The 144,179-nt window shown below is 41.5% G+C and overlaps 3 protein-coding genes and 2 pseudogenes across 8 annotated transcripts; 4 read left to right on the plus strand and 1 right to left on the minus strand.

Annotated features, from left to right (window-relative positions):
• Window positions 1-25,809: 25,809 nt before the first annotated feature.
• On the plus strand, window positions 25,810-69,726 carry LOC100344565 (C-type lectin domain family 4 member A). 4 transcript variants are annotated; one of them, XM_008259783.5, is made up of 7 exons: window positions 25,810-26,155; window positions 28,916-29,032; window positions 33,263-33,358; window positions 37,540-37,691; window positions 41,933-42,048; window positions 66,008-66,057; window positions 69,140-69,726. In XM_008259783.5, the coding sequence occupies exons 1-6, from the start codon at window positions 26,074-26,076 to the stop codon at window positions 66,018-66,020; spliced, it is 576 nt and encodes a 191-aa protein (XP_008258005.1). In that variant the 5' UTR covers window positions 25,810-26,073; the 3' UTR covers window positions 66,021-66,057; window positions 69,140-69,726. The 4 variants fall into 4 exon arrangements, 3 of the variants coding, with proteins under 3 accessions (XP_008258005.1, XP_051706104.1, XP_002712804.1); XR_016212961.1 differs by lacking the exons at window positions 66,008-66,057; window positions 69,140-69,726 and adding exons at window positions 39,401-39,465; window positions 43,990-46,168 and having other exon boundaries at window positions 25,811-26,155; XM_051850144.3 differs by lacking the exons at window positions 66,008-66,057; window positions 69,140-69,726 and adding an exon at window positions 43,954-46,168.
• Window positions 38,192-39,315, plus strand: LOC127492048 (serine/threonine-protein phosphatase 4 regulatory subunit 2 pseudogene; annotated as a pseudogene).
• Window positions 69,727-74,308: 4,582 nt separating the features above from the next.
• Window positions 74,309-85,635, plus strand: LOC100350907 (C-type lectin domain family 4 member D). 2 transcript variants are annotated; one of them, XM_008259781.5, is made up of 6 exons: window positions 74,309-74,567; window positions 78,505-78,591; window positions 80,387-80,491; window positions 81,166-81,317; window positions 82,574-82,689; window positions 84,227-85,635. In XM_008259781.5, exons 1-6 carry the CDS (start codon window positions 74,540-74,542, stop codon window positions 84,372-84,374), a joined length of 636 nt encoding a protein of 211 aa, XP_008258003.2. In that variant the 5' UTR covers window positions 74,309-74,539; the 3' UTR covers window positions 84,375-85,635. The 2 variants fall into 2 exon arrangements, 1 of the variants encoding a protein (XP_008258003.2); XR_016212962.1 differs by having other exon boundaries at window positions 74,311-74,567; window positions 82,517-82,689.
• A 4,240-nt stretch (window positions 85,636-89,875) lies between these two features.
• LOC100350649 (C-type lectin domain family 4 member E) lies at window positions 89,876-96,085 on the minus strand. Its single transcript, XM_002712850.6, has 6 exons — window positions 95,665-96,085; window positions 94,237-94,329; window positions 93,523-93,612; window positions 92,079-92,230; window positions 91,321-91,436; window positions 89,876-90,482 (listed from the first exon to the last, which is right to left on the minus strand). The coding sequence occupies exons 1-6, from the start codon at window positions 95,699-95,701 to the stop codon at window positions 90,314-90,316; spliced, it is 657 nt and encodes a 218-aa protein (XP_002712896.3). The 5' UTR covers window positions 95,702-96,085; the 3' UTR covers window positions 89,876-90,313.
• Window positions 96,086-119,274: 23,189 nt separating this feature from the next.
• Window positions 119,275-120,256, plus strand: LOC100344316 (small ribosomal subunit protein uS2 pseudogene; annotated as a pseudogene). The gene has a single exon (XR_016213764.1). The product of XR_016213764.1 is annotated as a small ribosomal subunit protein uS2 pseudogene (transcript).
• The last annotated feature ends 23,923 nt before the right edge of the window (window positions 120,257-144,179 follow it).

Genomic DNA, 144,179 nt, shown 5'->3' on the forward strand with positions numbered 1-144,179 from the left:
GTCCCAGTGCATGGTTCTGAACCAACAAAGCAACCTTGTAGTATCAAGTGTCTTCTTACCAAGATGGTATGAATCTAGAAATTTAATAGGACGATTGGGAAATTTGCAGCTATTTGGACGTTAAATGTTTCTGAACAACCAGTGGGTCAAAGAAAGGATCAAAGAAGAAATTTTAAAATACCTTAAAAATAGAAACCCAACATATGATATGCATTCAAAGGAGTTCTAAGAGAGTTTATCAATAAATGCCTACGTTGAGAAGAAAGTTTTTTTTTTTTTAAAGATTTTCATTGGGGCTGGTGCTGTGGAGTAGTGGCCTAAGTCTTCCCCTGTGGCTCTGCCATCCTATATGGGCACCAATTCGTGTCCTTCCTGCTCCTCTTCTGATCCAGCCCTTTACTTTTGGCCTGGGAAAGCAGTAGAAGATGACCCAAGCGCTTGGGTCTTGCAGTCTACGGCTTCAATGCAATCCCTATGATGTTTTCCATAGAAGTAGACCAAAAAAGTTTAAAAATCTGTATGAAATCACAAAGCCTCCAAATAAAACAATCTTGAGCAAAAGAACAAAACTGCAGGCATCACGTGTGATTTCAAACTACATGCCAAAACTACAGTAATCAAACAGGGTGATACTGGCATAAACAGACCAGTGGAACAGGATGGAGTCAGAAACAAACCCATTCTTTCCACCCCAAAATGTCCGCTATGGCTGGCGCTGCGCTGATCTGAAGCCAGGAGCCAGGTGCTTCTTCCTGGTTTCCCACGTGGGTGCAGGAGCCCAAGCACCTGGGCCATCCTCCACTGCCCTCCCGGGCCACAGCCGAGAGCTGGACTGGAAGAGGAGCAACCGGGACAGAAACCGGCGCCCCAACCAGGACTAGAACCCGGGGTGCTGGCGCAGCAGGCAGAGGATTAACCAAGTGAGCCACGACGCTGGGTCCGAAACTCAAGGTTTTTACAGCCAGATTGAGAGTTTAAGCTATGGCATGGCTGCTTCTCTGTCTGCCTCCACGCTATTCTCTGAAATCTCAGCACAATGGACCAGCCTTGAGGGACCTGGCCTGTTGTCAAAGTACCTTCCCTGAGCACCTCTCAGAAGACTGTGCTGCTTTTTTGTTTTCAAAGATTTATTTATTTAGTTAAAAGGCGGAGTGAAGAGAGAGGGAGAGTGGAGATCTTCCATTTGTTGGTTCACCTCCTGGATAGCCACAACAGCCAGGGCTGGGCCAAACCAAATCCAGGAGCATGGAACTCCATGCAGGTTTCCCACATGGGTGCAGGAGCCCAAGCACTTGGGCTTTCCCAGGCACTTTAGCAGGGAGCTGGATTGGAGGTGGAGCAGCTGGGACTTGAACCTGTACTCATGTGTGTTGCTGGCATTACAGGTGGCTTAACCCACTGTGTCACAGTGCTAGCCCTTATGGCTTGACTTTTTATTTATTTATTTGACAGATAAAGTTAGACAGTGAGAGAGACAGAGAGAAAGGTCTTCCTTCCATTGGTTCATCCCCAAATTATGCCTTGACTTTTTTATCTTTTTTTTTTTTTTTTTTTGGACAGGCAGAGTGGACAGTGAGAGAGACAGAAAGAAAGGTCTTCCTTTGCAGTTGGTTCACCCTCCAATGGCCACCGTGGCCGGCATACCGCATCTATCTGAAGGCAGGAGCCAGGTGCTTCTCCTGGTCTCCCATGGGGTGCAGGGCCCAAGCACTTGGGCCATCCTCCACTGCACTCCTGGGCCACAGCAGAGAGCTGGCCTGGAAGAAGGGCAACCGGGACAGAATCCGGTGCCCCGACCGGGACTAGAACCCGGTGTGCCGGCGCCACAAGGCGGAGGATTAGCCTAGTGAGCCATGGTGCCGGCCCTTGCCTTGACTTTTTTTTTTTTTTTTTTTTGACAGGCAGAGCGGACAGTGAGAGAGAGAGACAGAGAGAAAGGTCTTCCTTTGCCGTTGGTTCACCCTCCAATGGCCGCCGCGGCCGGCGCGCTGCAGCCGGCGCACCGCGCTGATCCGATGGCAGGAGCCAGGAGCCAGGTGCTTTTCCTGGTCTCCCATGGGGTGCAGGGCCCAAGCACCTGGGCCATCCTCCACTGCACTCCCTGGCCACAGCAGAGAGCTGGCCTGGAAGAGGGGCAACCGGGACAGAATCCGGCGCCCCGACCGGGACTAGAACCCGGTGTGCCGGCGCCGCTAGGCGGAGGATTAGCCTAGTGAGCCGCGGCGCCGGCTTTGACTTTTGATTATACTTTATGTCCACAGAGGCCCACTTCCATCCCAACTGATCACCTACACTTTCATAATTAGACTCTAAAGAAAATTGATTCTTACTATGTGGTCAGTTATCTCCTAGCAGGTGTGTTTCTGAGATAAGTTCTTCCAATTCTCCACTTGAAGCATTGTCAAACAGGAAAAAAACAAACAAAAAACTCCTCATTCCATGGAAATAATGCACGTGAGTCATGACATCACACTTTGATCATCTCATTTTAATCATATAAAACAACCTGAATAGACGTTTTTCTAAATGGCCAATAGGATATAAAATGATGCTCAATATCACTAATCATCAGGGAAATGCAAATCAAAACCCTATGAGGTACCTCCTCATGCTTGTTAGAACAGCAAGTGCCAGAAACTCAAATGATGACGATGTTGGCAAGGACGTGGAGAAAAGGAGCTCTTATATGCTGTTAGGAAACTAGATTGGTACAGCCACCATGCATAACTGAACGGAGATCCTCAGACAATTAAGCTAGAACTACCGTATGACCCAGCACTCTCCCCACTGGGTATATGATGGGGCTTAGAAGTGTTAATGAAAAGCACATATTATGAACACACTGTGCATGGATTGAAAAACAATTGCATCAAAAAAACCCTATCCTTTAATTCAATTTTCTGTGAAGTTTTAGATATAAAAGTACCTTTTATATTTCATTTTATATCAAAAGGAGATTAAATCACCATTTCAAAACATTATCTGCCCTCATGTTTATTGTAACAATCTTCTCAATAGCCCTGAGATACTCAAGCGCTTGTTGACAGATGGATCCAGAAAATGTGTGTGTACAATGGAATACTATTCAGCCTTGAAAAGAAGGAAATTCTGCCCTTCACAACAACATGGATGCACCCTGAAGACCTTATATTAAATGAAACGAGCAAGACATAGAAAAACAAAAATTAGGTAAGATCATTTACATGTGTAATCTAGTTACAAATCAAACTCACAGAAACAGAGAATAGAATGGGAGGTGAAGAAACATGGAGATAATGGGGAAAGGGTACAAACCTTCAGCTACAAGTGCTGGGGACTAAGGTACAGCATGATGCCTATAGTTGATAATAATGTATTATATTCGGGGCCGGCACTGTGGCATAGCGGGTAAAGCCGCCACCTGCAGTGCTGGCATCTTATATGGGATCCGGTTTGAGTCCCCACTGCTCCACTTTTGATCCAGCTCTGCTATGGCCTGGGAAAGTAGCAGAAGATGACCCAAGTCCTTGGGCCCCTGCACCCACATGGGAGACCCGGAAGAAGCTCCTGGATCCTGGCTTTGGATCGGCACAGCTCTGGCCGTTGTGGCCATCTGGGGAGTGAACCATCAGATGGAAGACCTCTCTCTCTCTCTCTCTGCCTCTCCCATAGCTCTGAGTTTCAAGTAAATAAATAATTTTTTTAAAAAAGAAATAAACTGTTTCATTAAAAAATGTGTTATATTCTTAAAATTTGCTAAGAGAGCTATCAAATCTGACCACACACATACACACAAATGATGGTTACACGAGATGACAGATATGTTAATTAGCTTGTCTATATAATTAGCTTGTGTATACCTACATCAAAACATCACATCATATACCCTAAATATATGCAATTTATTGTCAATCATGCCTCAGTACAGCCTGGAAACGAGAATACACACACAAACACAAACGCAAACACAAACACATGAGGCTACCTAAAAAATGTTTGTGGGAAATGGAATTACAAAATAAGTTTATTTTGTTGCAAAAAATTTGAAGTCCATGCATAGTTTTTAAAATAAACATTTTTCACACATTTTAAAAATTATTTATTTATTTAAGATTTATTTATTTGAAATGCAGAGCTGCAGAGAGGCAGAGACAGAGAGAGAAAGTCTTCCATCTGCTTGTTCACTCCCCAAATGGCTGCAATGGCCGGAGCTGGGCCTATCTGAAGCCAGGAGCCAGGAGCTTCTTGCAGGTCTCCCTCGCGGATGCAGCGGCCTGAGGACTTGGGCCATCTTCCACTGCTTTCCCAGGCCACAGCAGAGAGCTGGATCAGAAGTGGAGCAGCCCAATCTCGAACCAGCACGCACATGGGATGCCGACACTGCAGGTGGTGGCTTTACCTGCTGTGATACAGCACCGGCCCCTTCACACATTTTCAAAGTGCTCTCATGTACAGTCACATACATATGTATATCTGTATGTCATATATTCTGTTTATACATGTAAGTGTTTTAGGAAACAGGGTGTGTTCTCTAGATGTTCTGAAATTCTCCTCCCCTTTGCCCTTCCAGGCTGGGTGCCATGGCTGGGACGTGTCCCACAATTCCCGTGTGGGAAACTTAACCCCCAGTACAAGAGTGCTGGGAGGATCACGAGGGCTGGGCTCACGAAGGGACTGATGTCGTTACTGCAGGAGTGGGGTAGTACCGTGGTGGTGGATTTGTTCCGAGAGTGAATTTGGGCCTCTCTTGCTGTCTCACTCTCACTCAGCCACAGAGTGACATGGCACGAAGGCCCTCACCAGGTGCTGGGACCACGGTCTTGGATTACCCAGCTTCCAGAACTCTGAGCCAAATGATTGTTCTTTACAGTAGCAGAAAAGGAGCCAAGGCAGTAGGGACCGGGTGACTCCCGGAACTGTGTCCCTTCATTGCTACCCTGCGATCCGGAGGTGCTCCACTAACAGACGTGCCCCTTAAACCCCGGGGTTTACCTGGGGGAAGATGCAGTACTGGCTTTCCCAGCTCAGTCCCCTCATCCATAGCTGGCGTCTCCCTTTGCTGCTGTAATGTGAACTTGCGTGACTCCCCAAGTCCTCATTCTAATACCCTTCTGGGAGTCAGCTTGCCTCTAGCTCTCTTAGCTCCAACTCAGCTTCCACGGTGGCACCAGATAATGTTCTGAAACAAGTCACCTCTCATATTCCTTATCCCCCTACTTATTCCCTTTAATAATTCTTCTATGCTTTCAGAATAAACCCAAAACCTGATTGCACAGCGAGTTAAACGCCGTCAGCTCCGCCGGTGTCCCATATGAATGCCAGTTCGAGTCCCAGTTGCTGCACTTCTGATCTGGCTCCTTGCTTATGCACCTGGTAAGGCAGTGGAAGACAGCCCAAGTGTTTGTCCCCTGTACCTGTGTGGGAAACCTGGAAGAAATGCCTGGCTCCTTGCTTCAGGCTGGCCCAGCCCTTGACAGTTGCAGCCATCTGGCGAGTGAACCAGTGGATGGGAGACCTCCCTCCTCTCTCTGCTCCCCTCTGACACACACACACACACACACACATATATATATATACACACAAATAAATCTTTAAAACATATGTGATTACATCCTAATCTCTGTTTGCCCTTTCACTCACAGACGGCTCCAGGACACCAGAGTTCTAGTCATCCTTCAGATACCTTGAGTACTGGGCGCTTGAGTACTGGGTACTTGAGTACTGGGCACTTGCTCCTATTCCCTCTGCCTACAATACCTTCCCCTCTTTGCCTGCCTGCCTGTGGAAAGCCTTCCCGTTGCACAAGGCTAACTCAACTTCTACTTCATGAAACATTTGCCTGTCCTGAAAGATGATCTCTCTTTTTGTTTGGGTTGCTGCTGAAATTCTCTTCCTCATGAGTTCATAAATTCTTTGGATGTTAGGACCACGTGTGCGTTTTTATCTCCTGTAGTACTTCCCATGAACTTTCTAGATTGTAGATGCTCATTAAGTACTTATTGACACTTCCGTGATTTCAGTGAAGAGAGACCGGGACCAGTAAGCTTGCACATCTTTTACACAGTCTTAGTTGGGCGGCCCCTAGCTACACGACTTAAATATTCCTCATGTGCTTGGCAGAGCTGTGGCAAAAACCATCCCGTTTCTGTGCTCCACCGTTGGTCAGTATGAGGGGACCAGGCAAGCAGCGGTGCAGACCACCTTGCTCTGTTGCATGGACCCTGTGGCCCAGGAAGGAGCACTGGGTGTTGTGTAGGACTGTCGAGGTGAAGTTGGTAGCTTACTGTCTCATTTTAATTATAAATGGCTAAGGTTACATGGCACTTTGCTCATTTGCTCATGTTTTGGTGTAGTTTTTTTTTGGGGGGGGGAGGAGTGGGCTTTAAAAACATTTATTTTATTGCCTCTTAACTGTACATAAAGGAAATACATATGCTGTGTGATGGGGGGGTTCTTAGCCAAAGGCCCCCCATCAGTCACATGCTCTATTGATAAAGGAAAAAAGGAAGCGTTTTATTTACTGGTGGGTCCTTAAGCCAGGGGATGCATAAGCTTGTGATGGATTTCACAGCAAGCTAATAGTACGGCATTTATTTCAAGTTTTTGCTAGGATTGTTACTGAAGTCCCCCTGTGGAAGACATAGAGATGGGTATAGGGGCCGGCCTGTGGCGTAGTGGCTGAACTGGCTCGGAAGCGAACAGCTGGGACTTAAACAGGGGCGCTTAAGGGATGCCGGCACGTGGCTTCACCTGCTACGCCACAGCGCCGGCTCCTCAGCACCATCAATCTAATGATAATATCATCTTCGCAGTTAAGAAAGCGAAGCACCGAGACCCATTACGGATTTTTTTTTTTGTTTGTTTGCTCTTCAGTATTCTCTTTGTTACGATTGTGCTCTGCCCCGCACTTAAACCAGCACAATGAAGCCCTTAGCGTGGCTGCGGCTTCCAGCTGTCAATGTAGTAAGGGACCACTAGAGGGCGTGCTTCCCTAGCTTCAGTGCGATTGTAGGGACTGCTGCTCAGACTTCTAGTGACAGCATGTAGAAAAAAGAAATGGACTGGCGCAGTTTATCAACGGCGTCTAAACCTCTACGTCACCCATAGTTTCTAGAGAAGGGAAAAATGCATTACAGAATGATATTTTTTTCAGACTTTAATATTTAAGTGAATATCTGAACGGGAAATCTATTTATTAATGTTATGAAAGCTCCTCTGCCACCAGCATCGCCCAAATAGATGATTAGTGTGCAGCAGTCAGGAACACGCCTTTTGGAGCAGACAGATTGCCCTGGAACAGAATTAGACTCTGTCCCACGCTGAGTGTTAGACGTTGGACACACTATGTAAACTTCGCATTTCATAGCCGTGTGTGACAATCAAGCAGCTTAAAAATCAGAAAGCTTAGAACAGGATGTAGTATTTTTTAAAAAGATCTATTTATTTATTTGAAAGGCAGAATTACAGAGAGGCAGAAGCAGAAAGAGAGAGGGAGAAGCGAGAGAGCGCCTCCCATCTGCTGCGCTGGGCCAGGCCGAAGCCAGGAGCCTGGCGGGCACATTAACAGGAGCTGGACCACAAGTGGAGCAGCTGAGATTCAAACCAGTGCTCATATACGATGGCAGCATCACAAGTGGTGGCTTAACCCACTGTGCCACAACACTGGGCTCAGTTGCTATTCCAGCTCTCACCACTAGGGTGTGTAACGGGTGACAAATGTTACAGCGCTGATAGGAATTCCTTTTATGCTGCACTAGAAGTGAGGCAGCTGCCCAGGGCTGGGGCGGGCAGGAGGAGCCACCTGATGTGGAAATGGAGAGAAAAGGATGACAGCGAAACAGGCTGCGGAGCGCTGGGCTGCATGGCTGGACGGAATCTACGGTGAGAAGGGACTTAACTCCTTGCTTTATCTTCATAATCCTGCTCAGGCTCTTTTACGGCTTTTATCTACAGCTAAACAACTTAGCATCAACTGCTTCCTCACGCTGTATTTTTTGTTTGAGGACTAATGATTAGCTAGGCACTGGCTGAGCTAGCTGGTATGGATTCTCTGTCTCTCTCAAAACAGATTGATTCAGTATCCTGTTCAGGCTATTATACTTAGCAATCAACAGCATGGGTGCAAAATAATAATCTCCTTTAAGATCCTTTACTGGAATGCTGTACGCTTTCTGTATAACGGACATTGAGCTAACCGCTTATACAATCGGTCGCAAATACAGTCTTCAAGGTTTGGGCTCTTGCATATGGGTGTTGCCCAAAGCATCATCTTCTTTGCAGCACGCAGGCCCTGCCACTGCTGTGCTTGTCTAAGTTCACACATCTGCTGTAGCCTGCAGCCTCACTGTCACTTCTTTGGCTTTTTCGTCTGCTCAGCTCTGTTTCCTGGCGGTAATTAAAACCTTCTGCCACTGTCAACAGCTACCGCTGCTGCTGCTGGAATGGACGTGGCCACTGTGGCAGAAAATTGGCCTCAGCACCACAGGAACCAGAGTTTCTGCATTCAAAGTTTCCTCTCTTTATGGGTCCAAAGCTTGAAGATTGACTATTGTAACTGCCAAAATCATTATCGAGTCCCGGCTGCTCCACTTCCAATCCAGCTCTCTGCTGTGGCCTGGGAAAGCAGTGGAGGATGGCCCAAGTCCTTGGGCCCCTGCACCTGCGTGGGAGACCAGGCTGTGGTCATTGCCAAATCCCTTTGTAAGCATCCCCACTGCCATCAAAGCCACAACAACAGAGCCACAGTGACTGCTGAAGTTTCCCACATGCGCAAAGTCTCCATGGCCACAAGAACCACTCCCATGGCCACCACCAAAGTTCCAGAACCACTTGGCCTCTGGCTGGGTGAAGCAGTGACCATCTGTTGCTTCGACAGGGTTCTCCTGCCCCCACAATTGTGGCCAATCATAGTACGGGATTCCTAAATGACAGCCTTTTCCACAGAGTCACTGTTGTCAGTTACAAAAGCAAAGCCCCTGTGTTTGCCACTACTTTGATCAGTCATAATTTCAACCATTCGGTCTTCCCAGTGTTCGAAATAATCTCTTAGATGATGTTTATTTCAAATGCAGAGAATGAGAGTGGGAGAGATCTCATCCACATTTCACTCCTCAAATACATGCAACAGCCCCCTGCTGTGTCTGAAGCCAGGAGCCGGGGACTCATTCCAGATCTCCTGTGTGGGTGGCAGGAACCCAAGTGCTTGAGCCGGGGTCTGCATTATTAAACCAAGTACTCTGATAGGGGGCCTGGGCATCCTCACTGATGCTTTAACCACTCGGCACAAAGCCTGCTCCTAGACATTAAGTTTCTCTCTCTTTTCTCTTTCTTCTTTCAATTTATTTATTTATTTATTTAAAGGGTAGACTTATGGAGAGAGAGGGAGAGAGATCTTCTATCCACTGGTTCACTTCCCCAATGGCTGCAAGGGCTGGCCAAAGCCAGAAGCTTGGAACTCCATCTGGGACTCTCATGTGGTTAGCAGGGACCCAAGCACTTGAACCATCATCCGTTGCTTTCCCTTTGCATTAGCAGGGAGCTGGACAGGAAGTGGAATAGCCGGGACTTGAACCTGTGCTCCTATGGGATGCTGGCATCCCAGGCAGAGTTAGACAGTGAGAGAGAGAGAGAGAGAGAGAGAGAGAGAGAGAGAGAGGTCTTCCTTCCGTTGGTTCACCCCCCAAGGTGGCTGCTACAGCCAATGCGCTGTGCTGATCCAAAGCCAGGAGCCAGGTGCTTCCTCCTGGTCTCCCATGCGGGTGCAGGGCCCAAGCACTTGGGCCATCCTCCACTGCACTCATGGCCCACAGCAGAGAGCTGGACTGCAAGAGGAGCAACCGGGACAGAATCCAGCACCCCAACCAGGACTAGAACTCGGGGTGCTGGCGCCGCAGGCAGAGGATTAGCCAAGTGAGCTGCGGCGCCAGCCTATTAAGTATATCTTTGAAAAAAACAACAGTCACTAAAGTATTTATCTTCACTTTATTTAAAAGGCAGATAAAGACAGAGACAGCTACGGAAGGAGAGAGGTTTTCCATCTGCTGGTTCACTTCCTAGTGGCTGCAGCAGTTCAGGTCAGGCCAGGCTGAAGACAGAAGCCAGAAACTCCAACTCCACCCAGGTCTCCCACGTAGGCAGCAGGGATTCAAGTACTTGCACCATCACCTGCTTCCTTCCCAGGTGCATTAGCAAGCAGCTGGAGCGGAAGTGGAGTGGCTGGGGCCGGCGCTGTGGTGTAGCGGGTAAAGCTGCCATCTGCAGTGCCAGCATCCCATAGGGACACAGGTTTGAGTCCCAGCTGCTCCACTTCCAATCCAGCCCTCTGCTATGGCCTGGGAAAGCAGTAGAAAATGGCCTAAGTTCTTGGGCCCCTGCACCCGCATGGGAGACCTAGAAGAAGCTCCTGGCTCCTGGCTTCAGATCAGCACAGCTCTGGCCATTGCAGCCATTTAGGGAGTGAACCAGAGGATGGAAGACTTTCTCTCTCTCTCTCTCTCTGACTCTGCTTGTCTGTAACTCTGCCTTTCAAATAAATAAATAAATCTTAAAATAAAAAAAGGAAGTGGAGCAGCTGGGCTCTATCCTGCCCTCTGATGTAGGATGCAGGTGTTCCAAACAATGGCTGAGTGCACTGCACAATGCCAGCCATTGAAGAGCTTTGTTTCGTGAAGTTGGATTATTTTTCAGATATGAGAAGACTTCGATGCCAGAAAGATGATTATTTGGCATGCTGTGACATATTTCTCTTACTATGCTATGTATTTTATTTGATATTTTACATGTTGATTTTGATTTTTGGTTGTCTGATTTGATTATTAAAATTATTTTAAACTTAGAGAATGACTTGAGATGCTTTCAATTATTTTTCTTTTTCTTTTTAAAGATTTATTTTATTTATTTGAAAGGCAGAGTGTTACACAGAGGGAGAAGGAGAGGCAGAGAGACAGAGAGAATGAAAGGTCTTCCATCCACTGGTTCACTCCCCAGATGGCCACAACGGCCAGAGCTGTGCTGATCCAAAGCCAGGAGCCAGAAGCTTCTTCCAGGTCTCCCACATAGATGCAGGGGCCCAAGCACTTGGGCCGTCTTCTACTGCTTTCCCAGGCACAGAAGAGAGCTAGATCAGAAGTGGAGCAGCCAGGACTCAAACTGGCGTCCATATGGGATGCTGGCACTGCAGTTAGCGGCTTTACCCGCTATGCCACAGCGCTGGCCCCTCAATTATTTTTCTTACTCTAAGACAATGAGATGATTATCTGTTCTTTTGAAGGTGTAGTCAGTTTTGCTCATGAAGGGGCTAAAGACCAGCATCCACCATTCTGTCCCTCACCATCACTTTTTTTTTTTTTTGACTACACAAAGTCTGTAAATCTGTTTTGCTCATTATTAAACTGTTGCTTTTAAAAGCTCATCAAAGTAATTTAAGCAATTAAAAAAATCAGATAATACTGGAAGACTTATAATGGAAAATAGCAATTTCTGTTCCCTCTCTTGTCACACCCCTTAGTACCCAAAGGCAAGCATTTTTTAGTTTTCTTGTATTTATCTTGCATTATTTTAAAATGATGTTTATCTTTTTTCTCATTAACTTTAGACATTATTGGTGATTTTATGGAGGATAAACATTTGGTTCTCTTTCACAATCCCCACTTTCCTGCTTCTCACCTAACATTATTATTTTAGTACTATTTTTATTTAAATAAATCTATTTAAATAATATTTATATAAATGTTTATATGATTACATATATATGAGAATTGGTCAAAGAAATGATAGACTATAATTACATATTATTACTTTTTTTAAAAAAAAGCTTTATTTATTTATTTGAAAGTCAGAGTTACACAGAGAGAGGAGAGGCAGAGAGAGAGAGAGGTCTTCCATCCAATGGTTCACTCCCCAGTTGGCCGCAATGGCCAGAGCTGGGTCGATCTGAAGCCAGGAGCCAGGAACTTCTTCTAGGTTTCCCATGCGGATGCAGGGACCCAAGGACTTGGGCCATCTTCTACTGCTTTCCCAGGCCACAGCAGAGAGCTGGATCAGAAGTGGAGCAGCCAAGTCTCGAACCGACACCCATATGGAATGCCAGCGCTTCAGGCCAGGGCGTTAACCCACTGAGCCACAGTGCCGCCCCCGGTTTTCTTACTTTCACAACTAAAATTTTTGTAGCAATAATACTATTTTATTTACAGTTTTTTTTTTTTTAAGATTAATGTTTTTTGAAAGGCAGAGTGACAGAGAGAAGGAGAGAAGGAGACAAACAGATCTTCCATCTGCTGATTCACTTCCCAAATGGCTGTGATGATCGGGGCCTAATCAGGCCAAAGCCAGGAGCCAGGAGTTCATGTGGCTCTCCCACATTGGTGGCAGGGGCCTAAGGACTTGGACCATCTTCCTCTGCCCTCCCAAGCACATTAGGAGGGTGCTGGATAGGAAGTGGAGCAGCTGGGACTTGATCCAGCGCTCTGATATGGGCTCCCGTATCGCTGGCAACAGCTTAAACAGCTGCGCCGCAGAACCAGTCCAACTCAAAGAGTTTTCTATTTTCAAAATCTTACTGATTTTCTAATGCATTATCAGATTACCTTTGAATTTTATTCTTTTTATTTATTTCCTTTAAAAATATTTATTTATTTGAAAGGCAGAATTAGAGAGAGAGAGAGAAAGGGAAAAAGAGAGAGCTTCTGTCAGCGGGTTCACTCCCCACATGGCTGCAATGCACAGACGTGGTTCAGGCAGAAGCCAGGAACCAGGAACTCCCATCTGGATCGCTCACAGGAGTGGCAGGGGCCCAGGCACTCGCTGTCTTCCATTGTTTCCCAGGCAGATTAGCAGGGAGCTGGATTGAAAGCAGAGCAGCAGTGACCCCAACCTGGGCTCTGCTATTTATTTATTTCAAAGTCAGAGTTACAGAGAGAAGGAGAGACTCAGAGAAAGAGAGATCTTCCATGCACTGGCTCACTCCCCAGACAGCCACAACAGCCAGGGCTTGGCCAGGTCGAATTGAGGAGCCAGAAGCTTCTGCAAGATCTCCCATGCCATCCTCCACTGCTTTTCCCAGACCATTAGTAGGGAGCTGGGTCGGAAGTGGAGTTGCTGGGACATGAACAGGTGCCCATATGGGATGCCGGTGCTGCAGGTGGCAACTTCACTGGCTGTGTAACCATGCTGGACCCAAAAGGTCATTTTCTCCAGCCTTTATTATGAATAAAATATTATTCCAGTTGAATTAATTAGCTTTGATCACACAAAGGAGGTCTTAGCTTCACTTCTGGTGAAAATAAGATGCATTTTATTTCTGTTTTTCCGCATTCTCTTCAGACATGGTTGTCAGTTGTTATTTTTCCAAAGTTTTTGGCAACCAAGTCCTGACTCATTCAGATCATGGGAAGTTGGCAACTTGTGACTGTCCATCTGGAGGGAAGTGAATATGCTACTAGATTTACACAAGGAAAAAGAGCATTACATCTAGAGCTAGAAGTACATGTCAGATGAATTTTCTCTATTTTTGGTTCCCTCCGCTGCAAAAAGAGGAATAATACTATTTTACAAGATTGTTTTTAACATTATAAAAATAATAGCCATAACAGCTAACTGCAAAATGATGTGCAGCACTTACCTCTTTTCCTCTTTGTTTTTGTGTCTCTTAAATAAAGCTGTTAATGATAGTAGTCAAATTAACTGCTAGTGTTGGCATCTCTTCATCTATCTCCACTTAAAAAATTTCATGGATTTACCCCTTCTTTTCATAAACTTATTTTTGCAAACATTTTATTTAAATTTTTTAAATTTATCTATTTTTATTTATTTGGAAAGCAGGGTGGTGGGGTGGGAGGTGGGGGAAGAGAGAGAGAGAGATCTATCCACTGATTCACTCTTCAAATGTCTGCAACAGCTGGGGATGGACTAGGCCAAAGCCAGGAGCCACAGATTCCACCGAGACTTCCCACCTGCGTAGCAGGCATCCAAGTACTGGAGCCATCCTCTGCCGCCTCCCAAGCATGCATTCGCAGGAAGCTCGATCAGAACTGGAAGAGCCAGGGCTCAAGGCAGGCCCTGTGATGCGGGATGCAGTTACCTCAAGCAGCACCCTAACTGCTGTGTCAAATGTCTGTCCTCAAATCTTTCTAACATCAAGTTATCTTGGAAGAATAAACCTGTTTTTGTCTACAACTATAATTTGATTAAAATTAAAATATTCCCACTTATGATTGGCTTCTAATAAAAGAAAATTTGACTTGCTATATTTTTCTATTATAATGAAATACTTGCAAACTATTAAGCAGTAAGAAATTTAATATAAAAATTAAAATGCTCTGTTTATTCTATTCATATTTCCATAAACCTGGAGTTAGCCATATTCTCAGTTTCATATATATATATATGTATTTTTTAAAGACTTATTTTATTCATTTGAAAGACAGTTACTGAGAGAGGTAGAGACAGAGAGAGAGGTCTTCCATCCGCTGGTTTACTCCGCAGATGGCCGCAACAGCTGGAGCTGCACCGATCTGAAGCCAGGAGCCAGGAGCTTCCTCCAGGTCTCCCACATGGGTGCAGGGGCTCAAGGACTTGGGCCATCTTCTACTGCTTTCCCAGGTCATAGAGAGAGCTGGATCAGAAGAGGAGTAGCTGGGACTAGAACCAGCAGCCATATGGGACGCTGGCGCTTCAGGCCAGGGCTTTACCCCCTGTGCCACAGCGCTGGCTGCCAATGTGTATATATTTTTTAATGTTTTCATTTTTAAATTTAAATTCTAAATTTATTTTACTTCCAGTTGACAATATGTCGCCCCAGAAACCTTTTACTTAAGGAATACAAACTTCAAGCATTTCATAATTACAACTTTAGGAACATAATGATTCTTCCCACCGTACTTGCCCTCCCACCTACAGTCCCACCCTTCTTCTTCCTCCCTCTCCTATTCCCATTCTCATTTTTTACTAAAATCTATTTTCAATTCACTTTATACAAATAAGATTAACTCAATATTAGGTAAAAAGTTCAACAAATAGTATGAAAAAAGGAAAAAAAACTGTTCTTCAACAGTCAAGATGAGCTGTTCAAAGTAGTCACATCTCAAATTGATGTGTGTCTTACCACAGTTTTTATGCATGTACAAGGATATTTATAAATGTAATTTTTCTTTTATACAAATTAGACCATATATACAAATATATATTTGTATGTAGCCATAAACATTGCCTATAATTTTATTTCTTTACTTAACAATGTATTTGAACACATTTTTATTAACCATAGTTATCCTTTTTAAGATAAAATTCACATAACAAAATTAACCTTTAAAATGCAGAGTAAGTAACATTTACTACATTCACAATGTTGTGCAACTATTGCTTCTCTTTAGTTTCAAAACTTTGTCATTCTCCCAGAAGAACATTCTGTAACCATTAAGTAATCCTTCCCCATCCTCCCATCCCCACCCCCCGCAATCACTAATTTCCCTATGGATTTGCTCAGTACAGATACTTCCTATAAAGGAAATTATATGATATGTGACTTTTTGTATCTGGATTCTTTTACTTGGCATAAGGTTTTGAGGTACATCCATGCTTTAGCATTTATTGGTGAATGCATTGTGTGTATATATATATATACACATATATATACTGTATATATATACCACAGCTGGTTTATCCATTCATTACATTGATGCAAGTGTTTCTACTGCTGATTATTATGAATAAAACTGCTGTAAACATTTTTGTACAGGTTTCTGTGAGGTCTTTATGCTTTCATTTCCCTTGGATATATCTATGAGTGACATTACTGGGTCATATGGCAATTCTGTGTTTATGTTGTATGTGCCAAGTCTTTGTTAGATATAGGATTTGCAAATATGATCTGTGTATTATCTTCTCACTTTCCTGAGAATTATTTTTGGTGCATTAAAACTTAATTTTGACTAGGTCCAATTTACTTATTTTTCTCTTGTTGCTAATGCATGCCATTTCTGAACATTCATTGCCAAATCCAAGACTGTGAAGACTTGCTCCTATGTCTCCTCTTAATAGTCTTATGGTTTTAACTCTTACATTTATGTCACTGATTCCTTTTGCGTTACATTTTTGTATCATGTGAAGCATGCGGTCATCCTGTTACTCCAGCAACATTTGTTGAAGATGCCATTCTTTCGCATCCAATAGTCTTGGCATTCTTGTCAAAAATTAAACAGTCAGGGGTGGGGGCTGTGGTGCAGCAGGGTAGGCTGCTCCTGAGGACACCTGCACCCTGTACCAGAGTGCTGGTTCAAGTTCCAGCTACTCTGCTTCCATTCCAGCATTCTACCAATGCAGCCTGGAAAATGGCAGATGGCTTCAGTGGGGGCCCCTGCCCCCAACATGGGAAATATATTTTTTAAGATTTTATTTATTTATTTGAGAATCAGAGTTACACAGAGAGGACAGGCAGAGAGGTCTTCCATCAGCTGGTTCACTCCCCAATTGGCTGCAATGCTGGAGCTGGGCTGATCCTAAGCCAAGAGCCTGGGGCTTCCTCCAGGTCTCCCACGCAGGTGCAGGGGCCCAAGGACTTGGACAACTTCCACTGTTTTTCCAGGTCATAGCAGAGAGCTGGATTGGAAGTGGAGCATCTGGGATTCAAACCAGCGCCCACATGGGATGTTGGCACTGTAGGTGGCAGCTTTACCCACTATGCCACAGCATCGGCCCCTGCACAGGAAATCTGAGTGGAGTTCCAGGCTCCTGAGTTTGGTCCGGTCCAACCCTGTCTGTTGAAGGCATTTGGGAATGAACCAGTAGATGGAAGATATCTCTCTCTTTCGGGCTGTATCTTCCAAGCAGATGAAAATTAGTAAGTAAATATTTAAAAAATCAAATAGCTATATGTATTTTGTTTTACTCTGAATTATAAATTTTATTCCATTGACCGATGTCCATCCTTATGCTAATCAGAGTTTGGATTACTATAGCTTTGTAATAAGTTTTATTTTTTTAAAGATTTATTTTATTTATTTGAAAGACAGAGTTACAGAGAGAGGCAGAGACACAGAGAGAGGTCTTCCATCCTCTGGTTCACTCCCCAACTGGCCACAACGGCCGGAGCTGCGTCAATCCGATGCCAGGAGCCAGAAGCTTCTTCCAGGTCTCCCACGAGGGTGCAGGGGCTCAAGGTCTTGGGCCATCTTTTACTGCTTTCCCAGGCCATAGCAGAGAGCTGGATTGGAAGAGGAGCAGCCGGGACTAGAACCAGCGCGTATATGGGATGCCAGCGCTTCAGGCCAGGGTGTTAACCTGCTGCGCCACAGCGCTGGCCCCTGTAATAAGTTTTAAAATTGGCATTAAGTTCTTGAACTTTGCTTTTATTTTCAAATTCTTTTGGCTATTTGGGCCTTTGTAATTCCATTTGTGTTTAAGTATTGGCTTTTCAATTTCTATTAAAAAAAGTCCATTGAAGTTTTACTTTTGATTATTTTTAAAATGATTTGTTTATTTATTTGAAAGAGTTACAGAAAAAAAGAGAGAGAGATAGAAGAGAGAGAGAGAGAGAGAGAGAAAGAGAGAGAGAGAGATCTTCCATCTGCTGGTTCACTTCCCAAATGGCCACAATAGTAAAGTCTGGGCCAGGTGGAAGCCAGGAGCCTAGAACTTCAGGTCTCCTACATAGGTGGCAGAGGCCCAAGAACTTGGGCAATTTTGCAATGCTTTCCCAGGTACATTAGCAGGGAGCTGAATTGGAAGTGGAGCAGCCAGGACTTGAACCAGAGCTCATAACGGGATGTTGGTTAGCACAGTCAGTGGCTTAATCACTTGTTCCACAGTGCTGTCTTGGCCATTGCAATTTGAATATGATTACATTGAATCCATAGCTTTGGGGAGTATTGCCATTTTAGCAATATTAAATCTAATTCATGAAAATGAGAGTCTTTATTCTTTAAAATCTTAAATTAACTGTAATTTTACATATTTATGAGATACAGTGTGATATTTATTTTTGTAAGATTTAGTTTATTTGAAAGACAAAGTTTCAGAGAGAGAGAGAGAGAAGGAGGGAGAGAGACAGAGAGAGATTCTCTCTTTACCAGTTCACTCCCAAGTTGCATAGCCATCTGTTAAAGACTATTTCCATCACTCAGATTAGGTCTCTCATACTATTTACTGTTCTTTTTCAAGATTTATTTTTATTTATTATAAGGCAGAGTTACAGAGAGAAAGGGAGTGATAAAGAGACAGAGACCTGTCTGCTGGTTCACTCCCGGATGGCTGTAGTGGCCAGGATTGGGTCAGGTTGAAGCCAGGAGCCTGGAACTCCACCTGGGTCTCCCAAGAGGATGTCAGGGCAATTGTTTTATTTAAACACTTAAATACTTATTTTCCTCAACTGAATACTTTTGGTGATATAGATTATAAACACTATTTTTCTCTTCAATTAATATTTTGTTAACCTTTTTTGTTTTAGTGTTTATACACATAGAAAATCTTATTTATTTACTTATTTATTTATTTTTAGGTTATTTTCTCTTTATTACTGTTACATATTTAAATTCTACAAGTTTCATGTATTTCATATATGCAGATTTAGGAACATAGTGATGCTTCCTACCCTACCTTCCCTCTCACCCACACTCCAACCTTCCTTTTTCTTCCCACTCCTGTTCCCACTCTCAATGTTTACAAAGATCTACTTTCAGTTTACTTAACTCTTTACTAAGTAGAAGAGTTTAACAAATAGTAGGAATCAAAAAACACTGTTTCTCAACAAAAGAGACAATGTAAACAATCATGGAATCTTCAAGTGTTCATTTCTCTCCAATACATTACATTTTAGGTACTCTATTAGTTACCACAGACCAGGGAAAACATATGGTATCTACTTTTGTGACTGGCTCATTTCACTAAGTATAATGGTTTTTAGTTGCATCCCTTTTGTTGGAAAAGACTAGATTTCATTTTTTTTTTACAGTTGAATAAGTATTCCATAGTGTATATATACCACAATTTCTTTATCTAGTCAACAGTTGATGGACATGTGGGTTGATTTATATCTTAGTTATTGTGCTGCAATGAACATAGGGGTAGAGATAACACATTCATATGCTGATTTCTTTTGGTTTGGGTAAATTCCCAGGAGTGGGATGGCTGTATCATATGATAGCTCTGTATTCAGATTTCTGAGGTATCTGCATACTGTCTTTGACAGTGGCTGCACCAGTTTACATTCCCACGAACAATGGATTAGGCCACATTTTCCCCCACATCCTCACCAGGATTTGTTGTTAGTTGATTTCTGTATAAGAGTCATTCTAACTGGAATGAGGTGAAACTTCATTGTGCTTTTGATTTGCATTTCCCTAATGGCTAGTGATTTTGAGCATTTGTTCTAGTGTCTGTTCACCATTTGAATTTCCTCTCTTGAAAAATGCCTGTTCAAGTCCTTTGCCCATTTCTTAACTGGATTCTTTGTTTTGTTGTTGTTGAGTTTCTTAAGCTCTTTACAGATTCTGGATACTAATTCTTTATCAGTTGCATAGTTTGCAAATATTTCCTCCCATTCTGTCAGTTGCCTCTTCACTTTGCTGAATGTTTCTTTTGCAGTGCCGAAGCTTCTCAGTTGATGTAATCCTATTTGTCAATTTTGGCTTTGGTTACTTGTCCTTCTAGGGTCTTTTCCAACAAGTCTTTTCCTATGTCAATGTCTTGCAGAGTTTCCCCAATGTTCTCTAGTAATTTGATGGGATCGGGTCATAGATTTAGGTCTTTGATCCATTTTGAGTGAATTTTGTGTAAGGTGTAATGTAGGAGTCTAGTTTCACACTTCCACATGAGGAGATCAAGTTTTCACAGCAGCATTTGTTGAAGAGATGTCCTTGTTCCAGGAATTGATTTTAGCTCCTTCATCAAAGATTAGTTGGTTGTAGATGTGTTGATTGATTTCTGGAGTTTCTATCTGTTCCATTGGTCTATCCATCTTTTTTTTTTTTTTATAATCAGTACCAGGCTGTTTTGATTACAACTGCCCTATAGTATGTCTTGAAATCAGGTATTGTGATGCCTCCGGCTTAGTTTTTGTTTATAAGATTGCTTTAGCTATTCAGGATCTTTTGTGTTTTCCATATGAATTTTAGCATCATTTTTTCCAGATCTGAGAAGAATGTCCTTGGTATTTTAATTGAGATCTCATTGAATCTGTAAATTACTTTCAGTAGCATGGACATTTTGATGATATTGATTCTTCCAACTCATGAACATGGAAGATTTTTCTATTTCTAAATGTCTTTTATTCTTTCTTTAGTGTTTTTAATTGTCATTGTAAAGATTTTTGACATCCTTGGTTAAGTTTATTTCAAGATATTTAATTATTTTTGGGGCTATTGTGAATGGAATTGATCATAAAAGTTCTTTCAGGGCTGGTGCTGTGGTACAGCGGGTTAAAGCCCTGACCTGAAACGCTGGCATCCCATATGGACACTAGTTCTAGTCCCGGCTGTCCCTCTTCCAATCCAGCTCTCTGCTATGGCCTGGGAAAGCAGTAGAAGATGGCACAAGTCCTTGGGGCCCTGCACCCGTGTGGGAGATCTGGAAGAAGCTCCTGGCTCCTGGCTTCAGATCAGTGTAGCTCTGGCCATTGTGGCCATCTGCAGAGTGAAGCAGCAAATGGAAGACCTCTCTTCCTGTCTCTACCTCTCTCTGTAACTCTGTCTTTCAAATAAATAAAATAAGTTGTCACTCCCTTGCCCACAAAGGAACAACACTGCTCGCAGCTTATCGATCTTCAGTAGACTTAATAAGAAAATAACAGTGACAGAGAAAGAATGAAGGGAGGAGAGTGGAAAGAAAAGCACCCTCCTTCCTCAGCACACAGCTTATATACAAAATCCGGCCAATTGCAAGCGGGCTCAAGTCCATGCATGGAACACTCCAATCCGCTGTCTGTTCACGCAGTGTGCATGCGTCCTCAGGCCAATCAGATGAGGTGTCACGCAGCAGGCAGGCTCACCGCGCGGTCCTCGGCACCATCTTGTTGTTTACAACATTCTCAACTCCTCTGGAAAGTCCCGACCGTGGGAAAGCATTGCCCTAACCGAAACTAGCAACATCTGCCTTGTGATAAAGACACAGCAACAGCTATCAGCCCGACCTTGACGTGGGGGCTTCATGGCTGCGCATCCCATGGAGCCCCACAATAAGTCTTTTTTTTTAAGTTCTTTCACAGCCATGGTATTGTCTGTGTATACAATGGCTATTGATTTTTCCATGTTGATTCTATATTCTGCCAATTTACCAAACTCTTTCATGAATTCCAATAATCTCTCAATGGAGTCTTTTGGATCCTCTATGTATGGAATCATGTCATCTGCAATTAGGGATAGTTTGACTTCTTCCTTTCCAATTTGTATCCCTTTGATTTCTTTTTCTTGTCTAGTGTCTCTGGCTAAAACTTCCAGGACTATATTAAATAGCAATGGTGAGGGTGAGCATCCTTGTCTGGTTCTAAATCTTAGGGTAATTGCTTCCAGATTTTCTCCATTCAATAGGACTCTGGTTGTGGGTTTGTCATAAATGGCCTTGATTATGTTGAGCAAACCCAATTTGCTTAAGGTTTTCATCATGAAAGGATGTTTTATTTCATAAAATGCTTTCTTTGCATTATTGAGATAACCATATGGTTTTTGTTCTTCAGTTTGTTAATGTGATGTATTACATTTATTAATTTGTGAATGTGAACCATCCCTGCATATCAGGTACAGATCCTGCTTGGTCTCAGTGAATGATCTTTCTGATATGTTGCTGGATTTGATTAGCTACTATTTTGTCGAGGATTTTTGTATCTATGTTCATCAGGGATATCAGTCTATAGTTCTCTTTCTCTGTTGTATCTTTTTCAGGTTTAGGAATTAAGGTGACACAGGCTTCAAAGAAGGAGTTTGGGAGGATTCCCTCCCTTTCAATTGTTTTTTTTTTTTTTTGAATAGTTTGAAAATAATTCAAATTAGTTCTTTTTTTTTTAGATTTATTTATTTACTTGAAAGTCAGAGTTACACAGAGAGAGGAGAGGCAGAGAGAGAGAGAGAGAGAGAAAGAGAGAGAGAGAGGTCTTCCATCCAATGGTTCACTCCCCAGTTGGCTGCAACAACTGGAGCTGTGCCAATCCAAAGCCAGGAGCCAGGAGTGTCTTCTGGGTCTCCTACATGGGTGCAGGGGCCCAAGGACTTGGGCCATCTTCTACTGCTTTCCCAGGCCAAAGCATAAAGCTGGAAGGGAAATGGAGCAGCTGGGACTCGAACAAGCGCCCATATGGAATGCTGGCACTGCAGGTGGCGGCTTTACCCGCTATGCCACAGTGCTGGCCCCAGTTCTTTACTTTTTTTTTTTTTAAAGATTTTTATTTATTTATTTGAGAGGTAAAGTTACAGACAGTGAGAAAGAAGTCTCCCTTCCATTGGGTCACTCCCCAAACAGTTGCAATGGCCAGAGCTGCGCTGATCTGAAGTCAGGAGCCAGGAGCTTCTTCCCAGTCTCCCACGTGGGTGCAGGGGTCCAAGTATCCGGGCCATCTTCTACTGCTTTCTCAGGCCATAGCAGAGAGCTGAGTTGGAAAAGGAGCAGCAGGGACTAGAACCAGTGCTCATAAGGAATGCTGGCGCTGCAGGTGAGGATTAGTCTATGGCACCAGAGCACCAGCCCTGAGGCATCTGCATTGACTTGTAAGCCTCTTCATGTCACTCTTAGTGACTTACTCTTAACCTAGTCAGATGAATAAATTTTGAAGAATAACCAAAAGTTATTTAAAGGTGGCATAAGAAATGTAGAATATAATTAATCTAGCCGGCGCCGTGGCTCATTAGGCTAATCCTCCACCTTGCGGCGCCGGCACACCGGGTTCTAGTCCCGGTTGGGGCGCCGGATTCTGTCCCGGTTGCCCCTCTTCCAGGCCAGCTCTCTGCTATGGCCAGGGAGTGCAGTGGAGGATGGCCCAGGTGCTTGGGCCCTGCACCCCATGGGAGACCAGGAAAAGCACCTGGCTCCTGGCTCCTGCCAAGATCAGCGCGGTGCGCCGGCTGCAGCGGCGGCCATTGGAGGGTGAACCAGCGGCAAAGGAAGACCTTTCTCTCTCTGTCTCTCTCTCACTGTCCACTCTGCCTGTCAAAAAAAAAAAAAAAAAAAAAAAAAAAAAAAAAAAAAAAAAAAAAAAAAAAGAATATAATTAATCTGACTCATACTAATCATGTGCAGGAGCTTAGTCATAATGTGCTGAAAATTAATCATATATTTATGACATTTTAATTTGATTGGAAACATGATGTATTAAAATAAAGGCATTGTGTGCACAGGACCTTTTCTCTAATGAAAAGTTAAAGGATGGCCAGCGCCACGGTTCAATAGGCTAATCCTCCACCTAGTGGCACCAGCACACCGGGTTCTAGTCCCGGTCGGGGCGCTGGATTCTGTCCCGGTTGCCCCTCTTCCAGGCCAGCTCTCTGCTGTGGCCAGGGAGTGCAGTGGAGGATGGCCCAAGTGCTTGGGCCCTGCACCCCATGGGAGACCAGGAGAAGCACTTGGCTCCAGGCTTTGGATCAGTGCGGTGCGCCAGCCATGGCGGCCATTGGAGGGTGAACCAACGGCAAAAGGAAGACCTTTCTCTCTGTGTCTCTCTCACTATCCACTCTGCCTGTCAAAAAAAAAGTTAAAGGTATTTAAAATTTCATTTACAGTTATTCTCAAACCTCTGGTATTTACATTTATGGGAAAAATATTCAATTTTTATTTCAATCTACAAAATAAAAGTTACAGCAAACTTAGCTAGGCTTTTATTTGAAGGTGTGCTTCATCTGGATGGTCAGTCTGGATTGTTCATAGTGGGAACGGAAGGTACCCTTCATAGGATGGGTGTCTAAACTATGGATAGGTTGATATAACCTATATTTAGCTGCATGGAATATGTGTAAAAACAGTATTCAGCAATAGGGGGACTGGAGACCCTGATCTCATCTCTCCATTTATCACCTGCCACTACATAAACCCCATCTTTTTTTTTTTTGTACAAAGATACTTACTATTCTTATAGATTCCAAGTAATCACAAAATTCAAATTTGAAAGAGATTTAATGGCAAACTTGAAGAAAACATCTATTTCAGTAATATCCTTCAAAGTCAATTATCCAATGTCTGCTTGGGGAGCTACTCTTTGGAAGTTAACCTTGTGGAATACAAATTTAGAATTAGGTAGACCTGAGTTAAAAATCATCAGATATGTGACTTTGGCCAATTAGTTAATGTATCACACACTCTGTTTCCTCATAGAAGTGCATGTTTTTCAGGATGTTTCTGAATATTAACTGAGATAATGACAGCAAGATACGGTAGCCAGAACGCAGTAGGCACAAATGTGTTAATCACTATGGCAATCTTTTTTTACTATTGATAACTCAAATAGGAAGATTATTTGCTCTTTTTTTTAAATAAACTGATTTTTTAATTCCATGTTCTATTAACTTCTTTTTTTAAGATTTATTTGTTTATTTGAAAGGCAGAGTTAGAGAGGCAGAGGCAAAGAGAGAGAGAGAGAAAGAAAATCTTCTATCCACAGGTTCACTCCCCAATTATGAATGAGCCAATGGAAAGTCTCTCTCTGTTTTGGTCTCTGTGTCAAATAGATAAAAATAAATATATTTTAAAAAATCATATGTTGGGCACCAGTTCTAGTCCTGGCTGCTCCACTTCTGATCCAGCTCTCTGCTATGGCCTGGGATAGCGGTGGAAGATTCCCAAGTCCTTGGGCCCCTGCACCCACATGGGAGACCCGAAAGTCGCTCCTGGCTCCTGGCTCCTGGCTCCTGGCTTTGGGTTGGCACAGCTCCGGTTGCTGCAGCCAACTGGGAAGTGAACCATTGGATGGAAGACCTCTCTCTCTCTGCCTCTCCTCTCTCTGTGTAACTCTGACTCTCAAGTAAAAAATAAATAAATCTTAAAAAAAAGTCATATGTAGCTATATTGTCTTTTGTTGAGGTGGTTTGAGTATCGATGAGGTACAAAAGTGAGGAATAAAGAATGGCCTCAGGGTGCGGTGGGCTAAGATTCTGTCTGCAGTGCTGGCTTCCCATATGGGCGCCAGTTTGCATCCTTGCTACTCCGCTTCTGATCCAGCTCTCCACTTATGGCCTGGAGAAGCAGCAGAGGATGGCCAGAGTGCTTGGGCCCCTGTACCCTTGTAGGAGACCTGGAAGAAGCTTCTGGTTCCTGGCTTTGGATCTGCCAGGTCTGGCTGTTGTGCCCTTTTGGGGGAGTGAACCAGCATATGGAAGCTCTCTCTCTGCCTCTCCTTCTCTCTCTGTAACTCTGCCTCTCAAATAAATAAATAAATAAATAAAATCTTTAAAAAAAAGAATGTTCTCTTCCCTCAATTGCTAATCAATAAATATTTTTCGAGTTCTGGAGATAACCATACAGAGGCTCACGATGGAGTTACTTAGGATCCCACAGCAGAAAACAAAGAGCACAGAGGAGCAGCTTCCGAAGGCATAAAATTTAAACTTTGCCTTCCCTGCTATGGTAGGGAAGAGAGATTTGGAAAGTATAAATCTAAAATGTGAGTTTTGCAAAAATAATCCTCTTAGGATGTGGAACCAAGAAATCGTTCTATCAGCCAAAAATGATGGGGTGAACATGCTAGGAGCAAGTTTTTCTTAGGTGGGTTGGTCCACAAGCAACTATATTTGCATGTGGACACACACAGATTTCACTTCTGCTGCCAAGTTCAAAGCACAAAGTACAGCAAAGACTTCCCTAAATGCTGGTTCCTCTTTTCCTTTCCTTCCTATTTCTTTCAGCCTTTGAGTTCCCACCTCTATTGCATTTGCATAGCCGTACTTAGTGAGTTCACATTGCGCTGGTCCTGAGGATTGAGCTGCCTGGCTGTGTGGTCTGAATGACTCCACACTGTGGGTTTGGTTCTCCTGTGACTTCTCAGGGTCACTCGCTACTATGGTGCCTCTGCTCTCACCTAGCTGAGTGCTAGGAAGTCGACCATTTACCAACATTTTGGTTCTCATTTAGAAGATATTTTAAGGAAGGCAAGAGATATTTTCTGAAGAAAGCAGAATATCTCTTCTCAATATGACTTCAGAAATCACTTATGCCGAAGTGAGGTTCAACAGAGGACCTACAGCCTCAGGCATCCACCCTGGCTCTCTTGCAGGTAAAAACCATTTTTTCAATAGCTGGAGTTAATTATGAAGTAAAGAATGAAGGGAAGGCTTAGAAACCAGGTGAAAGTTAGTTGCTTGCTCTCTGTGACACATGGGAGTCTTGGAAGATTGGGCTGTATGTAGAGAGGGATTAAGGAGCTAGGTAGTTATATAGTAAGCAAGAAGAAACTCCACAATGCTGTCTGTAGCCCCAGCTTTGCTGAGATGTGAGAAACCAGTGACAGTCCTTAGCTATAGAGAGTGCTTTGGTGTTGAGAAGTTTTACTCGGTTTTCTGAGGTTCAATGAGCTGGGAGTCAAAAGACTGGGGACAATTTCTGAAACCATCAGCCCAGATGCAAGGGACTACTGATGAATTAATGGGTATCTATTTATTTCCTTTTTTTTTCTCTCCAAAAGTATTTATTTTCATCTTCTTGAAAGGGAGAGAGGGAGGGAGGGAGGGGGTGAGAGAGAGAGAAAGAGAGAGGTCTCTTCCATCTGCTGGTTCACTCTCCAAACACCCACAACAACCAGGGCTGAGCCAGAACAAATTCAGGAGCTAGGAATTCCATCTGGGCCTCCCACATGGGTGGCAGGGGTCCAGACACTGGAACCATCACCTGCTGCCTCCGGATATGCGTTAGCAGGAAGCTTGATTGGAAGTGGAGTAGCTGGGACTTGAAGAGGCACTCCAGTACAGGATGAGAGCATTGCAAGCAGTGGCTAACCTCCTGTGACACAACACCTACCCCATAAGATCTATTTCCTTTTTATTTATTTGTTTATTCAGAAATCAAAGTTGCAAAGAGAGAGAGAGAGAGAGAGAGAGAGAGATGAATATAGAGAGATGAATATACATGTATATTCATCTAAAAGTTGCAGAGAAAGATATGAATATATATTTATTTATATATTCTATTCATATATATGAATTTATTCATATATATATATATATATTCTATCTCCTTCTTTACTCCCCAGATAGCCACAATGTCCAGGGCTGGGCCAGGCGGAAGCCGGGAGCCAGGAGCCCCATACAGGTCTCCCTTTTGGGTGGCAGGGGCCCAAACACTTCTGGCCATTTTCTACTGCTTTTCCCAGGCCACCAGCATGGAGCTGGATCAGAAGAAGGGGAGCATCCAGGACAGCAGTGGGGGCTGCCCTATGGGGAGGTGCAGGTGGTGGCTCCACCCACTATGGGACAACATCAGTCCCAGGACCTATGTCTTAATCAGTTGAAGGCGAAGACTTTGGATGGAGAGTGATGAGGGTGCATTTGTTAGCAGAAGCTGAAGTGCAACAAAAGAAAGACCATTGCAAAAGAAAGGCAAGATAGTTTTACAATGAAAATTCTTTAAATTTTCAGGGAAGGTTTTCTGAAATCAGAAAATCTATTGTATGGTGTATCTTTGAGACAGCCCAGGTAAGTTTGGGAGTAGATGAAAGGTAATTTGTATGGTGTGTGTGATATCTCAATAGCATGGAAGAGAAAAAGGCGCATGGATAGACAGTGCAAGAAGCTATGGGGGTCGCGGAGTCAGGGTTGCTCATGTTCTCCAGAACTCCTCTGTGGGGGAGTGGAGAACATTTAGAAAATTACTTTCCCTCTGAAAAACTTTATATAAAGCCTTATACTATACTTATTTCTCTACACTATAGAAATAGTTGACCAGAGGTACATAAAAATTCAAAGTATGCTTCATCTTATCACCTAGAGAAAAACATTATTTGCATTTCAGTGTATGTCCTGCCACATTTAAATACCCATCAATGTGTATGTGTATTTTCCTAAAAATAAAATCATATAATACCAAGGATCAATATCATATATGTACATCCTATAATGCCAAGGACAATATATTTTAATGTTTTTAAAGATTCATTCTATTTATTTGAAAGACAGAGTTACAGAGAGAGGTAGAGACAGAGAGAAAGGTCTTACATCCGCTGGTTCACTGCCCAGATGGCCACAACGGCCAGAGCTGCGCTGATCCGAAGCCAGCAGCCAGGAGCCTCCTCAGGGTCTCCCACGTGGGTGCAGGGGCCCGAGTCGGGGCTGTCTTCTACTGCTTTCCCAGGCCATAGCAGAGAGCTGGATTGGAAGAGGAGCAGCCGGGACTAGAACCGAGCCCATATGGCATGCTGGGGCTTCAGGCCAGGGCATTAACCCACTGCTCCACAGAGCCAGCCCCTAATATATTTTAATTTTAAGAAAATGATTCCTAACCATGAAATGGGTGGCTAAAAAGACTGATTTTATCCTAATGATAAGATGTGTTGAAGGGTAGTTATGAAGATTTACCTGCTATAGCAGGAAAAAGTCTGGAAGATTATTTAAATATATAATGAAAAACAATATGGAAGCACAATAAAGGGTGTTACAGAAGAAAATATGATGGCATGAAAATGTTCATGATATACTGTACAAGAAAATAATAAGTGAGATATCAGTACTTATGGTGTGTCAATTGTATGGAAAATGTGGATATATGTGAATACACTTTAAACATTGATAAAAGTATATATACCAACAATATTAACATTATTCTCAATGACAGCAGCTTGTGCTTTTATTTGTCTTCTAAACTTTCTCTACAATGAACACTGTTATTTCCTTCCTATTCCTATATATTTTATTAATTATTATTTCAAATGTCATCCTTTCAGTAACTGAGTGTCGTCCAAGAAAAGGGAAAAGAGGAAGAGGAGGAGGAAAAGGAAAAAAGGATAGAATCTGTTAATTGCAAAACTAATTTATTTCTCTTTCAGCTCCCAAACAGAGTACCGCCCCTCACAAAAGTAATCTTGATCTTCCCAAGCTCTTCCTCATCTCATTGCTGATACTGTTCCTGCTGTTGGCAATCACATTCCTCATCACTTTCATTAGTAAGTATGCCAGTTGAATCAGCAGGTAAAAACAGCTTCATGAAGAGAAGGTATCCATTAGAAACTGACATTAAATAATGGTTTTATCTAGAATTCTGAAAAAGAATTTTTTTCTGGGCAGACATAATTCATGGGCATCCACAGAGAACTTTGTTCTTTATTTGGAGTTTGTTACTCTGAAAAAGGAATGAAATCTATATTTTCAATATAATTTGGAGAGTATCTGTGTGTATGCACGTTAGTGTTAAGAATGAATCCGTGACGTATTATTGCTATACTAGACAATGTGTAAGTGAAAGCAAATCTATGTTTCCTTGGTAGCATTTATAAGGGCAATCCTATTTGAGTATACAGATGATTATATCTTGGAATAAGCAGGTATACAACAAAGATAAGGGAAGAAACATTCCAAGAAATGTACATTTTTCTTATTTCTGTCCTGCCAAAGATAGTGTGAGGTCTTAAAACCAATTTAGCCAATGGGTGAGTTCCTGCATATTTGTGGCTTTCAGAATTTATAAAATTTAAAAAGATCTAAAATCAAGTATACACTTGGGGATAGTTTGCATTTACTACTTTGGTCATCCCACAAGTAGTAATGACCACCATCTGTTTGCCACATACTGTGCCAGACAGAGGCCAGATAGAGCCCCAGGCACTGGTCTCAAGAAATCGGTAGTATAGACAAATAACCAATTGTTACGACATTGTATGGTAAGGGTCATGCAGGTGAAAGGTAGGAACAGGAGGCTGAGCTTAGCTTTCTGGGAAAAGTGACATCTAGAACTATAATTACCAAGAATGACACAGAGGCAAGAGAGAGGATGGAAAAAATTTGGAGAAATGTCAGTGTGCATGACTGGACCACTGGTGCTAACTGGAGAACTAAGAAATAAAGTGGTAGCTGGGAGAAATAAGCAAGGCTCAGGTCCATGAAGAGTGTTGTGTGCCATTAACAAAAGTTCAGATCTTTTCTTCTAAAGGTTATCTTTATCAATTATCTTTTGCTGCATTATCAACCAACATAAAACAGTGAATTAAAACCATAACTATTTAGCTAATGATTCTGTGACTTGGCAATTTAGAGTGTCCTCAGCGGGGAGGTTGGCTCTACCAACCAATGTAGCTGGGTACCAGCAGCCGGCAAGCAGACTCTGTAGCAGGCGATGATGGATGGGACAACAGGAGTTACCTGGCAACATTTCTGTTATCATTCATCAGGCTAACTTGGGTTTGTTCGCATGGTGACTTGTGGACTTCCAAGACAAAGCAGAAGTAAAACTCATGAAGTCTCAGCTTGGAAATAGTATAGAGTTGCTTCTGCACGTTCTAATAGTTAAAGGAGACCTCAAAGGCAGCTTGGATTCAAGTGGTAGAGAAGAAGAGTACATTTTCCCTTTGGAGAAGTGTCAAGTTATATTGCAAAGGAGAGTTGATACCGGGAGGGCTGACAATTCTGGACGTTTTTGCAATGTGTCACAGTAGAGAGAGTCACCGAAGAATTTTAAGCAAAGAATTCACATAATTAAATTTGGTTTATAGAAATATGCTTTGATTTATGGAGGTGTAGAAAATGGCTATATGAGACAAAACTGGAGGCAAAGGAAAAACTTAGAAGGCTAATTCATTAATCCGGTTGAGAAATCGTCAGAGCCTGATCTAAAGCTTATGTTAGTGGAGAAAGATAAGAGGAGATTGCATTGAATTGTAAAAGAGGATATGAGAAATAAGGGCCCCAGATAAGTAAAGATGATTCCAATACTCTAGGTAAGTTCAGCAATCATGAAAGTTTTCAAAGAAGTGGACAGTGTAGGATGAGTACCGGGTTTGGGCTTGTTGGGTTTTACATGACTGTGGGAACCTCAAATGGACACATGTAGTGGGAAACATGCTAGTTTGCATTTCAACATAGAGGTCTGAGCTTTGGAAGTCATTTATTTGTAGGAAGCAGGTGATACCATGGGAATCCGTAATATTACTCAGGAAGGGGATTTAACAAGAGACGGAGAGAATAGGGTTGGGACTCTGGCACCGTTATATTATAAAAGAAGTGAATGGATGTAGAAGAGCTTATGAAACAGTATAAGAAACAGCAGCAAGAAATGTGAGGTGGGGGCTGGCTCTGTGGCATAGTAGGTAAAGCCACCGCCTACAGTGCCAGCATTCCGTACGGGCACTGGTTCGGGATCTGGCTGCTCCACTTCCGATCCAGCTCTCTGCTAAGGCCTAGGAAAGCACTAGAAGATGGCTGAAGTTCTTGGGCCCCTGCACTCCTGTGGGAGACTTGGAAGAAACTCCTGGCTCCTGGCTTCAGATAAGCACAGCTCCAGCCATTGCAGCCGTCTGGGGAGTGAAACAATGCGTGGAAGTCTCTCTCTCTCTCTCTCTCTTTCTGTAACTCTGACTTTCAAATAAATAAATAAATCTTTAAAAAAAAGAAATGTGAGGTGAAAACATGAAAGATGGGATCCCGGGGGTTAAGGATTAGGTAGTGCAAGAAGTGAAATAAGAAGATGACTAATAAGTGGCCCTAAGTTGTGCTGATTGTTAGTCCATTTTCTATTGCTCTAACAGAATTCCTGAGACTAGATGTTTTAGAAAGAATAGAAATTTGTGCTAGCTCTTGGTGCTGGAATGTGGGAAGTCCCGAAGCCCGAAGTTGACATTTGCTTAGTTTTTTGGTGAGGGCCTTATTGATGCTCTCTAACGTGGTGGAAGGCAAGAGAGTGAGTGAGGGTGTGCACAGGGTGTGCATTCTAACAACCCACACTCCCAGGAACTCACTCACTCCTGAGAGAAAGCTGTTAATCCCTCTTAGCAATCAATCACAGAGCCACTTAAATTGCCTTATGAGTTTTGGAGGGGACCAAGCATGACAGCAATGATCCATGGAAGTGGTGGCTTTAATGAAGCAGTAGAAGGAAAGCCACAATGTGTTGGATCAAGGAGCAAATGGGAGGTAAGGAAGACAAAAAGAAAATTCAGTTTCTATAGGGAGAGTGGGCTAGTTTTAATTTTTTAAAAAATTTATTGATTTCTATTTTACTTGGGGAAAGAAAGAGAGAGAGAGAGAGAGAGAGAGAGAGAGAGAGAGAGAGAGAGAGAACCTTTCATCTGCTGGCTCATTTCCAAAATACTTGCAACAGCCAAGCCAGGACCCAAAACTCAGTTCAGGTCTCCCTTGTAGGTAGCAAGAACCCAAGTACTTGAGCCTTCACTCGCTGCCTCTCAGAGTGTGCATGCCCAGGGAGTTGGATTAGAAGAAGAGTGGGGACTTGAATCAAACATTCCCATTTGGTATGGGACTTGAATCAAGCTTCCCAAGTGGCGACTTCACTGCGAAATCAAATGCCCACCTTGGGTTAGTTTTAAACTGGGAGAGACATGAGAGTTTTGCTGCACTGAAGAGTAACAGCCAATTAGTATGGATGCAGTACAGAAGAGGTGTGTGTCCTGTCCTCTTGATCAATACTGGGTGCTTCTGAAATTCTCCATTTTCCAAAGTCATCCAAAATAGTGTGGAATTAGCTCATCTCATTCTTTTTTTTAAGATTTATTTATTTATTTGAAAGAGTTACAGAGAGAGAGAAGAGGCAGAGAGAGAGAGAGAGAGAGAGAGAGAGAGAGAAAGTAGTCTTCCATCTGCTGGTTCACTCCCCAGTTGGCTGCAATCGATCCAAAGCCAGGAGCCTGAAGCTTCTTCCAGGTCTCCCACACCGGTGCAGGGGCCCAAGGACTTGGGCCATCTTCTACTGCTTTCCCAGGCCACAGCAGAGAGTTGGATTGGAAGTGGAGTGGTGAGAACACAAATCGCTGCCCATATGGGATACTGGTGCTTCAGGCCAGGGCGTTAACCCGCTGTGCCACAGCGCTGGCCTGCTAACCTCATTCTTCAGCACAAACCTTAAATTACCTTTCACCTCCCCTAAACTGTAGTCTTCATATGCAGTATACCTTAGGTACTCAAGGAGAATGTGGGTCAGCTTCTTTGCCTTCTGTGTGATGGAACTGCCTTGTCAACCTTTGCTTTGGAGATATCTACAGTTTCCAAAGCAGGAGGATTAGGAGTCCATTGGCTGTGGGTGTTGGGGACTCTTTTCCAGTCGGATCCATCTACTTAAGTGTGGCCATGTATAGACTTTTGTTTCTATAATGACTGTAAGGAAATAACAATAACAGCGAAGTCACAACACTGTCAACAAAGTGAATGATCTTTATTTTCTTTTCCAGTTTTCTTTCAAAAATATTCTCAGCTTCTTGAAGAAAAAAAATCTTTGAAAGAATTAAATCACACAGCATTGGAGTGTATGAAAAACAATTTTAAAGGTAAAAATTAATGTACCTGCAATTCAATTGCTGACTATACAGAGTGTGTAAGGATCCCAAATTAATATTTCCCGTTAGACTGCTAGGTAGGTCATACTGAGAAGTGGAGTCTTATGATCATTTTAAGCTACAAGTGTGTAATTGCATAAGACCTAAAATTCCTATATGTACATCTTAATTTGTCTATACAAGGAAATAGACTTAATTGTGGAAAAGAGCACATTACTTTTTAGATTTTTTTTCAGCATTCACTTTGTGATTTTGGTGTATACACTTGCTCATTTTCTCACATATTAGTTACATGTGATTAAAATGGTAATGGTAGTTTTATTATGAATACAAATTATTAAGACATGAAATAAATGAATTATTTTTAAAAACAGTAGTATATTTACAGAAAAACTCAGGCACTAATACAGAAAGATCTCATTCATCCTCACCTTGCACATTGTCTTCTGTTATTGACAGATTACATAAATGTTGTACCTTTATTAAAATCAGTGTATCAATATTGATATGCAAATATTATCATCTGTTAAGGTTCATAATGTATTCAGACTTCCTAGGCTTTCATCAAATTTGTTTTCTTTTTAGAGAGGCAGATAGAGAGAGAGAAAGAGAGAGAGAGAGAGAGATTGTCTGTCTACTGATTCACACTTCACATGCACACAGCAGCTATGCCCATGCCAGGAGCTGGAAACTCAATACAGGCATCAGGGATCCATGTACTTGAGCTGTCAGCTGCTGCCTCCTAGGGTGCACATTGGCAAGAAGTTGGAATGGGGAGCAGAGCCAGGACTTGAACCCAGGCACTCGATATGTGATGCAGTCTCTCAAGCAACATCTTAACCACTGCACCAAATGCCTGCTTCCCTGTCAATGTTCCTTTTCTGTGCCAGGATCCAATCTAGGGCACCTCAGCTTGCTGAGGTGTCACTGTTTTTTAGGCTTGTCTGGCTGTGATGGCTTGAAAGAACAGTGGTAAGGTCCAGCATAGGGTGTCCCTCTCTTAAAATTTGTCTGGATTTTTCTAATGATTATATTGGGCTTTGGGAGCAAAATCACAAATGTTAGATATTATTTTCTTCACTTCATATCAATGGTATATACTATCAAAATGGTTTTTTATTACCTGATCACTTGGGTAAGGCAATGTTTGTCAGGTTTCTCCTCTGGGAAGTACACTCCTTTTCTCCCCTTTTCCAGTCTATATTCTTTGGAAGGAGTACTCTCAAGGATTGAAAAATTATGTTGTGGGGCCGGCGCTGTGGCGTAGCAGGTAAAGCCACTGCCTTCAGTGCCAGCATCCCATATGGGTGCCGGTTTGAGTCCCAGCTGCTCTACTTCCAATCCAGCTTTCTGCTATGGCCTGGGAAAGCAGTGGAGGATGGCCCAAGCCCTTGGGCCCCTGCACCCACATAGGAGACCTGAAAGAAGCTCCCGACTCCTGGCTTTGGATAGGCATAGCTCTGGCCATTGCGGCCATCTGGGGAGTGAACCAGCGGATGGAAGACCGATCTCTCTCTCTCTCTCTCTGCCTCTCCTTCTTTCTCTGTGTAACTCTGACTTTCAAGTAAAATAAAAAAATCTTTTTTTTTAAAGGAAAAGTTATGTTGCTTGTCCGTTAGGATGGAATATTTTATTGGTCACGGTTCTTCAGAGAAACAGAACAAGTATAACATATATAAAGATATTTAAGGAGTTGACTCATGCAATTGTGTTTTTTTCAAGTCCCCACTTAACTTTTTTCTTTTAAAGATTTGTTTTATTTTTATTTGAAAGGCAGAGTTGGGGGGGGGGAGAGAGAGAGAGAGGGAGAGATCTTCCATCCAGTAGTTCTCGCCCGAAATGGCCACAACATCCAATGCTGGGCCAGGCTGAAGCCAGGAGCAGCGAGCTCCATTCATGTCTCCCAGTCATCCTCTGCTGATTTTCCAGGTGCATTAGCAGGGAGATGGGTCAGAACTGGAGCAGCTGGAACTCAAGCAGGTTCTCATATGGGATGTTATTGTACAGTGGCCCAACAGTGCCAGACAAATTCTAACAGGAACACCCTATACTGTACCTTACCACTGTTCTTTCAAACCATCAAAGCAATAACTGTGCCACAATGCTGATCCCTTTAAAAATTTTTTTGAAGTTTAACAGACATATTAACTGTAAACTTTATGAAATATTATGCAATGTTTCATTGTGTAATGTCTAATCAGGGTAAGTATATTTATCCTTTCAAGCATTTAGCATTTCTTTATAGCAAAAACATCTTAAAGTCCCATCTTCCAGGTTTTTTTTTTTTTTTTTGACAGGCAGAGTTAGATAGTGAGAGAAAGAGACAGAAAGGTCTTCCTTTTGCCGTTGGTTCACCCCCCAAGTGGCCGCTACGGCCGGCACGTTGTGGCCGGCGCACTGCGCTGATCCGAAGGCAGCAGCCAGGTGCTTCTCCTGGTCTCCCATAGGGTGCAGGGCCCAAGGACTTGGGCCATCCTCCCCTGCCTTCCCGGGCCACAGCAGAGAGCTGGACTGGAAGAGAAGCAACCAGGACAGAATCCGGCACCCCAACCAAGACTAGAACCTGGTGTGCCGGCGCCGCAGGCGGAGGATTAGCCTAGTGAGCCACGGCACCGGCCACCAGGTTTTTCAAATAGAGAAATATACAGTAAATTAGCATTATATTCACCCTACTATGGAGGGAGGGGTTGGGATAGGTTGATGGACGGGTACCAGTTTATAACTAGACAGAAGGAAGAAGTTCTGGGCTTCTAGTAGTCTTCAAAATTTGATGGTGGCAATCAGCAGGCTAGAACTGGTGCCTATATGGGGTGCTGGCACTGAAGGGGGCAGCCTTACCCACTACGCCACAGCACAAACCCTGCAACATAATTTTTCAATCCTTGAGAGTACTCCTTCCAAAAAATATAGACTTGTAGTTGAGATCGAAGGCAGTCTGTTGGAGAATTCCCTCTTTCCCTGGAAGGCCATCCTTTTGTTATAATTGGATCTTTAACTGACAAAGCTCACTTAATTATGAAGGGCAATCAGCTTTATTCAAAGTTCACCAATTTAAATTTAAATTTTATCCAAAAAAGCCTGAAATAAATATCTAGAACATTTGACCATATCACACAAAATTGATTATTATGAGTATTTATGTAATTTTTAAAAAAATGCTTGTGCCTATGAGATTTATCTTTTCTATACCATTTATTTAGTTAATAAGTCATTTATTTACATCTGCAGGTACTCATGATGGTTTTTTTATATTCAGTACTACTTTGTTAGTTTTGTCATTGCTGATTTGGTCACTGATAGCTCATTATCTTGACTCCTGTGCTCCTTTGACATATGTTTTAGCCGACTTCTCATTAAAAAAAATGATTTATGTGGCTGGTGCTATTGCACAGTGGGTAAAGCAACTTGCCCGCAGCAGCAACATTCCATATGGGTGCTTGTTTGAATCCCAGCTGCTCCACTTCCGATCCAGCTTCCTGCTAATGCACCTATGAAAGCAGCAGCAGATGGCCCAAGTCTTTGGTCTCCCACATGTGAGACTCAGAAGAAGCTCCTGGCTCCTGGCATCAGTCTGGCCTAACTCCAGCTGTTGTGGCCATTTGGGGAGTGAACCAGTGGATGGAAGATCTCTCTTCACTTTCTAACCCTGAAAAGTAGAGTAACAGAGAGACAGGGAGAGACAGACACGGAGAAAGAGATCCTCCATACATTAGTTCATTCATTAAATGGCCCCAAAGAGCCTGAAACTCCATCTGGTCTCCCACGTGGGTGGCATGGGCCCACGTACTTGAACCATTCTCTGCTGCTTTCCCAGCTGCATTAGCAGGGACTTGGATCGCAAGTAGAGCAATAGGGATGTGAACCAGCCCTCTGACATGGGATGTTGGCATTGCAAGTGGCAGCTTAACCCACTGTGCCACAACTCTGGCCCCCAGCTGACTCTTCTTGAATCCAGTGCAGCAGGAGAAAGCAAGCCTTGTCTCATTATTCCCTGCTACAGGTACACTTGGCTTTCTCGACACCTGAGGGTTGGGGGCTCCTTATGAAATCCAGGTGAAGAATGAGAGTTTCAGCTTCCACATGGTTTCCTTTTGGCCCTAATTTTAATAATTCATACTCTTTGTAAAATGATTTTCTTCTATTGCACTTATATGCCCTTCTTCCCAATACAGAGAAAGTCTGGAGCTGCTGCCCAAAGAATTGGAAGCCATTTAGTTCCAACTGCTACTTGATTTCTACTGAGTCCAAATCTTGGTATGAGAGTAAGCACCACTGTTCTACAATGGAGGCCCATCTGCTGGTGATCAGCAGCAAGGACGAGCAGGTACTTTCTGTGAGATAACGAGCTGTGGCCCCCACCTGGTTTTTGTACATCTTTCTTGGCTAAGAAGGAGGTTTTTATGAGTTTTGAGACACTGGTGCATTGGCAGGCAGAAGACTTTCAGTCACAGATAGGAAAGGATCCCCAAGCCTTCACAGTCCATGACTTCTTCCTACTTTAGAAATTATGGGACTAAAAATACAACATACGAAGGTTGGGTAGAAGGATGCAAATGTTTCCATGTGAAGTATCAGTTTATCTCAAGGTGCACTTGTTTTCACAAATTATTAACTACCCGAGAAAGGGTGCAAATTGAATAGGAAATAAAGGTAAATCATGAGTCACATCCAATAACCAGGAATGAAATCAAAGAATCTTTCAAGTAATGAAAAGTGCTTAAATGTTCAAAAATTTTCTTCCTGCACAACTTAGAGGAATGCTGCCCCTTAGTGGAGAAGTGAGTCTGAGACAAGGATCCATTATGAGGATAGAGAGGCTGCGGGAGACTCTGAGGGGTTTTAGGAAGGGCAGGAGAAGGAAGTGTGGCCTGTTCTGGATCTACTTTTTCCCATCATGTAGCCAAGACCAGAGAAACATGGAGTCAGTGGTCCCCATCTAAGCTGGAGCAAATGCTGGGTGATTTCAGAACTTTAGCTCCTGAACCCAAATGTCCTCTCAACCCTGGTGTCGAGTATGTTCCCTCTGAAGAAATGAAGGAAAACATACTGAACACTGTCACTGGATTTAATATAATAATTTCAATATTATCCAGTGACTACATGATTGCTAACAGATCCAAGGAAAAACACAGGAACAGACAATTTCTCAAAAGCGTAGAAAAGGATGTGATGCCTGTTAGTTGAAGTTTCCTTCAAATAAAAATAATTCTAAAGCTTAAATAGAGTGAGTGTTATGTTTCCCGGAAATTCACCAGGTTATACTGAGAGGTCTAAATGGGTCTGGGACCCCCAGGAAACTAAATTGACTAAAATTTTTGTCTGCCCCATTGACAACAAAAGGTGTGCTTAAGAGTGTAGACAGTAAAGAGTCAAACTTGAAACAAAACGAGGAAAAAAAAATCTCAGTGACTCATCCCCTCAGTGAGCCCTATAAAAAAATCAACACCCAGATGAAGATACTGTAGAAGCCAAGGAGCACGAGGTAAAAAGACTCAGGTTTGACAAAGAAGAGGAAGTGAGGGAGGCAGCCAATAAGACAACTTCTGGTGAGAGTTCTTCAGTGAGGGTAGAAGGAATAGAAGTCCCCTCCTCCTCTCAGGATAAAGACAAAGAAAGTGGCTATACCAAACAGAAGAGGATGAAGAGGAAGAAGAGTCTTCGATGATATTAGGAGAAAGGATCCCAGGAAGAAAAAAATCAAGAACAAGAATCTGATGATGTCTTAACTGTGAATGAAGAGACTTCAGAGGAAAATAATTAAATGGAGGGGTCTGATGTGTCTCAACCTGAGAAAGACCTACGTTGTGAAGGCCAGTGAAAACCTAGGCCCTGATTTAGTGGTTCTGAAGCAGAAGAATTGGTAGGCTCTGGCTCCAGTGAAACCAGAGATTCTCTCAGAGTCACTCATGGAAAATGATGACAAAGCCACAGAAGTCACAGAGGGTTCAGTTTGGAAACAGGTTCATGTGGCATTTTACATACATTCTGATTTTACACTGGATAAGCCTTTCATGTAACCAAATGGATCTTTAGTTTTACAACAGGAGCAGCTTATAACATAAAGTACTTTAAGGATAACTCCCAAAAGAGTCGTTCAGGTAAGAACCATGAAAATCAGCTCCTCCCAGTCCTGCCTACTACTGACTTTTTAGGGGGCGTGTCTGGTCAGATCAGTGCTTTGTGTATTTCACTTTTCAAATTTTAGCATTAGATTTTTTCTTTTGACAGGCAGAGTGGACAGTGAGAGAGAGAGAGACACAGAGAGAAAGGTCTTCCTTTTTCCATTGGTTCACTCCTTGATGGCCGCTGCGGCCGGTGCACCGTGCTGATCTGAAGCCAGGAGCCAGGTGCTTCTCCTGGTCTCCCATGCGAGTGCAGAGCTCAAGGACTTGGGCCATCCTCCACTGCACTCCCTGGCCACAGCAGAGAGCTGGACTGGAAGAGGGACAACCGGGACAGAATCTGGCGCCCCGACAGGGACTAGAACCCGGGGTGCCGGCGCCGCAGGTGGAGGATTAGCCTAGTGAGCTGCAGCGCCGGCCAGCATTAGATGTTTTAAACTGGAAGACAGTAATTACAATTCTGAGAACCTTTTGGGGGATTATCACATTTAGTTTATCCATATACAAGAAAGCTTTTTAGTCCAACAGCTCTAGCAGTTTGCATATTTGGTCAGTTTCAATATTTTCATATGTGCACTGTAGGATTTCATGCTGGCTTCCAGATCTTCTTGTTTGGCTTTGTACAATGGAACTCCAAGTCATATATGGCAGCATATCTATCTATCTATCCATCCATCCATGTATCTATCTATCCATCTATCCATTATTCTAAGAAGGGAAATGTTATGTTTTTCTGTTGCTATAAGAATGAATACAGTGGTTACTTTTCTATTGGTAATGATAAAATTCACCCTTTTTCAGAAGACATTTGCTTTCTCTTCTGAGTAATTAAAATAAAATCTGGCCCTTGTGAAGCCCTGGAAATCTTAAGAGTGTTGAAATGCCAGGTGGAACACATTCCAGGAAATCTGTTTACTGAAATACTTTTGTATTCTTCTGAGGTGCCTGAGAAAAAGATTTCATTATTTTTAAGAAGATGTACTTTATCTTGGAAACTGTGTTCAGACAGTAGCTGACTGTTTTGTAGAATTAATGCTTATGAGGCTGATATGAGACCGTATCAGAAGATCCAAGCAGATTCCTTGATGCTTGACTTGCTTTTCCTGACCACAGTAAATATAGTATGTTTCTTTCTTAAAAGATTTATTTATTTATTTATTTATTTATTTATTTATGTTGCCAGGCAGAGATAGACAGTGAGAGAGAGAGAGAGAGAGAGAGAGAGAGAGAGACAAAGAGTTATAGACAGTGAGAGAGAGACAGAGAGAAAGGTCTTCCGTTGGTTCACTCCCCTAATGGCCGCTATGGCCGGTGCTGCACTGATCTGAAACCAGGAGCTGGGTACTTCCTCCTGGTCTCCCATGCGGGTGCAGGGATCCAAGCACCCGGGCCATCCTCCTCTGCCCTCTCAGGCCACAGCAGAGAGCTGGACTGGAAGAGGAGCAACTGGGACTAGTACCCGGTGCCCCAACCGGTACTAGAACCCGGGGTGCTGGCACTGCCAAGTGAGGATTAGCCAAGTGAGCCACGGTGCCGGCCTCATTTATTTATTTTGAAAGTCAGATTTATATATATTGAAAAATATATATATATAGAGAGAGACACAGAGAGAGAGAGAGGCAGAGAGAGACGTTCCACTTGCTGCTTCAATCCCCAGACAGCTGCAATGGCTGCAGCTGGGCCAAGCTGAAGCCAGGAGCCAGGAGCTTCTTCTGGGTCTCCCATGTGGGTTCAGGGGCCAAGCACTTGGCCTATCTTCCACTACTTACCCAGGCCATTAGCAGGGAGCTGGATCGGAAGCGGAACAGCCAGGACTCGAACCAGTGCCCATATGGGGTGTTGACATCACAGGCAGAAGCTTTGCTCACTATGCTGACCCTCCATGTTTCTTTCTAAGTAATTCTAGACTATTCAAAGGTCAATAGAACAAAGTACCACTGTATTGGAAGAATTAGAATATTGCTTTAGTTATGTACTTGAGCTAAATGACTGAAGCTTTGTAGGTGCATAGACATCAACTTAATTTATATGACATTTTAAAGTGAATTAATAATTTGAACCTGATTCTTTGACAGCCAGTGTGATATTTTTCAAATAAACATAAAGCACAGTAATTAGAATCAATATTTTCAAATTCACACATTTGAAATCATGCAAGCTGCAACTTTTCTTCCAGAATTACCAGCTGCCAAATTTATACCTGTTTCTTCAGCTGTACTTTTTGGTATTTAGAATCTTAAAATTTCTGTTAAGAAGATTTTATAGAATATAGTGTGTTCACTCCCTTTGTGAAATGGCATATGACTGCATAATTTGGTGTGTAAACTGAATGCTTGGGATTTCAAAATAGTATTCACACAAAGCAATAAATATTAATGCTATAAAAATAGCTGAGTTCAAGCTGTTCTCTAAAGGCTATGGCTTCTTTCTTCTCTTCCTTCAGGATTTCATCATCCAGAATCTAAAAAATACCCTTGCTTATTACGTGGGACTGTCAGATCCAGAGGGTCAGAGACATTGGCAATGGGTTGATGAAACACCATACAATGCAAATGTCACGTGAGTACAGAAAGGAATCCTGGGTCCTAGATCATGCCTTGGGCTTAGGTATCCTAGCTATCTGCCTTGAAAATGAAAGAGCTCACTCTTTTCTTGCTCTTGGTTATAGGGTTAAATAATTTTATTATCTCATTTAATTATTACAAGAGCCCTATTAGACACATATTATTCTTTTCCCCTCTACAGTGGTGAAAAAATTGAGTTTTAAGGATTTGGACAATTGAACTAAGGTCGTTCAACAATGTCAATGACAGTCCTCAAATACAGATTATATTTCTTTGTAAAGATTTATTTATTTGTTTGGAAGTTGGAGTTACACACAGAGAGAAGGAGAAGCAGAGAGAGAGAGGTCTTCCATCTGCTGGCTCACTCCCCAACTGGCTACAACAGCTGGAGCTATGCCGATCCAAAGCCAGGAGCCAGAAGCTTCCTCCAGGTCTCCCACATGGATGCAGGGGCCCAAGGACTTGGGCCATCTTCTGGGGCTATCCCAGGCCATAGCAGAGAGCTGGATCAGAAATGGAGTAGCTGGGACTCGAACCAGCACCTATATGGGATGCCAGCACTGCAAGTAGCAGCTTTACCTACTACGTCACAGCATCAGCCCCTCTCAAATCCAGATTCTACTGTGTTTTCCTAAAACATTATTTATTTGAAAGGCAGACACCCTCCCCCACCCCAACACACAGAGCACTCTAACCTGCTGGTTCACTCTCCAAATGCCCACAATAGCAGAAACTGCCAAACTCTCTCTTTTTAAAGATTTATTTACTTATTTGAAGCACAGAGTTACAGAGACAGAGAGAGGAAGAGACATACAAACACACACTCACATGCACACACAGATCTTTCAACCTTTGGTTCACTCCTCAAATGGTCGCAGTTTCATCCAAGTCTCCCATGTGGGTAGCAGGAGCTCAAGCACTTGGGCCATTGTCCACTGCTTTTCTCAGGTGCATTAGCAGGGAGCTAGCTTGGAAGTGGAGCAGGGGCTTAATATGGCGTTCATATAGGATGCTGGTGTCATAGGCATTGCCTTAACCCACTCTGCCACAGAGTTGGCCCTGGGCTGAACTCTCAATCCAGGTTTCCCACTTGGGTGGCAGGAACCTAACTATTTGAGTCATCACAACTGCCTCCCACTGTCTGCATTAGAGAGCTGGAGTTGAGCCAGAGTGGAGTTTCATACCTCAGCTTTCCGATATGGGTCACAGATAGCATCGTAACTGGCCAAGTACCTGCCCCTCTGCTATGCTTTTAACCATTATGTATGTCTGAATATAATAACACTTCATGCTAATTGAGATGACAGTTATTAATATTTTTCCTAAAGTAATAACACCATATTTTGAGAATCATATTTCATTTATGAAATTCTTTTAAATTAAAACTCAAATAGTTTAGCATCTTTGATTTTTGTATCTACTGTGTGATATATAAAGTAATATTACTGTAGTCCTCAATTTTTAGATAAGAAAACTGAGAATCAGGGGAATTAAATTACTTGCCCAAGATAACAGGGATGGTAGAGGATCACAAGTTTTAACTAGTTCCTCAGACTGCAAAAGCAGAATATTAAAAAAAGGGAGAAAAACCTATATTGATACGTGGAGCCAGGGTGAAATCTTTCCATCTATGTGGATCAACAGTCCTCTGAGAATAGGATATAGAGATGGACGAATAGGAAATAGCCTCTGAGACACCTTCTGGGGGGATATTTAAATCGGTAGATTGAGGGAATATGCAGTGATGTGGGCACAGTTTTCAGAGGAAGTGCCAGAAGGACAGGTAGAGGAAAAACTGCCTGAGACATGGGGGAGGGTGATTCGGGCATATCTGACCTTGACTTCCACAGAGCTCAATACCAGTGTCCTGCTCCCTTATTGTCTCTTACCCTTTTCACAGCACTGCTTGAAGAAATATTCTTTTTCTCCGGTTTAGATTCTGGCATGCAGGTGAACCCAGTGATCGGAACGAACGTTGTGTTATTCTAAATTATCGTCGGCCACTTGCCACATGGGGCTGGAATGATATCAGATGTGTTCAGAATCAAATGTCAGTTTGTGAGATGATGAAGATCTACTTATGAACTGAACATTCTCCATGGACATGTGGTTGGATTGGCATCCACCATTATAGAGTTGGCTAATGAGCTGTTTTATTTATGAGTAAGGGATACTCATAAAATTTTATGCATGTAGTAAATTATTCCATTTAGGAGATAATTGGTCCACAAATTTGTTTCTTTATTTTTTTAAAAAAGATTTATTTATTTATTTGGAAGTCAGAGTTACACAGAGAAGGAGAGGTAGAGAGAGAGAGAAAGGGAGGTCTTCCATCTGCTGGTTCACTCCCCAATCAGCCTTAATGGTTGGAGCTTCACTTATTCAAAGACAGGAGCCAGGAGCTCCATCTGGGTCTCCCATGCAGGTGCAGGGGCCCAAGGACTTGGGCCATCTTTTACTGCTTTCCCAGGCCATAACAGAGAGCTGGATCGGAAGTGGAGCAGCTGGGACTCAAACCGGTGCCCATATGGGATGCCGGCACTGCATGCAGCAACTTTACCCACTATGCCACAGCATCAGCCCCTTTTTATTCTTAGTAAAATAAACATTTATTGAGCATTTTCCATATGCCAGAGATGATGATGGAGACTCCTTTTGGGTACCGATGGAGGGAATGTGAGCCTATGTCTTAATTTCTGTTTACTTGCTGGGGGATGTTATTCGCTGCTGTGATTGTATGATTGGCTCTTCCACTTGTCTCACCGTTCTCTTTTTCCCCTCCAAGCTTTATTGATGTATTTGACAAATGAAATTGTATATATTTAAGATGTACAAAATGATTATTTGATATGCTTGTAAATGCTTGTGTATTTTATGAAATGATTATCTTAATCAAGTTTACACATCTATTACTTTAGCTAGGTACCAATTTTTGGGTGTATAGTAAGAACATTTAAAGTGTACTCCTTATGCAAACTTAAGAGATACAGTTCAGTGTGATTAGTTGTACTCACTATATAGTACACATGTGTCAGATCTCTGGAACTTAATTATCTTAAAACTGAAAACTTGTACCCCTGACCCATTTCTCCCACCCCCAACCTTTGGCAATCATTTTTCTATGCTCTGCTTCTATGAATGTGACTTTTTAAAAAAGATTTATTTTATTTATTTGAAAGACAGAGTTACAGAGAGAGGTAGAGACTTCCATCTGCTGGTTCACTTCCCAGATGGCCACAACAGCTGGAGCTGCACTGATCCAAAGCCAGGAGACAGACGCTTCCTCCAGGTCTCCCACGCAGATGCAGGGGCCCAAGGACTTGGGCCATCTTCTACTGCTTTCCCAGGCCATAGCAGAGAGCTGGAACAGAAGAGGAGCAGCCGGGACTAGAACCGGTGCCCATATGGGATGCCAGTGCTTCAGGCCAGTGCTTTAACCCGCTGTGCCACAGGGCCAGCCCCTGAATGTGACTCTTTTAGATTCACATACAAGTAGAATCATGAAGTATTTATCAATCTCTACCTGACTTATATCACTTAGCAGAATATTCTCCAGATTCATGTTTGTTGTCACAAGTTATCCTTTTCTGTGGGTAAGATTCAAATATATAACTCTCTTTATCTCATCACGCATCAACAGACACTGAGGTGGCTTCTGCATCCTCACTCTTGTGAAGAATACTGCAGTGTACATGGGAGTGCAGATGTGTCTTCGAGACAGTGGTTTTAGTTTCTTTGCCTATATATCCAGAACTTGGGTCACTGGATATAGTAGTCCTATTTTTAGATATAATGACTGTGCCAATTTACATTCCCACCAGGAGTGCATAGGGGTTCCCTTTTACCCACATCCTTGCCAGCACCATTTAGATCTAACATCCTAACAGGTGTGAGATGATGTTTCATTATAATTTTCATTTGCATTTTCCTGCTGATTATCATGTTGAGCACTTTTTCATTTATCTGTTGGATATTTGCATGTCTTCTCCGGAAAAAATGTCTTTCCTTATCCTTTGTCCATTTTTAAATAGAATTTTTTCTTATTCAGTTGTGTTATTTTGGACTAATTAATCCCTTACCAGATATATGGATTATAAATATTTTCTCTCATTCTGTAGGCTGACTTTTCATTTCGTTGGTTGTTTCCATTTTGTGTAGATGTCTTTTAGTCCCATTTGTCTGTGCTTGCTTTTGTTGCAGATACTTCAGTCATGTCCAAAAAAATCATTGCCCAGACCAATGCCAAGTGAATTTTCCACATGTTTCTTTCTGGGAGTTTTATAAGTCTCTTCTCAAGGTTAAGTCTTTAATCCATTTCAAGTTCTTTTCATTTGGAAGACAGAGAGAAACAGAAAGAGAAATAATGAGATAGATGGAGAGAGAACACGTTCCTATCTCCTGTTCACTCCCCACATGCCCACAATGGGCACAGCTGAGTGGAAATGCAGCCAGGAGCCAGGAACACCTTCCAGGTCTGTGAGGATCCAGATACTGAACCATCACCTGTTGCCTTACAGGGGTGCATCAGCAGGAAGCTGAAAATGGGAGCTAGAACTCAACCCCAGGTGTTCTTACACAGGATAATGGTGTCCCAGCTGGCAGCTTAAGCACCAGGCAAAACATTTACTCCTGAAGTTTTTATTATTTTATTCTTTATTTATATAAAGGGAACAAATTTCATGTATTTCATTGTACAGTGTTAAGAGAATAGTAATATTTCATATCTCATTTTACTGTGTGGTATAAGATCAGAGTTCAAGTTCATTCTTTCTCACATGGATATCCAGTTTTTTCAACATCATTTATTGAGAAGATTTTCTTTTTTCATAAATATTTATTTATTTATTTGAAAGTCAGAGTTACATAGAGAGAGAAAGAGAGGCAGAGAGAGAGAGAAAGAGAGGTCTTCCATCTGCTGGTTCACTCCCCAATTGGCTTCAATGGCCGGAGCTGAGCCAATCCAAAGCCAGGAGCCAGGAGCTTCTTCCAGGTCTCCCACATGGGTGCAAGGGCCCAAGAACTTGAGCCATCCTCCACTGCTTTTTCAGGCCATATCAGAGAGCTGGATCAGAAGTAGAGCAGCCGGGTTTCGAATAGGTGCCCATATGGGATGCTGGCACTGCAGGAGGCATCTTAACCCGCTAAGCCACAGCGCTGGCCCTCAGAAGATTTTCTTTATGTATTCTAGGGCCTCTTGTCAGGTATTCATTGAGAGGACATGCGTATTTTTATTTCTGGACTCTGGCTTTTATTTCATTGGTATATGAGTCTGGATCTATACTAGTACCATGTTAGTTTGATTACTATAGCTATACACACACACACACACACACATTAAAATTGGGAATGTATGCCTCCAGGTTTGCATTTTATCAATATTGATTTGGCTACTAAGGGTCTTTTGTGGTTTCATTCAAACTTTATTTTTTATTTTTTTTACACTTTTATTTAGTAGATATAAATTTCCAAAGTACAGTTCATGGATTACAATGGCTTTTTCCCCCCATAACTTCCCACTCACCCACAACCCTCCCATCTCCCGCTCCCTCTCCCATTCCATTCATACCAAGATTCATTCTTGATTATCTTTATATACAGAAGATCAATTTAGTATATATTAAGTAAAGATTTCATCAGTTTGCCCCCACACGGAACACAAATTGCCAAATACTGTTTGAGCACTAGTCATATCATTAATTCACATTGAACTACACATTAAGGACAGAGATCCTACATGGGGAGTAAGTGCACAGTGACTCCTGTTGTTGACTTAACAAATTGACACTCTTGTTTAAGGCATCAGGAATCTCCCCAGGCTCTAGTCATGAGTTGCCAAGGCCATGGAAGCCCCCTGAGCTTGCTGACTTTGATTTTATTTTGACAAGGCCATAGTCAAAGTGGAAGTTCTCTCCTCCCTTCAGAGAAAGGTATCTCCTTTGATGGCCTGTTCTTTCCACTGGGATCTTACTCGCAGAGATCTTTCATTTAGGTCCTTTTTTTTCCAGAGTGTCTTGGCTTTCCATGCCTGAACTACTCTCATGGGCTCTTCAGCCAGATCCAAATGCCTCAAGGGCTGATTCTGAGGCCAGAGTGCTGTTTAGGACAACTGCCATTCTATGAGTCTGCTCTGTATCCCACTTCCCATGATGGATTGTTCTCTCCCTTTTTAATCTATCAGTTAGTATTAGCAGACACTAGTCTTGTTTATGTGATCCCTTTGACTCTTAGACCTATCATTATAGTTTATTGTGACCTGAAATTGATCACTTGGACTAGTGAGGTGGCATTGGTACATGCCACCTTGATGGGACTGTATTGGAATCCCCTGGCACATTTCTAACTCCACCACTTGGGGCAAGTCAGCTTGAGCATGTCCCAAATTGTACATCCCCTCCCTCTCTTATTCCCACTCTTATATTTAACAGAGATCACTTTTCAGTTAAATTTAAACACCTAAGAATAATTGTGTGTTAATTACATAGCTCAACCAATGGTATTAAGTAGAACAAACAAAAATACTAAAAGGGATATAGTATTAAATTGTAAATCAACAGTGATGATAAGGGCTGATCAAGTTATTGTTGCTCATAGTGTCCATTTCACTTCATCAGGTTTCCTTTTTGATGCTCAGTTAGTTGTCACCAATCAGGGTGAACATATGATATTTGTCCTTCTGGGACTGGCTTATTTCACTCAGCATGATGTTTTCCAGATTCCTCCATTTTGTTGCAAATGACCAGATTTCACTGTTTTTTTTTTTTTTTTTTTTTACTGCTGTATAGTATTCTATAGAGTACATGTCCCATAATTTCTTTATCCAGTCTACTGTTAATGGCATTTGGGTTGATTCCAGGTCTTAGCTATTGTGAATTGAGCTGCAATAAACATTAAGGTACAGACAGCTTTTGTGTTTGCCCATTTAATTTCCTTTGGGTAAATTCCAAGGAGTGGGATGGCTGGGTTGTCATTCAAACTTTAGAAATGTTTCTTTTATATTTCTTGGAAGAATGCTATTGGAATTTTTAATAGTCATTTTTAAAAAATTTATTTAATGTATACAAATGTAATGTATTTCATATACACAGATTTAGGAGCATAGTGATACTTCCCACTCTACTCTCCCTCCCACTCTCATTCCAACCCTTATTCTCTCCTATTCCCACTCTTAATTCTTACAAAGTTCTATTTTCAGTAAACTTTATACTCATAAGGTTAGTCCTACACAAAGTAGAGTTCAACAAATAGTGTGCAGAAAAAACACTGTTTCTGAACAGTAGAGACAAGGGCTGTAAACAATCATCAAATCTCAAAATGTCAGTTTCACTCCAACATATCACATTTAGGTACTCTACTAGTTACCACAGATCAGGAAAAAATATGGTACCTGTCTTTTTGGGACTGGATTATATCACTAAGTACAATGGTTACCAGTTGCATCTGTTTTGTTACAAGTGATAGGATTTTATTTTCTTTTTTATACTGCTGAGTAATATTCTGTAATGTATATACACCATAATTTCTTTATCCAGTCATCAATTAACGGACATTGGGGTTGATATCATAGCTTAGCTATTGTGAATTGAGCTGCAATTAACATGGGGGTACAGCTAACTCTTTCATTTGCTGATTTCATTTTGTTAGAATAAATACTGAAGAGTGGGATTGCTGTGTTATATGGTAGATTTTTTAGCTTTCTGATGTATCTCCATACAGTCTTCCACAATGGCCACACCAGTTTATATTCCCATCAACAGTGGGTTAGGCTACCTTTTCTCCCACATCCTCACCAGCATTTATTGTTTGTTTATTTGTGTTTGAGAGCCATTCAAACTGGGGTGAGGTGGAAACCTCATTGTGTTTTTGATTTGCATTTCTGTAATGACTAGTGATCCTGAGCATTTTTTTATGTCTCTGTTGGCCATCTGAGTTTCCTCACTTGAAAAATTTCTTGTTCAAATCCTTTGCCCATTTCTTAACTGGATTCTTTGTTTTGTTGTTGTTGAGTTTCTTAAGCTCTTAACAGATCCTGGATATTAATCCTTTATCAGTTGTATAGTTTACAAGTTGCCTCCTCACTTTGTTAAGTGTTTCTTTTGCAGTGCAGAAGCTTTTCAGTTGATGTAATCCTGTTTGTCAATTTTGTCTTTGATTAATTGTGCTTTTGGGGTCTTTTCCAAGAAACCTTTGCTAATTCCAATGTCTTGCAGAGTTTCCCCAATGTTCTCTAGTAATTTGATGGTATCAGGTCATAGATTTAGGTCTTTGATCCATTTTGAATGGATTTTTGTGTAAGGTGTAATGTAGGGGTCTTGTTTCACATTTCCATATGAGGAGATCCAGTTTTCCCAGCAGTAATTGTTAAAGAGACTATCTTTGCTCCAGGGATTGATTTTAGCTCCTTCATCAAAGATTAGTTGGTTATAGACGTGTTGATTGATTTCTGGAGTTTCTATTCTGTTCCATTGGTCTATACATCTATTTTTTTTGCCAGTACCAGGCTGTTTTGATTATAACTGCACTATAGTACGTCTTGAAATCTGGCATTGTGATGCCTCCAGCTTTGTTTTTGTTGTATAGGATTGCTTTAGCTATTTGAGATCCTCTGTGCCTCCAGATGAATTTCAGCATAATTTTTTCTAGTTCTGAGAAGAATGTCTTTGGTATTTTGATTGGTATCCCATTGAATATGTAAATTGCTTTTGGAAGAATGGACATTTTGATGATATTGATTTTTCCAATCCAAGAATATGGAAGAATTTTCCATTTTTTTGTATCTTTTTCTATTTCTTTCTTTAATGTTTTGTAATTTTCATTGTAGTGGCTTTTGACTTCCCCGGTTAAGCTTATTCCAAGGTATTGAATTTTTTTTTTGTAGCTCTCGTGAATGGGATTGATCTTAGAAGTTCTTTCTCTGAATGGGCCATCAAAGAAGGAGGTACCTTTCTCTGAAGGGAGGAGAGAACTTCCACTTTGATTATGACCTTGTCTAAATAAGGCCGGAGTTTGTAAACTCAGGAGGTTTCCATAGCCTTGGCAGCTCATGATAAGAGCCTTGGGTAGGCCGGCGCCGTGGCTCACTAGGCTAATCCTCTGCCTTGCAGCGCTGGCACACCGGGTTCTAGTCCCAGTCGGGGTGCCGGATTCTGTCCCGGTTGCCCCTCTTCCAAGCCAGCTCTCTGCTGTGGCCAGGGAGTGCAGTGGAGGATGGCCCAAGTCCTTGGGCCCTGTACCCCATGGGAGAGCAGGATAAGTACCTGGCTCCTGCCATCGGATCAGCCTGGTGTGCTGGCCGCAGTGCACCGACTGCGGCGGCCATTGGAGGGTGAACCAATGGCAAAGGAAGACCTTTTTCTCTGTCTCTCTCTCTCACTGTCCACTCTGCCTGTCAAAAAATAAAAAATAAATAAAAAAGAGCCTTGGGTGATTACTGACATCATAAATAAGACTGTCAGTTGTTAAATCAACAACAGGAGTTACTGTTCACCTACTCCTCATGTAGGATCTCTGTCCTTAATGTGTTGTACTATGCAAATTAATGGTAAAACTAGTTTTCAAACAGTACTTTATACTTTGTGTGTCTGTGTGGGTGCAATCCGTTGAAATCTTTACTTAGAATATACTAAGTTGATCTTCTGTATATAAAGATAATTAAAATGAATCTTAATGAAGAATGGGATGGGAGAGGGAGTAGGAGATGGGATGGTTTGTGGGTGGGAGGGTGGTTATGGGGGAAAATCCACTCTAATCCAAAAGCTGTACTTTCAAAATTTATATTTATTAAGTAAAAGTTTTCTAAAAAAAAAAAACTCTCTGGGCTGCCAGGGTCCCTTTCTTTAGCCTTGTGCCCTAATGGGGACAGAATTAGGTGTGTTGATCCTACCTTGATTCCACACTCAATCTCCATGACTTTGCTAACATAAGAAGCCATAATATTTGAGTGCTTCCACATTTAACCCAGGAACAAGGATTTAAGTTTTTTAAATCTTAAAGCTGCCGAGTCACTGAATCATCACACAGGTTTCTTGGTAGGAAGAAAAACACCACAGGAAACCACAAAACCTTTTTGCACAGTGGAGGCCTGATGTCAAGGTTCAGAAAAAAATTTGAGGCTTCAGACTTGCAGAGAGAGGGCCTGGAGGTCTTACCTTAGGAGGAAGTTGACCATGTGAGGCTGGGTAGTGCTCAGACTCACAGCCAGGGCATGGACCAAGGAGGGCACGGTACACACCTGTACTGTCCAATAGGTCCTTTTCCACTGGCTTTATGAAGTCATCTATCTCTTGGTACAAGGCCTCTTCAAGAGCATTTTCAAAAGCGGACAAGGCTGGGAAAACAACATGATTTCAGAAATTTCTCTTGGAGCTATTTCCTTTACCAACAGACAGCCTTCTGTGTTCCTCAGTAGAAAACTCTCTGGGATTAAACAGCAGTCTGGCCTCAGAATCAGCCCCTAAGACATTCGGATCTGGCTAAAAAGCCCATGAGAGGTTCGCAGGCATGGAAAGCCAAGACATTGTGGCAAAAATGGCCTACATGAAAGATCTCTGTGAGAGAGATCCCAGTGGAAAGAAGGGACCATCAAAGAAGGAGGTACTTTTCTCTGAAGGGAGGAGAGAACATCCACTTTGATTATGGCCTTGTCTAAATAAGGTCAGAGTTTGTGAACTCAAGAGGCTTTCATAGCCTTGGCAGCTCATGACAAGAGCCTCGGGTGATCACTGACGTCATAAATAAGAGTGTCAGTTGTTAAATCAACAATAGGAGTCACTGTGCACTTACTCTTCATGTAGAATCTCTGTCCTTAATGTGTTGTACTATGCAAATTAATGGTAAAACTAGTTTTCAAACAGTACTTTATACTTTGTGTGTCTGTGTGGGTGCAAACTGTTGAAATCTTTACTTAGTATATACTAAGTTGATCTTCTGTATATAAAGATAATTAAAATGAATCTTAATGAAGAATGAGATGGGAGAGGGAGTAGGAGATGGGATGGTTTGTGGGTGGGAGGATGGTTATGGGGGTACCACTATAATCCAAAAGTTATACTTTCAAATTTATATTTATTAAATAAAAGTTTTCTATAAAAAATAGAAGTTCATAAAAAAGGAAGTTCTTTCTTAGCCATGATATTGTCTATGTATATAAAGGCTACTGGTATTCGTGTGTGAATTTTATATCTTGCCACTATACCAAACTCTTTTATGAGTTCCAATTATCTCTTAGTAGAGTCTTTTAGATCCCAGATATATAGAATCATGTCATCTGCAAATAGGGAGATTTTGGCTTCTTCTTTCCCAATTTGTATCCCTTTGATTTCTTTTTCTTGCCAAATGGCTTGGCTAAAACTTTCAGGACTATATTAAATAGCAATGGTGAGAGTGGGCATCTTTGACTGCTTCTGGATCTTAGAGGGAACGCTTCCAACTTTTCCCCACTCAATAAGATGTTGGCCATGGGTTTGTTATAATTTGCATTGATTGTTATGAGCAATGTTCCTTCTATACCCATTTTGCTTAAGGTTTTCATCATGAAAGGATATTTTATTTTATATCAAATGCTTTCTCTGCATCTATTGATTTGACATATGGTTTTTGTTCTTTAGTTTGTTAATGAGATGTGTCACATTTATTGATTTGAGAATGCTGCACCATCCCTGGATACCTGGGATAAATCCTACTTGGTCCAGATGATGTTTCTGATGTGTTTTGAGTTTGTTTACAGTATATTAGCACAAGATATATTTCCTTTTCTTTATGTCTTTATTTCATCAATGTTTTATAGTTTTCTTATATAAATGTTTCATAGTTTTGGTTTGATTTAATCCTAAGTATTTTACTCTTTTCCACAGTCTTGGAAATGGGACTTTTTTCTTTTTTATTGGGAGCCATCATTGAGGATTATAGCACATAATGTTTGCCTATTTATCTCTTTGTTCTCACAAACAAAACACCAATATTGCTTAAAATCACTTTGTTTCATAAAGCTTAGGTTTTTTTAAAATTTCATTTTATGTATCTCATAAATACGACATTTGGATAATAGTAATTCTCCCACCGTACTTACCCTTCCAACCCTCTCCAACCTCTCACCCTCTTCCCTCCCCTGTTTAGTTTAAGAAAGAAAAAGTAAAAGAAAGAAAGAAAAGAGAAAAAGAAAAAAATGAAAAAACTAAGAAAACTGTTCCTCAAAAGTCCAGACAAGGGCTGTTCAAAGTTACTGCTTCTCAAATGTAATTTCTCTTTCTTCTTTCCTTCCTCCTTTCTCTTCCTTCCTCCTCCTTCTTTCCTTTTAGAAACTTAATTATATTTAAAGAAGAACCCCAGAATGATACATCTTTTGTGACCTTATGCATAACTATAACTTATGAGGCATAATAATAACCTCTTCTTAATACACTAAAAGGAAATCATTCTTGAGAACAAGTTTTACTATTGAGTCTCATGTTAGAACTCTTTAGGTACAGAAGTCCTGCATGGGAAATTAGTGTCCAGTGACTCTTATTGTTTATTTAACAATTAACACTCATGGGTGACATCAGTGACCACGCAAGGCTCTTGACATGAGCTGCCTTGGTTATGGAAGCCTTTTGGATCCACTAGCTCGACAAGGTCATAAACAAAGTGGAAGTTCTCTCTTTAAAGAAAAGTACCTCTTTCTTTGGTGGCCACTTCTTTCCACTGGGGTCTCACCCCACAGGGGTACTTTATGTAGAAAATTTTTGCCAGTGTTTTGGCTTTCCATGCCTGAAATTCTCCCCTGGGCTTTTCAGCCAGATCAGAATAAAGTTTGGGTAATTTAAGATGTTGGTTACACATTCAGCTCTGTGGTCCGATTAACTGGAGGCTATCAAAACAATCAGCGGGAATTGCAAGTCATTTCAGTGAGTTGCTTCCTTCTGTTCTCAGAGAATTTAGGGAGCTCTCCTAATAAATGCGAACAGGAAAATATGTAGCCCTATTTGCTACTGATAGTCATTTTTGTGACCATGGGAGGGACTGGCCTTAGAATGACAGAAATACTGTGGACAGCAAAGTAGAGACACAGAAGAGACCTGATTCATTCGTTCTTTCTCTTTCCTTCTCTCTCTCTCTCTCTCTCTCTCTCTCTCTCTCTCTTTCTTTCTTGGCACAAACTATGTGGCTTGAAATTATTTATTTATTTTTAACGATTTATTTATTTATTTGAAAGTCAGAGTTACACAGAGAGAGGAGAGGTAGAGAGAGAGAGAGAGAGAGCTCTTCCATTCTCTGGTTCACTCCCCAGATGACGTCAACGGCTGGAGCTGGGCCAATCCAAAGCCAGGAGCCAGGAGCTTCTTCTAGGTCTCCCACACAGGTGCAGGGCCAAGGACTTGGGCCATCTTCTACTGCTTTCCTAGGCCATAACAGAGTGCTAGATCAGAAGTGGAGCAGCCGGGACTCGAACTGGCACCCATATGGGATGCTGGCACTGCAGGTGGCGGCTTTACCCGCTATACCACAGTCCTGGCCACTCAATTATTTTTTAAAGTTTAAAAGATTTAATTTATTATTTGAAATGCAGAGTTAGAGAGAGAGAGAGACAGAGAGAGATGGATTTTCTGTCTGCTGGCTCACTCCACAAATGGCTGCGATAGGGCTGAGTCAGGCTGAAGTCAGGAGCCACAAGCTCTATCCAGGTCTCTCACATAGGTGGCAGGGGTCTAAGTACTTGGATCATCTTCTGTTGCCTTCCCAGGCACATTAGCAGGAAGCAGAATGGGAAGCAGAGTAGCTGGGATTTGAACCAACGCCCTGATATGGGATCTAGTATCACAGGTGGCCGCATAACCCATTGCATCATGTTTCCAGCCCATGTGACTGCTTATTTTACTTAACATAATACCCTTCAGATTCGTCCACATTGTCACAAATAGCAGGATCTCGTTCTTTTTTACTATGGCTGTATACTGTTACATTGTCTATAAAGACCATACTTTCTTTTTTAAAGGTTTATTTTATTTTATTTTATTATTATTTTTTTTGACAGGCAGAGTTAGACAGTGTGAGAGAGAGAAGCAGAGAGAAAGGTCTTCCCTCTGTTGGTTCACTCCCCAAATGGGTGCTACCGCCAGCACCGCGCCGACCTGAAGCCAGGAGCCAGGTGCTTATCCTGGTCTCCCATGGGGTGCAGGGCCCAAGCACTTGGGCTATCCTCCACTGCACTCCGGGGCCACAGCAGAGAGCTGGACTGGAAGAGGAGCAACTGGGACAGAATCCGGTGCCCAAACTTGGACTAGAACCCGGTGTGCTGGCGCCGCAGGCAGAGGATTAGCCTAGTGAGCCGCGGCACTGGCCTAAAGGTTTATTTTATTAAAACATCAGGCAGGTCTCTCAATTAAAAGAGATCAAGCTGAAACAAGACAACATTTACTTTGTCTAATAGCATACTGTAGGCTTTTATTTTTAATCATTATTATTATCTTCTCTACCAGTTTTTAAGAAAGATTTATTTGTGGGGGCCAGCGCATGGCGCAGTGGGTTAATCCTCGCCTGTGGTGCCAGCATCCCATATGGGCGCCAATTCTAGCCCCAGCTGCTCCTCTTCCAATCCATCTCTCCGCTATGGCCTGGGAAAGCAGAGGAAGTCCTAGGGCCCTTCCCCCGCATAGACCTGGAGGAAGCTCCTGGCTTCAGATCAGCGCAGCTCCGGCCGTTGCGGCTATCTGGGGAGTGAACCAACAGATGGAAGACTTTTCTCTCTCTTTCCCTCTCACTGTCTGTAACTCTCTCTCTCAAATAATAAAATAATAAATAAATGATTTATTTGTTTGAAAGAGTTACAGAGAGAGAGGGAGAGACAAAGAGGGAGAAAGAGAGAGATCTCCCATCTATTGGTTCACTCCCCATGTGGCTGCAGCAGCTGAGGCTGGGCCAGGCTGAAGCCAGGATGCAAGCATTCCATCCAGGTCTCCCATGTGGGTGGCAGGGGCCCAAGCACTTGGGTCATCTTCTGCTGCTTTTCCCAAGCCATTAGCAGGGAGCTGGATCAGAAGTGGAGCAGCCAGGACACAAACTGGTGCCCATATTTGCTGCCAGCGTTGCAGCTGGCAGCTTTACCTGCTCTGCCATAATGCCAGTTCCTCTACTAGTTTTTGCATTGCTTCCTGGCAAGCACAGATATTTTACTATCGTCTGCAAGCATGATCTGACTTTGCCCACACTTCTGCTTTTGCTCTGATTTTCCATTCTCCTTACCATTTTTTTAAACATCGTGTCTAATTTGGCCCATCTCTTCTTTCTGCCTTCCCTCCCAGTATCTCAGCACTCTTTATTCAAAGGCCTGTCCCTATAATCTAGAAACTTATATAGGACAAAGGAATAGAAGAAAGCAAAGAAAATGGAGCACAGGCTCATTAATGGTCAAGACCAGAGGGTGTGAATTGGAGATGGGAAAAAAGCAAAGAGGTCTTCAAGTTGCTTTGCCTATATATTGCTTATGAGAATCTTTCATTTTCCTGGACAATCGAATGACTCAGTCTTTGGGTTTTTGTTTTTTCATCTCTGAGGGGAACTGGAAACAGATGGTGATGTCCTATAACCACTTCTTCCTTCTCTCTCTCTCTCTCTTTTAAAAAAATTTTTATTTATTTATTGGAAAGGCAGAGTTACAGAGAGGCAGAGGCAGAGAGAGAAAGAGAGAGAGACAGAGGGAGGTCTTCCATCCTCTGATTCACTCCCCAAGTGGCCATGTCGGCCGGAGCTGGGCTGATCTGAAGTCAGAAGCCAGGAGCTTCTTCTGGGTCTCCCATGTGGGTGCAGGGGCCCAAGGACTTGGACCATCTTCCATTGCTTTTCCAGGCCATAACAGAGAGCTGGATCGGAAGCGGAGCAGCCAGGACTTGAACTGGTGCCCATATGGGATGCCAGCACTTCAGGCAGCTGCTTTACCTGCTATCCCACAGCACTAGCCCCAAGCTGTTAAAATGCATAAAAGAACAATTAAATCAGAGAATGTGACACTAACATAGATTCTTCCTGCTTCCTTCACCACTAACTAAACATCTAAGGTTTGCTGTCATGAGAGGCATTGCAGATTTTTTGCTTCTCTTCTTTATTATTATTATTTTTTTGACAGGCAGAGTGGACAGTGAGAGAGACAGAGAGAAAGGTCTTCCTTTTTCTGTTGGTTCACCCTCCAATGGCCGCTGCGGCCGGCGCACCGCGCTGATCTGAAGCCAGGAGCCAGGTGCTTCTCCTGGTCTCCCATGTGGGTGCAGGGCCCAAGGACTTGGGCCATCCTCCACTGCACGCCCTGGCCACAGTAGAGAGCGGGCCTGGAAGAGGGGCAACCGGGACAGAATCCGGCACCCTGACTGGGACTAGAATCTGGTGTGCTGGCGCCGCAGGCGGAGGATTAGCCTAGTGAGCTGCGGTGCTGGCCTATTATTTCTTTGGTTTTAAAAAATCTCTGTTTTCTGAAAAATGATTGAAAAGTAGATAATAAGAGTCTTTGGGAGAATAATCTAAACTGCCTTTTTATATTTATTGATTCAAAAAGCAAGAAGTTTTTTTGGATCTTAAAAAAAGAATCTCTCAGATTTTAGTGTAATAGTAAGAGACAGCAGCATCACCAAAGTTAAATCCATTTTTAGTTTTTCAAGCTCAAGTGCTGGAGAGAATTCAGTTTATGGATAAGTACTTCGTTAACCAAAGGGAAGTAGAGAAACAAACAAGAATCACATTGTGATGAATCTCCATGAATCAAAAGAACATGAATTTTGCAGCAAATGACAATATTTCATTATTCTTTATGGCTGAAAAATGTTCCATTGTGTATATGCAAAACATTTTCTTAATCATTCATCTCTCAGTGGACAGCTGGTCTGAGTCCACATTTCGGCTTCTGTGAGCAGTGCAGCAGTGCACAGGGGAGGGTAGGTATCTCTTTGATAGGTGGACTTCATTTCCTTGGATATATACCAGAGGGGGATAACTGGTCATATGGTATAGATATGTTTTTAGTTTCTGGAGGAACCTACATAGTAGCTATACTAATTTACCTTTCTACTAGCACCGCATAAATGTTCCCTTTTCCTCACATTCTCACCAGCATTTGTTATATTTTTGTCTTTGGTAACAGCCACTTTAACTGAAGTGAGATAACTCACTGTGGTTTTTATTTGCATTTCTCTGATGCTAATGGTTTTAGGCAGTATTTTCACATACTTTTAGTCATTTTTATTTCCTCTTTTGAGAAATGTCTGTTCCCATCATTTGTCATTCCTTGACTGGATGGTTCTTTTGTGGATTTCTTTTTGAGTTCCTTATATATTCTCAATGCCAACCCTTTTTCAGCTGAAGAGTTTGCAAAATGTTTTTCCTCATTCCACAGGTGTCTCTTCCCTCTGTTAAGTGTTTCCTTTGCTATACAGAAGCTTCATAGTTTGATATAACCTCATCTTCTACTTTAGCTTTTGTTTCTTGTTCTCTGGGAGTCTTATTACAAATGCCTTGCCTTTGTAGATATTTTGGAGTAATTCTCGAATGTTTTCTTCTAGTAGTTTTATAGTTTCAGGTCTTACATCTAGGTCCTTGATCCATTTTGATTCAAATTTTTATAAAGGGTGAGAAGTGGGGTTGGTATCATTTCAGTCTTCTGCATATGGATATCCTGTTTTCCCAGACTCATTTATTGAAGAGACAGTCTTTCTCCAATATATGTGAACACTTCAAAAAGTTCATGGGCAAATGGAATTAAAAGATAATGCGCATTTTCTATGAGCCTTTTGAAATTTATATATGTTTTGGTGTCTTTATCCAATCAGTTGACACACATTTTATATTTTTTGGTATTATACTTTATATGTTTTTATATTGTATATATTATTATTATATTGTGTATCTATTAATCGGTTATTGTTGTTGTGTCTAAGAATTTTGTCTTTTATCCCTTAAAATAGAGGTATAAGTGATTTATATATCATCATTAAATTTAGAATCTTTTGAATTTGGCTATACATTTATCAGTGAGTTTTACCTTCACTTTTTAATGTTGCTAATTTACATCTTTTTAAAAAATTTATTTGAAAGACAGAATTACAAAGAGAGGTAGAGACAGAGAGAGAGGTCTTCCATCAGCTGGTTCACTCCCCAAATGGCTACAACAACAGCTGGAGCTGGGCCTATCCAAAGCCAGGAGGCTGGGCCTCTTTCAGGTCTCCCACACTGGTGCGGGGGCCCAAGGACTTGGGCCATCTTCTATTGCTTTCCCAGGCCATAGCAGAGAGCCGTATCAGAAGTGGAGCAGCCGGGACTTGAACCGGTGCCTACATGGGATGCCGGCACTGCAGATGGTGGCTTAACCCACTACACCACAGCGCCAGCCCCTCAATCAGCTTTCTATCCCTATCTCTCTTCCTTATACTTCTAGAACTCCTACAATGTGAACAGTAGTTATCATCATGATATCCCATAAATCTCATAGACTTTCTTTCTTCCTTTTCACTTTTTTTCTTAAAATTCTCTGACTCAATATTTTCAAATGCCCTCAATGCCTGGTCTTTGAGTTCATAGATTCTTTCTTTGATTGATGGAGCCTGCTGTTGATGCTCTCTACTGGATTTTTATTTCCTTCTGCTCTGGAATTTCCATTTTGTCCTTTGTTATTATTTCTGTCTCCTTTGAGCTTCTCAATTTATTATGTGTTGTTTTCCTGATTGTATTATGTTATTTATCAGTGTTTTCTTGTAGCTTGCTAAACTTCCTTAAAACAATTATTTTGCACCATTTTCAAGTAAATCATAGACTTCTCTGTCTTGACTCAGTTTTCGTGTTCCTTTGGTGGTGTTATCATTTGTTTATGGTGTGAGTGTCCCCCCAGGGGGTTTCTGTGTTAGAAACTTGATACCCAGTGTGGTAAGATTGGGAGTTGGTGGAAACTTGAAGAGGCGGAGTGTGATGGAAAATGACTAAATCACTATAAATCTCTTAAAAACATTGAACTTGCATTGAGGCTTGCCAGTGTTCTTTTTGTTAATGTATGTTCTTCTTTCTCAAAATTTCAACTGTGTGCTCTGCTTAACTCAAGCAGACCAGTTTAATCTGGATTCCTTACTTGGTTTCCTTAACTATGTGTTACCTAAGTATAGTATTTTTCATATTAGCATAAATAGGTAAAAATCAAAAAAGAATTAATGTCACTCTGTGGGACCCTGGATAGTCTGCATGAGAAGTTTGCTATAGTGGAGACATACTGGCCTCTCCACACTCTCTGGTGTTTTGTGTTGTCATATGATTTCTCCATCTTACACACACTCCCACTGTGATGTCATTTGTCACTAGAACACCACCAATGGGGCCACCCAGTCTTGAACTTTCATCCTCCAACACTATAATCTTTATAAGTAAATTATAAGTGACCACTTACATTATAAGCAAACCCTTTTGTAATGTACTCAGCCTCAGGTATTTTGTTATAGCAGTGGAAAATGGATTCATGCAGGTAGTGACGCGTTTCCTTGGTTTTTCTTGTTTCTTGCTGCTGGTTGCTGATGTCTGTGCATTTGCTGAAGTGGTTGCCTCTTCCACACGTCATGGACTGGTTTGGGGGGGGGCAGAGCTTGACCTCCAGGTGGGTGCAAGGGCACTGACCAGGCGGGGTGTTTGATTAGTGCAGCTCTGTCCACCCAGATCAGCACTGGTGACGGCTGTGGAGTCCTCAGCACCACTGTGTGTGTTTGCAGCAGCAGAAGGGGACGTTCAGGCCTTCTGTGGTGAAGGGGTTCTTCTGATCTCTCATACAGGGGAAGTTATAGCTGAGGGGGTCTCTCCCAGCACCAGGTCCTGCTTGCAGGCACTGCCACGGTGCAGGTGGCACTGGTGTCTGATGTGTAACCCATGGAGATGGATGCACAGCCGCATACAGGGCAACACTGGCTCTGAGGTCTGGAGCTGGGTATGTGCAGGGCTATTGCTGCTCCACAAACTGGGGCTTGAACGCATCTGCTGCAGTGCTGGCTCTGGGTCTGCAGTGAGGTGCTTGTGTACTAGATGCAGAGTCAGGGTCTGGAATGCAAACACAAGTCAAGCAATAGTGGCTCCAGGGTCTGATGTGGACTAGCTTACTGTGGCAGCGATTCCGAGGTCTGAGGAGCGGGCACTCAAGAACGGTAGTAGGGCTAGGGTTGAGAGCTCATGTGTGCACAGATTGATCGCAGCTCTAGGTCCTGGAATGGGGCTAGGCTTTAGCAACAGTGGCTATGATGACTGATGTGCACGTGTACATGGTGTGGCCACACAGAATCTGGAGTACAGGAATGTGTGAAGTGACAGCAGGTCTTGTGTCTGGGCAAAGTGGGCCACAGGGCATCACATTTGCACCTGCGGAGAGTTGGTTACTGATAGCCCCCTTCTTCGTCGTTGTCCCTAGCCATCTCCAAATGTCTCAGCTATGCCAGTCTCCCTGCAGTCCTTTCTGTGTGATTATCTCCCACCTCCCCACTTTTTTTTTTTTTTTTTTTTGACAGGCAGAGTGGACAGTGAGAGAGAGAGACAGAGAGAAAGGTCTTCCTTTGCCGTTGGTTCACCCTCCAATGGCCGCCGCTGCAGCCGGCGCACCGCGCTGATCCGATGGCAGGAGCCAGGATCCAGGTGCTTTTCCTGGTCTCCCATGGGGTGCAGGGCCCAAGCACCTGGGCCATCCTCCACTGCACTCCCTGGCCATAGCAGAGAGCTGGCCTGGAAGAGGGGCAACCGGGACAGAATCCGGCGCCCCAACCGGGACTAGAACCCGGTGTGCCGGCGCCGCAAGGTGGAGGATTAGCCTATTGAGCCACGGCGCCGGCTTACCACTTTTTTTTTTTTTTTAATTGCACTGTGTTGCTGCTGCATGTTCTTAATTGGGAACTTGAGCTCTCCCAAGGGTATTTTCATTCACAGATAACTGTGTAATTGTGGTGTTTGGGGGGAGGAATGAAGGCTGGTATCTCCTACTGTGCCATCTTTTTGTGGTCACTCTCTTATTCAACTTTAAGTAGTTCTCTTTCTGTAGAATTTTCAGAACTTTTTGTTTGTTTGTTTTTACATTACAACATAATCTCCAAGGTGGGATATAGATGCCTATGCATGGTTTTGTCAACTTTTTTTGTGACACAATTATAACTATATCTCAAAATAGTGTTCTGTGATGTGTTTAGAACGCATTTACTATTTAGAGGTTTAGGCACATGTGGAAAATGCATACTTTGGTGTGTAATTCATAAAACAAATAGAGATTATTCATATAATCCATGTCCCAACTCACTGATGTATTTATTATTCATCCAGAAGATATACATTGCACACCTATTTTTTTGCCAAGCTTTTTTCCAGGTAGAGAAAAGGAAGTGAAAAAAGAAGAGTTCCTATTTTCATACAGATTACATTGTAGTGAAAAGTGATAAATTTAAAAAGAGAACACACCATACACAAGCACTTTAAAGAACCATAGCTCAGAGTAAAGGAATAGAGCATGATGGTGGGATTTTAATTTACATAAGGTATTGAGATAATCCTTCCAGGGAGGGTGACATTTCAAGGAAGAGAGAAGTTAAACCAGAGAGATGGATGAGGAGAAGAGTATCCAGGCTGAATTCTCATATGGACACCAGTTCCTGTCCAGGCTGCTCCTCTTCCGATCCAGCTCTCTGCTATGACCTGGGAAAGCAGAAGATGGCCCAAGTGCTTGGGCCTCTGCACCTGCGTGGGAGACCCGGAAGAAGCTCCTGGCTTCAGATCAGCCATCTGGGGAGTGAACCAGCGGATAGGAGACCTCTCTCTCTGACTCTCCCTTTCTCTGTCTGTAACTCTACCTCTCATATATATATATATAAATAAAAAAACTTAAAAAATAAGAGCCTGTGTAAATGGCAATGTATTTTGGGACACCTTTTGACAGCGACTATAGAAGCCTAGCAGATATGGGGAAGGGGAAAAATCACTATATTTCTAAATATTCAAAATTTGCATTCATTAAATAAAAGCTTTAAAAAAAATACCTTCATTAATGCTCCAGAATCCAGGTGAGAACATACAGCACCTGGGTAATGCACAGAAATGAAATGAGATGCTTTTAAAAGAACAAGCAGTTTCACTTTACCCATATTACCTTCCCCTCCAGCCCAAACAACACAATTCCAGTAGAGATCCCCTTGGTCTATAAGTTCTCCCATGAAAGAATGGGTGAGTGAGCTGAATGACTTCATGACAAATCCCAACACCAGGCGAATTTACCCACACTCCCTGGTACTAGGCCCACCCACACAGATGTGTGGGCTATGGTTAAGTTTAGGGGCTAGTGTTAGGGCTGGGTTGGGGCTAGGGCTAGGGCTAGGATTAGGGTTAGGATTAGGGTTAGGATTTAATTTAGGGTTAGGGTTAGGGTTAGGGCTAGGGTAAGGGTTAGGGTTAGCACCATGTCAGCACCATGCTTGCTCATCCACAAACTGGATCAGAAGTAGAGCAGTTGGGACTTGAACCGGTGTCCCTATGGGATGCCAATACTCCAGGCAGTGGCTTCACCTGCTGTGCCACAGCACTGGCCCTGTACACATTTTCCATGAAGATTTTTGCATAGCAGAAGCATTGAGATGACACAGGAAGTTTTGAGCTGTCATCTCTACTTGTCTATAATTTTATTTTGAGATGTGCACCCAAAGAGTTTAGTGATCACATTTGTGGTTAACTGACTTTATCCTACTTTGTCGAGTTATAAAAATCAACTTCTCTCACACAGAGACTCTGAATATGAGCTGAGACACATAAGTTCTGCATTTGGGAACCAAATATTGCTGATGGCAAGAGCCCTAGGCTTAAGATCCATGGATACTTGAGGCTGAGATTCCCCAAGCAAACTTGATCCTCCTGTTTTTGTTGGGATCTGTGGACGGTGTGAGCATTGTTCCTACAAATTTTTCATTAAAATTTCTTTGCAAATTAAAAGACAGTCTAACTTAGTATCTTTATTAAAAAGAGCACTTGGCTCCCACTGTACTTCAGTGACAACTTTGGCACAGTTCAAAGGGTTGTGAGTGTTAGTGTCCACCCCTGGATTTTCTATTTTTTCCCCCGGTTCATTCATACAGCCTTGAACTGACACTAAACTATTTGCAGGAAGACAGCTTTATAGTAGATCTTGGTATCTGGTAGTTTATGTCTGCTGACAATTTTTTTCCATCTAGACATTCTTTTTTTTTAATGTATAAATGACAGTATTATATTACTTTTATATAAATTACAGAATGAACTTATGATTTTTTAAGCAAATAACCTTCTGGTGCTTTGAATGGGAAATATTGAATTTATAGATTAATTGGGGGCAAATTAACATATTTATAAAATAAATGTTACATTCCCTAAAAAAAAAAGACAGTCTAACATACAGGTTATCTAGATAACAGAAGTAGGAATGTGACAACCTCAGGACAATTGAGATGAAATAAAAAAACTATAGTGCTTTGAAGGAGCACTTATCACCTCAAGGGAAAGTTAAGTGAGCCCTTGAGTATAAAAGAAATGCAGAAGTAGATGTTTAATCTGCATTTCCTCGCAGTGGCCTAGGAGTATGGATGTTGACTAACTACTTTAAGAAAATCCTTTAATTAATGTCCTTGGCTAACGCCTGGCCTGCAGGATGTATTGGCATCACTTTTGGAAAGAAAAGTAAATCTCCATTGTTCGTGGTCATATTTTCCCTTGGAAGCATTTCTGAGAAGCATATTATTCCCAAATAGCCATTCTTTACTTCCTCCGCCAGAAGAGGAAGCTGTGGGGTCCCACAGAATTCTTTCACTGCTATTATGGTTTCTGCCCTGTTTGCCTGTACCAGTTTCAGGTTCATCACCATGGTGGTTGTTCTAGATCTGCTCCTTTCTCTCCCTCTTGCACAGTCCCCTTTTCTAGGTTGTGTATTCATGCTTAACAATTTGATTAATAGATATTTCCTTATCCCTTATCAGTCTCTGTGGCTGACACACCAACCATCATGTCAACTGCTATTGCTTGAAAGGTATGTTTCTCATAAAGCTCCCAAGTGGTACCAAACATCAACTGGTATTCATAATCTATTGTAGCTTTTCAACGTTTAATTGATATACGGTTATTACCAATATTTATGGGATTATAGTATGACATTTAAATACATCTATATGGTGTGTAATTATTAGATCAGAGTAATTTTTTCCAGAATTTTTGTATCTTCATTTGTCAAGGATATTGATCTGCAGTTTTCTTGTGGTCCTTACCTGGTTTTCATATCAGGATAATGATGGATTTGAAGAATGAGTTGGAAGGGTTCCCTGGTTTTCAATACTTTTTAATAGTTAAAAATGAATTAAGATTTTTCTTTTTTTTTTAACTGTTTTGGCACATCTTCCCAGTTTTCCAATTTTGTTGGCATAAAGTTGTTCAGAATAGTCCCTTCACCCTTTGTACTTCTCTGGTATGAGTTGCCACGTCGTTCTTTACATCTCTGATTTTACTCTTTGGAATTTTTTTCTCTTTTCTTCTTGGTTAGTCATGCCAAAGTTTGTCATTTTGCTTATCTTTTAAAATAAAACTGACTCATCATTTTTTTGGTCTTTTGTATTTTTTTTCTGTGTCTCTATTTTGTTTATTTCTGCTCTGATCTTTGTTATTTCCTTTCACTTACTAATTTTGGGTTTGTTCTTGCTTCTCTATTTCCTTGAGTTGGATTGTTACCACCATAAATGACCCTCTTACTAATTTTGCTATATTCAATAGGTTTTGGCATGCTTTGTATGCATTTCCATTTGTTTCAAAAATTTTTTAAATTTCCTTTTGATTTCTTTATGGCATGTTGATCATTCAAGAGTATGTTGTTGGTTTCAACATATTTGTACCATTTCTAAAGTTCTTGTTAATTTCCAGTTTTATTCCACTGAGGTAAATAAAGATATGTTAATTTTTTTTAAGATTTATTTTATTTATTTGAAAGACAGAGTTACCGAGAGAAGTAGAGACAGAGAGAGGTCTTCCATCTGCTGGTTCACTCCCCAGATGGCTGCAAAGGCCAGAGCTGTACCCATTTGAAGCCAGGAGCCAGGAGCTTCTTCCGAGTCTCCCACAAGGGTACAGGGGCCCAAGGCCTTGGGCCATCTTCCACTGCTTTCCCAGGCCATAGCAAAGAGTGGGATCAGAAGAGGAGCAGCCGGGACTAGAACCGGCACCCATATGTGATGTCAGTGCTTCAGGCCAGGGCTTTAACCCACTGTGCCACAGCACTGGCCCCGCTAAAATTTTAATTTTTTGAAATTGTTGAGTTTTTTTTGTAGCCTAACATATAATATGTCCTGTAAGATATTCCATTTATTTATCAGAGGTGTGTGTATTCTATATTTGTAGTGTAAAATTCTATGTAAATATGTTAAGTCCCTTTGGTCAGTAGCATAATTTAATTCTGATTTTTTTGAATTGTTCACATTGTGTCTTTTTCCTCCCAGAAATATTTTATTTAAGGTATACAAACTTCATGCATTTCATAAATACAACTTTTGATTTTTTGTCAAAGTGATATGTATGATATAGGTGATATCTAGGTGATATATAGATATCCAGGTAATATATGTCTAGGTAGATTTTTATGTCTAGGTGATACTCCACTATGAAGAAAGTAGGGTATTTAACTCCTCTAATATTATTGTATTACAGTCCATGTCTCTTTCTTATATCTAATATTTTTTAAATAAAATTCAGTGTTCCAGTGTTGGGTGCATATGTATTTCTGAGGCTGTCAGCAGATTGCATAAAATGATAAATCCTTATTTGTCAAGGGAAGACTGGTGGGAATCCTCCAAGAGTGGATTTTTTTTTTTTTTTTTGGCTATGTAGATGTCATTTTTGCTTTCCATTGTCCCATTTATTAGGTAAAGATGCTTGGTATTAAAATTCCACCTAGGAAGGTGGTTGCTATTTTATTTTAAAGATTTATTTATTTATTTGAAAGTCAGAGTTACATAGAGAGAGGAGAGGCAGAGAGAGAGAGAGAGAGAGACAAAGAGAGAGAGAGAGAGAAGTCTTCTATCTGCTGGTTCACTCCCTAATTGGCCGCAACGGCCAGAGCTGCACCTACCCGAAGCCAGGAGCCAGGAGCTTCCTCTGGGTCTCCCACGTGGGTGCAGGGGCCAAGGATTTGGGCCACCTTCCACTGCTTTCCCAGGCCATAGCAGAGAGCTGGATCAGAAGAGGAGCAGTCAGGACTAGAACCAGCGCCCATATGGGATGCCGGCACTTCAGGCCAGGGTGTTAACCCGCTGCGCCACAGCTCCGGCCCCTGCTATTTTATTTTGATGGCCTTTCTTTTTGCATTGAGATGAAAGGTTTTAATTGTCATAACAGAAAACAAGTGAGAAGTTCATGCTTTTGCATTTACATCTGTTTTTACCATATTCTAAGAGATTCTAGAATCTTGAGTCCCATTAGAATCATCTAGGGTGCTTTAATAATACATCTCTTTTTTTAGACAGCAGTTATTTTATTACTATTGACACTGTAGAGATATCATCTCTAGTTTCTGAGTCTCTGAATCAAACCATAGTAACTATCAGTACATGCAAAAAATAAAAATAAAATTGGTTTTAGCTCAATCAAGACTTTACATTGAAATTTCAACATAAAGTAAAGCATGCTCTACAGAAAAGATACATTTTGTTTGTAAAAAGAATAAAAATCACTTGAACTCCAAATTTCTAGTGAGTGTGCCAAAAAATAGTTTGGTCATGCATATTCAATTATAATATATGCAAAACAAAATATTGTGATCACATGCTAATAAACTTGTTCACCATAAGTAAGGCTTTAACTATCTGAGAAATAGAGCAACTTATAGTTAAGAAATTTATTCTAACATCAATGAGTTTTTTGCTAGCCATTCTGGTTTTGACAAGACTGGTGTCACATTCCTTAGGTTTAAGCTCCTATCCTAAAGCACAAATTGGTCTTTAGGCAGAAAAAAAATTATACAAATAAATAAATAAATAAACTTTTAAAAAAATTAGCAGAGTTAATTCTAAGTTCCAAAAAGATGGCAGTTGAATGACTTTCTCCCTTTCTGCCATTTGAAAATGCCACAGTGCCCTGTGAGCTTTGGTGGAGTCAGCTCCCTGCTCCCTGGCTGCTGCGGTTCTTATGCTGAGACAGAGCCCTGAGCGGCCAGCAGTCGGTGGTTACCTGTGCCTGCGTGTCGCTGTCATCCACAGATGGATCTCCCCCTGTGCTCCCATATGATTTCTGTATCGCTGCTATAATGTATTACATTGTGAGTAGGAAAGTCAGTTTGGGTTTCTCATTCCCAAAGACATCCTTTGGGATGTAAGTTTATTTCACTCTCTCATCCCCAAAGCCCTTCACACAATGCTTTGCATACTGTAATAGGAAGAGGAGATGGGGGAGGGGTACAATGATTTGTTAAGCAGATCTAAAATGCTATTAACCTTGCTTTAAGTAGTAGCCAAGAGTACTGTTAGGGAGGGTATCAAATGGGAGAAAAGCTGGCTTTCTTCACTTCCTCTAGGTAAACTTCATGGTGTGAGCTTAAGGAATTTCCCACAAAGCTTCCCAGGCCTACAGAGGTGACTGTCTCTTTTGGGTGAAGAGCTACATTAATCTAGCCCAAGAAACCAATGAGTAAAATAAAATGTCAATAAATTACACCAAAAAATGTGCATGGACTCGGCTCACATTTCTGACTTGGAGCATCTTTCCATCATATTCAGCCAGAACACGACAGAAAGATACTGAGATCACTTCCTTCTCCTCCCCTCCCCTCCCCCTCTTGCTCCCTTTCTCCTTCCCTTCCTTCTCCCTCATCCTTTTAAAAAGATTTTACTTGTTTGAAAGTAAGAGTTACAGAGAAATAAGGAGAGATAGAGAGAGGTCTTCCATCCTCTGGTTCACTCCCCATATGGTTGCAAGGGCCAGGGCGGGGCCAGGCTGGAGCCAGGAGCTTCCTCAGGGTCTCCCATGTGGGTGTAGGGCACAAGGACTTGGGCCATCTTCCGCTGCTTTTCCAGGCCATTAACCAGGGAGCTGGATCAGAAGTGGAGCAGCTGGGACTCGAACCAGTGCCCGAACAGGGTGCCGGTGCTGCAGACAATGGCTTAACCCACTACTCCACAGCGTCAGCCCCAAGATCTTCTTTACTAGCAAGACTGGTTGGTATTAAAAGGAAAAGGCAACACACGGCTGCAATTTAAGTTAAAAGCTACACGTTTTCCTGAACTCAACTAGTCTTTTAAGATTGTTTCCAAGGAGACACTGCCAATTACAGTTTTTAGAAAAAAAATTCCAAAAAAGCAAGACCTTTTGTAGGAATTTAAAATATAGTCATTTGGTCTCTTTTATCGTAACCTCAATGAATGACATTTTTCCTCTTATTTGTTGTTTGAGACTTCACTCTGTTGGAGGAAAGGCACCCTAACTGTAGCAGCTAACCTGGAGAACAGAGACAGGCAGACTTTCACTGTTAGATAAATGAAGAATTCTTCTTAGAAGCTTTGAGAAGCGAGATAAGGAAAGCCAAGAGAGGCCACACCCTGTGGAACGTATTTCTGCTATTGAGTCTTCTCTGCAGCGTGGATCAGAAGACTTATGGTATCAAGCACTTTAAACTCTCTCTGAATTTGTGATTCTAAAACGACCCTTTTGAGGGGCCAGCACTGGGGCACAGCGAGCTTCGATCATGGCGTGGAGAGCAGCGGCCTCAGACAGAGATGAACCCGGGAGGCGGGGGGCTGTGGTGTTAGTGTTCAGGGAGTATTTATCCAGGAAGGCTCTAGCTGGCTCTCACAGAGAGGCCAAAGGCCTAAGTATGTCAACATTTTCCTCTGTGATTCAGTTCCCTGAAATCACTGCTCAAATTTGGATCGCCATACTTCTCTCTTTTTTGTTTTTGCTAAGCTAGTGATTTCCTCAGAAAGGACTTTAAAAAGTGTTCTTGTTTCTGTCACAACATTAAGAATTGCATTACAAATTGGTAATATTTTCTTAATTCTTTGTGAAGCGAGATTCAGTTTTTGAGGCCAGGGATAAATTTTTATCCGTATCTGTGACTTCACTTTAGCTAACAAAATAGGCAGTGCTAATGGAGATTCTAAAGTGTGGTGTTGCATGTGACATCCACGGGAAGGCAACTTTCTGCTTCTTTCTCAGCATTTACATTTGATTGGTTTCTTACGTATAATTGCCTTTTTAGAAGAAAAAATATTTATTTATTTGAATGGCAGAGTTACAGATATATATGTATGTATATGTATATATATATACATATATATATACACACACACACACACACAAACACACACACAGAGATTTTCCATTCATTGTTTCATTTCTCAGATGACTATAACATCAGGTTTGGGCCATATTGAAGCCAGGAGCTTGGAACTCCATCCAAGTCTCCAATGTGGGTTCCGGGGCCCAAGCACTATGGCCACGTTCCACTGCCTTCCCAGACACATTACCAGGGAACTGAATTGGAAGCGGAGCGATTGGGCCTTGAACCAGTGCTTGTATGAGATGCCAGTATTGCAGGTGGCAGCTTAACCTGTTGTGCCATAACGCTGACCCCAAACCTTTTCTTTTGTATTTTATCATTCTATTTTGGAATCATTCTACATAAAACAAAATAAAAGAGATTAAGAAGAAGAGGACCATCTTTTAGTTAAACTAATTCCAACAAGGGCCATATAGTGTTTTTATGGGATTCTCCTGTATTTAATAAAATGTATTAAAATACACGTATGTTTATCAATTATTTTTGGAGGAGGAATGGTGAAAGCAGTTAATTTTGATGAGATTCATAAAGCGCTTGCTGCCTACATTTTAAAAACAAATCATTGCATTAGGAGACCTCAACTGCTGATTGCAGACAGGTGGGTGTTTTTCCCAAAATAACAAATGGGGCTAATGACCTGCAGAGAAAAACACACACACACACACACACACACACAGAGGAAGTACAGTAGGGTGTTTTTATTTAATATAGAAGGAACTGGTTGCAAGGACACCGCGTCAAGTGTAATCACTGAAGTTCAAACTGAGCACACAGAAAGGTGAAGTTTGAAGGATCTTCACTAACAAAGATGCCGTGTGCTTTACAGTCTTCAAAGTGTTTTCATGTACAACTGCCTTTTCAGAACAACTTTGTGAGATTGGGAAGCTGGTATCATTTATTTATTTACTTATTTGAAAGGCAAAGTTACACAGAGAGAGGAGAGAGAGAGAGAGAGAGAGAGAGAGAGAGAGGTCTTGCATCAGATGGTTCAATCCCCAATTAGCCGCAATGGCTGGAGCTGCTCTGATCTGAAGCCAGGAGCCAGGAGCTTTTTCCAGGTCTCCCATGCAGGTGCAGGGGCCCAAGGACTTGGGCCATCTTCCACTGCTTTCTCAGACTACAGCAGAGAGCCGGATCGGAAGTGGAGCAGCCGGGACTCGAACCGGCGCTTCAGACCAGGGCGTTAACCTGCTGTGCCATACCTAGCACCTGCCCCAGCTGGTATCATTTTACAGATGAAGAAAAAGTGATTCAGAGAAGTTCAGAGAAGTTCAGAGAAGTTCAGAGAAATGGTGGTTCAGACCTGGTTTCTCCAGGTCATTAGTTCTGTTTATAATTCTGGGGACTGTGTTTATGCATTTAAGAATCCTTTTTATGAAAGGTCCTTAAAAGCATTTCTGCCTTAGTTTCTGCAAACCGTTCAATGAATTATTTCTTTTTTCTTTTCTTTTCTTTCTTTCTTTCTTTCTTTCTTTCTTTCTTTCTTTCTTTCTTTCTTTCTTTCTTTCTTTCTTTCTTTCTTTTTTGACAGGCAGAGTGGACAGTGAGAGAGAGAGAGAGAGAAAGGTCTTCCTTTGCCGTTGGTTCACCCTCCAATGGCCGCCACGGTCAGCGCGCTGCGGCCGGCGCACCGTGCTAATCCGAAGGCAGGAGCCAGGTACTTATCCTGGTCTCCCATGGGGTGCAGGGCCCAAGCACTTGGGCCATCCTCCACTGCACTCCCGGGCCACAGCAGAGAGCTGGCCTGGAAGAGGGGCAACCGGGACAGAATCCGGCGCCCCGACCCGGACTAGAACCTGGTGTGCCGGTGCCGCAAGGCGGAGGATTAGCCTAGTGAGCCACGGTACCGGCCCTCTTTTTTCTTTTAAGATTCATTTTATTTATTTGAAAGGTAGAACTACAGAGAGAGAGTAGGAGAGACAGGGGAGAGAGAGAGAGGGAGAGAGAGATTGATTCCACCTACTGGCTCACTCCCAAAATGGCTGAAATGGCTGGGGCTGGGCCAGGCCGAAGCCAGGAGCCCAGAGCTTCTTCTGGGTCTCCCACACGGGTAGCTGGGGAAGATGGGCCATCTTCCAATGCTTTTCCAGGTCATTAGTAGGGACCTGGATCGGAAGTGGAGCAGCCAGATCTCGAACCAGCACCCACATGGGCCGGTGTCCCAGGCAGAGGCTTGGCCTGCTAAGCCACAACACCTGCCACAGGTAGGTTGTTTCTTGTGTCTGTGATGGTTTCCTGACAGTGACTGTGCTTGACAGTGTCCATTTTCTGTCATGAAGTCCAACCCTTCCTACTTACATCTCTACTAAATAACCACACACATATGCAGAGGTCCTGGGGTACTACCAAGAGAGTAGGAGAACAAGGAATGAACCGATATGAATAAAGCGCTATATTATTATTGAGGATTAAGGCTTTAACAAATGAGCGTGGGGGTGAGGGCCACAGACTCCGTAATGGCACCGTGGGTGGCGTGCGGGATCCTGAGGTTGTCGTCATCACAAGTCTGACATTTCCTTTGCCTTTGCCTCAGCACACCTGCTTTCTCTCACCTGGGAAGGTCTTGGGATTGACCCAACGGCTCCACCACCTCCCCTCGGGCAGTGTATGTATGATGTATACCCCACAAGATGTTCCTCATACACACGTGGTCTTTTGCCACCACGAATGCTCTCATTCATCTCAGAGAAATTTCTAGGCCAGAGCTTACCTCAAGCATCCAGTTGCCTTTGAAAGTGTAATATCCAGAAAAGGAGAAAGATGCAGAGATGCTTATGGAATTTTTGTTAGACATAGTGATTTTTTCTGTTAGGGTATTGCCTTGCTTTTTGTCTAAATGGGTACAAACAAATTGAGAAATGTTACATGACTCACCAGTGAGCTCAGCGTACTCATGGAGGCTTCTACTACCTGTTTTCTGGCACTGCTTTCTCAATTTCCCTTTTTATTCCTTACACCATCTCCCAGCGTGAGACAAAGGGATCCACAGTCTTTGAAAAGACTTCTCTTCTTTAGTTAACTCTCTTATGCTGGGAACCAGAATATGCAAAATCAGTGCTCACCAGAACAGGTAAAATTAGTGCTCAGATTCAAGTATTTCTAAATATATTCCTCCATCTGCAGAAATATATATCCCAGGGAAAACTAAGACATCCCTCACCCTCTTGGCCAGTGTTTATGACAGGAGCACAGACCCAGAATGGAGCTGGAAGGACGTCCAAGTAAACGTGAGTACTTTCTCTCCTTCCAATTTTAATGTCGTTGTGAAGACAGAAAGTGATGCTGATGTGGAGAAGGAGGTGGAGGGGAATGAGGGTGACTTTGGTAAAAAAGGAGGACACAGCTAGATTAAAATTATTTGGTAACAGAAACTTACTTATAGAACGTAGACTGTGGTGCAGCAGGTTAAAGCCCCAGCCTGCAATGCCAGCATCCCATTTGGGCGCCGGTTCGGGCCCCGGCTGCTCTGCTTCTATCCTGCTCTCTGCTATAGCCTGGGAATGCAGTGGGGGATGGCCCAAGTCCTTGGGACCCTGCACCCTCGTGGGGGACCCGGAGGAGGTTCCTGGCTCCTGGCTTTGGATTGGTGCAGCTCCTGCAGTTGCAGCAAATTGGAGAGTGAACCAGCATGTGGAAGACTTCTTTCTCTGCCTCTCCTTCTCTCTCTGTAACTCTAACTTTCTTTCTTTCTTTTTTTTTTTTTTTTCAGTACCAATAAGTCTTGATTTATTCATTGTATTTCCCCAGGGAAAGGAGAAGGGATGGGGAGAGTCAGCATATGTGTTACAAAGCAATTAGAAAATGGGAAAGGAGGAACCCAGTACAGCAAAAATCAACCTTCAAATACACACTCCCCAGTGATGGGGTCACCAAACCCAAGGGGGCTTATTCTCCTGCAGTTCAGGAATGGGGGTGGTCAGCCAAAGAACAGACGCAAGCTTTCCTACCCTCCCTCCCTCCCGCCCATAAATTCAAGATTTCACATAAAGCTTTGGTTTCTAGCAGTAAACATGGAGTTACATTCGTCCGTCTCCTATCAAACAATCTTATGGCCACTTTGACATAAGTTTCTTGCACCTGCATAAAAGTTCCTGAGTGACTTGGACGTACATTCATAGTCCCCTTCTTGATCTCCAAACCCCTTTTCTACACAGAAGGTGCCCAATAGCTTCTCTTCTTTCGGGTAAATTGTGTAACTCTAACTTTCAAGTAAATAAGTAAATTAAAAAAAAAAAAAAAGTAAAGGGGCCAGCACTGTGGTGCAGTAGATTAATCCTCCGCCTGCGGCGCTGGCATCCCATATGGGCGCCGGTTCTAGTCCTGGCTGCTCCTCTTCCAATCTAGCTCTCTGCTATGGCCTGGGAAAGAAGTAGAAGATGGCCCAAGTCCTTGGGCCCCTGCACCCGCATGGGAGACTGGGAAGAAGCTCCTGGCTCCGGATCAGCATGGTTCTGGCCGTAGCAGCCATCTGGGGAGTGAACCAATGGAAGGAAGATCTTTCTCTCTCTCTTTCTCACTCTCTATAACTCTACCTCTCAAATAAATAAATAAAATCTTAAAAAAAAAAGAATGTAGATTGTGTCAAGGAGGATAAAGTGTATAAAAGAGAAGATGGAAATAGAATATTCAGGAAGATTCTCTTATAGGGGAGAGAGAGGTGTAGAAACATAGGGACACAGGATCCTGGTGTGTCAGAGGTGGTGACTGTCCCATTTTATGTTTGTGACTTAAGTGACACAAATGGATCCATATAAGGAGATCATTAAATAATATATATATATATATATTTTTTTTTTTGACAGGCAGAGTGGACAGTGAGAGAGAGAGAGACAGAGAGAAAGGTCTTCCTTTGCCGTTGGTTCACCCTCCAATGGCCGCCGCGGCCGGCGCGCTGCGGCCGGCGCACCGCGCTGATCCGATGGCAGGAGCCAGGAGCCAGGAGTCAGGTGCTTTTTTTTAAAACATAGATTAAATGCATAAATATACTCAGCTGTACGAAAAAAAAAAGAAAAAGAAATTCTGTACATTGTGAAATCCTGTCCTTTGCAACAAGAGGGATGCAACTGGAAATCATTATACTTAGTGAAATAAGCCAGTCCCCAAAAGATAGATATATTTTCCCTGATCCACGGTAACTAATAGAGTACTTCAAATGTAATGTAGTTTTCAGGCATAGAAAGCCAAGACACTGTGGCAAAAAATGGCCTACATGAAAGATCTCTGTGAGAGAGATCCCAGTGGAAAGAAGGGACAATCAAAGAAGGAGGTACCTTTCTCTGAAGGGAGGAGAGAACTTCCACTTTGATTATGGCCTTGTCTAAATAAGGTCGGAGTTTGTGAACTCAAGAGGCTTCCACAGCCTTGGCAGCTCATGACAAGAGCCTCGGGTGATCACTGACGTCATAAATAAGAGTGTCAGTTGTTAAATCAACAATAGGAGTCACTGTGCGCTTGCTCCCATGTAGGACCTCTGTCCATAATGAGTTGTTCTATGAAAATTAACAGTAAAACTAGTATTCAAACAGTATTTTATACTTTGTGTGTCTGTGTGGGTGCAAACTGTTGAAATCTTTACTTAGTAAAGAGTTGATCTTCTGTATATAAAGATTATGAAAAATGAATCTTAATGAAGAATGGGATGGGAGAGGGAGTAGGAGGTGGGTCGAGAGTGGGGGTGGGAGGGTGTGTATGGGGGAAGAACCATGATATTCCAAAATCTGTGTCTATGAAATTTATATTTATTAAATAAAAGCCTTCAAAAATAAATTAAATGTAATGTATTGGAGTGAAATGGACATTTTAAGATTTAATGATTGTTTATAGTCCTTGTCTCTTCTGTTGAGGAACAATGTTTTTCTTTGTTTTCTTCAGCCTATTTGTTGAACTCTTCTTAGTGTAGGGTTAACTTTATAATCATTCAGTAAACTGAAAGTAGATCTTCGTAAAAATTAAGAGTGGGAATGGGAGAGGGAGGAGGAGGAAGGGTTGGAGCATGGGTAGGAGGGAGAGTAGGGGGGGAAGTGTCACTGTGTTCCTAAATCTGTATATATGAAATACATGACCCTTGTATAACTTAAATAAAATTAAAAAAATATAGACTGAATGCATAAATATATAAGCTAAAATCATTCATTTATTTTATCACCCTACCATGGAAAATTTCAATAGGATCACCTTGTATAGTGGTCCTGAAAAATACTTTTTATGAGGCAATATACCTGGGAGATTTTTATGTCAATAATACATAACTATGGTGCGTAAGTTATGCCAGCAATGTATGCCCAGAATTATTTAATTGCTATATAAAATTTTATCATGTGGTTTACCATAATTTAGCCCTTCTGCTATGGATAATACACAGGTAAGTGTTAGTTCTGGTGCTTTTGCTGCTTCTAAAAGCAATGCAGTAAATATCCTTTAACACAAATGAGTTATATCTATAGGATAGATCCCTAGAATTCAAAATGTTGTGGCAAATATAATGCAACTAAAAACTGATAAATGATACTAAATTGATCCTTTTAAAGGATCAATTTTTTTCTAACTTACAATCCAGCTTTAAATAATAATAAATCCAGGATTTATTTCCAGAGTGCTTATTTCCCCTCAACATTGCCAACACTGCATGTTTTAAATTTACTTTTAAATCAGATACGTCAAAAACAGCCACAAATGTTTAAGTCTACAGTCCCCTGATTGAGTGTGCTTTTATTCATTTGCTGACCATTTCTAATCTCAGCGAATTACATTTCCAGCATATTTCTTCCTCAGTTTTGCTTAACTACATAATTGGTTTTTAAAATTCTTTATGCAATTTGGATATTAATATTATGATAAGATTTTTCTTTTTTCTTCCATGTGTTCCCTGCCTTCTCACATTGCTTGTGTCAAATACCCAAATTATCAATTATTTTATCGCTTTAGGATTTTGAATCACACATATGAAAAATTTCCTTTTCCAAAATTGGAAACAAAATTTTACGTTTTCTTTCTTATCAGTAAGGTCTAACATTTATTGATTGAGAGGAAATATTTGATATCTGCTCTAAATCTAAAATGATTTGGATGCTTTCATTGTTAGCTTCCTCCTTGGTAGAAATGGCTTCAGTAGAAATTGTGGATGAGGGAGGGTGACTTATTTATTTTTCTTTGTCCCAATGGAAGGAAACCAGAATCCCCAGTTGATTCCGTGGGCCGTTGCTGCTGTTTGCATCTCACTTTTCAGTGCCTGTTTCATTGCAAGCTGTTTGGGTAAGTTATTACATTAAGTGGAACTCGCCTTGAATTATTTTCACAAACTACTTTCTAAACTTACTCTAAGCCTTTTGCTGTCTTGATTTCTCCCTTATATATCAATCTATAATGCCTTCAGGGTCTTGAGTTTACCTCTCAAATAAATAAATAATCTTTTAAAAATGATTTATTTATTTATTTATTTATTTATTTGAAAGTCAGCGAGAGTGAGAGCGAGAGCGAGGGAGAGAGGTCTTCCATCCGCCAGTTCACTCCCCAGATGGCGGCAATGGCTGGAGCTGCGCCAATCTGAAGCCAGGAGCCAGGAGCTTCCTCTGGGTCTCCCAGTGGGTGCAGGGGCCCGAAGACTTGGCCATCTTCCACTGCTTTCCCAGGCCATAGCAGAGAGCTGGATCAGAAGTGGAGCAGCTGGGACTCGAACCAGTGCCCATATAGGATGCCGGCACTGCAGGCAGTGCTTTACCCATCACGGCACAGCTAGCAGTCCCTGTATACTGTCTCAGCCACAGTTTTGTTCCCAGGTGAATACATCATAGAAGTAAATGCTTATGTGCTCTAGTGTGCATGATCCAAAATGGCTGGGGTAGTATAGTTCTCAATAGCCAACACTAAAGAAAATGGAAATAACCACAGGAAGCAGAGGCCACAGGCTCTATCACCTAAGGCAGTAGGTCACTGTCTAACAGTGCTCACGGTGAATTACGCCTGCAGGGACCAATCGGATAACGCTCAGAAGCAGCGCTGAGCAGAAGGCAGAAGCACACCCTGTGATTCCCGCTACAGAAAGTTCAAAAGCAGGCGACTGCGATTTATATGTTTTGGATATATTTTATTAAGAGATAAAATTGTGGGGCAAATCACAGAGCAGTTACTTTAAAAGCTGCACAATGGTTACCTTTCAAGGGGAGGGAGCAGGTTCCGCTGTGATGGGGAGGTCACGGAGGCCTTGGCGACTTCCTGTGTCCTGAGCTGGGCCCGTGTTACTTGCAGAGTTCGCATTGCAATGATTTACTCTGCGGAACGTTTATGGTTTTCCCTTGTAGAACATTTGGTGATGCTTCAAATTAAAGAGATTAGAAAAATAAATGTGTAAGGCTCATAAAACTTTGCCTAACTACCTTAATGTTCACACACACACACACACACACACAATCTCCATTCTAACATAAATTCTTTTTTTTCTCAACTTTTTTTTGTTAACAATTTGGTTAACAGACACAAAATTTTTCAAAGCTCTGGGATTCCATGTGATGTTTTAATACATGTATACATCGTGTAATGTCCATTCAGAGTAAATATGTCCATCCCCTCAAACATCTAATGTTTCTGCTTACGGGAAAAAATCCAAAATCCTACCTTCCAATCTTTTATTTAAAGAGAGAAATAGAAGATAAAGAAATAAAATAAAAATAAAAAAGAGAGAAATACACACTATATTCCCAGTATCTGTAGTCACTGTATTGTATAATGGGACCCCAAGATTTCTTCCCGTCATTTAGCTGTAACCATCTAACACAATTACAAATTCCGAGGGGAAAATATGCCTTATTAAAATCACACATACCTAAAAGTTTGAAAATCTTCCCAGGTGAAACACAAAACGAGCAATATGATACTAAAAACATTAGCTTTCAGCAAAATTCACCTGGCGACAGAACTGAACTGAATAGAAAGAAAAGAGAACGTGTGGATCTTAAGGATGAAGGTAAAAGAAAGATTAGAGAAGCTGGCCCCACTCATAATTAAGCGGTTTTGTAGAGAACAGAAACCAACTGTTTTTTCTCTTTGACAGTGACTAGTCACAACTTTCTACGCTGTAAGAGAAGCATGGGAATGTTCAAGTTTCCAGCCTACCACAGGGAGCTCAGATGCATCAGAGAGAAATCAGAATCAAAAGGTACAGAGAGCAGAAAGCATAAGAGAATTTCTTTCTTATTTTCATATCCGTTCAAACTCATTATCTGATTTAAGGAATGTGAATAACAGGAACGACTAAAAATAACATAAAATGCTAATCCGGTAGAGGAAGGAACAGTAACTTGAGATAGAATTATTTCTCATGACTAATTAGCTAAATCATTGGAGTATAAAACAGAATGCATTTAGGGATATTTTTGACATTCCAAACATAGAATTAATTTGATTGTATTTTCCTTTGGTTCAGGGAAAATATCACCAGGGAAATTTCTTTTTAAAATATATAATTTTGCTGAGATGTCTTTATCTTTTTTCATTATTCTAGAATTTGCAAAATCTCATCTGAGAGAATGGGGAAAATGTTTGTGTTTTGGCAGATTCTTCGCCCTGTTCAGTTAAAATGTTATCTGCAAAAGGCTCTGCTTTGGAAGCACTGATCATGTCTTCTAAGAGAGTACTTTGTAATTTTTTCTGATGGGCAGTTTGTGGATTCAGATACTTCTGTTTAGAAGATATACAGAAGCATAATGTTTAGGATTTTCTTGGGAGAATGATTTTGGTGATCGTGGTTATTCCCACAAATGTTCATATTAAGTAACAGAACAGATGAGAGGATCCCTTTTAAAATAATTTCCATTTCAATTTTCATCCGAGGGAGCTACTGGAACTGCTGTCCTGTTGGCTGGAGAGCCTTCCAGTCCAACTGCTACCTGCCTCTTAACGACAACAGGACATGGACTGAGAGCGAGAGGAACTGCTCAGGGCTGGGGGCCCACCTGGCGACCATTGGCACAGAAGCTGAGCAGGTGTGTCTGGGGCTCCCACCAGTTTCTCCACTGCTTCGAATCTCCTTGCAGAGAAAGAGGAATTTCTTTGCTATCCACTCGCTCATGGGCTAAATACCTGAAACAGAACAAAGCCAAGAGCCCAGAACTGACTCCATCCGTGTTTCCCATGTGAGTGGCAGAAGCCCAAGTACTTGAGCCGTCACCTGCTGCCTTCCAGGGTGCACATCAGTTGAAAGCTGTATCGAGAGCAGAGCGGGGACTCAAACCCAGGCGCTCCAATATGGGTTGCAAATGCCCCAGGTGGTGTCTTACCCACTGAACCAAGTCCTTACCTCTTCCCCTTTTCCTTATGTGACCAACTTTTGGTCTCTTCAGATTTCACTGATGGGTTATTTCCTCCAGAAAACTACCTGACCACCTCCCTACTGCACCCTCCATCTTCTAAGTTGGAAGTACAAGGGTGGTACTTATGCACAGCACGGCATTTATCTCAATTTTTATTTTATTTCAGTTTACTGTAATTGTCTCTTAATGACTCCCTCTTACCCAATGATTCCTACCTGGTGGGAGGGCTGGGACCACACTTTGCTCATTTTTACATCTTCAATGTCCTGTGCAGCGTCAGGCACACTGGACAGGACTTGATAAATGGTGCGTGCACAAATCAATGCATGGTTAATAAGGACTGAAATAGCTTCTCAGAATAAAGTATAGGAAAATAGTTCAGATGCATGGTTCTAATTCTAAATACAAATCTTACAGTAAATTCAATTCTTTAAAAGCTGAAACTTATTTCCTTATGTGAAATATTTCCATAAATGTACCCCGATCTAGATTCTATGCTTGTCTTGGTGAACAGAGCTTCCTTGAGAATTTTTTCTCCTTGGCTTTGCAACCTATAAATTCACTGATTTTAAATAAAATGGAATTTAATGATTTAATGAAGTACACAAACAAGAAGGCAATTAAAAAAAAAGCTGCCTAAAAAACAACCACACTATTAAGCATTGTGCTAAGAGGGTTGAGAGTATTATCTCAATCTTTAAAGTAACTCTATGAAATAGTGGAGTTATCCTTTTTGGAGATGAGAAAGCTAGGAGTTTGGTATGATTAAAGCACTTACTAACATTACAAGAAGGATTTGAAAGAGATCTATCTGAAGCCAAAGGTTTTGTGCTTAGCCTGTTATCTATTTGATATATTTTCTTTTTCTCCAGCATGTCATCAGCTGATAAGTGTAAACATATTCATAAAAAATTATGGTTTTTGTGCAGAACTTCATTACTCCATTTTTGGACAGACAATATTCATATTTCCTGGGACTTACTGATGAGAAGACCGAAGGTCAATGGCACTGGGTAGACCAGACACCATTTAACCCACACATGACGTGAGTATCTTGATTGGGCCAGGAGGTTTTGGAGGCAAAGGTGACAAGAAGGTGGCAAGATTCTGTTTTGGGGGACTGACGCTGTGGCGTAGCAGATAAAGCCGCCACCTGCAGTGCATATGGAATGGCATATGGACGCTGGTTCAAGTCCCGGCTGCTCCACTTCCAGTCCAGCTCTCTGCTATGGCCTGGCAAAGCAGTAGAAGATGGCCCCCAGTGCTTGGGCCCTGCACCCACATGGGAGACCTGGAAGAAGCTAGGATCAGCACAGCTCCCGTCATTGCAGCCATCTGGGGAGAGAGTCAGTGGACGGAAGATTCTCTCTCTCAGCCTCTGCCTCTCTGTAACTCTTCCTTTCATTAAATAAATAATTCTTTTTAAAAAAGAATCTGTTTTGGGGTGAAATACTCTGATGTAAAAATATTTTCTGGGACTAGATTACTATGTGTTGAGTAACCTCCATAAGCTAGTCCCAGTTGTGAAAAGATCCTATGACATTAACGAATTTTCAGTATTATTTGTACAATATCAATGAACAAATGAAGAGTGTGGGAATTATGCAATGTTTTTTACCTTAGGCTTGATGTTTGGATGAACTACATGATAACAGACAAAAAATGTTTTTGAAACTGTTATAACATTGTCATTTTCCTCCATGGAACCAGCATTTTCTAATATAAATATATAACCATATGCAATTAAAAATGTTCTAGTAGCCACATTAAGAAAAAAGAAGCAAATTAAATTCATTGTAATATTGTATCCATAATTAATAATTGTGACCGGCATTGTGGCACAGCAGGGTAAACCATTGTTTGTGATGCCAGTATCCCATATGTGAGTACTGGTTCAAGTCCTAGCTGCTCCACTTCCAATCCAGCTTCCTGCTAATGTGCATGGGAAGGCAGAGGAAGGTGGTCCAAGTATGTGGGCCCCTGCAACCCCTGTAGGAGACCAGGATGGAGTTCCTGGTCCCTGGCTTTGGTTTGGCCCAGCTCTGGCTATTGTAGACATTTGGGGAGTCAACTGTTTTTTCCCTTTTCTCCATTGCTCTGCCTTTCAAATAAATAAATCTCAAAAAATTAATAATGTATTTAATCCAACACTTACAAATAGGACTTGAATATATAATCAATATAAAATAATTACTGAGATAATTTACATCCTTTTTTGGTGTTAAGTCTTCAAAATATAGTGTATACTAAATGCCCAAAGCATTCTCAAGATTACAGAAGCCACATTTCAAGTGATTGATAGTTACATGTGGCCAATGCCTATTGTATTGAGCAGGCTAGCCCTATATCATTCACCAAAGGCATTTTCTTTGGATTGTCTTTTGATGTCTCTATCTATAGAGGTCCTCAAAAAACTTCATGGAAAGTACATATTCTGAAAAACTGCGTGTATTTCAAAATTTTTCACCAAAATTCACTCTTTTTTTAATTCCATTTCCCACAAACTTTTGGAGTTCCTCTAAATCTATATTTATACCTGTACCTATTTATCCTATGTCTATTTCTCTATTTTTTTCTTTCAGATTCTGGCATAAGAATAAACCCAGCGACTCCCGAGAAAAAAACTGTGTTATCCTTGTTAATGATCAAGATAAATGGGCCTGGAGTGATTTTCCTTGTAACTTTGAGACAAGTAGGATTTGTAAGATACCTGCAATGGCATTCAGCTAGAAACCTGTGAAATGGGTGTTCCGAGGGAGACAGCAGAGAACCAATTTCTTCAGAGCAGAATGCACATTATTGGGGAAAACCTACGGGGTTTTACAGCATTTTCAGTCATGATGGTGTCATTATTTCTGTTCAGTTCATCAAGATAATGTGTGTGCACCAATGTGTTTACAATCATGTGGTTTTGTATGGTGTTTTGGAAGGAATCATCTTTTTTGTGAGAACCAATTTTCATTATTTTTGCTTTCTTATGGGGTTTGAAGGTATTTCCTTTGCAGTTGGTGTGCCTTGATTTCATATCTTCACAGAATGGCTTAAAAACAAGACTTTTTGGTCATTATTCTGCTCAGATTCTATCTACTAAAACATAAAGATAGGATGTATTCTGACTGACAGTGGCAAATCATTTTTTAATGCAAATATCAAAAGTGTTTTAAAGTTTTTAATTGACATTTTTATTGTCTGATGCTTCATTTTTAGACTTTTTAGTAGCATCAGACCTTCCACAGACATTCTGTGAACAAAATTTCCCAGAACAGCAGTACAGAACAGATCTAAATTATGTGATTGCACAAGTAGACAAAGAAAGTCTATATACCTTTTTAAAAATTTACTTCTTACTCCACTCTAAGTATCTTTTCAGAACAGTGAATTGTAAGCTATGTTGAGTGAAAAAGTTTCTTTCAGAACACCTTAACCGAATTTCTTCAACGCTATAGCCAAGGGAGCAAAGGCCTTCTGAAACTGAAGGACTCCTGTTCCTATTCCTGGTTTATGATAGATCAGGAGTGTGGCCAGCTCACTCTTCATTAAAGATGAAATATATTCCAGTTAGTATTACAGAAAAGTCACTGGGAGTAACTTGGCCTCTGTACTTGGCTGATTTAAATAATATTTGGTCCGGCGCCGCGGCTCACCGGGCTAATCCTCCGCCTTGCGGTGCCGGCACACCGGGTTCTAGTCCCGGTCGGGGCGCCGGATTCTGTCCCAGTTGCCCCTCTTCCAGGCCAGCTCTCTGCTGTGGCCAGGGAGTGCAGTGGAGGATGGCCCAAGTGCTTGGGCCCTGAACCCCATGGGAGACCAGGATAAGTACCTGGCTCCTGCCATCGGATCAGCGCGGTGCGCCCGCTGCAGCGCTCTGGCCACGGCGGCCACTGGAGGGTGAACCAACAGCAAAGGAAGACCTTTCTCTCTGTCTCTCTCTCAGTGTCCACTCTGCCTGTCAAAAAAAATAAATAAATGAAAATAAATTTAATTATTTGAAGTTCCAGTTTATTAGTGTTTTCATTTACCTTGAATTAGATTCAGATTTTTAACCTATTTATAAATCAGTTGTTAAAATGTCCTTTGGAGCTATTCAGCTGCAGTTTAAAGTAGCAAGAACGTCATTTTTTTGACGATCTGAAATTATACTTCCCTGATGTATGCAGTGTTGTGGGTCAACAGAATATGGTGGTCTTTCTTAAAAGTTTTAATTGGCTGATCTGTCTTAGATCTCAACTGAAAACTTTCAAGCAGCAAATTTTTAATCTAACTTCTGTACCACTCCTTTAAAAGAATTATTTTGTATATTAGTTATTGGCTTTCTGGTTTGGAATATTGATGTTTGGATTGTAGCTGTGGATGTCTACATTAAAGCTGATACTTTTATCTGAAGTGGTGCTAAGTAACTTTAATTGTATTTGACATCTTCACTAAATTATATAATATAAAATATGTTGGGGCCGGTGCTGTGGCTTAGTAGGCTAAGCCTCTGCCTGTGGCACTGGCATCTAATATTGGCTGCGGCTTGTGTGCCAGCTGCTCCTCTTCCGATCCAGCTACCTGATAGTGGCTTTGGAGGGCAGTGGAGGATGGCCCAGGTGCTTGGGCCCCTACACCCACGTCAGAGACCAGAAGAAGTTTCTGGGTCCTGGCTTCAGATCGTCCCAGCTCTGGCTGCTGCTGCCAACTGGGAGGTGAGCCAGCAGATGGAAGACCTTTCTCTCTGTCTTGCCCTCTCTCTCTGTGGCTCTGCCTCTCAAATAAGTAAAATATGTAAAAAGAGAGAGAGAAAAAAATCTCTTGCAGTAACCATATGTGGATGCTAATGAGTTTTGTATAATTACTACTATTCATTTTTAATTTGTATAAAATTTTATATAACTAGAGATTCGGTTGTTAATAAAATGTGAGCTTTTTGTGAATTTATGTGTTTATGGCTACATTTGTATCTGTAGATTTTGTCTCCAACTGCTGATCCTCTTTCTCTGCCTCCATGGCCACCACCACGTAACAATCTACCATCTCTCTCCTCTGGATTATTGCAGTGGTTTTTGTTCTCCCTGTTGCCACCCCAAGACCCTTTTAGTCTGTTGCCAACTCTACGGCAACTCTCCTTCACAGTTGATAGTAGTTTCATAAAAATGAGGCTAGTTAATATACAAAAAAAAGAGGCTTAATTTTAGTTTTGGAATTGGGAGTCCAAGATCAGACAATCCCATCTGTTTGCCTGTGGATGTCTTCTGGCATCCTGGCAGGAGTGTGAGTAAGAGGGAGCGAGCAATCATATGATGAGCTAAGAAGCAAGAGGAGCCACAGGCCAGGCTCACAGCTCTGTGTGTGGTGTGTGTGTGTGTGTGTGTGTGTGTGTGTACCAACTGCAGTCCCATGAAAACTATAGTGATCTCCCAAGGACAGAGCCCCAGCGACCTAGTTAGCTTCCATTAGGACCCACACCAAAGGCCTCCCTACCCAGCAACATCCCACACTGGAGATCAAGCTTCCAGCATGTGACATTTCAGGCACACATTTAAACCACATTCAAATCATAGTAATTCTTTTTTAAAATTAATAAACCTCCTAATGTAAAACACTTTACAAATAAGCAAGAAAGGAATTTTCTACAAGGTATCTACCCTAAACCCATAGCAACTATTACACTGAATGATGAATCATTAGAAGTATTTTCTTTCAAGTCAAGAACAAAACAAAGTGCTCACTATAACAGCTATTTTTTATTTACTTGAAAGATTTATTTATTTATTTGAGAGAGAGAGGTTTTCCATTTGCTGGTTCACTCAGCAAATGGCTACAGTGGCTGGAACTGGGCCTATCTGAAGTCAGGAGCTTCTTCTGGGTTTCCCACATAGATGCAGGGGCCCAAGCAAGTGGGCCATCTTCAACTACTTTCCCAGGCCTTAAGAAAATACCTGGATTGGAAGAGGAGCAGCTGGGACAGGAACCAGCACCCATACACAACAGTGTTTAAGCAGCAATGTGTTGGTGGTCTTAGTTAGTTCAGTATGAATAAAGGATAAGAAATGAGTAGAACAAAGCTATCATTATTTCTTTTTTTTAGATTTATTTATCTATTTGAAAGTCAGAGTAATAGAGAGGCAGAGGCAGAGAAGAGAGAGAGAGGTCTTCCATCCACTGGTTCACTCCCCAGATGGCTGGCAACAACCGGAGCTGCACTGAGCCAAAGTCAGGAGCCAGGAGCCTTCTCCAGGTTTCCCATGTGGGCGCAGGGGCCTAAGGATCTGGGCCATCTTCCATTGCTATCCCAGGCCATAGCAGAGACCTGGATCGGAAGAGGAGCAGCCAGGACTAGAACTGGCACCCTTATGGGATGCCAGCACTGCAGGTCAGGGCATTAACCCACTGACTTATTTTATTTAAATCAATACATCCAAACTATTATCATTTTATCATATAAATAATATAGAATTATTTGTTGTATATTTTACATTCTTTTTCAAATTAAATTATCAAAAATCTGTGACATATTTTACATTTACAGCATAACTCAATTAAGATCATGTTAAATAACCACCTGTGGCTAGTCACTACTGTACTCAGTTATGTAAGGAAGTTCAGTTACGTAAGGAAGCTACAAAATTCACAGAAGGATGGGTGTTTGGTGCAGTGGTTAAGATACAACTTGGGACACCTGCAACCCAAATCCAAGTCCCTGGGTTAAAACCATGGCTTCGCTTTTGATTCTAGCTATTTGCTACTGCAGGTGCTGTGAGGCAGCAGGTGATGGTTCACGTAGTTGTGCCCCTGCCATGGGAGACCCTAACTGAGTTTCTGGCATATGGCTTTGGCCTTGTCCAGTCTTGACTGTTGCCGTCATTTGGAGAGTGATCCAGGAGATGGAACATCTCTGTATGTTTGTGTCTTTTTCTCTCTCTCTGCCTTTCAAATAGTAAAATACATATTTTTTAATTCATGGAAAATAGAATAAAAAGACAATGATCACTTCTCATGAACTTTTTGAAGTTCTCTAGTATAGAAAAAAGGTTCGGCCACCCTTATTCTCCCTCACCGTTATGAGGTCTCACTCAGCTGAGGCCATCCTTCCATCTTACTCAGGAAGTTTTGAGGGAGAAAAAAATAATATATATGTATTTAAAGATTTATTTATTTATTTGAAAGTCAGAGTTACACAGAGAGGAGAGGCAGAGAGAGAGAGAGGTCTTCTATCCAGTGGTTCACTCCTCAAGTGGCCACAATGGCCAGAGCTGAGCCCATCTGAAGCCAGGAGCCATGAGCTACCTTTGGGTCTCCCACATGGGTGCAGGGACCCAAGGACTTGGGCCATCTTCTACTGCTTTCCCAGGCCATGACAGAGAACTGGATCGGAAGTGGAGCAGCCAGGACTTGAACTGGCACCCACAAGGGATGCTGGTGTTGCAGGCGGCAGCTTTACCTGCTATACCACAGTGCCAGCCCCAATATATTTTCTTATCAGTTTCAAGGTACGTAGCTGATACCCATCTAACCAAAGACAGATTAGTAAGATAAAGGCATACAGGCTTATTTAATACAAAGTTTTATTTAACACCAAAGCCTTTAGGAATGAAGACCTCAGGCCAAGCACGTGGCACAATGGTTAAGTCAACAATTGGGATACCCACGTTCCTTATCATAGTGCCTGACTCAAATCCTGGTTCAGCTCCCAATTCCAGTTCCCTGCTAATTCACACCCTGGGAGGTAGAAGTTGATGGTGCAAGTACTGGGTCCCTGACAAGGAAACCCAGATTAAGTTCTGGGCCCTGGCTTTGGCCTGGCCTTACCCTGGCTGTTGTGGGCATTTGGGGAATGAATCAGTGGATAGAAAATCTCTCTCCAGCTATTTCTGTCTCCCTGTCTCTGTTTTTCAAATAAATTTAAAATAAATAAATAAATAAAGACTCAAAGAAACAGGGAAATCTATCTATATTTTAAGTTAAACCTGACATTTATGGAAAACATGATTGGGCAAAAGATATGATCTAATGGGGAGAAACTTGGGAGAGTTTACCAGGATTTGTTCAGATTCTTCTTCATCTTCCTATGTGTTCCTCTCCCAGGTATAGAGCAGGACACCTGCCCCATGATAATTCTTGAGGGAGTGAATTACTTTGTAAATTCTGAGAAAAGAACCTGAGACTAATGTGGAGAAAATTTACTTCAGTCAGTATCATGAATTCCAGCATTGAAGACAGTTTACTTTTATGAATATCAGAGTAACAAATAATTTATTTTTAAAAGATGTACTTATTTATTTATTTGAAAGTTAGAGTTATGGGCGGGGGGAGAGATCCTCCATCAGCTGGTTTCTTCCCCAGATAGTGGCAATGGACAGATCTGGGTCAGACTGAAGCCAGGATCCAGGAGTTTCTTCCTGGTCTCCCACCTTGGGGCAAGGAGCCCAAGCATTTGAATCATCTTCCGTTGTTTTTCCCAGGTCATTAGCAGAGAGCTGGACTGGAAGTGGAGCAGCTGGGACATGAACTATTATGCATATGGCGCCAATGTCACAAGAGGTGGCTTTACCAGCTACTCTACAATAAAGACCCCCAGAGTAACAAATAATTATGAAGTCCTTATCAAGTGCACTGCGTATTTCCAAGTTTTGGGGTCGTGGATGCAGTCATGTTCTTACTGCTCCACATTTAAGATGTGCCTCCTGTTCTTAGAGATTTCCTTTGTTCAAATTATTTATTTGTGGCATTTCACAAATACGAAGCATATTGAAGAAACATGGTACATCATTCCAGTTTTTCTTTGGATTTGCAGAATCCCTTATGGTGGCACAATCCTCCAGGGTGACTATGTTGTTGGGTTCCCCTTCATCCCAGAAGCTGAGAAAGAGAAGAGATTTTAAATCCTGGTGAGAGGAGGTAAATAACCCAATATAATCACCAAGTCATAGATGGACCCAGAGTGCTCAGTGGTGGGAATAACTGATCTCCTGATGGAGTTGTCTCCTTTGTACACAAGTCTCGTATCATGTGTGGTTCTCCATGTTCATTGTATTAATCGAGGGGCACTCTTCAAGTGTGTCACAGGGCTGTAGTGAAGTGCAGCCCAGCGGTTGTACTCCTACAACTACTGATGATTAGCTGTGTAAGTCATCTCTTGACCTTTGGTTTCCTCAAATATCAGATGAGCACAAATAATATTGATGTATCTTTGAGAGGGGTAATTTATGTGAGGTGAAACAATGCATGCAAAATATTTGAACACCCCCAAATTCTGTGTTCTAAGGGTGGGAAGCCACCATTGAGGAGAAAAGAGATATTACTGTAGGGTTCCCACTTTCATTCCCTAATAATCTGATGTTTTTCTCAAATCACCATTTTCACACATTTACTACAATTTGGAGGCATGGGGCTCTAGATTTCACTTCTCGCTGCCTCTGCATTTTCAATGGATGATTCCTGAATTCTAACCCCCTTCTCCTTTCCATCTGTTATTTTTCTTTGCTCTTGCCACAGCCCCGGGAGATTGGAGGAGGGTGTAGTTGTGTTCCTCTTGTCTCTTCTGTAACAGCTGTTCCCCTTCCTGCACCTGATGTCACCAAGGACGCGCCTGAGCGCATCCCACATAGCAGAAGGAAGTTTTGAGAACTCCCCTCGACCGGGGTCCACCTTTAGGACTTGGGATGGCATGGAAATTCCCCTTGAGGAAGGAAGTTACCTCAGCGATTCCATAAAAGGTGTGCCGTCTACCCATTTCCACTGACCCTCGATCACCTGGTCCGTCAGCCCAATGAAAAACTCTTTCTTTCTAGGTTTTGCATGGGCAAGGAATTCCTATAAAAAATAAGAGGCCAAGTAGCTCAATTCTGGACAAAGGTAAAAAGTAATGGTTATTAAAAGGGGTAAGGTAGGATCGAGACTAGAGACAATAAATAGGTACACCTGAAATGGTGAAGTCATTGAGGATCATATCCTACTTTTTCTTATTCTGGTAAAATATACTGAACATAGAATTAGATTAACACAAAAATTAACCTTTACCAGAGAAGGGGATTCTTGATTAAAAGTTTATCTAAAGTTAGAGGAGGCCAAATCTACTGTACATATCTAGCACAAAATATTACTAATTACAGCTTAGAGATAATGCACACTTTGTGCTTGCTGTGTTTCATATATTTTCATAAACACAGCAGCCTCTCTAAAATGAACGTTCAACCTTCTGTTTCTTCCTCAGCTAACTTCATCAGTTAATGCAGGGGCCCCACATGGAAGTTACTTTTTTTCTTAGCTTCTCCTAGTAATGAAAACAAAGCTAGAGTAGGTAACGACTTACAGAAGCAGTAGGAACAGCATGCCCTCTCTACATTCATTTTACAAGTAATCATTGAGAGGCAAATCTTTTTATATGTGTGGGAAAAGGGGTGGAGCCCACAGAGACTGTTGTGCTAACACTGGAGGGGTGTGCACTCCAACTACCTGCTCCTCCTGTGTGTTGATGACCACCAGATGGGCGCCCACATTTGAGCAGCTTTTTGAGCTTGATATCCAGGACATGGTGTCAGTAGAAAAGAAGTAGCAGCTGGACTGAAAATATTTCCAGTTCAATGGACAGCAATTCTTGACTGAACCTAGGAGGAAAGAAGTTTCAGTGAGTGTCCCAGGTAAACTGAGTAAGAAAAGAGAAAGCTCCATCTGGCCCCATGCAGTTCATTATCCCCAGATTCTAAGATTCCTATCTTAGAAGCCCTTGTTCATATCCCATATCTTACTATCTAAGATGGTAGATGAATCCAATAGCAATAAACTTAAATAGCAATTTTCTTGACTTTTCAACATAATCCCAATTTTCTAGATGTCAATATCAGTAAATACAACCATATATGCAATCTGCCTTGGTCATACTACTGCTACGTAATCTTGTTACTAATTTCACAGAGTGAAGAATTTCAGCCTTTTAAGCTTCTTTCTTTCTTTCTTTCTTTCTTTCTTTCTTTCTTTCTTTCTTTCTTTCTTTCTTTCTTTCTTTCTTTCTTTCTTTTTTTTTTGACAGGCAGAGTGGATAGTGAGAGAGAGAGACAGAGAGAAAGGTCTTCCTTTTTGCCGTTGGTTCACCCTCCAATGGCTGCCGCGACTGGTGCGCTGCGGCTGGTGCACCACACCTATCCGAAGGCAGGAGCCAGGTGCTTCTCCTGGTCTCCCATGGGGTGCAGGGCCCAAGCACTTGGGCCATCCTCCACTGCACTCCCGGGCCACAGCAGAGAGCTGGCTTGGAAGAGGGGCAACCAGGACAGAATCCGGCACCCCGACTGGGACTAGAACCCGGTGTGCCGGCGCCGCAAGGCGGAGGACTAGCCTAGTGAGCCGCAGCGCCGGCTTAAGCTTTTTAAATATAGTCAAATCTCTCTCAATTCAGTGGTGGGGATATGATATCTCAGAGAACAAAGCCACTTTCCCAGCGCCACGCAGCATTTTGCTGACACGGAACAGGACAACATGTAAGGACATTGGGAGTATATTTCTTGAGTTCTTTCCAAATTCCTTACTCTATATGTTTTTTTCTTCCTTCATCTCATTTTGGAAGTAGGCGGGTTTGTTTGTTTGTTTGTTTTTTAAAGTGTACTCCTGGAAATAATAACTTCTGTTTTTAGGCTTGATGTGAAGGCACATATCTCAGATTTATTCTGAAAGTTTATTGTAATGTCCTCAACATTTCATGCCTCAATTTTAACTTCATCTCCACAGTTTTATTCCTGAACTTTTACCGACTTCTCACATTCTCTTGCAGCACAGGAGGATTTTACATTTTGTTTTTGAAAAGTAAGATACGGCACCACTATATTTCCCTTGTCCAAAAGTCAACGTAGAGGCCTAAAAAGGTTGATGTATAAGTGCTAATGTTCAACTCTGAGTGCTGTCATACCTAATCCATCACTGTAGCAGGACAGCTGTGTGATGTTTTCATGTGGCTGGATCCTTCTCGTGTCACAGGTGAGGAAAACATGGTAAGTCACTGTAAGGAAAGGGGCACAGGGCACGTTTATGATTCATTTCTAATTAAAACAATGAGCTTGCTCCCTTTTGTATTCATAAAGGAAGTATCAATAGCTCTCACGATATCCTCTTACTGTCCACCTTTCCTTACACACGCACAGGCACTGGGACTCAATTACTCAAAGAAAGAAGAACAAATTCAAATTTCATGGTTTTCCTGATTTATAAAGAAGAATATAATTTATTTCATATCTAAAGGCTCAGAGAGAATGAATACATTTGTGCTCACTATGCCACCTCTAGCCCTCTTAATTCTTCTTTCTAGAATGTAACGAGCTGTATCTCTGATCCTAACCAGTGAGTGCAAGCTTCAAGCTAGTATCTCCTAGTGATAGGGGTCCAAAGGGGAGGTCTTAAAACCACAGAGGAGACGAAAAATGTCTATCATGAAAAATGTGTCAAAAGCCACTGAAATTTACTGATCCTTCTGCATTAGTTGTGGTGTCTGGCTTGAGGGATAGCCTAGATAGAAACAGTGAAACTGGAAGACTCTATAGGAGTAGAGAACCTATAGGAAGCAAAGAAAAGTTTACTACAAATATTCACTAGGGAGAACCACGTTGATTTGATCTTTAGAACCTACCCACACATCTGATGATAAAACAGCCACTTAGAAGGAGAATGGAGATGGCAGCAACAGTCCGAAAGAACGCTTGAGAAGAGAAGCATCCCCTCTCTGTAGAAAAAAAAAAAAAAAGACAACAAACACGGTCAGTCTTCCCTACGCAACTTGCAAAGGAGATACAAGATTTTTACTCAGGCACTTATTTCCTTCTACTTGCACTGAGTCATTGTACTGAGTAATACACTTACTGTATTGAGTAATACAATTACTGTATTGAGTAGTTCCCAAATTTCAGCGTGCATCAGAATCACTGGGAGGCTTGAGGAACCACAGGTTGCTGAGCCTCACCTCCAGAGCTAACAATTCGATCGAGTTGATATGGAACAACAGGTTTCAGGGGGCCACCGATGCTGCTGGTCTGAGGACTGTGCTCCAAGAACCACCGGTACCCCTTGTTAATTTTAAGACTCTGACTCATCAACTCCGTTAAAGAATTTTTGCTAAGTCTCCCAGTTAAAAAAATACTTTCATTTTTAAGGCTTCTCTCCTTCTTTCACTGTCATTTTCATTTCTTTCTTCCCTTTCTCTCTCTCTCTCTTTTTGTCTTTCTTCTTAGTGTCCTATTTTTCAAGTTCTTTGCAAATACAAATTAGTCAGATAAAACATCAGCAGTAATATAGTCATTTCTTTCCTCTTTCCAATACATATTTTATGGAAAAAATAAGTCCCAGAGAAGTTAACTGTCGTGCCCAAAGGAACACCACTCAATGCAGAAAGGGTAGAAATAGCAGTTTGGTAGCTCATCTGAAGTCAAGTGTAGCAAGCTTCCAGTTTAACATAGAATATTCTCTTTTCACTTGTTGAATATTGTGATTAGTGGTGAGTTAAGCCTGTAAATACAAAATTGTGTCTGCAAAAACTGATGCAAGGAAGAGAGGAGAGGGAGGGAGTTTGGGGGAAGGATAGGAGGGAGGGAGGTGTGGCTGTCTTCTTGGTACTGTACCTACGGAATGCATGAACTTTCTTCATTTTACATTAAAAAAATAAAAAAGGACAAAAATTCAAAGATCTGTATCCAACTTCGTATATGCAAATCAAATATCTGTTTGGTTTACTTGCAGGTGCAATCAACCAACTTCTATTAAAAACCAGTCTTGTAAATCTGAAGAAATCCTTCTAATGCTTATGAAATTGTATTGGAAAAGGAAAGTTTTAAGATGATAAATCTGTGGAAAATATATTTATTAAAATTCATTGCAGTTTGAGTAAAAAAAGTCTTCTGATCTCTCTGTCTCTCTCTGTCTCTGTCTCTCTCTCTCTCTCTCTCTTCCCCTTCTTCCTCCCCCTCCCACCTCCCTGAATTCTTTTCTATTGTCCAACCCTCCCTATATTTATAGCTGGCACCAAAAGGATACAGAGAAGAAAAAAGAGAGCTGCAAATTATACCTGCGCACTTCAGTACAGATGATTTGGATGAGTCCATTATTTCTCTCCCTCTATTTCCAGTTCCTGAGTCCAGGAGTGTTGTGTTGGTAAGATTCAGAAAAAATGAATCTGGAAAGGTGAACAATTAATCTGTTTTTAGGTCCAAGTCCAAGAGACATAAGAATATTAACTTGTCCCGTGGCTGTGCCTTCAAGTCAGGATTTCCTTTCTTGCACAAGGAAGACAAGGGAGTATACTGAGCAACATTTCAGTTCTTTTCTCTACAGAAAACAACAAAAAAAAATTGAGGAAATGATGAAACTGCAAGTACAATACAAATAGGCAGACCACGGGAAAACATGAGAGGTTTTAAAAACACTGATTTGTTTTGGTGGATAAAACATCTCTGTTTTTTTCAAGACCTAACATCCTGCATTTGCCCTTGACTGTGGGGCCCACCCTGCTCTCCCTACATCACTGTGACGTGTACAATCCACATTCATTAGCAGAAAGCAAACAACCCTCAGCACATAGCTGAGCAAATAGTGTATATGTTTATGATTTAGCAATGCAAAATTTTAAAATGTTTTTACTAATTTACTTTCATTTTATTTAAAAGGAAGAGAGAGAGAGAGAGAAAGTTAGAGAGAGAGAGAGAGAGAGAGGGGCCTTCCATCCACTGGTTCACTCCCCAAATGCCTCAACAATCAAGGCTGGGCCAAGCTGAACTAAGCCTAGGTCTCCCTCATGGGTAGCAGGGACCCGAGTACATGAGCCATCACCTGTTGCTTCCCAGGGATGTATTAGCAGGCAGTTGAATCAAAAATAGAGTCAGGACACGAAACTCACGGTTTCTGGTATGGAGTGCAGATATCCAAAGCACTGTCAATCACTGCACCAAATGTCCGCCCCTAAGGCAAAATCTTAAAACCATCTTGGCTAACTATGTCTTTATATCTAGGGGAGCCAGCGCCGTGGCTAGCAGGTAAGGCTGCCATCTGCAGTGCTGGCATCCCATTTCCAATCCAGCTTTCTGCTATGGCCTGGGAAAGCAGTAGAAGATGACCCAAATGTGGGCCCCTGCACCTGCTTGGGAGACCAGGAAGAAGCACCTGGCTCTTGGCTTCGGATCCGCGCAGCTCTGGCCGTTGCAGCCATCTGGGGAGTAAACCAACAGATGGAAGACTTTTCTGTAATAACTCTGCCTTTCAAATAGATAAATAAATCTTTAAAAAAATAAAATCTATCTAGGATCCAACGACTTCTTTTTAGTTTTTTTCTTCCATATACCTCTCTCTCTCTCTCTCTCTCTCTCTCTCTCTCTTTAAACCATGGATGTTTCAGAAAATATTTATTTATTTATTTATTTATTTTGATGAGAGAGGGAGTGCTCCCATATGTTGGTTCACTCTTTAAATGCCAAGTGCTTGCAATAGCAGGGGCTGGGCCAAGGCTGGGCCAAATTGAAGCCAGACACCCAGAATTCAATCCGGGTCTCCTGCATGGGTGAAGAGACCCAAGTACAGGGTGCGCACAGGCAGGAAGCTGGATTGGAAGCAGAGAAGCAAGGACTTGAACCCAGGCCCTCAGATATGTGGAGGATGTGGGCAACTCAAACTGTCACTTAACTGCTACTCATCCCTCCTTTTCACTTTTTTTTTTCACTATTTCCTCCCTTTTCATTTGGAGCTCTTGAGCATTTTAGTTTTGTGGACTTATATCCCTGCTCTCGAACAGCTGGCCACTGGGTCATTTCAGAGGTCCTCCTCAACTGGACAGCTTCATGTGATGTGACTACTTGGAAACTCAGCTCGAAAAACAAAAACCTCAGCTCAGTGCCTCACAACAGCACAAGTTTCTGAAGCTTTAGGGGCTCCACAGGTGGCTTCATTCTACTGCACAGAATTACTGGGTGATTTTATTCTATATTGTAGTACAATCAGGAGAAGTGGGTCTGAGTGTCAGAAGAAGCAGCAATGTCAGTTAGATATAGAGTGCAGAGCTTCTCCGGAAAGTTAGAACTATGCTAGCACCTTCCTTAACACCACTTGAGAAGTAGATCACACGGGTTTCTGCTGATGCAAGGTCACAAGTGTCAGGAGGCCTGAGAATGATGGTGCTGCCTTGTAATCCCCGCTCCATGACTCAGACTTCCCACGTGTTGGAAAGTACTTTTGGTCTCAAAGGGACTTTTTGTTATTTCAATGGCTTGGTTAATTTCCTCTACATTCTTCATTGTATAATACTATATATTCAAAAAATTGTAAATGACATATATTTTATAGAATATTAACATATTTAATATTTTTATTAGCAAATGACTTTTGACCAATATAAGGAGAGAAATTACCTAAAGAGTCAGTAATATGAATTATCAAATGATGACTCATAGTTATACATTTTTTAAAGATTGATTTATTTATTTGAAAGGCAGAATTACAGAAAGGCAAAGGCAGAGAGGTAGAGATAGATAGATAGAGAGAGAGAGAGAGAGAGGTCTTCCATCCACTGGGTCACTCCCCAATTGGCCACAATGGCTAGAGCTGAGCCGATCCGAAGCCAGGAGCCAGGAGCTTCTTCTAGGTCTCCCACGTGAGTGCAGGGGTCCAAGGACTTGGGCCATCTTTCACTGCTTTCCAAGGCCATAGCAGAGAGCTGGATGAGAAGAGATATCAATAGATATAGGGAAGTTTATAATAATAAATTGCTGTATTAACAAAAAAGAAAGATTTCAATTTTATATCTAAATTTTGACGTCAAGAAACCAGAAAAATAAAGAACAAAAGAAGCCCATATTAGTAGGAAAAAATTAAAGGTTAGAGAAAATTAAATGAACTAAAGACAAAAAAATTAAAATTCAGCAAAATTAGCAGTTGTTTTGAAAAGATTGAAAAAAAGCAATAAACCATTAGCTAAATTAAGAAAAAAAAAGGAGGGGGTGGCCAGCTCTGTGGTGTAGTGGGTAAAGCCACTGCCTGCAGTGCCTGTTCGATCCTGGCTGCTCCACTTCCTATCCAGCTCTCTGCTATGGCCTGGGAAAGCAGTAGAAGATGGCCCAAGTGTTTGGGCCCCTGCACCTGTGTGGGAAATCTGGAAGGTACTCCTGGCTTCTGATTGGCCTCTCCCTGGTCATTGCAGCCATTGGGGAGTGAACCAGCAGATGGAAGACCTCCGTCTCGGTCTCTCCTTTCTCTCTGTCTGTAATTCTGCCTCTCAAATAAATAAATAAACATTTTTAAAAAGAATGGTTTGTTTCATTTCCATGCATTTGTGAATTTTCCTTTTTTATAATGATATCTAATTCATTCCTGTAGGAATAGAAAAGATATTTTGAATGATTTTAATCTTCTTCAAATTGTTAAGATTCTCTTAGTAGCCTACTCATGTGACTGTTCCTAGGAAATTTTCTGTATGTATTGGATGGAACGAATATTCAGCTGCTGTAGGGCAAATTGTTCTCTATATACCTTTTAGTCCCAACTGCTGTATAGAGTTGTTCAATTATGTTGCTCCCCTATTGATTTTGTGTCTGGATGATCTATTAGATGGAGTGGGATATTACCATTTATACAGAATATCTTTCAACAACACTTCTTCTTTAGCATGTATTTAAATCTGAAGTGACTATTTTGTAGATAGCATGCAGTTAAATTCTTTTTTAGCCATTCAGTCACTCTGTGCCTTTTGGTTGAGCATTTTAGTCCAAAAACATTTAAAGTAATCACCAACAACTAAGAATTTCATTGCTATTTTATTGTTTCCTGGATGTTTTATAGTTCCTGTGTTCCTCTCTTATTCATGGATTGTCTGTATTTGAAGAGGTTTTGATTCCTTTTTCTTTCTCTTTTGTGTATCTGCTATTTTTTGTATGTATGTGTAGTTATTCTGTGACTTACATAAAATATTTTATAGCAATTCCAGTCTGCTCCAAGCTGAAAGCAACGTAATTTTAATCATATACAGAAACTCTATACTTTTCTTCTCTTACCCTTCACTTTAAGTAATTAATATTAGATATTACTTTTTTATTATTGTATTTCTATTAACAAGTTTCTTTGGTTACAGTTATTCCTGCTACTTTTGTCTGTTTATTTATATACTAGTGTTAAACATGATTTGTGCACCCACCATATGGTTTTACAATATTCTATATTTGTCTTTATAGTTGTCTTTATGAGTGAGATTTTATATTTTCAAATGTTTTAATGTTGTTTAGGATGTTTTCATTTAAATGTGAAGAACTCTTTTTAGCTCTTCTTGTGAAACCAGTATAGTGAAGGTAGGCTATCTTAGTTTTTGTTTGCCTGAGAAAGTTTGTATCTCCTCTTACTCTTTAAAGGAAGTCTTACTGGGTAAAGTATTCTTGGTTGACAGCTATTTTCTTCTCACTACCTTGACTACAGTGTCTCACCCTCTACTATCCTGAAAAATTTTTTGCTGAGAAATCCACTGAGAGTATTAGGAAAGCTTCTTTGTAGAGACCACTTACATTGCTATTTCCAAAATTATTTGTCTTTGACTTTTGACAGTTTAATTGTAATATTTCTTAGTGTAGAATTCCCTGGGTTCAACCAATTCAGATACTTTTGTGTTTCATGAATCTGCAGATTAATTTTCCTCTCTGGGTTTGGGATTTTCAGCCATTGTATATTTATGCCTTTTTAAAAATACATTTTATGTACTTCTTCCTTCTAGGATTCAATATGTATACATTGTTTCACTTGATGTTATTCGCTATGAAGTCCCATCAGATTTCTTCATTAATTTTTGTTCTTTTTTCTCTTTGCTATTCTGACTGGATAATTAATTCAAAATTATTTGCTTTGTGGTTAATTCATATTGTTTCAGCTTGAGCAAGTTTGTAGTTGAGGCTTTACTGAAATTTTCACTTCAGTCATTGTATTCTTCATTTCTAGGATTTCTGTATGGTTCTTTTATGATTTCTATGTTTTTGCTGAGCTTCTAATTTTGTTCATGCATAGTTTTCCAGATTTTTGTTGTCTGTTTTCTTGTAGCTCACCTAGCTTCTTTCAGGTGGTTATTTTGCTAAGAAGTTTGTGCATCTCCAATTATTTTGGGATAGTTAATTGTACTTTATTAATTTATTTGGTAATGTCATGTTAACGTGATTATTTATAAATCTAGTAGCCTTGTATTGGTGTATGTGCATTTTAAGGAGCAGCCACCTTTTCCAGTTTTTGCACTTTGGAGTTAGCTTGTAAAGACTTCCCATAGCCAGTGTGTTCAGAGGTGGCTAGGATGGCTGGCCTGCAAAGTCCATAGGTGGACAGGCTGGTAGTGTCTCCTGGTGAGCCTGCTGTTGACATCTTCAGGCAGGGATGCCAGGTCCATCACTGGGCAAGGCTGCAGCTGTGTCAGTGTATTTGCATGGATGGCTCTGTGGGTAGGCAAAATGGAATTTAACCAAAAACAGATAGAATACCTCCAAGATTATGTGCAAGGGGAGATGGATCTAGTTCCACAACTGTAATGAGGTTCTTGATCTGTAATGTATTTTTCAGCCTGTTACAAGGGCAGGGTATGGGGCAGGTGTGTTTCTTGCTAAATCTTCAGATAGGTGACAGTTGTGGCAAGCTTGTGGATGAGTGTCAAGTCCACAGTGGCATGGGGCTGTTTCCAGGTCTGTAGCCAAGTCTTTAGCTGTTATCTTTGTTACCAAGGCAACTGGCTTTAATTCCAAATACAGCTTTCTTTCTTTCTTTCTTTTTTGCTTTTATGCCTTTATTGATTTAACTGTATTTGTTTTTTATAGAAAGCTTTTATTTAATAAATATGAATTTCATAAGTACAACTTTTGGATTATAGCTGTTCTTCCCCCCACACCCGCCCTCCCACCCCTATTCCTGACCCACTCCTACTCCCTCTCCCATCCTATTCTTCATTAAGATTCATTTTTAATTATCTTTATATACAGAAGATCAACTCTATACTAAGTAAAGATTTCAACAGTTTGCATCCACACAGACATACAAAGTATACATACAAAGACATACAAAGTATAAAGTACTGTTTGAAGACTAGTTTTCCTGTTAATTCTCATAGTACAACACATTAAGGATGGAGGTCCTACATGGGGAGCAAGTGCACAGTGACTCCTGTTGTTGATTTGACAATTGACACTCTTATTTATGACGTCAATGATCATCCGAGGCTCTTGTCATGAGCTGCCAAGGCTATGGAAGCCTCTTGAGTCCACAAATTCCGACAAGTGTTTTTTTTTTTTTAATTTTTGAAGACTTGTTTTATTTATTTGAAAGGCAGAGTTAAAACAGAGAGGGAGAGACACACAGAGAGAGTGATCTTCTATCCATTAGTTCACTTCCCAGATGGCTTCAATAGCCAGGACTGGACCAGAATGAAGCCAGGAGCCAGAAACTTTGTCCGGTCTCCCTAGTAGGTAAATGGGTCCAAGTACTTTGGCCATCTTTCATTTCTTGCCCAGGCCTATTAGCATGGTGCTGTATAGTCAGTGGACTCAAACCAATGCCTATGTGGGATGCTGGTGTTAAAAGCGGTGGCTTTACTCGCTAGGCCACAACATCAGCACCAAGGGTATTTTGAAGCAGTATCTGGGTGGCATATCTCCATGTCTACTACAAGGGGTAGTGAGATTTGAGAATACTAGTGAATTTCATTGGGTCTGAGCCAGTTGAGAGAAAGAAATCAGGGAGAATTAAACAGAATACTTGCTTTATTATCAACAGCACTGCATCCAATAATGTTCTTTGGGGGTGTGCATTGTGGCGCAGTGGGTTAAGTTGTTGCTTGGGATGCCTGTATCTTATACTAGAATGTTAATTCAACTCCCGATTGCTCTACTCCTAATGTCCAGTTCCATGCTAATTCATCCAGGAGGCAGCACAGGATGGCTCAATTACTTGCCCCTCTCCCAACCACATGGAGACAAGGATGGACTTCTGCCTTCTGGCTTCAGCCTGGCCCAGCCCTGGCAGTTGTAGGCATTTGGAGAGTAAACTAGTTGATGGGAGCATTCATTCTCTCTCTCTCTCTCCTCCCTCTCTCCCTCTCTCCCCCTGTCTCACTCACCCTTTCAAGTAGTTTAAAATAAATAAGTAAACATTTACAAAATAATTTCCTTGATATTTGAGAAAATAATTCCTTTTATTTGTAAAACTATTAGATGGAGTGACACAGTCACCAGCAATAGATTCTGTGAACACAACAGAATGGATGGAGAACAGGGGAGAAATTCCTTTACAATAACTTTCAAAAGGAGACTTGATGGAGTTCTGGGTCTTGGCTTTGGTCTGGCCCAATCCTGGTTGTTGTGGGCATTTGGGGGAGTGAAACAGAGGATGGAAGATCTTTGTTTCTCTCTGTCTCATTTTCCTTCACTCTTTGTTTTTATTTTTTAATTTTTATTTTTTAAGAGATTTAATGTGATTTGTAGATACAAATATTTTTATTGATTGATTTTATTTATTTGAAAGACAGAATTACAGAGAAAGGTAGAGACAGAGAGAGAGAGAGACAGAGAGAATCTTCCTTTGCTGGTTCACTCCCTAAATGGCTGCAGTGGCCAGAGCTGGGCCGATCTAAAGCCAAGAGCCAGGAGCTTCTTCCAGGTCTCTCACATAGTTGGGGGGGTCCAAGGACTTGTGCCATCTTCTACTGCTTTCCCGGGCCATAGTAGAGAGCTGGATTGGAAGAGGAGCAGCTGGGATATGAACTGGTGCCTATATGGGATATGGGTGCGGCAGAAGATGCTTAGCCCACTATGCCACAGTGTCAGCCCCCACTCTGTCTTTCAAGCAAATAAAAATAAATAAAAACTGAAAGATCAGCATAGGTGTGCCAATGTAAGTCTGTATTTTCTAGAGTGAATCTTTTTTATTATTTTATTACATGTTATAAAAAAGTTTAAATAATGTCTATGTAGCTTAAGAATTTTCACTATATAAACACCCTTGTGTGATTACCAGTGTGTTTGAAGGGCCCTGTATTCTCTTTGCCAAGAATGTTATGCCCCCTGCAACTCTCTTGAGGAAAAATACAACCTAAACTTTATGTTAATAATTTCCTTACAAAATAGTTTTCCGACCCTAAATAATGTCGATTTTTATGTGTTCTTCAATATTATGTGGATATACTGTGTGCGTTCTTTTGTGATTTGCTTTATTTCTTAAGCCTGTTTTAAGGATTCACACATGTAGTTGTATGTAATATACCTACATTTCTTTTTTATTTTCACTGTTGCATATTGTATCTTACTCTGAAGGATATTTTGGAGTAAGTGTAGTGGAACAGCTTGTCAAGCTCTTGTCTGGAATGCCCACATCCCATATCAGAGTTCCTGGGATGGAGTCTTGCCTCCATTTCTGCCTCTGTTTCCAACCCTGGGAGGCAGCAAATGTTGACTCGAGTCTTTGGGTTCCTGTCACCCATGTCGGGGACCTGGATGGAGTTCCTGGTTCCTGGCTTGGTGGCCTTGGCCAATTGAAGGCATTTGGGAAATGAAACAGGAGACAAGCACTCTCTTTCTCTCTCTCTCTTTTTCTCTCTATGCCTTTCAAATAAATTAATATAACTTTTAAAAAAGAAATTATAAGCAATTGATGAATTTCCTCTCAAAGAATTTTTGTGCTATTTCCATTTTCACCCTATTTCTGACAATGTTATTTCTCCTATTCTTGTATAAATTTCCTGGTGTGTATGTAAATAAATTGCTTCAAAGTGGAATTTCTAGACATTTTCAGCATCACTGGCTATTCCTCTGTCAAAAAAATGAAATGTTTTCCAAATTCTATTTGGAAAATTTCAACACTTGTGTGTATACATTTTCCGTTGCTTAACATTTTTACCAACACTTAGTCATTGTCAGACTTAATTCTGTCACTTTGAGATTATGAAATGGTATTTCATCTTTAACTTCAAATTACATGAGTAGTAATGAAATTGCCATTTTATTTCTCCTTCTCTTCAAAGTTTCACAATGATATTAAATGTCATTTTCTTTCTATCCTATTCAGAACTTTCTGGCCTTCCAAAATATGTAAATTAATTTTTACTATTTTAGAAGTTCTCTGATATCATTTCAAATATTTTATCTTCCTTAGTTTCTATCTCTTCTCCTTTGGCATATTTAATAGATACAATTATTCTATCTTCAATGTCTGTTAAACACTATTCTATGTTTTAACTTGGAAGAAAAAATTAGTGATGATCTTTACAAATGCCTTCAGCATTTGAAGCCACTGGTATAATTCAATATCCTTTCCTAACAAGAACACCCAGTAACGTATGGACCAGTCATTTCTGAAAGCAGTGTCTGACTTAATGAAGAAACTCTGGGAAATGGAGTCTGGCTGTTGCAGGCATTTGAGGATTGAATAAACAAATGGAAGATCTCTGTCTCTCCTCCCCTGTTCCCTCACTGTCTTTATCTCTCTACCCTTTCAAATATAAATACATAAATAAAATAGAAGGGAGAATTCAAGGATGCTCTTCCTTATGGAAGGATGACAGCTAACACATATGGGATGATGGAATCCAAATATTGTGGTTTTATGTCAATCTCTAATTTTATTACTTATTTGGGAAAAATTATCAATGAATTTTGAAATAGTTGGGAAAGAGTCATTTAGAAGCTTAGCTGTATTAACATACTGAGGACAACGTAATGGGTGGAAGAACTAACAAGTAACTGCAAACAAGAGTAAGCAGTGCACAGTGGGGTAGCTGTTGTCCACAACAACCTGTCATGTGTGTTCTGAGCAAACAGAAGAGAGGAGCTCAAAGCATCCAATAATACAGTGATGACAAGGAGAAACATCACCCTGATTTGATCAGTACACTTTGTAAACATTTATTGAACTGTCAGAGCATACCCCATAAAAATGTGCAACTTTAAGTATTAACCTTTTTTTTTTTTTTGACAGGCAGAGTGGACAGTGAGAGAGAGAGACAGAGAGAAAGGTCTTGCTTTTTTTCCGTTGGTTCACCCCCAAATGTCTGCTGCGGCCGGCGCACACGCGCTGATCCGAAGCCAGGAGCCAGGTGCCTCTCCTGGTCTCCCATGTGGGTACAGGGCCCAAGGACTTGGGCCATCCTCCACTGCACTCCCTGGCCATAGCAGAGAGCTGGACTGGAAGAGGGGCAACCGGGACAGAATCTGGCGCCCCGACCAGGACTAGAACCCGGTGTGCCGGTGCCGCAGGCGGAGGATTACCCTATTGAGCTGCGGCGCTGGCCATTAACCAATTTTTTTTAAAGTTCAAGGAATTGGAAATGCAAACCAACATTATTTAAGCTTCACATAGTGAATATATGTGTTGAATTGTCACACCGTATCCCATAAATACATTCAATTAAAATAACTTAAAAAGAGAGGGGCAGAAGACGAGCAAGAAGGTTGTGAATAATCTCAAAGATTGAAGGATGAGGAGGGGGAGGAGCAGAGACAATGAATCTTTTTATTTTTTAAGATTTATTTATTTATTTGAAAGTCAGAGTCACACAAAGAGAAGAGAGAGAGAGAGAGAAAGAGAGAGAGATCTTCCACCCCCTGGTTCACACCCCAAATGACTGCAACAGTGCGTCTGAGCCAGGCTAAAGCCAGGAGCCAGGAGCTTCTTTCAGGTCTCCCTTGTGGCTAACAGGGACCCAAGCACTTGGGCCTTCTTCCGCTGCTTTTCCCAGGCACTTGTCAGGGAGCTGGATCAGAAGCAGAGCAGCCAGGACAGGAATCAGAGCGCGTGTAGGATGCCGGCACTGCAGACAGCGGCTTTACCTGGCACACCAACCACAACACTGGCCCCGATCTTGTGGCTTATTGAGGCCGTTGCAAACACTGGCTTTTTATCAGAGTGAAATTCAAGTACAACTCAAGGGTTTAAAACAAAAGAATTATGTAATCAGAACTAAATTTTGGAAAATGTCACTCAAAATTGATACTAGGGGTACAAGGCTACGAGACACCAGCCAGCGACGTGGAAAATCTAAATGGCAGTATTACATAAATATGAGTGAGAACAAAGCATGACAGATATTATTGTGGTTGATATGACTGAGTCACGGGGTGCCAGATAGCTGGTCAACATTATTTTGGGATGTGTCTGCAGGGTGCTTTGGCAGGATGTTAGCACGTGAATACAGTGGATTCTGTAGAGGGACTGACCTCCGCAATATGAGTGGGTTTCATCCCATCCATCACGGGCCGGGTGGAAGAAGGCAGAGTTCAGTCCTTCCCTGCCTGCCTGCTTGAGCTGGGGCCAGCTGTCATCTGCCCTCCTGTGGGACACACACGATGAGCTCCTCTGCATCTCAGGCTTTCAGACTCCACTGAAGCAGGCCGCTGGCTTTCCCGGACACCAGCTTGCAGATGGCGGATTATGGCGCTGCTCAGCCTCTTTAATCATGCGAATAAATTTCTTTTGCTACTCTGTCTACCGTCTCTCTCTATTTGTCTATCGTCTGTCTATCTGGATCTGACTGGTTCTGTTTCCCTGGAGGATGAATAGGAAAGAAAAGGAAAAGATTCTCTATATGATTTGAGAGTGACCAGACTGAGAGTAAAAAGTGAGTTATAAATCTTGGGAAATCATACAATATTTTAACAATGTCAAGAAATTAACTCTTCAGGGGTGAGCAGAGTTTCAATCCTCGGTAAATACACTTGTTTTTTGTCAGATATAATTTCCAACTATTATTTAGCTCTACACTAATGGTAATATTAAATCTATTTTTAAACCTATATTTATTTATTTGAAAGTCAGAATCTCAGAGAAATAGAGGGAGAGACAGAGATTTTCCACCCTCTGGTTCACTTTCCAAATGACTGCAATGGCCAGAGCAGGGCCAGGCCGAAGCCAGCAGCCAGAAGCTTCCTCCGGGTCTCCCACATGGGTGCAGGGGCCCACACAGTTGGGCTGTCTTCTGCTGCTTTCCCAGGCACATCAGCGGGGAGCTTGATTTGAAGTGGTGCAACTGGGACTTGAACTGGTGCTCATATGGGATGCTGGCATTGCAGGCAGCAGTTTAACCCACTGCACCACAGCATTGGCCACAGATTATGTCTATTTTAATAATAGTAGTTCTATTTTGTATATTATATATATTAAGTTTATCTTAGGAGAAAACAAAATTTTGTAGAAATTATTATACATGTGTAAAATGACATTTCCTTTTGTCATTTAATGAATGAGAGAATAAAATGAGCTAAAATCCACATAATATAGCAGTTTCTCAAGACACACTGTATTCAGAACATGCAGAGTGATACTTTAATGAGAGGCCATTGAGGCTATCACCGATTTTATGAATATTTAAAAATGTATATCACATATAATATATAACATAAAAATATGTGTTCATATTTATGAGGCACAATGTGATAATTCAATATATTTGTGTAGAATTAAAAAATGTATGTAGAAAGATCAAATCAGGGTAATGAACAACTTCATCTCTTTAACATTTATCATTTCTTTGTGTTAGGAACCTTTGATCACTTCCCTTCTAACTCTTTCTAAAATGTATAACAGATTATGGTGAACTGTAGTCTTTAGAGTGTTGGAACTCATTCCTCTTATGTAACAGTGTTTTGATATTCATTACCCAGTCTCCCAGCCCTCTTCCTTTCCTAACAACTGGTGACCACTGTTACCTGCTTCTATGAAACCAACTTTTATAGCTTCCACATACAATCCAGCACACGTGGTGTTTGTCTTTATGTGCCTGGCTTATTTCACTTATTCCATCCATGTGGTCACAACTGACAGGACTTCACTCTTTTTTTATTGCTGAGTGATATTCCATTGTGTATAGGCTCCACGTTTTCTTTATCCATTCTTCAGTTGATACCGTGGTTGATGCTGTGTCTTGACTATTGTAATAATGCTGAAAAGAAGATGGGGGTGGAGGGATATCTTTCATTTGTTGATTTCATTTCCTTCGGATGTGTAATTAGCAGTGCAATAGCTGAATCATACATAATAGCATGAATATTTACATTTGTTTTTAATGCTTTCCTTTTTTTAAAAGAAAGGTTTATTTATTTATTTGAAAGGCAGAGTTAGAGAGAGAAAGAGGGAGAGAAAGAGAGAGAGAGAGTGCTAGATCTCTCATCCGCTGGTTCACTCCCCAAATGGCTGCAGTGGCTGGGGCTGGGACTGGCCCGGCCAAAGCCAGGAGCCAGAAGCTTCTTTCAGGTCTCCCACATAGGTTGTAGGGGTCCAAGCACTTGGGCTATCTTTCATTGCTTTTCCTAGGCCATTGGTGGGGAGCTGGATCGAAGTGGAGCAATGGGACATGAACCAGGGCCCAGTGGGATACTGCATTGCAGGCACTTGCCCCTTAATGTTTTCTTAAAATTTGTTTTGAGGCAGGCAATAGGTCTATGTATCTTCATTAGCCATGGAAGTTATTGTTGGTTTGAAATATTTCAGGTCTTACAAGAGAATTTTTATTTTGTTGCTATAGTAACCTACATTGCCCTCTTTACTGATATGAAGACCGTTCTCATATATTTGTGAGAACCTACATTTCTATTTTTCTATAAAGTTTTATTTTATTAGTTCCAAGAACTTTTCAAATAATAGCTTTTATTAGTTGTATACCATAATAATTTTTTAAAAATATGTTTTTGTTTCTACAATACCTTCCTGCTTTCTCTGTAGATGATTCCTCCAATTTGAGCAGAAGAGACTAAGACTTCATGCCTATATTTCCAGATAATTACTTTGCCTGAATTTATCACAGGTCAACATCTGAATGAAACAAAAACTGTAACTCTTATAAGGATTGGAGTTGTCCATTTTGCTGTTGGGAACTCATCCCTCATGTACAAGGAAGAGTGTTAAGAGAAGGGAGATACTTTGCCAACATTTTTAAAAACTTACTTGATCTTGGATGAGCTGGCTACATATGCAATTACTTAAAAGCCAATTTCTCAACTAAGTTTTGCATTAGTTTGAGGTTACTCCCTAATGCTCAGGGCGTTTCTTTAATTTTATTTTTTGGAGTTCCTATAGCATGGTGGAATTTTATTTATTTATTTTTTAGTTTTCTTTTTACTTAACTACCTCCATTTCTTTTTTTTTTTTTTTTGACAGGCAGAGTGGACAGTGAGAGAGAGAGAGACAGAGAGAAAGGTCTTCCTTTTGCCGTTGGTTCACCCTCCAATGGCCGCCGCGGCCCTCGCGCTGCGCTGATCCGAAGCCAGGAGCCAGGTGCTTCTCCTGGTCTCCCATGGGGTGCAGGGCCCAAGCACTTGGGCCATCCTCCACTGCACTCCCTGGCCACAGCAGAGAGCTGGCCTGGAAGAGGGGCAACCGGGACAGAATCCGGCACCCCGACCGGGACTAGAACCCGGTGTGCCGGCGCCGCTAGGTGGAGGATTAGCCTGTTGAGCCGTGGCGCCGGCCCTTAACTACCTCCATTTCATCTGTTACATGAGTTTAACAGCCTTCAAATAGATTGGCATGTTCTTTGAAAACATTCTTAACTGATATTTCTAATAATTATACATATTTATGGAGATTGGCATGTTCTTTTTTAAGATTTAATAATTTTTAACATTTCGTCATATTCACACACATATATTTTTCATATACTTATATTCTATTTTTTTCTTGAAAATCAGCACACTAATATCACAAAATGTGGGATTTGTGATATTGATCATAAAGTGGGGAGAGAATGGTATACTGTCATGTATATAGTGTAATTCAGGGAAGCCATATTTGTAGTTGCCTACTGAATAATATGGCATCCACACAATTTTATACTTCATATGCATTAACTTCCATAAATAAGAGAAAGCACGTAATAGCATGTTCTTAGAACATACTCTTTGTATTTTTGTGCAACAATTAGCATAGTTGTCATTATTTGATTTGTAGGTATTGTTTGTAAATTTACAATTTTGTAAAAATTATTTTCCATTTGGAAATGTGTAGTTTACAAGTGGAGGACAATGTCCAGTTTTTCATTGCTGTCTCCTCACATTTTTCACTTTGCTTTACTTAACAATTATTTTTTACTAAATGCTGAAATTTTGAATACATGCATAAATTATAGACATTTTACTGTTGTGATGGTGAGCATTTCTTGGGAAAACTACGAAGGTAACTATTTTAACTGAATTTATCAATTCTATTTTCTGAGAACTTCACCTTGTTTGGGTGCTCACTGTTAAATAGGTACTGATGATTTATTTTAATTTGAGATTCGAGTGCCCTGGTGTTCTGTTCTTCTACCCCAAGTTGCTAACTAATGGCAGGCATGATGTGGCTTCTGTTTCATTCACTTTTAAATTTCTGACTCTAATTCTTAAAAGCTGATATGATGGGCAGATGATCGGCAGGTTATCAGACAGAATAAGGATATTCAGTTAAATTTGAATTTCAGATGAACAGTGGATATTCAAGTTGAATTGAGTGCCAGGGTTTGTTTCCCCCCCTCAAATCTGGCAACTCTCCTGGAGGCAGACACACTACTTCTATTCTCAATAGCTGTGGTTTCACACTAAGAATTATTTTATGAGTCCCTACAATATGTGGTATGGCAAAGTTTAGAAAATTTATCTCCCTGGCTATGAATTGGGTCCCCTCCCCATCTACTACTTATTAAATAGCTATGAAATCCAGGTTTCATCATTGAATATGCTAGGATACCCTTATAAGATACTATCGCCACTGTCTATTTTTTCTTGGTTATATGAGAGGTGAACTTCATTGTGGGTTTTTGGACAGGAATCTGTGGGATTAGACCAAGGAAATCAAATATGACAGGGTTGTGGTACCTGTATTAGAGGTCTCCTTTCTTACAAGGTCACCAAGCTTAAGTGTGAGATTGTTGTACCTTCCCTTTCTCTGTTGTTTTGTGCTACATTTCTTATCTGCTTAAGGGAACAAGAACTAGGAAATCTAAATTTCACAGGTCAAAGTAATTTTTTAACTTTGGTTTAGTATTTTCAACACTGCACAATGAATTATTCACTAAGTTAATACATATTTTTGAAAGTATCTCTATATCCAAGCAATGTCTTTAGAACCATGGATGCTACATAATTGAACAAAATTGACATGATGGGAAGAGGATAAATAGCAGACAGGGTAAAATTTTCTTGTAAAATACTTGGAATATTGGTGCCCTCTTGTGGCTCTAGGTTGCCTCACCCTATATGTGACATTGCTACTGCGCTGACATTCCTCTGTTGGGGTTTGTCAGATGACCCCGTTCAGAATCTAGAAGACCCCAACAACTCACATAAGGGCGGAGTTCCTGGAGGAGTCTGCAATGGATGTTTCCTATAGGCAGCTCATTCCCAGGGAAATCAGGGACGTGTAAAAGAAAAGGAAAGATGGCTGGCGCCGCAATAGGCTAATCCTCCGCCTGAGGCGCTGGCACCCCGGGTTCTAGTCCCGATCGGGGCGCTGGATTCTGTCCCAGTTGCCCCTCTTGCAGGCCAGCTCTCTGCTGTGGCCCGGGAATGCAGTGGAGGATGGCCCAAGTGCTTGGGCCCTGCACCCACATGGGAGACCAGGAGGAAGCACCTGGCTTCTGGCTTTGGATCAGTGCGGTGCATTGGCCGCAGCGCACAGGCCGCGGTGGCCATTGGAGGGAGAACCAATGGCAAAGGAAGACATTTCTCTCTGTCTCTCTCTCTCTCACTGTCCACTCTGCCTGTCAAAAAAAAAAAAAAAAAAAGAAAAAGAAAAGGAAAGATGATCATGTCCCAGGGAAACACCCATCCCCAGGAGAGGAAGACACCCGTGGGCTCCCTGTTGGTCAAGTCCACTCTTGTCCCCAAGAGTGAACAAACAGAACTGTGAAGTATGGTTGGGTATTGTCCCGGATTTACCCATCAGAAAAGTGATTCCATTTCCATGCGAAACATCCTTAAAGGGTCAGAATGAGGATGACTACTGACAGGTTCTTTTTATTTCTTTTTTTTTTTAAGATTTATTTTTATTTATTTGAAAGACAGAGTTACAGAGAGGTAGAGGTAGAGGTAGAGGTAGAGGTAGAGGTAGAGGTAGAGGTAGAGGTAGAGGTAGAGGTAGAGACAGAGAGAGAGGTCTTCCATCTGCTGATTCACTCTCCAGATGGCTGCAACAGCCGGAACTGCGCCGATCTGAAGCCAGGAGCCAGGAGTTTCTTCCGGGTCTCCCACGCGGGTGCAGGGGCCCAAGGACTTGGGCCATCTTCTACTGCTTTCCCAGGCCATAGTAGATAGCTGGATTAGAAGAGGAGCAGCCGGGACTAGAACTGGTGCCCATATGGGATGCTGGCACTCCAGGCTAGGGCTTTAAACTGCTGTGCCACAAAGCCAGCTCCTTTATTTCTTTTTATTTTGTTTTATTTATTTATTTGAGAGATAGAGTTATAGACAATGAGAGGGAGAGACACAGAGAAAGATCTTCAATCCTGTGGTTCACTTTCCAAACAGCCACAACGGCTGGAGCTGCACCAATAGGAAGCTAGGAACCAGGAGCTTCTTCCAGGTCTCCCACCTGGATGCAGGGGCCCAAGGACTTGGGCCATCTTCTACTGCTTTCCCAGGCCATAGCAGAGAGCTGGATGGGAAGTGGAGCAGCTGGGACTTGAACCAGCGCCCATATGGGATGCTGGCACTGCAGGCGGCAGCTTTATCTACTATGCCACTGCGCTGGCCCCAAATTACCATCTTTATATAATCAAGATCATTGCATATTATTATATCTTTATATTATACTTTCAAATATGACCTTATGATACATTCCTAGGTCACAAAAATTTTTCTTCAACCATTTGGATCAGACCTTTAAGATGTAGAAAACAAAAGCAAAAGTAGATAAATGGGATTTTATCAAAGTAAAGAGCTTTGACACAGAAAATGAAACAATCAACAGAACCAAAAGACAACATACAGAATGCAAATATTTGCAAGCAAAACATCTGACTAGAGGTTAATGGCCAGAGTAGATGAAGAACTCAAACAACTCAGTAAACACTCAACTAAATAATCTAATTAAAATTGGCAGTAGACCTAAACAGACATTTCTCAAAGAAAGACATACAAAAGCCGACTAGTACATGAAGAAGTGTTCAACATCACCAATCATCAGGGAAATTAATCAAACCACAATGATATATCACTTCACTACAGTTAGATTGGCTACTATGAAATAAACAAAACAAGATAGTAAGTACTGGCAAGGATAGGAGAGCAGGGAAATCCAATACATTGTAGTTGGGTCCGTAAATTAGCACAGCCATTGTGGAAAACAGTATGCATTTTCCTCAAAAAACTAAAAACAGAACTACCATATGATCTAGTAATCCTGCTATTAGATTTATGTATCCAAAGCAAGTGAAATCATCATATCAAAGAGATACCTGTATGCCCATGTCTATTGCAGTATTGTTTACAATAGACAAGATAGGGAATCAAGATGAATGGACCAAAATGTGGTCTTCATCCACCATGAAATAGTATTCATCCAGGAAAAGGATGGTATGTTGCCGTCTGTGGCTACATGGGTGGAACCAGAGGACGTTATTCTAGGTGAAGTAAATCAGGCACAGAAAGGCAAATACTACATCATCTCACTCACCCGGGGAAACTTAAAAAGTCCAACCTGCCCTGTCTTCTGGGGCCACCATGAGCGCCCTGCAGGGCATTGGGGAGCAGCTCAAGCTGGAGCCTGCGCAGAGGATCAATGTCTCCCTGGCGCCGGCATCCCATATGGGCACTGGTTCTAGTACTGGCTGCTCCTCTTCCCATCCAGCTCTCTGCTATGACCTGGGAAAGCAGTGGAGGATGGCTCAAGTCCTTGGGCCCCTGCACCCTTGTGGGAGATGAGGAAGCTCCTGGCTCCTGGCTTCGTATCGGCACAGCGCTGGCCATTGCAGCCATCTGGGGAGTGAACCAACAGATGGAAGACCTTTCTCTCTGTCTCTCCCTCTCACTGTCTGTAACTCTACCTTCCAAATAAATAAATATGGCCTGGGAAAGCAGTAGAAGATGGCCCGAGTCCTTGGGCCCCTGCACCCGCGTGGGAGACCCGGAAGAAACTCCTGGCTCCTGGCTTCAGATCGGCGCAGTTCCGGCTGTTGCAGCCTTCTGGGGAGTGAATCTTCAACACGACTGCCTGCACAACACCTGCCAAGGACGCCCTGCTGGAGGGCGCTCCACAGGAAACAACCTCCTCCCCAGAGCCCGGATCTTGCTTTCCTCTGAATTGCAAGCAGGAAGTTCACTGACAAAGTTCACAAGGTGATGAACGGTGAAACGGAGTAGAATTTTATATAACAATGGCCTGATTCCTGTGGTGAGGACAAGCAAAACCCTTCTACCAAATACAGCAAGTCATGCCTCTTCCTTAAGTGAAAAATTGGTGTTTCTAAGCCTGGAATACGTTTTATATACTGGATATTTACATTTTAAGGAGAACTAATTTTTGTTTGTTAAAAAATTGAGTATTTGTAAGATTTTTATACCATGATAAAATTACCTTCTCATGAATTTACAATCACTAAGTAAAGATAAGAGAATCTAAAATTAGAGCGCAGAGTAGGGTTTACTAACCAAATAATGTCTCGATTTTTCTAAATCAGAAGATTGTTTCACTTTTAGCATAAACGTGGAAGATCTTTCTTAGCAAATTTGTTTGGAAAGATTATCGTTACGTTGCCCATTCTGTGTATCAAGCAGATTTGATCTTTGTCTTTCTAAGTTCACTTAGTTTATAGTTGTAGTCATACTTTTCAGAAAGGTATTACTTCATGCCTTTGAAAAATGTTTAAAATGTGACCTACATACAAGCATTGTAAATGGTTAAAAACAAAGTAATGTGAAAATCTTATAACCTAAAATAATTCTTCATGTCAGAAATGTTCTACTTTGATGATGTGCCTTTGATTTAAAGTGGGACACTTTTAGGATACTTTGTCTTTGTAATAATGTTTTTTATTTTTTTAAGATTTTATTTATTTATTTGGAAGGTAGAGTTACAGACAGTGAGAGGGAGAGACAGAGAGAGAGGTCTTCCATTTGTTGGTTCACTCCCCAAATGGCCGCAATGGCTGGCGCTGTGCCAATACGAAGCCAGGAGCCAGGAGCTTCCTCATCTCCCACAAGGGTGCAGGGGCCTAAGGACTTGAGCCATCCTCCACTGCTTTCCCAGGTCATAGCAGAGAGCTGGATGGGAAGAGGAGCAGCCAGTACTAGAACCAGTGCCCATATGGGATGCCGGTGCCTCAGGTGGAGGATTAACCCACTGTGCCACCACGCCAGCCCCTGAATAATGTTTGAAGGGCTTGGAAATAAAAATTTATGCTTAATTAGTCATTTAAAAAAAGTCTAACTTACAGAAACAGAGAACAAATTTGTGGTTGCCGGAGATGGAGAGTAGACCCTTTGGAGAAATATTGGTAAAAAGACACAAAATTTCAGGAGGAATACCTTCCAGAGGTCTACTGTACAGCATGTGACTATACTTAATACAATATGTTGTGTACACAAAAACTGCTAAAAGAGTACATCTTAAGTCTTCTCATCACAAAAATTAAGAATATGGGGTATTGTGCTGTTAATTAGCTCAAGCTAGCAACTCCACACTGAATATGTATTTCAAATCTTGTTGCATTAAAAAACCCACAATTTTATTTGTCAATAAATAAAACAGATGGAGACTAACATTAAATAAAATGTTACAAAAGGAAAAAAATCTGAGATGATAACAACAAAACACATCATACAGGGGGTAATGTTGTGGCATTGACGCAATGTTGGGATCCCATATCCAAGGAGTGGTTTGAGTTTTGGCTGCTCCACTTTTTTTTTAAAAGATTTATTTATTTATTTGAAAATCAGAGTTACTCATAGAGAGAAGGAAAAGCAGAGAGAGAGAGAGAGAGAGAGAGAGAGAGAGAGGTCTTCCATGCTCTGGTTTACTCCCCAATGGGTCACAATGGTTAGAGCTGCGCTGATCTGAAGCCAGGAGCCAGGAGCTTCTTCCTGGTCTTCCCATGCAGGTGTAGGGGCCCAAGGACGTGGGCCATCTTCTACTGCTTTCTGAGGCCATAGCAGAGAGCTGGATCAAAAGTGGATCCGAAGCTGCTTCAGACTCCAGCTGGTACCCATAGGGGATGCTGGCACTGCAGGTGGTGGCTTTACCCACTATGCCACAGTACCGGCCCCTGCTCCACTTTCAATCCAGCACCTTGCCAACGTGCCTAGGAAAGCAGCAGAAAATGAGATGGTCCCTGCCACCCACATGGGAGACCAGAATGGAGTTTCTGGCTCCTGGCTTCTGTCTGGGCCAGCTCCAACTGTTGGGGGCAAACCAGCAGATGGAAGATATTTCTCCACCTGCCCCTCTGTTTCAAGTAAATAAAAATAAGATCTTTTTAATGCACACTCTGGGAGGCAGCAAGTGGTAGCTCAAGTAGCTGGGTCCCTGTCACCTACATGAGAGACCCAGATTACATTCCTGGCTCCCTGGCTGTTGTGAGAACTTGGGGGATATACTAATAGATGTCTAGCTCTTTCCTTTTCTCTGCTTGTCAAATAAAATTAAAAAATGAAAAATATTGAATTATTAATGCAAACTTATGCCTTAAGAAACAATATGAATAGTTAGAAAAAAAAAATCAAATTAAATCCAAAACAAGCAGAGGAAGAAGATAAGAAAAACAAAAATGGAAATAAATAAAGCAGAAATAGAAATCAATAGAAAGGGGCTGGCTCCATGGCACAGTCAGTTAATCCTCCGCCTGTGGCGCTGGCATCCCATATGGGCACCAGTTGGAGTCCCGGCTGCTCCTCTTCCAATCCAGCTCTCTGCTATGGCCTGGGAAAGCAGTGGAGGATGGCTCAAGTCATTGGGCCGCAGCACCCACATGGAAGACCCTGGGGAGGCTCCTGGCTTCTGGCTTCAGATTGGCACAGCTCCGGCCATTGTGGCCATCTGGGGAATGAACCAACGGAAGGAAGACCTTTCTCTGTCTCTCCCTCTCTCTGTAACTCTGTATTTCAAATAAATAAATAATCTTTAAAAAAGAAATCAATAGAGGAAGTTAATGAAACAAAAGCTAGCTCCCTGAAAATATTAGAGAGTTTACACTGTGTGTGTGTGTGTGTGTGTTTCAGAGAAAGAGAAAAAAAGAGAAAGAACATCAGCTGAATAAGAGGTGTGGAGAGTGCTGAGCATCACCCTCACCCCCCGATACACACACACACTCACCTGCACTCTGGTTTGCCTGCTCCCTCTCCCTGGCTTGCTGGGGTAGAGAGGTTGGGGGGACTCCTGAAAGATTGGCATGGAACTCCCTGTTTGCTCTTTCTGGCCCTCTCTCCCTTAATAAAGCCCTCATGTTCCTGTGTATTTTTCTCACTCTATAATAAATCTAAAACAAAACAAATAAAAAAGAGAAATAATTATAATGGAATTCTACAAACAACTATAAAAATCTGTTATCTAACAGATTAAATGGACAAATTCCTAGAAAGATAAATTATCAAAACTCAGTTAAGAAGAAATGGGAAAAGAAAACCTAAATAAGCCTAAAAATAAAAGTAAAAAGATGGTATTAATAATTAAAAACTTTACCTGCTGCAGTGTAGCAGGTAAAGCCACCGCTTGCAGTGCCCATATCCCATATGGGCGCCGTTTTGAGACCCGGCTGCTCCACTTCCAATCCAGCTCTCTGCTATGGCCTAGGAAAGCAGTAGAGGATGGCCCAAGCCCTTAAGCCTGAACGTGCATGGGAGACCTGGAAGAAGCTCCTGGTTCCTAGCTTCAGATTGGCGCAGCTCTGGCAGTTGCAGCCAATTGAGGAGTGATCCAGCGGATGGAAGACTTCTCTTTCTCTCTCTACCTCTCCTCTCTCTGTGTAGCTCTAACTTTCAAATCTTTAAAAAATTTAAAAATTTGATACTTACCTGACTGCTCAATAAATGCATAACAGGAATTGCACAAAATCCAGTATCCTTTGTGATAAAAGAAACAACAAACTAGGCATAGAAGGAAAGTTCCTTAATCTGATAAAAGAAATCTGCAAAAATCACACAATTAATATCTCCCTTAACAGTGTAAGAATGAATGTTTTACCCTTAAGATCAGGAACAAGACAAGGCTATCTGTTTCAATATTATATTAGAGAGACTGCACATGGCAATTAAACAAGAAAATGAATGAAATATATGACTATTGGTTAGGAAGAAGTAGAATAATCTCTCTTTAGATGTCACTATTTTATAAATAGAAAATTCTAGAGCCCATTAAAAACTATTGAGGAATAATAAATGAGTTCAGCAAGATTGCAGACTAAAAGATTAATACACAAAATAGCAATTGTATTTTTGCAGACTAGCAATGAACAATCCAAAAATAAAATAATTGTATTTATAATATTACAAAAAATCTGAGAATAAATTTAACAAAAAATGTAAGACATATACACTGAAAAATTTTTAAATGATGTTCAAAGATATTAAAAAATAAACAAATGGAAAGACATTTCATGTTCATGGATTGGAAAATTTATTACTATTCCCCACATTGATTTGCTGATTCAGCATGATCCTTATTAGATTCTCAGTTTCTGACTCTTTTTTTTTTTTATCAATTCATAAGCTGATTTTAAGTCGTATATAGAAATTAGCTTTCCGCGCTACCCGGCGAGGGGTCCATACTGCGTTGTTTTTGATTCCCGGCGTAACTTAAGGGGAAGCTGTCACAATGTCCGGAGCCCTTGATGTCCTGCAAATGAAGGAGGAGGACGTCCTCAAGTTCCTTGCAGCAGGAACCCACCTAGGTGGCACCAACCTTGACTTCCAGATGGAACAGTACATCTACAAAAGGAAGAGTGAGGGCATCTACATCATCAATCTGAAGAGGACCTGGGAGAAGCTGCTGTTGGCGGCTCGTGCTATTGTGGCCATTGAAAACCCTGCTGATGTCAGTGTGATATCCTCCAGGAACACTGGCCAGAGAGCTGTGCTGAAGTTTGCTTCTGCCACTGGAGCTACTCCCATTGCTGGCCGCTTCACACCTGGAACCTTCACTAACCAGATCCAGGCAGCCTTCCGGGAATCACGGCTTCTGGTGGTTACCGACCCTCGGGCTGACCACCAGCCTCTCACGGAGGCATCTTACGTGAACCTGCCTACCATTGCTCTGTGCAACACAGACTCGCCTCTCGCTACGTGGACATTGCCATCCCATGCAACAACAAGGGAGCCCATTCAGTGGGTCTGATGTGGTGGATGCTGGCCCGGGAGGTTCTGCGCATGCGTGGTACCATCTCCCGTGAACACCCCTGGGAGGTCATGCCTGAGCTCTACTTCTACAGAGATCCTGAAGAGATTGAAAAAGAAGAGCAGGCCGCCGTGGAAAAAGCTGTGACCAAGGAGGAGTTTCAGGGTGAATGGACGGCCCCAGCGCCCGAGTTCACTGCTACTCAGCCGGAGGTTGCTGACTGGTCCGAAGGCGTGCAGGTGCCCTCTGTGCCTATTCAGCAGTTCCCCACTGAAGACTGGAGTGCTCAGCCCGCCACCGAAGACTGGTCTGCAGCACCCACTGCTCAGGCCACCGAGTGGGTGGGAACAACCACTGAGTGGTCTTAGGCTGCTTGTCACGCGATCTCACGCAAACATGGAAATGAGGTTGACGGAAAATAAACATCAGTTTCTACAAAAAAAAAAAGTCGTATATAGAAATTAAATGTACCCAGAATAGCCAAAATAATTCTATAAGAGAAGAACAGGAATTCACAATTCAGTGTCCCAAAACAACATGAAGTTACAATAATCAACACAAGGGGGCACTTGCATAAAGACCATAGATCAAAGGAACTGGATTGAGAATCCAGAAACAAACTGTTATATGAATGGTCTGATTCTCAATAAATATGTCAAAATTTTTTATTTTATAAATAATGATTTTATAATATAATGTAGAATAAAATGTATAATTATATAATATATTAAATTATACTATAATAAATAATTGCATTAGAAATTTTAGAAAAGAAACAGAGGGATATACATGCTTTTGGCTTAAAATATTCTGTTAAATATATCAATGTTTTACATTAATATTTTATTTAAGATAAAAAAATTTCATGTAATTCATACATACATTTTTGGGACATAATGATTCTTCTCACCCTACCCTCCCTCCCACTTATGCTCCCAACTTTCCTACTCCTTCCTCTCCTATTCCATCTCTTAATTTTTACAATGATTTATACTCATAAGATAACCCTACACTAAGTAAATGGTTCAACAAATAGTAAGAAGAAAAACATTGGGGCTCAACAGTAGAGCTAGGACTGTAAACAAACGTCATATCTCAAATGTCAATTTCACTCCTATACATTACATTTTTGTACTTGGTTAATTACCACAGATCGGGGGAATATATGATATTTGTCTTGTAGGACTGGCTTATTCCATTAAGTAAAATGGTTTCCATTTGCATCCATTTTGTTGCAAAAGACAGGATTTCATTTTTCTTTATGGCTAATACTCCATACTTTATTTGTATATATTTATATATACCTTATATGTATATTTATACTTTATATATTTTATATATACTTTATATATATTTATATATATAAAACAATTTTTTATCCAGCCATCAGTTGACGGACATCTTAGCTATTCTGATTTGAGCAGCAATAAATATGGGAATACAGGTAACTCTTTCACATGATGATGCCATTTCGTTTGGGTAAATTCCCAGGAATGGGATTCCTGGGTTATATGGTAGATCTATTGATCTATTTTCAGATTTCTGAAGTATCTACATACTGTCTTCCACAATGGCTATACTAGTTTATGTTTCCACCAACATTGGCTTATGGTACCTTTCCCCCCACATCCTCACTAGTATTTATTGTTTGCTGATTTCTGTATTAGAGTCATTCTAACTGGGGTGAAGTGAAGTCTCATTGTGGTTTTGATTTGCATTTCCCTGATAGCTAGTGATCCTGAGCATTTTTCCATGTGTCTTTTGGTCATTTGCTCTCTTGAAAAATACTTGTTCAAGTACTTTGGCCATTTCTTAACTAGAGTATTTGTTTTGTTGTTGAGTTTCTTGAGCTATTTATAGATTCTGAATATTAATTCTTTACCATTTGCATAGTTTGCAAATATTTTCTCCCATTCTGTTGGTTGCCTCTTTGCTTTGCAGAGTGTTTTCTTTGAAGTTCAGAAGCCTCTAGCTTGATGTAATCCCATTTGTCCATTTTGGCTTTGATTGCCTGTACTACTGGGGTCTTTTCCAAGAAGTCTTTGCTTATGTCAATGTCTTGAAGATTTTCCCCTATGTTCTCTAATAATTTGGTTGTTATCAGGTGGCAGATTTAGATACTTGACCCATATTGAATGTATTTTGTGTAAGGTGTAAGATAGTTGTTTTGTTTCATACTTCTGCACGTGGAGATCTGATTTTCCTAGCACCATTTGCTAAAAAGACTGTCATTGCTCCAGGGATTGATTTTAGCTACTTTGTCAAAGATAAGTTGGTTGAATATGCAGGGATTGGTTTCTGGAGTTTCTATTCTGTTCCACTGGTCTATATGTTTGTTTTTGTTTGAGTACCAGGCTGTTTTGATTGTAACTCCCTGTAGTATGTCTTGAAATCTGGTACTGTGATGCTTCCAATTTTGTTTTTGTTGTGTAAGATTGCTTTAGCTATTTGGGGTTTCTCTTGTTTTCATATGAATTTTAACATAATTTTTTTAGATCTGAAAAGAATGTTGCTGGTGTTTGCATTTAATCTGTAAATTGCTTTCCCTAGAATGGACATTTTGATGATATTAATTCTTCTGATAAATGAACATGGAAGATTTTTCTATTTTTTGTGTCTTCTTACATTTCTTTCTTTGATATTTTGTAATTCTCATCATAGAGATCTTTCAGAACCTTGGTTAAATTTATTCAAGGTATTTTATTTTTTGGTAGCTATTGTGAATAGGATTGATCTTAGAAGTTCTTTCTCAGCCATGGCACTGTCTGTGTATACAAAGGCTGTTGATTTTTGTGTGTTGATTTTATATCTTGCTACTTTACCAAACTCTTCTGTGAGTTCCAACAGTCTCTTAGTAGAGTCTTCTGGACCCCCTATATATAGAATCATGTCATCTGCAAATAGAGAGAATTTGACTTCCTCCTTCCCAATTTGTATCCCTTTGATTTCTTTTTCTTGCCTAATGGCTCTGGCTAAAGTTTCCAGGACTGTATTACATAGCAATGGTGAGAGTGGGCATCCCTGTCTGGTACCAGATCTCAGTGGGAATGCTTCCAATCTTTCCCTATTCAATAGGATGCTGGCCATGAGTTTTTCATAAATTGCCTTGATTGTGTTGAGGAATGTTCCTTCTATACCCAATGTGCTTAGAGTTTTCTTTATGAAAGGGTGCTGTATTTTATCAAATGCTTTTTCTGCATCTACTGAGATAATCATATGGTTTTTGTTCTTCAGTTTGTTAATATAATGTATCACATTGATTGAGTTGTGAATGTTGAAACATCCCTGCATACCAGGGATAAATCCCACTTGGTCTGGGTGAATAATCTTTTTGATGTGTTGTTGGATCCGATTGACTAGTATTTTGTTGAGGATTTTTATTTCTAAGTTCATCCAGGAAATTGGTCTGTAGTTCTTTTTCTCTGTTGTATCTTTTTCAGGTTTAGGAATTAAGGTGATGCTAGCTTCATGGAAAGAATCTTGGAGGATTCCTTCCATTTCAATTGTTTTGAATAGCTTGAGAAGGATTGGAGTTAGTTCTTCTTTAAATGTGTGATAGAATTAAGCAGTGAAGTCATTGGAATTGTTTTTTGTTGTTGTTGTTGGGAGAGTCTTTATTACTGATTCAATTAAGCTATCTTGGAATCCTCTCTATTTTCATATTTATATATGTAGTATTTTCAGTGAAGACTCATACAAGGTTTGTGTGTATGCCTGTCATACACAAAGTTATTTCAAAATGTATATGTAAATTCAAATAGCCCAAAATGTATCATGTGGATACCAGCAAAGTGGAGCACTTACTATAGTGAGATGCCAAGACCTATTACGAAATATCAGAGTTAAGCAGTACAGTAATGACATAGCATTGATAAGTAAACCAAAAGACAGGTTCTAGAGTCCATAAAATGATTCATATATTTACCTGATTTATGAGAAAAGTGGGACTGTCATGCGGTGAGGAAAAGATAAACTTCTCCACACATGATAATTTTGGTATTCTTATGTGAAAAAATGAATTCTGATGTTAACTTCTTCCTATATTTAAGTAAAGTTCATATATATACATAATGGGAAAAATTAAAACTGCAATGTAATACCCCTGTATACCTCTCAAAATGGCAATACATGCATAAGCAAACAAAAAGAGAATACTGGGCATTACGAAAACACAAGGAATTCTTTCTCTTATTCCCTGGTGATGGCACAGCTATTTTGGAAAAGTATCTGTTGAAACAGACAGCAAGAAGACTTTTCACCACAGCCATTCCACTGCCAGTTACAAATTCTTCAGGAGAGCACAGTGCTGTTCTCCTAAAGTAATATCTAAGGATGTTCATAGCTACATTATTTTTAATAGGTCAAAACTAAAAGCAATCTAAATGTCATAAACAGCAGAAATGCAAATAGATTACTATATAGTACTTACAGTGAATGAATTTCAACTACAGAAAACACCATGAAGTGAATATCTCAGTCATGTTGTACAACAGACAAGACACAAAATGTTACATTGCAAGCCTGATTATATAAATACACATTTTAGAAATAGCTGAAATCTAGAGCGGCAAGATGGCGGAATAGGAAGGGAGCACACTGATAGTCCAGGAAGAGACAGTTTAATAAAAGTGGAGATACTGCAGGTTCAAGGAAGAGTAGGGGAAGAAACAGCAGAGGAAACTCTTCCGGAACTAGTGATTCACAGTGGACCTGCGTGGAGAGTGTGGGAGCCCACAGTTCGGGACTCCAGTGGCAGAATCAACACACCAGCGCTGGAATGCGAGGTGAGCCGAACCTCAATAGCCCGAGACACCAGCGGGCAAGCAGAAAGAGGAGATTAAAGGGAACGAGGCTTGAAACCCCGTGGGGAAAAGTTCACCAGGCTAACTAGAAGAGAGAGAGAAAAAAAGTGACTGATATGGACACGAGTTTCTCTCTCTCCACTAACCTCTCAAAGGCGAGCAAGACAGAGAGCAGGCGCCATTTTGGACATACGTCATAAGCAGGGCGACCTCAGGTCTGCACCGGCCCTCAGCCTAGCAGAAAAACCTGACTCGGGGTTGGGGGGGGGTGAAATAACAGGAGATTAGGACCTAGTGAATGTGTGGTGCTAATGAACTGAGACTGTGAAAAAAGAGACGGTGGGGGAGAGAACTCACAGAATTCACTTGAGTACTCTCCAGAGATGCTACAATTCCGTAACCTTGGCAACTCAGTGGGAGACTGCAGGAGAATTTGAGCCCACAGTGAGGGCAGCACAGATTCCCTGTGTGGTCCTTGGGAAAGAGCTTCTGATCTCTGGCTCCTGTGGGTATATCATTCACCTGCTAACTACCTCCAATTCCGTTTGGCTGTGCAGAATTACTTCCCTTTTGAATAAAAAAAAAGAAAGAAAGAAAGAGAGAGAGATTTGCCGTGCCTAACCTGGGAGTATCACCTTTGGCACAGCCTCAACCCTGAGTAACCAAACAGGGCTCTCAGGCCACACCCATCTCAAGCCTCTAAGGCTCCATCAAAAGCAGACAGTCCACTTAATACAGTCATAGTATAACAAGAAAAAACACCACAGCGAGGGAAGAAGAATCCAAAGATATCTCCACAATGCCAAGCAACAAACACAAAAACTGAGGAAACAAGAACAAGGAAGACGTTATGACACCCCCAAAAGAACAAGACACCCCAAGCCAAAATTATGAAAATGATGAGATGGAAGAAATGCAAGATACGTTTCAAAAAATTTATGATAAGAACAATTAGAAGCTTTCTGTTTTTTTTTTTTTTTGACAGGCAGAATGGACAGTGAGAGAGAGAAAGGTCTTCCTTTGCCCTTGGTTCACCCTCCAATGGCCTCCACGGCTGGCGCGCTGCGGCTGGCACACCGCGCTGATCCGAAGGCAGGAGCCAGGTACTTATCCTGGTCTCCCATGCAGGTGCAGGGCCCAAGCACTTGGGCCATCCTCCACTGCATTCCCTGGCCACAGCAGAGAGCTGGACTGGAAGAGAGGCAACCGGGACAGAATCTGGTGCCCCGACCGGGACTAGAACCTGGTGTGCTGGCGCCACAAGGCAGAGGATTACCCTATTGAGCCACGACGCCGGGTAGAAGTTTTCAAAAACAAATGCTTGAGGTACGGAATTCCTTACTGGACAGGATAGAAAATCTCCTTCGAGAAAATGGAAAATGAAATCTTAAGGAGGAATCAAAATAAAACCAGAAACTAGTAGAACAGGAAAGTGTGATAGTAAAGAGAAATCAAAATGAAATGAAGAACTCAATAGATCAAATGACAAACACATTAGAGAGCCTTAAAAACAGAGTCAGTGAAACAGAAGAGAGAATATCAGACTTAGAAGACAGAGCCCAGGAAAGTATACAGTCAAACCAAAGAAAAGAAGAGGAAATTAGAAATCTAAAACATATTGTTGGGAATCTACAGGGTACTATTAAAAAACCCAACATTCGGGTTCTAGGAGTTCCTGAAGGCATAGAGAGAGAGAAAGGATTAGAAGGCCTTTTTAGTGAGATACTTGTGGAGAAATTCCCGGGTTTGGAGGACAGAGACATCCTAGTTCAGGAAGCTCATAGAACCCCTAATAAACATGACCCAAAGAGATCCTCAACATGACACGTTGTAATCAAACTCACAGTAGTAAAACATAAAGAAAAGATTCTAAAATGTGCAAGAGAGAAACGTCAGATTACTCTCAGAGGATCTCCAATTAGACTCACAGCAGACATCTCATCAGAAACCCTACGAGCTAGAAGGGAATGGTGAGATATAGCCCAGGTACCAAGAGAGAAAAACTGCCAGCCCAGAATATTATATCCTGCAAAGCTCTCATTTGTGAATGAAGGTGAAATAAAGACTTTTCATAGCAAACAGAAATTGAAATAATTTGTTGCCACTCGTCCAGCCCTACAAAAGATGCTTAACAATGTGTTACACACAGAAACACGGTCATCAATATGAAAGAAGGTAAAGGAAGGAAAGCTCACAGCAAAAGATCACAGGGAATTCAAAGCATATATTAGAAAATATCTTTGGCAAATGGCAGAGCAAAGATACTACTTATCAATAGTCACATTGAATGTTAATGGCCTGAACTGTCCAATTAAAAGAAACACGTTGGATGATTGGGTTAAGGAACAAAACCCATCTATTTGCTGCTTACAAGAAACACATCTTTCCAACAAAGATGCATACAAACTGAAAGTGAAAGGCTGGAAAAAGATATACCATGCCAACAGAAATGAAAAAAGAGCGGGCGTAGCCATCTTAATATCAGACAACATAAACTTTAACACAAAAATTGTTAAGAGGGACAAAGAGGGGCACTATATAATGATTAAGGGGTCAATTCAACAGGAAGATATAACGATTATCAATGTATATGCACCTAATTACAGGGCACTGTTTTATTTAAAAGATTTGTTAAGGAACTTACATGGAGACATAGACTCCAATACAATAGTACTGGGGGACTTCAATACTCCACTCTCAGAAACAGACAGATCAACAGGACAGAAGATCAACAAAGAGACAGTAGATTTAAATGACACTATAGCCCAAATGGATCTAACAGATAACTACAGAACTTTTCATCCTACACATAAACCATTTACACTCTTCTCAGCAGTACATGGCACCTACTCTAGGATTGACCACATACTAGGCCATAAAGCAAGTCTCAGCAAATTCAAAAGAATTAGAATCATACCATGCAGCTTCTCAGACCATAAAGGAATGAAGTTGCAAATTAATAATTCAGGAATCCCTAGAGCATATGCAAACACATGGAGATTAAACAACATGCTCCTGAATGAACAATGGGTCATAGAAGAAATCAAAAGAGAAATCAAAAACTTTCTGAAAGTAAATGAGGATAACAGCACAACATACCAAAACTTATGGGATACAACAAAAGCAGTGTTAAGAGGAAAGTTTATATCAATAGGTACCTACATCAAGAAATTGGAAAGGCACTAAATAGATGAGCTTTCACTGCATCTCAAGGATCTAGAAAATCTGCAACAAACCAGACCCAAATCTAGTAGGAGAAGAGAAATAATCAAAATCAGAGAAGAAATCAACAGGATTGAATCCAAAAAAACATTAGAAAAAATCAGCCAAATGAGGAGCTGGTTTTTTGAAAAAATAAACAAATTGACACCCCATTGGCCCAACTAACTAAAAAGAAGAGAAAAGACCCAAATCAATAAAATCAGAGATGAAAAAAGGAAACGTAACAACAGACACCACAGAAATAAAAAGAATCATCAGAAATTACTACAAGTCCTTGTATGCCAGCAAACAGGGAAATCTATCAGAAATGGATAGATTCCTGGACACATGCAACCTAGATAAATTGAACCAGGAAGACATCGAAAACCTAAACAGACCCATAACTGAGACAGAAATTGAAACAGTAATAAAGGCCCTCCCAACAAAGAAAAGCCCAGGACCAGATGGATTCACTGCTGAATTCTACCAGACATTTCAAGAAGAACTAACTCCAATTCTTCTCAAACTATTCAGAACAATCAAAAAAGAGGGAATCCTCCCAAATTCTATGAAGCCAGCATCACCTTAATTCCTAAGCTGGAAAAAGATGCAGCACTGAAAGAGAATTACAGACCAATATCCCTGATGAACATAGATGCAAAAATCCTCAATAAAATTCTTGCCAATAGAATGCAACAATACATCAGAAAGATCATCCACCCAGACCAAGTGAGATTTATCCCTGGCACGCAGGGATGGTTCAATGTGCGCAAAACAATCAACGTGATACACCACATTAACAGACTGCAGAAGAAAAACCATATGATTATCTCAATAGACGCAGAGAAAGCATTTGATAAAATACAACACCCTTTCATGATGAAAACTCTAAGCAAACTGGGTATGGAAGGAACATTCCTCAATACAATCAAAGCAATTTATGAAAAACCCACGGCCAACATCCTATTGAAGGGGGAAAAGTTGGAAGCATTTCCACTGAGATCTGGTACCAGACAGGGATGCCCACTCTCACCACTGCTATTCAATATAGTACTGGAAGCTTTAGCCAGAGCCATTAGGCAAGAAAAAGAAATCAAAGGATACAAATTGGGAAGGAAGAAATAAAACTACCCCTCTTTGCAGATGGTATGATTATTTAGTGCACCCAAAGAACTCTACTAAGAGACTATTGGAACTCATAGAAGAGTTTGGCAAAGTAGCAGAATATAAAATCAATGCACAAAAATCAACAGCCTTTGTATACACAGGCAATGCCATGGCTGAGGAAGAACTTCTAAGATCAATCCCATTCACAATAGCTACAAAAACAATCAAATACCTTGGAATAAACTTAACCAAGGATGTTAAAGATCTCTACGATGAAAATTACAAAACCTTAGAGAAAGAAATAGAAGAGGATACCAAGAAATGGAAAAATCTTCCATGATGATGGATTGGAAGAATGAATATCATCAAAATGTCCATTCTCCCAAAAGCAATTTACAGATTCAATGCAATACCAATCAAGATACCGAAGACCTTCTTCTCAGATCTGGAAAAAATTTTGCTGAAATTCATATGGAGGCACAAGAGACCTCGAATAGCTAAAGCAATCTTGTACAACAAAAACAAAGCCGGAGGCATCACAATACCAGATTTCAGGACATACTACAGGGCAGTTATAATCAAAACAGCATGGTACTGGTACAGAAACAGATGGATAGACCAATGGAACAGAATTGAAACACCAGAAATCAATCCAAACATCTACAGCCAACTTATATTTGATCAAGGATCCAAAACCAATCCCTGGAGTAAGGACAGTCTATTCAATAAATGGTGCTGGGAAAACTGGAAGTCCACGTGAAGAAGCATGAAGCAAGACCCCTACCTTTCACCTTACACAAAAATTCACTCAACATGGATTAAAGACTTAAATCTACGACCTGACACCATCAAATTATTAGAGAGCATTGGAGAAACCCTGGAAGATATAGGTACCGGCAAAGACTTCCTAGAAAAGACCCTGGAGGCACAGGCAGTCAAAGCCAAAATTAACAATTGGGATTGCATCAAATTGAGAAGTTTCTGTACTGCAAAAGAAACAGTCAGGAGAGTGAAGAGGCAACCGACAGGATGGGAAAAAATATTTGCAAACTACACAACAGATAAAGGGTTGATAACCAGAATCTACAAAGAGATCAAGAAACTCCACAACATCAAAACAAACAACCCACTTAAGAGATGGGCCAAGCACCTCAATAGACATTTTTCAAAAGGGGAAATTCAAATGGCCAACATACACATGAAAAAATGTTCAAGATCACTAGCAATCAGGGAAATGCAAATCAAAACCACAATGAGGTTTCACCTCACCCCAGTTAGAATGGCTCACATACAGAAATCTACCAACAATAGATGCTGGAGAGGATGTGGGGAAAAAGGGACACTAACCCACTGTTGGTGGGAATGCAAACTGGTCAAGCCACTATGGAAGTCAGTCTGGAGACTCCTCAGAAACCTGAATATAACCCTACCATTCAACCCAGCCATCCCACTCCTTGGAATTTACCCAAAGGAAATTAAATTGGCAAACAAAAAAGCTGTCTGCACCATAATGTTTATTGCAGCTCAATTCACAATAGCTAAGACCTGGAACCAACCCAAATGCCCATCAACAGTAGACTGGATAAAGAAATTATGGGACATGTCCTCTATACAATACTATACAGCCCTCAAAAACAATGAAACCCAGTCATTTGCAACAAGATGGAGGAATCTGGAAAACTTTATGCCGAGTGAATTAAGCCAGTCCCAAAGGGACAAATATCATATGTTCTCCCTGATCGGCGACAACTAACTGAGCACCAAAGGGCAAACCTGTTGAAGTGAAATGGACACTATGAGAAACAGTGACTTGATCAGCTCTTGTCCTGACTGTTGATGTACAATGTAATACTTTATCCATTTTAGTATTTTTTTTTGTTCTAGTACTATTGGTTGAACTCTGTAATTAACACACAATTATTCTTAGGTGTTTAAATTTTAACTGAAAAGTGATCCCTGTTAAATATAAGAGTGGGAATAAGAGAGGGAGGAGATGTACAATTTGGGACATGCTCAATCGGACTTGCCCCAAATGGTGGAGTTAGAATAGTGCCAGGGGATTCCAATACAATCCCATCAAGGTGGCATGTACCAATGCCATCTCACTAGTCCAAGTGATCAATTTCAGTTCACAATTGATCACACTGATAGATCTAAGAGTCAAAGGGATCACACAAACAAGACTAGTGTCTGCTAATACTAACTGATAGAACGAAAAAGGGAGAGAACGATCCATCATGGGAAGTGGGATACACAGCAGACTCAAAGAATGGCGGATGTCCTAAACAGCACTCTGGCCTCAGAATCAGCTCTTAAGGCATTCGGATCTGGCTGAAGAGCCCATGAGAGTATTTTAGGCATGGAAAGACGACACTGAAAAAAAAAAAGACCTAAATGAAAGATCTCTGCGAGTGAGATCCCAGTGGAAAGAACAGGGCCATCAAAGAAGTAAGTACCTTTCTCTGAAGGGAAGAGAGAACTTCCACTTTGACTATGACCCTGTTGGAATAAGATCAAAGTCAGCGAACTCAAAAGGCTTCCATAGCCTTGGCAACTCATGACTAGAGCCAAGGGAGATTACTGACGCCATAAACAAGAGTGTCAAATTGTTAAGCCAACAACAGGAGTCACTGTGTACTTACTTCTCATGTGGGATCTGTCCTTAATGTGTTGTCCAATGTGAAGTAATGCTATAACTAGTATTGAAACAGTATTTTACATTTTGTGCTTCTGTGTGAGTGCAAACTGATGAAATCTTTACTTAATATATACTAAATCGATCTTCTGTATATAAAGATAATTGAAAATGAATCTTAATGCAAATGGAATGGGGGGAGCCATTGTAATCCACAAACTGTACTTTGGAAATTTATATTTACTAAATAAAAAAACAAATTAAAAAAAAAAAGAAATAGCTGAAATCTTTCAATGGTGCAGAAAGTTGGGAGAATGGCAATCCTTGGGAAGAAGGGGGTGTCTGAGGGAATGAGAGTCGCTTTTGGGGTGATGATGATAGCATCATGTGTGTCACTCAGATATATTAATTTCATGAAAATTCCTCTGCACACTTGTGTCAAACTTCTTTAGTGTATGCACTAGTATTAATGATGAAATAAAAGTTTGCCTACAGAATAGTGATAATCACTCATCAGTATCTTGGGAATAAAAAGTTATCAGAACACTTTACCTCGAACTTACTACCATCATTATCATCATTCCCTTTAATCCTGCCTTTATACCCTTTTATACTGCTTTCATTGTAACAACTGTTATATATTACTTTTGTAACATTCAAAAGGCCTCCCTCTTACCTATTTTCTGAGATGCCCAGTCACTTTGTGACACACTGATTTCTTTAACCACAGACATGCATGATTATTCCTATACCTTTCCCAAAGAGATTTACTTATTTCATAAACTTTTATTTCACACAGTGAAAATTGAGTCGCAGCCTCTGAGTGGGTGTGAGAGTCTACCAGAACTCACCACTTGGATCCCTAAGGTAAGCATTGCCCACTGCTTAGGAGAACAACATTCTCAATTGTTTTTGTTGCTGTGGAATTTTAGATGGTGCACCCCCAGTAATAATGCCTAAATAGCTTCTCTTCAGATCTGGTTTTGCCCAATTTTTGTTAGGTTTAGGTAGAAAATTAACAATCTTTAAAGCATTTTTTGACAAAATTGTACATATTTATGGGCTTCACTGTGCTGCATCATTACGTGTTGATATAATGTGTATGGATCCGAAAAGGTAATCAGCATTTCTCCCTCTTTGACTTGACTTTAGGCCTGGAGGCATAGAGTTCCTTCCCCCTCATTGCTCGTACAATATCTACCAGGTTACTGGGAACTGCAGGCTCTGGCATACCTGGAACTTACTCCTTTGATCTGACTCTGATTTGGTATCTGTTATACAAACTCCTTCTATTCTCCCCACTGCATTCAACCTCTAGAAATCACCATTCTGTGCTCAGATTGAGGGTGGCTTTGTTTTGTTTGCTTGTTTTTAGTTCCTACATATGAGGGAGAACATGTGATATGTATCTTTCTGTATGTGGCTTATTTCATATGATATCCTCTGGTTCCATCCATTTTGCTGAAAATGAAAGGATTTCATCCTTTTTCTATGGCTGATCGGGTTTTTCTCAAGCTTATACTTTGAGGAATTGGGAAAAAATGGATTGACTCTGGGCCATTGCTGTGGTGAAGTGAGTTAAGCAGTACTGGCATTCCATATGGGTGCTGGTTCAGGTCCTGGCTACTCCATTTCCCTTCCAGCTACCTGTGAATGTGCCTGGCAAAACGGCAGCAGATGGCCCAAGTGCTTGGGACCCTGCACTCACGAAGCTCCTGGCTCCTGGATGAAGCTCCTGGCTCCTAGATGAAGCTCCTGGCTCCTGGAATTGGCCTGGCCCAGCCCTGGTCATTGCAGCCATCTGGGGAGTGACCAGAGAATGGAAGATCTCTCTCTGTTTCTCCTTCTCTCTCTCTCTGTAACTCTTTCATATAAATAAATAAATTGAAAAAAAAAATGGAAGTCTCATATTTTTGTGCTTGTTCAAAGAGAAAGAAAATCAATATTTGTATTAATTTGTTCTTCCAGAATGGTACAACTGAAATAGTACCTGGAATATTTTTCTGTTTGGAATAAATGTGCAAATCAATAAAGATGAATAAATTGTTGGAAAATGAGTTTGCCTAGTTTTTGTTTTTGTTGACTGAATTTATTCAACAAGTCTGCGGTTTTGGTTTGGGGATTCAAGCAAAGATAAAATTTTAGTCCTTAACTTGTACTTTTTGACCTTTTGACTTCATTCAGCATCAGCTTCCAGGTGGCGATTTGAAACTTTAGGCATTGCCCAAACATGATTTGAAGCTTGAGGGGAAAGTTTGGAATTCCCACTCAGAACTCCCCAGGCCCCCTACATGTCAAAGACAGCTGCTTCTCCTAGAGCTCTGGAGTGCTGCAAACATGTTTTTCATCTCCTAACTGGAGCAGGTGTAGAGCTACAGGCCATTAAGTTCTTAAGGACTATAATTTTTGTCTGAAGTTGGAAGGGGGAAGAAAAGAACAAAGTTAGTGAAGTAATTAAAAGTTTTCATCAGTAACAAGGGAAGTCCCCAGAGCCCGTAAGAAGTACGAACTCTTGCATCAGTTTTCAGCAAAGTGAATAAAATAAATTCTCAAAGAAGGCACAATTATGAAGTTGCTGAAGTTTGTTCCCAAAGTAGTTACCACCTTGTCATTGTTCTCTTTCTGGTTGTTAGAAGCTGTTCTCCCAGCCCAGAACAGAGATTTCCTGCTTTAGTTTCATGCCTGACTAACGCCTCACAGATGTTCAGACCCAGCTGTTTGGGTCAACAATATTCTGTGCTTTCATCTTCCCCATCACTCTGTGAGCCCAAGTAAAAGCCTGATGGTTGCATCTCCTGCCCCTTCCAGGCCTACACCCCCTGACTAAGCTGAGGTGTCCTCTGGTACAGACATGCATGCTTGCCTCTGGCCCATTTGCTGGAGGACCTTGAAGGCCAGTTCAAGAAATGGTGGGAACATCAGCCACGTTGATAAGTTTGTTGCAAATAAAGATTTCTCCCCTGCATCCTGCTTTGATTCATATTAGCTCATACTCCTTTGGTTAAAGTCTTTTCTCTGACACATGCTGTTTTCTCTTTTCCTACATGTACTTGAAACACGGTATGATATGACTGTTAGAGGCCGATTTTCTATAAATGTAGACATGAATTCTTCTAAAGAGATTTTCCTTTGAATAAAAGAAAAAGTCAAACACCAATATGTATAATGTATCATAATTTATGGTTCCTTTTCTATAGAACACCATTGTCATTGAGATTTCTGAGTATATTGCCTTTCACAAACTGTAGTTAACACTAGCTGTTGGGAAACTATTAAACTTCCCAGAGTTCATTTAAAAAATAAAACACATAGATGTGTCCTTGTACTTGTGACTGCTTTGCTCATGAGAGCATATAATCTAACTGTGACACCGCGTACCTCTTTAGCATTCTGAGATTGTGTTGTAGAATGTGAACTTAGTGGAGAAAGAGGCCTGGAGAAAGGGAAGGGAGCAAACAAAAATATCAGATAGGATGAATGTAAGGCCTAAATAAGGATACAAATAAGGCCCTATTTTTTTTTTCTTAGAGTAAGAAGCCATAGTAGACAAAAAGTTCATGAGACCGAATTCATTTTCCAAGCTTTGTCAATAGTCAAATGTGCTGGTGGCAAATGTAAATGAGCTAATATTTTGTTTCAGAAAAACATTGCTAGTCTTATTCTACAGATGAAGAAATTAAAACTTGAATTATTTGTCTAACATCACAGTTTTTCTGAGTTACTCAGGTTCTGCTCAGGTAACCTTATTTTTCCTCTATTTTTGGCTACCTGTAGGGAAACATCAGGAAATTGACTTCACCTTTCTGGGAGAGTTTTCACATAGACAATAAAGCATGAGATTTTTTATTCCAGATTCCTTCCAGCTCCAGTTTCCATCATTGTATTAATGATCCCTCTTAAATGTATTCATTTACTTTCATTTAATTAGAAAGGTAGAGAGACAGTGATTACCCATTCACTGGTTCACTCCCCACATTCCAAGCAACAGCCAAAGGCTGAGCAAGGCCAAAGCCAGGAGCCTGGCACTCAAGCTGGGTCTCTCACATAGGCCGCAGGGGCCCAAGTACTTAAAGCATCACTTTCTCTCTCCTAGGATTTGCATTCGCAGGAAGCTGAATCTGAAGCAAAAAAGCTAGACGGGAACCCAGGCACTGCAATAAGGGATGTCTTAAGCAGCACCTTAATTGCTTCACCAAACATGTGCCCTATTAGTTATCCCTGTGTAGGTAAATTACTTTGCTTGACATTAATAGCAATAATCCTATCTCCAAATTTTCTGGCCACTCACCGAACTGGCAGTTGAAAAGCTGGAACAGAAACCTAGAGGTCAGATGAATTGACTAAAGCACTGACATATAGAATTCCTGCCATTGAGGGCCTAGTTATTAAGTGGAGTTTGGTATCAAAATGATGCTAAACCTGCACTCTTTACTTATGAAAATACTTGTTAGGGCCAGCGCTGTGGCGTAGCAGGTAAAGCTGCAGTGCCAGCATCCCATTTGGGCACTGGTTCAAGTCCTGGCTGCTCCATTTCCGATCCAGCTCTCTGCTATGGCCTGGGAAAGCAGTAGAAGAGGGCCCAAGTCCTTGGGCCCCTGCACCCAAGTGGGAAGAAACTCCTGGCTCCTGGCTTCGGATCCGAGCAGCTCCGGCCATTGTGGCCAACTGGGGAGTGAACCAGCGGATGGAAGAACTCTCTCTATCTCTCTCTCTGCTTCCCTTTTCCTCTCTGTGTAACTCTGACTTTCAAATAAATAAATAAATATTTTTAAAAAATACTTGCAGGAATAGCTTAGTAATAGATGTGTAATCACTGTTAACTTTATTTCTTCCCTGACTTTTCTTTTTAAAGCTTTATTTATTTAATTGAAAGTCAGAGTTACACAGAAGGAGATGCAGAGAGAGAGAGAGAGAGAGAGAGAAAGGTCTTCCATCTGTTGGTTCACTCCCTAATTGGCCACAACAGCCAGAGCTGCGCCAATCCAAAGCCAGAAGCCAGGAGCTTCTTTCAGGTCTGCCGTGTGAGTGCAGTGGTCCAAGGACTTGGGCCATCTTCTACTGCTTTCCCAGGCCATAGCAGAGAGCTGGATCAGAAATGGAGTATCCAGTACTCGAACTGGTGCCCATATGTGATGCTGGCACTGCAGGCAGCAGCTTTACCAGCTATGCCACAGGACTGGCCCCTCTTTCCTGCCTTTTTATATTGAGCAAAATGCTAGTGATTACTTTGTTAAAAATAGAAAAATGATATTGGAGGTGGCTCAACAGTTGACATATAACCAAGGTTAAGACTGCAGAAGGTGGCTGGCGCCACGGCTCACTTGGCTAATCCTCCGCCTGTGGCGCCAGCACCTGGTCGGGCGCCAGATTCTGTCCCAGTTGCTCCTCTTCCAGTACAGCTCTCTGCTGTGGCCTGGGAGGGCAGTGGAGGATGGCCAAGTGCTTGGGCCCTGCACCCGCATGGGAGACCAGGAGGAAGCACCTGGCTCCTGGCTTCAGATCGGCGCAGCGTGCTGGCCGTAGTGGCCATTTGGGGGGTGAACTAACGGAAGGAAAATCTTTCTCTCTGTCTCTCTCTCATTGTCTAACTCTGCCTGTCAGAAAAAAAAAAAGACTGAAGAAGGTTAAGAGACCTTCTCTAGGTAATGCAGCTAATATATGACAGAAACAATTTCAGGTAAATTTCCTCCCTCCCCCAAATATGTATTTTCCTATTGTACTATACTGCGAGAGCTACAGTTCTTTGAGATCGCAGAGGGTGAAGCGCAGCTCAGGTTTCCAACAAAATACTCAGAAATACACTGCATCCATAGTGTGAACAAATGAGCTCTAGAAAAAATGCTGCTCTCTTCCTAACTAATGAAGTTTAAAGAAGATCCTGACCAACAAGGACATGAAAAAGTGCTCAACCTCACTGGTCACCAGGGAAACACAAATCAGTACTACAATCAGTTACCATCTCAGCCCAGTTAGAAGGTCCATTATTAAAAGAGAACAGTGCTGGCAAGGATGTAGAGAATGGTGAACTCAAACGTGTGTGGGAAGAGTATGTAGTTCCTCAAAACTAGATAGAACTCCCAGGCCAGCACTGCGGCTCACTAGGCTAATCCTCCGCCTGCAGCGCTGGCACCCAGGGTTCTAGTCCTGGTTAGGGTGCTGGGTTCTGTCCCGGTTGTTCTTCTTCCAGTCCAGCTCTCTGCTGTGGCCCAGGAAGGCAGTGGAGGATGGCCCAAGTGCTTGGGCCCTGCACCTGCATGGGAGACCAGGAGGAAGCACCTGGCTCCTGGCTTCAGATCCGCACAGCGCGCCGGCCGTAGTGGCCATTTGGGGGGTGAACCAATGGAAGGAAGACCTTTCTCTCACTGTCTAAATCTGCCTGTCAAAAAAAAGATAGAACTCCCATAGGATCCTGCTATCCCACTTCTAGATATATAGCAAGAGGTATCAAATAGATACCTGCATGCCCATGTTTATTGCAATACTGTTTACAATAGCTGAAATCAACCAAGAAGTCCCAGACAGATAAATGGATTTAAAAGTGTGGTACACACACACACACACACACACACAAAGGGAAATTACGTAGAAAGAATGACATCTGACATTTGTGGCAACATAAAAGGAACTGGAGGAAATTATACAAAAAGAAATAGTAATAGTGCTAAGTGCACTAAGCCAAGCACAAGAAGGCAAGTAACAGATGTGTTCATTCATTTTTGGCAACTAAACCAGTTGATCATATGAGAGTAGAGATTAGAACAGAGGTGATTAGGGGGTAAGAAGGGTAGGGGAGGGAAGAGTGGATAATGGGTATCAGGACACTGTTGTGTGCATGTGGGGGGTGGTTCTAGTGTTATATACACAACAGACAACTATAGTCTATACCAACATCTCTAAGTCTATACACAACATCTATGTGGTCTGTACACAATAATTAACTATACATTCCAAGAAACCTCTTCTAAAGAGTAAACAAAGACCCCCCTCTTCTTTGATTCCAGTCTCCTGTAAAAAAAAAAAAGAAATTATCAACTCCCAACTTGACTCTCACTGGGATTAAACATGACAATAGGTCTGATCTGATTTCATCATCATTTTAAAAAAATCATCTATTATTTTTCACTTTATGTTTCTGTGTGAGAGCAAACTGTTGAAATCCTTACTTAATGTATACTAAGCTGATCTTCTGTATATTAAGATAATCAAAATGAATCTTGATGTGAATGGAAGGGGAGAGGGAGTGGGAAAGGGGAGGGTAGTGGGTGGGAGGGACGGTATGTGGGGGAAGCCATTGTAATCCATAAATCGTACTTTGGAAATTTATATTCATTAAATAAAAGTTAAAAAAAAAGAAAATTCACAAGGAGATCTTTGGATGGCATTAGCATGGCTAACTTTAATTTCCACCTCGAGTCCACAAATTTTCCATAATAGTGCTCCATGCTAGTTTTTAGAAATATTCTAATCATATAATTCTTTTTTTCTTTCATATCATTAATCAATATTTCAGGCAACTAAAAGAGAATCACCATTGTTGGTATATATTTCCTTGGATAATATGAGGAACACTAATATTTTTGAAGATTTATTTATTTATTTGAAAGAGTTTCACAGAGAGAGGAAACCACACACACATACATACACCAACACGTACACACACATACACACAGAGAAATATCTTCCATCCACTGGTTTACTCCCCCAAATAGCTGCAACTGCCAGGGCCGGCCCAGGCCAAAACCAGGAGCCAGGAGCTTCTTCTAGATCTCTCACATGGGTAGCAGGGGTCCAAGCACTTGGGCCATCTTTGGCTGCTTTCCCAGGCACATTAGCGGGGAGCTGGATCAGAAGTGGAGCAGCCAGGTCTTGAGCCATTACCCACGTGGGATGTCAGTGCTGCAAGCCGCAGCTTTACCCGTTACGCCACAGCGCTGGCCCAAGAATACCATTCTTAGTTATGTCCTCCGAGCATCACCTTTTCTTTTCCAGTTTAACATGGAACCACAAACTAATCATAAGAATCCTACTTCCTGGGTAGAGTGCCAGCCTCTCGTCTTTGAACTAAGATTTGTAAACCCTAGTGCTACTTTGGTATGCCCTGGGAACTGATCGTCGGGAGCCATGAGTTCAGCTGACTCCTTGGGGGTATCTGACTTAAAGGTTCTTACCATGATGGCCCCCTGCTCATGTGTGATGGGTCAAACATTCTGAAATCTCTCTCCACTCCCCAGGGTGGAGGTGGAGGTAGCCTTATCCTATCCACTTTGCTTCCTGTTGGGACTGATGCAACATAAATAAGGATGTTATGGGTTTTTAAATAGGTTTATGTCAGTCAATAATAGAAACAATTTTAACTAAAGTCTGGTAACAGGCTATCAATTTCCTTTCAAATGTTAGGTTACTAGAAGCAATGTCTGGTAGCTTTCTAGTCTGAAATCCTACAGAGTAGCCACTAGGGGGCAGTAACAGGCTTTTGTTAGAGGCTCTGGCTTCATGTTGCAGAAACCTGCCAAATTGAGACTGGAGCTCTTGGAACCCCAAAGGGCTTTAAAAAGGCTTTTTATGTTTTTTTAAAAAATTTATTTATTCATGTTTAAGTCAGAGTTACAGAGAGGGAAGGAGAAACAGAGAGAGAGAACTTTCACTCACTGGTTTACTCCCCAGATGGCTGCAGCATGTAGGGCTGAAGCCAGGAGCCAGGAGCTTCTCTGGGTCTCCCAGGTGAGGGCAGGGGCCCAAGCACTTGGGCCATCTTCTGCTGCTTTTCCAGGCGCATTACCAGGGAGCTGGAACTGAAGTGGAGCAGCTGGGACTCAACATATGGGATGCCAGTGCTGCAGGTGGGAGCTTTACCAGCTATACCACAGCATCAAGCCACACACACACCCCTTCCCTATAAATTTTATTAAAACTCACCCTTTTTCTTGATGATCTTATGAACAAGAGTATGTAATTTCTCTACAAATTTAACAAACCAACAATGTTTGTGCCTTTTGTCTTGACTTTGGAGCTGCCAGAGACAACTTCTGGCTGCCCGGGGGACATTTCTAATCTCTCCTAACTGATGCCTAGGCATTTTGCATTTGCCTTGATCCCTACACTTTATGGGTTAATCAGCCTCATATGGTTAACACTTTTTTTTATTTAGTTTTAGCTGTATTTTTTTCTTTTTAAAAATATTTATTTACTTATCTGAAAGGCAGAGTTACAGAGAGAAAGAGACAGAGGTCTTCCATGCCCTGGTTCACTTGCCAGAAGGCCCAACAGCCAAGCCTGGGCCAGGCTGAAGCCAGGAGCCAGGAGCTTCTTCCAGGTCTTCCACATGGGTGCAGGGGTCCAAGCAAATGAAAGACAAATGAGAGGCAAGGCAACCAATTGGGACCAGCCACTGATCGGGACCGACACTCCTTACCAGAGTGCAGCCCCCAACAGCAGGTTACACAGCTTTTTATAGAATTCTGTCCACTAGGCCCACGGCAAACAGTTACCTGGATTGCTGTTAATTAAGTGAAGGCACATCAGAATTGTGGTGATGTTCTCTCATCTAGTACCGTGAAGTGCAAGGCTTTGGGGAGAACATGGGATAGCAGTGTATAGGGATTAAGCACCACTGGATGGATAGAGATAACTGTGGCATTGACCAGGTGGAGGTCTTGGACTAGTCTATACTCGCCCGACGGTTTTCATACTGGGAGTATGGGCGTGTTACAAGGCGAGTTAGTGAGTATCAGGAGATTTTGTTGAAGGAGCTTGTCGATGATGAGTTTAAGGCCGCATCTGTGAGTTTCAGAGATGGGGAATTGGGGTCAGTTAGGGTACAGAGTGCCCTCCCGGAGTTTAATAAGGGCTGGCTGGTGGTGAGTCGCCATCACTGGTGTTGAAAAATCCCATACCCGAGGGTTGACCTTCATGGAAGAGACCGGCCATTGGGGGTTTGATGAATCAGGGGAAGGGATGGGAGAGGTTAGAGAACGATCAGAGGGAGTAGGAGAGCAGCTGAAGGTTGTCACAGTAGAATCTGGAGACTGGAGCCCAGTTGGAATAGGATGTCCTGTCCCAGTAGGGGGACTGGGCAGGAAGGGATTATCAGGAAGGAGTGGGAGAATGGGTGGTCTTCCAATTGACAAGGCAAGTCTCGTGTGCATCTAGGGTGGGAGGAAGTCCCATCAATCCCCATTACAGAAATTGAAGAGGGCAGGAGTGAGCCCGCATAGGCCGGCTGGACAGAATAAGTAGCCCCCGTATCCACCAGGAATTCTGTGGACTTACCCGCTACCTGGAGCATTACTCTGGGCTTGGTGAGAGTGATAGGGGCCCCTGAGTCTGGGCTCCATCAGTCTTTGGCCATCCCCAGCAGTTGCAGCGTGGAGTCCTCTCGGGGAGTTGGGCTTTTGTGTAGACGCGCAGGAGTCGGGCCTCCCCTGGAGCAGTCGCTCTTCCAGTGGCTCGGTTGGCCACATGTGGGGCATGGCCGGCTGGGTGTGCGAGGGTTGGGGCATGCTCGAGCCCAATATCCCACTTGTCCACACTTGAAGCATGCCCCAGGGGGCTGGTTGCCCTTGAGCTCTCTTCCTTCCTCCAGCCGCAGAACAAGTCAAAGGAGCATTAATGAACCCAATACCACCCCGTCCCAAGGAACTTCAATCAAGTGGACCACATTCTGGCCTCTTTTTTTTTAAAGATTTATTTTATTTATTTGAAAGAGTTACAGATAGAGGTAGAGACACAGAGAGAGAGAGGTCTTCCATCTGCTGGTTCACTCCTCAGATGGCTGCAATGGCCAGAGCTACACTGATTGGAAGCCATGAGTCAGGAGCTTCCTCTGGATCTCCCACGTGGGTGCAGGGGCCCAAGGACTTGGGCCATCTTCTACTGATATCCCAGGCCATAGCAGAGAGTTGGATTGGAAGAGGAGCAGCCGGGACTAGAACTGGTGCCCACATGGGATGCCAGCGCTTCAGGCCAGGGCTTTAACCCGCTGTACTGCAGTACCAACCTCCTAGCCTAACTCTTGAGGCTGAGAGGGGTCGAGGTTTTGAACACCCCTAATACACTGCCGAAGTGCCCATCTAAGTACTGGAAAGGGTACTCAGGAAGCTCCAGACTCATGTTACATATGTCCTATTCCAGTCTTACAATCACACATTTCTCCAAGGGGTCCTGGTATGTTTCATTGTAGAATGCGACTAGAAACAAAAGTCTGAGTGTTTTTTCTTGCCATTTTTTAACGAATCACTTCAACACTTCACATTATATGATTTTTTTCCACTTTCTTTAATCTTGTTTTAATTCTTCTGAGTAATTCTGATCTCCCTGCCCTTAAACGCATTCTCAGGAGCTGAGCAAGATCTCTGACAGCTTCCCTAGCACCACGGGGTGTTCCCAACAATAAAGTCATGTAGGATGCCCAAGTAGTAACAGCACTTTCATTAAAGCAAGAACACAAACTTATAAAAAAAAAAACCTTAGTGCTATCATATAAGGAACCCAAAGCTGTTGACATTCCCAACATTTTGGCAACCACAACAGGAGTGTTTCAGTTAATGTTTGTTCTTTAAACGACCCTATTAAGAAGAAAATTAAAAGGTGGGCCCCAGACAGAGAAATATTTATAAATTATTCATTTCATAAAGGATTAGTATCCAGAACTCAGTTGAAAAATTCTCATGCAGGCATTTGGCACAGCACTGAAGATGTCGCAGTCCATGTTGGAGCTCCCAGGTTTCCAAGCCCAGCTTCCTGCTCATGAGCATCCAGGGAGGCCGCTGGTGGAGGGCCGATTTAGCTGGGTTCTTGCCCTCGTGTGGGAGACCTGGACTGAGTTCCTGGCTCTTGGTTTCAGCGCAGCTCAGACCCCATCTGTTATGGGCATCTGGAGTTTGAACCAGCATATGGGAGATCTCTGTTTCTCTCTCTCTCTCTCTCTCTCTCTCTCTCTTGCTCTCTCTCTCTCCATACACAGATGTATATTTATATGTATGTGTATGTGTATGTATATGTATATGTATATGTATTACTCTCTGTTCTGATATTCATCCCTTTCTCATTCCTTCCATACTATCCTGGTTGCTCTCTGTGATTTTTTCCCAATTTTTTCATTTTCTTCGTGTAGAGTCATTTCCTGGGATGTATTATATCGCTTGTACTATTGAGGCCTACCAGTGGGGGCAAATGTGGAAGTGATTGCAAGACCTGAGCCTGGATCAAGACGCAGCTATTTTAGACTAGGCCTCCATCTTGTAACTCAGGCCTGACTGGGCCCTGAACCCTAAGCCAAAAGTTCCTAAAAGAAGAAAATAAAACTCCCCTTGCAATAAACTCTCCTAGCAACAGCCAATTAACAGATAGCAGGGAAATACGCAAAGTTGCAGGTGACTTATCAGGCAGTTAAGGTGATTGATAACATCCACAAACCATGCAGTTTGGCATGTACACCCTAGTGACCTAGACCCTATACTTCAGCCAATCATAAAACAACAAGTATACATTTAAAATATGAGCCTATCAGATGCTGTACAGCCCAACTTGTTTGTTCAACTGTATAAAAACCCTAATGACTTC

Source organism: Oryctolagus cuniculus, chromosome 9 (assembly GCF_051225735.1).
Source record: "Oryctolagus cuniculus isolate XC-2025 breed Fujian yellow rabbit chromosome 9, ASM5122573v1, whole genome shotgun sequence".
Taxonomy (NCBI): domain Eukaryota; kingdom Metazoa; phylum Chordata; class Mammalia; order Lagomorpha; family Leporidae; genus Oryctolagus; species Oryctolagus cuniculus.

Coding starts and splice junctions, on each gene's coding strand:
- LOC100350907 (XM_008259781.5), top strand. CDS start 74,540: ATGGAGCTGGAAGGACGTCCAAGTAAAC. Junction 78,592..80,386: donor TTTCATTGCAAGCTGTTTGG/GTAAGTTATTAC, acceptor TCTCTTTGACAG/TGACTAGTCACAACTTTCTA. Junction 80,492..81,165: donor AGAGAAATCAGAATCAAAAG/GTACAGAGAGCA, acceptor TTTTCATCCGAG/GGAGCTACTGGAACTGCTGT.
- LOC100344565 (XM_002712758.6), top strand. CDS start 26,074: ATGACTTCAGAAATCACTTATGCCGAAGTGAGGTTCAACAGAGGACCT. Junction 33,359..37,539: donor TATGAAAAACAATTTTAAAG/GTAAAAATTAAT, acceptor TTCCCAATACAG/AGAAAGTCTGGAGCTGCTGC. Junction 37,692..41,932: donor TCAGCAGCAAGGACGAGCAG/GTACTTTCTGTG, acceptor CTCTTCCTTCAG/GATTTCATCATCCAGAATCT.
- LOC100350649 (XM_002712850.6), bottom strand. CDS start 95,701: ATGGACTCATCCAAATCATCTGTACTGAAGTGCGCAG. Junction 93,613..94,236: donor TTTTATCATCAGATGTGTGG/GTAGGTTCTAAA, acceptor CTTTCCTTACAG/TGACTTACCATGTTTTCCTC. Junction 92,231..93,522: donor CTGCTACAGTGATGGATTAG/GTATGACAGCAC, acceptor CTTTCCTCCTAG/GTTCAGTCAAGAATTGCTGT.